Genomic DNA, 125,881 nt, shown 5'->3' on the forward strand with positions numbered 1-125,881 from the left:
ATCCCAAGCAGGCTCCACGTGGGGCCCGATCTCCCAAACCCGTGGGGTCATGACCTGGGCCTCAGTCAAGACTGATGCTAAACCAACTGAGCAATGCAGGCACCCCTGAATTGTTCACTTTAAAATGATCATTGGGGGTGCCCGGATGCGGCCGTCGGTTAAGCGTCCGACTCCCGATCTAGGCTCAGGTCATGATCTCACAGTTCGAGAGTTCAAGCCTGCTTGGGATGCTGCCTCTCCTCTCTGACCCTCTCCTGCTTGTGTGCTCTCTCTCCAAACTTAAAAACCTCTTTAATGGTTGCCTCTTGTTACACGAATTTAATCTCATTGAAACAAAAAAAATCCTAAACTACAATGATTGCAGACTTCCGTCCAGTTGCCTTCCCTTATCCACCTGGCCCAAGCCGTCTCCTTTTAATCGCGTTCAAAGCAGAGGATTAGAGCCGGCAGTTAGTGCGGGGATTGCTGGGCCCTTTAAGATTCTAGAGGGAGCCAGACACCTGCCACCACCTCAGAACTCATTAAAAAAAAATAAAAAGGAAATGTAGCATCTGCCACCTTTTGTCAAACATGCTAATAATAAGCCCAGTCAACGGAGGACACTTAAATGTTTCTTTTGAATAATCCCTTATTTGGGATCCACATGAGAACGTGTTTACAGTTTGTGGATTTTGCCTGTAACCCAAGACTTGAGCAATAAAGCACCAGGGCTGACAAGCCACATCATTAAGCGTAGAAAGTGACCGGTGATCCACGTGCACGGGTGAAACACCTGAGGGACGTCGCACCCCCGGGGGTGTCTAAGTGCAGCTCACACACGGGGTCTGCGGGGGGCCGTGGAGTAATGCCCTGGGGACCTTAGGGTTTTGTTACATGCCCCCTGGCAAAGCACCAGAATCAATATGGCTTAGTTAAGATAAACACGTCGTGGCGTATACAGGTATCAAAACATTAAGTCTTAACCTTGAATATATATCATTTTTTTTTAAGTTTGTTTATTTTGGGAGCACCAGTAGGGGAGGGGCAGAGAGAGAATCCCAAACGGGCCCCACATTGTCAGCACAGAGCCCGACGCGGGGCTCGAACTCCCAAACCGAGAGATCATGATCTGAGCTGAAGTCAAATGCTTACCCAACAGAGCCGCCCAGGTGCCCGTTAAATATATACCTTTAAAAAAATATATTTTTTTTAATGCTTATTTATTTTTGAGAGAGAGAGTGAGCACAAACGGTGGGAGGGGGGCAGAGAGAGAGGGAGACAGGACCCAAGCAGGCTCGAACTCAAGAAACGTGAGATCGTGGCCTGAGCCAAAGTCGGACGCTTAACCGACTGAGCCACGCAGGTGCCCCTAAATATATACCATTTTTATATGTCAAAGATATCTCAAAGTTTTCAAAAACCCAGAACTCGGCCGTAGTATCAGAGAAGCCTGGATTCTGCTGTTTGCTTTTGCTGTTAGGGAAGTTAACTTGATTTCTCTAAGCCCTGGTTTTCTCCCTCTATAAAATAGGGGTGATAACGCCTGCCTCAGAAGGTTGTTACAAGGATCAAAGAATTTAGGCGAAGCATCCACCATAGAACATACATAATAACCACTCCATAAGTGGTGACTATGACAATTGTTAGGAGACAGTGAAGGTTTCAGGGGCTCCAGAATCAGAAGGACTTGGATTTGAGGGGCTCCTGGCTGGCTCAGTTGGTAGAGCATGTGACTCTTGATCTCAGGATCGCGAGTTCAAGCCCCACCTTGGGCATAGAGCTTACTTAAAATAAATAAGCTACGTTAAAAAAAAAAAAAAGGACTTAGATTTGAATCCCAGCCCTGCTGCTTGCTTAGATGTATGACCTCAGGCAACTCCATTCTCCCGAGTCTCAGTTTCCTCATCCATAAAATGGGGATATAATAGTGCTAGCCATATTTCCTAGGGGTGTTGTGAGTGAGGATCACGTAACGTAGAGCCCATAGAACAAGTATAGCACCTGGCATCTAGTAAGCATTCCAGTGTGAATTTTTCATAATTAGGCTCCATTTGGTTGAACGAAGATTTGCCCAAGCAGGGCACAACTTAAGAACGAATCCAATCAGGGGCGCCCGGGGTGGCTCAGTTTGGTTGACTGTCCGACTCTTGATTTCGGCTCAGGTCATGCTCTCACGATTTGGTGAGTTGGAGCCCTGCATCAAGCTCTGTGCTTGACAGTGAGGAGCTGTCTTGGGATTCTCTCTCTCCCTCTCTGTCTGCACCTCCCCTGCTCACGCTGTCTCTGTCTCTCTCAAAAAATAAATAAATAAATAAATAAATAAATAAATAAATATTTAAAGACGTAAATTGGCGCAGCCGTTATGGAAACGCCCTATGGAAGTTTCTCAAAACATTGAAAATGGCAATTCTGTGTGATCCAGTAAAGCCACTGCTGGGTGTTTACCCGAGGAAAATGAAAACACCAATTCAAAAAGGTACGTGCACCCTACGTTTATCGTAGCAGCATTGGCGATAGCCAAGATATGGGAGCAGCCTAAGTGCCCACCGATAGAAGACTGGATAAAGACGATGCGGTGTAGGCGCGGGGTGGAATGTTACTCATCCATAAACCAGAATGAGCTCTTGCCGTTTGCAACAACACGGACGGACCTGAAAGGTATTATGCTAAGTGAAATAAACCAGAGAAAGCCAAATACCGTATGATTTCATTTACATGTCGAATCTAAAAAGCAAAACAAGACAAACGAGCCCACAAACGCACCCACACAAACGGACACGGTCTCAAATACAGAGAACAAACTGGTGGTCACCAGAGGGGAGTGTGGCGGAGGGGATGGGCCAAATAGGCAGGAAGGATTTAGAGACACTAGCTTCCGGGTATACAATAAATAAGTCACAGGGATGAAAGGTACAGCATCAGGAATACAGTCGATAGCATTAATAGATAAACATAAAGAAATGTAAGAAGACTGAATTCAAGCCCGCTTTTCTTCTTCTGCAACAGCCTAGAGATATTATATTAGTAGCATTTATGTAAACTAAACTTCAGCCGAGGTCTTTTTCAGTTACAGGTTTTGATCCTGGAAGCGGATAAGGGGCTCGCCGCGCACGCTGCAAACCACAATACAAGGGAACCCAACCCCCCTGGATGGTTATTACGATGGATGTGGACCCCCTGATCTGGCAGCTATTAGAATAAACCTGGGACCGGGCATTAATGACCAGAAAGCAAGAAGCGGTACATCCTACAATTGGGCGGCTGATATACACGAGGGGGTGTTGTTGTTGTTGTTTCCATTCTTGTTGCTCAATGATTTTTGAAATCTAATTTAAAGACAAAGTGGTTTTAATCTCTCCAAGCTGTGCAGGATAGTGCTATAGAATTCATTATGGCCATTATGCTCACGCGAACATTGATGGTACACAATCTTAGCAACACCCTAATTTATGCCGTTGTTTTGTTGCTATTCAATGCATAACAGGATTCGTAGAGCCCGATTCCAGGTGAGAGAGCCAGAATACAGGTCAGCTCGCTCACAGCAGCGCTTCCCATTCCGGGGGCTCTTCACTCAGTCACTGGAGGCGGCGTGCGGCGTGTGCTCCGGGCCGCTGGAGAAAGAAACCAGGAGTGTCTCCCCGCAGGGGCAGTTTTCGTGGACGGTAAGTCATTTACGCTATTATTTTCATATTGAAAGCGACGCAGATAGGCTAGCGAGTCTATGGCACAATCGCGATGCGTTTTAAAAACGTAAGCTGCAAAGAGAGTTCTTGTGATACAGAGCACCCTTTCTCACGCCGGACCCAGACCCCCGGGAGAACGCATTCAGCCCTCCTCTGCCATTATGGGTACTTTGGTAGAAATGTTTTCAAAGTACTGCCGTACCGGGGTGACAGATTTTCAAGCGTCAGCGTTACCGCGTTCAATTTCACGTCTCCTGTGAAGTTTGCGAGTTACGGTCTCTCTAATTCCTCTCTGCCCTGCCTCTCCCCTCCCCAGTGGCCCTCCTCAAAAGTGACCGTTATGGGCCAGGGTCTGGTGCATCTGTCTCCTCCAGAATCAAGGCAGATTGTCAGAGCAGCTGGTCTGTTTTTATCGGAATCATATTCTGACCGCCTGGATTCAAAATGGCACGATGCTTCCAGACCAGTATCAGACGGTGGGGGAATGCCAGGACTCACAGACGCCATCGGAGGCACGAGCCTTGCGGAAGGGATAGCTCCTGGACTCTGAGCGGGGATTTCTAAGTGTGACCCTTTATGAAAGCCCCAAGCTAGTGCTTTCCTTTCAGGTTTCAGCTTTGGTTGCTGAGCGACCCCGGGGGTGGGGGGTCGTGACAAGCCACTTCCAACCTCAGGGGTTTAGTTTCTGCTGTTGGGTCCCTTTGAGTTTCAGATGTTCTCAGGCTCCGTCATTTTTACATAAAGCAGAATCAGTGAAAAGACTGCGGAGCGGTGATTGAATCCTTCCAGAGGACATTTTTCAATGTCTAACACAGAGTCATTTGCAGACCGTGTGGGCGGGTCGGCATCGGCAAGTGAAATCACAAATGTAAAGATTTACATTAATTTCGGGACCAAGAAACTGAGCACCAAAATTACAGCTCGGAGTCTGGGTCAAAGGTGGCCTGATTTACCTCCAAGTAATTAACAACTGCCTTTTCAACGCCCGATCTCGCGTATAATGCGCACTTCGGTAGGCAGGTGGAGATTTATTTGAACAACAGATATCGGATGCTGCGATTTCTGGACACAAAAAAAATGCCTTGTATGCCACTTAAAATGTTTGGAGGAGCTTTCCCATCATTTCAGCCATTATTTGCTTTATGTGCAGGTGAACAAGTTCAGATGCATGGTGCTCTTCTGAGCCAAAGGCTTAAAAGAGCCTTTGGTATCCTGGCAACAAATATAAACAATGTTCAAGTGACAGATTGAGTGGTTGTTTTCACTGGACCCTCTTCAGAGACAAAACTGAGATAAATTAAAAGAGTCTATTAATTCATGCCTTTTCCACGACTGTCAGAGCAGGGGACAGTGGAAGCGAGGTCTTATTCTGATGGCGAACATGCATCCTGGGATTTCATTTCCTTGGGCAACTTTTGCAATGCAGGCAGGAAATTTAGGACTGTGGAGATTAAGCCAAATTTGATCACGGGATGCGTTTCACGGACTCTGATGTTTTCACTCCTGACCTGCAGATATAACGCGAAGGGCATATATGAACGTGAAGACATAACCAGAGCAAAGTCTGCTTTGCTGTTGACAGATGTACTTTCCCAGGGCCTCGTGTTGGGGAGTGAAAAGGAAAACTCTTTCTGTCAAAATGAGATTCCAGTGCCCTGCTCAGCCAGGAGCAGAGACATCTCCCGGGCAGAGGCAGAGGCACGGTGACGCTAAGAGCCGTCCCTTGCCCGGGACCCCTTCCCACCCCTGGAAGGCACCATAGCAACGTAGTCCTGTGGTCACGTGGTTTTGTAAAATGTTCACAAGGGAGATACGCTTGTGTATTTTAAAAAGAGGGCTCCAAAATCATGTAAGCTGCTGGAACTGGAATAGAGAAAGGAATGTGGGGCTAGGCCTGTACAGCAGGGCAGAGGCCTGACCCAAGTCTGGGACTTTCTTATCACTTGAGCCCCCCCCCTCCCCCACCATTCCCCATTTTCCCACCCAGGGCTCACTGTCAAACACCAAACTTTCTCACTTGACAACTTTCCAACTTAACGGCTCTGCTCCTCAGTTTCCCCATCTGGCATATGTGAATAACAACAGTGCCCACCCTGTAGGAATAGAGGCAAAGAGTTAACGTGTGAAGTGCTTAGAACAACGCTTTAAATTCTTTTCATTTTATTCATGGGATTTATCCCTGCCCTCCAGGTTTTCTAAAATAGTCTCAAGAAAATGCCACAGGTTCTACAGAAAGTGAATCACACACACACACACACACACACACACACACACACACACACACAAGATTATGAAGAAAGAAAAGGGGACGCCTGGGTGGCCCAGTCGGTTGAGCGTCCGACTTCGGCTCAGGTCATGATCTCACGGCCCGTGGGTTCGAGCCCCGCGTCGGGCTCTGTGCTGACAGCTCAGAGCCTGGAGCCCGCTTCGGATTCTGTGTCTCCCTCTCTGTCTGCCCCTAACCCACCGGCATTCTGTCTCTGTCTCTCTCAAAAATAAGTCAACATTTTAAAAAAAGAAAGAAAAGGACACTCTTGGACTGGACTGAATAGCCGAATAGGGACATATGTTTATAGTGAGAATTCTGAGCTCTAGCTCAGAGCACTTAGTTTATTTACAACAACGATCATGAAAGGGAGCAAACGCCAAAAAAATCCGGCCTTGCCTCACACCCAGACCCCAGCGCACTGCTGGCCCGGTGGGCACCGTGTGATTCCCCAAGGCTGCCTTTGCTCTGGTAGTAGCTCAGTGAATCCGTGGGGTCCCAGCCTGACTTCCCAACCCTCTGACTTCCCTCCCTAGGGAAAGAAGCTGCTGGAAACCCACCTGTTTTCACTTTTGCAATTAAGCTCGGGACTCAGGAGTGGATTTATTATAAAAATCGAGCCTTGCAGTGGGTTTACCTTAGAAGTGAAGGTCAGGGGGCAAAGGTGCTTGGGACCCTGGGTGAAAGCATGCCATTTGCCAGTTAGGATAGGAAGCGGGACATCTGGCCAACTGACATCGTCGTTCTCCGTCAGCTCCGTGCTTCTCCGGGTGTCTTGGGTCACATGACACCTCATCATGGGTTAGTGCCTTGGTCTGTCCACCAGGAAAGCTGGAAATCAACTTTTCTCGTTTAAGTTACCATATCATGTCTTCATTCTTCTACTAGGGGCTGTGGCCCTTGGCCACATTCTAGAGCGAGGCAGATCGGATTAAGTGAAGCCTGCTTCTTTGGAGAAAACGACTCCTACCACCAAATAGCAGCGATGTTTTAAAAAGTACAGAATCAAGAGCATAGCGATTTTGACCTCTGCTATGCCAGACGTTGTGCTAAGCACTTCACAGGACATAGACGAACACTCTCCTGATCCTGTCAACAGCCCTGAGAGAGAGGAATTATAATTAATTCCATTTCACAGCTGATGAAACTGAGGCTTGGAGAGATCAGGTGTCTGACCCGATAGGAGTTTCAAGGAGAACTTTAAGATGATCCTGCCCAATTTCTTTATTGTGGGTCGTGAAATGTGTTAAAATAGGAAAGCTGGCTAGCTTCAATACCAAAAGACAAAATCCACTTGACAAATATTAAAGAGAAATTGTAATAACTAAAGCACCGTTTACAGAATCCATTTTTGGAGGGGGAGTTATTTTCTTTTCAGCCGATTTAAGAATTATTGTGGTAAAAAAAAAAAAATCACCGGAACCGGGGCGCCTGGGGGGCTCAGTCAGTTGAGCGTCGGACTCTTGGTTTTGGCTCAGGTCACGATCCCAGGGTCGTGGGATCGAGTCCCGCGGGATCCAGCCCCGCATCGGGCTCCTTGCTGAGCGTGGAGCCTGCTTGGGATTCTCTCTCCCTCTGCCCCTCTCCCCTGCTCTCTTTCTCAAAAAAATTTTTTAAATCACTGGCACCTAAAGCTCTAGAGTGAAATTTGACTTGATTCAAGTTTCGTTAACTTTCCAGGACAGACCTTCCTTCTAAACAGTTTTTTTTTTTAAGTTTTTTTATTTTCAGAGAGTGTGTGCACGCGCGCATGCGTGAGGGAGGGGCAGAGAGAGGGAGTGAAAAATTCCCAAGGAGGCTCAGCGCCCCCTACGCGGGGCTGGATCCCGTGAACCAGGCTGAAAACAAGAGTCCCACGGCTGCTCAACTGACTGAGCCCCCAAGCACCCCAGACCTTCCATCTAAAATGATGGCTCTTAGTAAAGAACGCTGAGCCCCGTAAATCGGCATGCCTCGGGGCTGGGATCATTGGGCCCTTGGGTAAGTTTAGCCCAAGCGACTAACACAACCACCTGGCCAGATGGTGCTGGGCGCCCCCTCGCCTGTCCCCGGGGTTGGGTCTCAGCAAAATGCTACTCTTTCTATGCAGGCTGTGCTGGTCCCCAACCAAGCCACTTGCCCTTCCCTAGTCACGTGGCCCGTCCACTTTCAGGTTGCCGGGCATCTTCGTTGTATTATCCCTTCCTCCACCCCCCCACCCCCCACCCGGCCCGGGCCCCAGCCTCCCTCTTGGCCCGGGACACAGTCCCTTAAGACCCAGCCGAGATCACACCTCCCAGACTCTCTGCCCTCTTCTCTGAACTGCGAAAGTAATCTCTTTACTCCAGCTCCATGAGTGCAGTGATCTTGTCTAACTCATGCTTGTATCCCCTGTGTCTAGAACAGTGTGTGGCACACAGTAGGTAGTCAAGAAATCATTGTTAAGTGATTGGCTTATAATGTTTACTTCGCAGGATGGCGGCTACGTGTTTACTCGTCCGTTTCCGTTAGGGGCTGTGTCGTGTCCCTCTTTGCGTTCCTAACACTGAGCACAGAATCTAACACATAGTGAACGTGTAGGAAATGGGCATTGGAGAGAGAAATGAATGAGAGAATGAATGAATGAATGAATGATATGTGGAGTTCGGTCCTTTGGTTATCAATCGGCATGAATGAATTTTGGCTAGATGCAGCCTCTTGCTCCCTGGGAACAATTCTGCAGTAATAAATTGCACGGGGGCCTTCCTGACTCGCATCTGATGTTTGCCCAGCTCCTGGGCTTACGGGGAGGATTTGGATGCGGCGGGGGTTTGGAAATCCTGCTCTACTGTCCTATTGCCCGTGCTAGACAACTAGAGGGCCAGGGGCTGGGGACACCTCCCTCCCCAAATCTGGGTGAAAACAGGTCCCAGTCCGCATCAAGGGCGCCCGTTTGATCCTAAGTCCCTAACACAGAGCCCTTCATATGCTAAAGACTTGATGGCTTATCTGACTGTGATGGGGACAATGCCGAACACTGATTGTTACACAAGATGACTCAGGCCACTCCAGGGGAGAGGAACAGGCATGTTATTGGGGCACCTGAGGACGCTGCCATCAGAGCTGTACCGGCTGCACACCCACGTGACATATTAGGGCTGATTAGACCAGACATACATCTGTGCCCAGGCCTGATGTTCCCAGCTCCCAAGACAGCGTGGTCATTGAAGGCGGGAGAGTCGATGTGCCCCTCTTTGACCTGCTCTGCAAGTAAGTGAGTTTGCTCTTTCCCTTCCTCCCCCTCTCCCCCTTGCTCTCTTCCTCCATCTGTCTCTCTGTCTCCTCTCCCTCTCTCTCCTTCTGTCTCTCTCTCTCTCGTGGATGGGAAGCCCCTAGGGATGCCAGGGCCTTGGTCTAGTCGTTTCTTGAGCTCTTGGCTACATACAGGCCAGGCGCTCTTCTAATTGTGTGCGGATTCTCTCATTTAATCCTTTTAGCGGCTTTCTGAGGCGGGCGCTAGGAGGACCATTTCTCAGGTGAGAAAAACTGAGGCACCTGGCAAGCCACATAAAGCACCTGCAGCTGAGAGCCCTGAAGGCGGAGGCCCCGGCTTAGAGAGGGCCGGGAGGCAGCGCAGGTCAGTGCGGGGGCTGGAAAATGAGGAAGAGGGGTGGTTCAGTCTGGGCACCATCGGCCTGTCTGGGGACTGCTCACCTCCAGCAGCAGCGGCGTGAGGAGAGGCACTTGAGGGAGTGCTTCATCAAGAGCATGACTCTGCCTCTTTCCGGCTGCGAGACGGGCGGGCAGGGTGGTGAGCGCTCGGTGCCTCAGCTTGCTCAGCTGTGAAATGGGGTCAAGAACAGCACCGCGGTGCGGAGTGAGCGTATTCCGGCGTAGAGCTGGGCACGGGCGTGTGTGCCTAAGTGGGGAAGGACCGCCGGGCTCGCGCAGAGGCAGGCCAGCCCCGTGTCCGTCTAGAGGCCGGCTTTCTCAAGGGAAACTTTGCAGGGGGCGCTCTCCGCGTGTCGGCTGCGATAGCCTTTGCTGCCAACCCGGGAGTGGCGGAGGGAAATGTCCCCTCCCGCCACGGGTGCAGCTGAGCGCAGGTACCTAGCAGAGAGGAGGGCTGGGCGCGCCCTGGGGTGGGGGGGGGTGGGGACAACGGGGTTGTCGTGGGCCTCGTGGCGACTGAAAGCCTCTGGAAGCGCCAGGCTGGGTGAGCCACGCAGGCTGAGAAAGCCCCAGCCGCCGCCGCCGCCACCGCCCACGGCGGGCTCCGAGCGCCTCCTCGCGGCTGGCGGCAGAGGGCGCGCCCCCGCGCCCCTGCGCCCCGCGCCCCCGCGTCCCCGCGCCCCTGCGCCCCGCGCTGTGGCCGGCCGGCTCCGGGTGCGGTGCCCTCCACGCGGGCTGCTCCCCGCCGATCTCCGGCCAGCCCGCCTCCTCCAGGAAGCCCCCTCTGACCGCTGCAGCCGCGCGCTTCCCACCGTGAACCCCCAAAGTGTCCGCGCTTGCATAATTTAGAACTTGGTTACGTGCTGGCTGGTTCGCCGAGTGTGTGGATGGGCCGGGCAAGTCTGGGCCGCAGAGCAATAGCAGAGCTGGTGTGTCGTCCCCCCCCCCCCCCCCCCCCCCGTCACACACAGCCCCTGGCACACTGGCAGCGAGTGCCCAGCAAATACTTGACTTGCCTTTGTGAGGTCTTCTCGTAGAGACTCCCAAAGGAGACCCCCGGGGTCCCTGGTGTCACACAGCCCGGGGGTAGCAGAAGTGGCACCTAGCAAGAGGCATGTATGGCCTCGGTTGTCACTTTGAGCCTTTACCAATCGGGTAGGACTGGGAGGCGATGCGTTGGTGTAGAGGAACCCCGTCTGCAGAAGAGCTCACGGAGGTGGAAACATCTGCTGAGCCCCCGCTTGGGTGCAGAGCCCTGTGCCGGGCACCCAGAGCGCAGGTATAAACAAACTCCTTGGCCTTGTGGGGGGCAGCGTGAAAAAAATAGAAAGGAGAGATTTAGAATCGGAAAATCCCCCCCCCACACACACACACACACTGGCTGTGTGACCCTGGCCACACCGTGTGACTTCTCTTAGCTTCCGTTCCCTCACACACATCTCGGAGGGGGTTCTGGAGTGGGATGGGGTCGTCAGAGAATACAGTAGCCAGATCTATGCCTTCATTTTCACGAGAAGGATATATTTACCTACTAAGTGACTTAAATTACATAGCATTATTATTTGAGATTTTATTCTTTTTTAAAGTCCTCTCTGTACCCAACGTGGGGCTCGAACCTACAACCCCGAGATCAAGGGTCACATGCTCTACCAACCGAGCCAGCCAGGCACCCCTAAATTACATTTTATAGTTGAAAAGCCAAACGGCAGCGGTAGCATTTTGTGACGGTCAGACGGTGAAGTATTTATGAAAGCTCTTGGTTGATCCGAAGAGGGTCCACAAAGGCCCGTCAGTTTTTCCATTGCTAAAATACATAGCAGGCACTTGGTGAACTGCTTCTTGAGGAGAAAGGAAACGTTTACTGGGTGGTGATGTGAACCGTAGTCAAGGGACAGGACCCGTACACGAACGTGGAAGTGAAGGGTGCAAGAACGTCTGACATGTGTCACCTGACATGTCCAGACACTTGACTTGTCCAGATGGCGAATGCTGGATGACTTCAGAGCCAGGGGCAATCACTGTGTGCGGGCGGGTTGGAGCCTCCCTCATGGAGGCAAGACTCCAGACGAGCCTCGAGGATTGGACTGGATTTCGGCAAAGGGGCACAGGGAAGGGCATCTAGACAGAGGGAATGGCATGCCTAAAAGTGCAGAGACCAGAAGGTATGAATAGCTGGGAGCTGCAGGTGCCAGAGGACAGGGACCTCGGCTTTGGCTCACGCTCGTATCCCAGGGACTAGCACATAGTAGGCTCTCAGAAAGCGTTTGTGGGGGCGCCTGGGTGGCTCAGTCGGTTGAGCGGCCGACTTCGGCTCAGGTCATGATCTCGCGGTCCGTGAGTTCGAGCCCCACGTCGGGCTCTGTGCTGACAGCTCAGAGCCTGGAGCCTGTTTCGGATTCTGTGTCTCCCTCTCTCTCTCTCTGACCCTCCCCCGTTCATGCTCTGTCTCTCTCTGTCTCAAAAATAAATAAACGTTAAAAAAGCAAGCAAGCAAGCAAGCAAGCGTTTGTGGAAGGAACAAACGAATGAACGAATGAATTGGGTCAAGTTGAAGTCGGAGCTTCCCAGAAATTGAGAGAGTCAGGACAAGCAGACGAACAGAGATCAGAACGACACAGTGGGCTGAAGCACGAACGTTTTCTCCTCCATCGGATTGGAAGCTCCCAGAAGGGGGGACGGCACGTAGAAGAAGCTCTATAAATATTTGATGAAGAAGTGAGGGGGTGGAGGAATGCGGCAGTTGGCGAAAAGGCATAGGCTGTGGAGTCAGAGAACCCTGAGTTTGAGTCCTGGCTCTGCTCGTATGGCTTGGGTGACCTCTGACAAGTTGCCTAACGTCTCTGTGACTCATCTTCCCGTATTTATTTATCTTTTAAATTTACTTATTTATTTTGAGAGAGAGAGAACGAGCAGGGGAGGGGCGGAGAGGGAGAGGGACCGAAGATCCGAAGCGGGCTCCGTGCTGACAGCAGACAGCCCCACACGGGGCTCGAACTCACGAACCGCGAGATCATGACCTGAGCCCAAGTCGGATGCTTAAAACCGAGGGAGCCACCCAGGCGCCCCATCCCTTCTGACGATAATACCCACCTGGCAGGGTTGTCCTGAAGGTTCAGTGACCTCATGTGTATAAAGTGCCTGCCTCATCCCACAAGGACATTTCGTACACCAGTGGTCACAGCCCTTCAGCTGGAGCGGATTTCCGTGTAAGGCGCGGGCAGCAGGGAAGAAGGAGGGAGAGGGACGAGGGGAAAAAGGAGAATCAAGGGGACTTGTTGAAAGGAGACGGCAGGGACACGCCTGTAAACGCAAAGGGGAGGTAGGCGTGAGCTCAGAAAGATGCAGCGACCTGCCAAGCGGGCTTTGCTGCCGAAGAGCGGGGAGCTGAGCGCTGTCCGGAGCCCCCAGTCAACACGCAGAAGAATCCAGAAGACTCACCAGGGCTTCTGGCGTCCCCGGTCAGTGAAAGTCACAGTGGCCCATTCCCGGACCCTGCAAGATTTTCAGGCCACGGTATTTTTCCAGGAATTTTAGGGACTGCGTGTATTTTCTTCTCCTCTTCTCCCCAAATGTCACAAAAGGACAGTCCACAAGGGGGCAGATGCTATCTGGCCGAGGCCAACGACCTTAGAAATGCGGTGCTAGTAAAAGGCCGGCTTCACCCAGAGATGCTGCAGCTTGGGAACAAGCACGAGCCGGACCGGACGTCGGTGGCAGTCCCTTCCCCTGCCTCGTCGGCACGGGTGTGCGCGTGTGGGCCGTGGCCGCGAGGTGAGCTCTGGGAAGGCGCGGAGCCCTTGCCTGGCTCCAGGGCACACGGGTTATTGCTCAAACTCGCCGCTGCTTCCTGCTTCTCTGCGAGCTCCTGGCCGCCTTGCTGTTTGCACCTCCCTCGCAGGGCCAGGGAGGACCAGAGTCTGGTGGCCAGCAGGCCTGATGGTGTGGGCAGAACTCCTGCAAACAGATCAATCTGGCTACCCGCGCGCCCGCTCCACGCAGGACCCGGGACTGGGTGTCACGAGGAGGAAATCCCGGAAGAGAACGAAGATTCTTTGTTTTACGATTTTATTTTTCCGTGATCTCTACACCCAACACGGGGCTCGAACTCACCACCCTGACATCAAGAGTCGCATGCTCTACTGACTGAGCCAGCCAGGCGCCCCAACAAAGATTCTTTTGAGAAACTGAATGTAACGGAAGAGAAGAGGCAAACCCACACTGAACTGGAGAGCAGCTCCGGGATCAGAGAGACCGGGGTTCAGATCCCGGCTCCACCATTTCTTAGCTACGTGTCCTAGGACAAGCGACGTAACCTCTCCAAACCTCAGTCTCCTCGTCTGGACGATGGGGAGAGTAACAACAGCACGCACCTCCCAGGGTGGTTGTGGGGTTGCAACGGGATAATGTATATACATGAGCTAGTGCCTGGGCAAGCAGTGCTCAGTAAATGGTAGCTGGAATCCTTGTTCCTGTTGGTAGTAACAGTAAAGCAATATGGCGCATGTTGAATATAGAAAAGACTTTGGAAGACACAGTGGCAGGTGGGCAGGAGGTGGGCTTTACCCTGAGTTGCGGAAGGTGAAGAAGCGGGAGTTGTGAGCGTGGAATGAGGAGGGCATCCAGGTGGAGGGAAAGGAGGGGAATGTCTTTGGGTTGGCCAGTGGCTTCACTTGGGTGGCCCGCTGGGTCTGCATTGACAAGGATGGAGCTGATTCAGGGGGGCCGAAGCTCGTCTTAGCATCAGGGAGCTGGGGAGATGACCCGAGGAAGAGAGTGTCTCAGGTGACTGTTAGAGAAGCCTCTCGGTGTCTAGCCTCAGCCTTTTAGAAGAAGACAAATCCGTGAGAGCAAGTGCATTAGAGTTCTCTAGAGAAACAGCACCCATAGGAGCGATAGATAGATAGATAGATAGGTGATAGATGATAGGTGATAGGTGATAGATGATACATAGATAGATGATTGATAGATAGATATTATAGGAATTGGCTCTTGTGATTATGAAAGCCAAGAAGTCCCAAGTACTGCCATCTGCAAGGTGGAGACCCAGGAAAACTGGTGATGTCAACTCAGTCCGAGTCCGAAGTCCTGAGAACCATGTGGCTGATGCCATAAGTCCTGGTCCAAGTCCAAAAGCCCAAGAACCAGAGGCATCAATGTCTGAGGCAGCAGCAGATGTCTCAGCTCAAGCAAAAAAAAAAAAAAAGCAAATGTGCCTTCTTCCTTTTTGGTGAATGCCCACCTGCATTGGTAAGGGTAATCTTTTTTTTTTTTTTAGAGGGTGGGGGAGGGAGCACGAGTGGAGAAGGAACAGAGAGAGGGAGACAGAGGACCAGAAGCAGGCTCTGAGCCGTCAGCACGGAGCCCAGCGAGGGTCTCAAACTCACGAACCGTGAGATCTTGAGCCTAAGTCAGATGCTTAACCGACTGAGCCACCCAGCGCCCCCACCAATTCACACGCGAATCTCTTCCAGAGATACCCTCGCAGCTACACCAGAAATAGTCTTTTACCAGCTGTCTTTGCACCCCTTCCCCGAGGTGACACATGAAACTGACCATCACAGCAAGCCAAGGAAGACTCCCCGTGTTCCCACAGCATGTGCAGACCCAGGGGGAATAAACTGAGAATACAGAATAAAGGAGTCAGGAAGTTTCTTTGTTCTGGACCCCAAACACGTATCCAGAATTTCAACACGGCGACCCAGTGGGACCTAGAAGTCAGCTTCTACCCACAAAACCACAGCTGCCAGCTGCAAGATGCTCGTCCCCAGGCAGTGCTCCCCTCTCCCCTCCGCAGCCCAGGGCAGTAAGTTGGGGGCCTGGACTCAGGGCCAGCAAAGCTGGGCCAATTTCCTGTCTGCGCACATGGTATGCACCCACAGAATCCCTGGTTACACAGGCCCTTGGGGGAAGCCTCAGCCTAAGTAGCCCCAAACAAGAGATCATTGAAGAGCCTCTTCTATTTAGCTTTAGGATATCATGAGTGATGTTTGGGCAGGACATTTCCCTCCCTAAATAGGGTTGGATTAGGCTGAAATTCGAATTAACTTTATGAGAGGCAGTACAGCAGGGTGGTTAGAAGCTATAAACACAGCGGTTATGGGCTCGTAACCACGTGTTCCAGTTTCCGTTCGGCCACCAGCACTTACTAGCCGTTTTGTTTCTCTGAGGCTGGGTTCCTTCGTCTATAAAACAGCCAGAATACTCCCCTTCGCTGCCCGGTTGTGAGGCCAGCTTGACCTACCATGCGCGTAAAGCACTTAGCTTGATGCCTGACTCACAGAAGCATTCCACAAACGGCAGTGATCATAATTATTATCACATGGTTATTACTTCCGCCAGCAGATCCGACGGGCCCCGCAGAGAGGAAGCCTGGAGGTAGCCTGGGGGGACAGGTGTGCCAAGGGAAAACCAGACCAGGATTAAAAACCGTCAACATGCAATCCAGAAAAAAAAAAACAAAAACAAAAAAAAACACTCCACCCTGGAAAACTGACAAACGGACTTGTCCCCTTGGCATGGCAAAAACCACCAGAAGCTACCTTCCCGGTCCTCGTTCTCGGCTCGTGCCAGCTCCTTCGCAGGTTGTGGCCGGATCGAGCAGGAAACATGGTCCTGCCATGGGCTCACGTTGGCCCGCGCCCAGCTGGACATTTCTCTGTGCCAGGGGGGCAGGCCCGGCGGGTGACGGGGGCATGTTTGCAAGGTGAAGAGCCCGTGGTAGGACAAACTCGTTTCTGCCTCCGCATTCTTGCCGGCTTATCAGTTTCCTCATGCGATGTGCTTGGAAAAACGACTAGAAAGCACACGGCTTTTCCCCTAGCTAGGACACGGGAAGACAAACCGGCAAATTCTGCCGATACGTCCTGGTTCTTTTATTGTCAGCAACCCCAACGCTTTTTTTTCTTTTTAAAGTGGGCTCCATGCCCAGCCTGGGGCTCGAACTCACAACCTGAGATCGAGAGTCACGTGCTCTTCCGGCCGAGCTAGCCAGGTGCCCCTCTTTTATTCTCTGCGTAGTGGCGTTTTTACTCCTATTTGTACTCTCTGGGCTCAGCAGAGTGCCAAACGCATCCCCTCCCCCCTCTTTTTTTTTTTTTTTTTTTTTTAATGCATCTCCCTTTAAAGAAAGTCTGGTGATTGAATGTCCGCCCCAAGGTTTCCTGCCCTCAGCCCAGCCCTGGGCGTCCACACCGTCTAGTCGATATTTCCGCAGGCGTGTCGGCGCATTACCTGTTGGGGCTTGCCACTCTGGCCATACTCTCCCGGGACAAAGATTTAAAAAGAGGCCACCAGGGCCTTGCTCACTGTAAACAGCTTGTTATCTACCCTGACGTGCTTTCTCTTCCGGGCTCCAAGCCAAAAAGCTTCGTTCTGACGGCTCTTTGGTGGTGGTTCTTGCCTGAGACCAGGGTTCAAAGGATTTTGATTCCATGTTCATCTTTGGGTTGTCTCCAGGCACACTCAGCTCAGAATTTTGGTTCAGGAAATAAAACGCAGAGGTTTCTTTTTATTTATTTATTTACTTACGTGTTTATTTATTTATTTATTTATGCGAGCGAGCTCAAGTGACCGAGAGAGAGAGAGAGAGAGAGAGAGAGAGAGAGAGAATCCCACAAGGTGCAGAGAGGGGGAGAGAGTGCGGAGCGCGGAGTGGCTCGAGCTCACCCGATGCGGGGCTTGAACCCAGCAACCGTGAGATCATGACCTGAACCGAAGTCGGACGCTTAACGGACTGAGCCCCCCAGGCACCCCGAAAACACAAGAGTTTCTGACTCCTTGAGGTATGGCTCAGCCCCTGCCAGAGCTGACTTTGCCAGAAGCATCCACGCATCCAATGTCCTCATTCTCCTTCTCCCTCTCTCTGTCTCTGATGTGACTAGGGGACAGGCTGGACCCTTGCACCTGGTCCATATAAAAGGGCCTAAGGAAGAAAGGAAAAGGGGGAGTGGACAGGTCACTCCTTGTCCTGTTGTTCTCATGGGGATCGTATACCCAGGACTGAATAGCCAAGAGAACAGAGTCTGGGGTCCACGCTACCTGGGCGGGAGTGACTCTGCCGTTTATTAGCTGTGTGACCTTAAGCAAGTCATTTAACCTCTCTGTGCCTCAGTTTCTTCAACTATAAAATGGGGCTGATAACTGGCCCTCCTTTAAAGGGTTGTTATGAGAATTTAAGGAGTAAACAGATTGCAAGGCATTTAAAATAGGGCCTGGCGTATGGTAAATGCTATAGAAGTGCTTTTGAAATACAAATTAAAGGGGCGCCTGGGTGGCGCAGTCGGTTAAGCGTCCGACTTCAGCCAGGTCACGATCTCGCGGTCTGTGAGTTCAAGCCCCGCGTCAGGCTCTGGGCTGATGGCTCAGAGCCTGGAGCCTGTTTCCGATTCTGTGTCTCCCTCTCTCTCTGCCCCTCCCCCGTTCATGCTCTGTCTCTCTCTGTCCCAAAAATAAGTAAACGTTGAAAAAAAAATTAAAAAAAAAATACAAATTAAAATTTTCATGTTCGTGGTCCCTGTGTTCGATCCATTTCCCCCTCCCTGGCTGTAAGTTTCAAGGCTTCCATGTATGGATCTGGGGTCCCTTGGTGCATTTTTTTCCTACAGGGAAAAGCTGAATGCCATGGTGTATGGTCTATCTCTGACAGAGAGGGAAGCCTGAAGAATAGCCTCTATGTAGACGCAAAGTCCTGTGTAAAGGCAGGATTGTGGGGGCGCCTGGGTGGCTCCGTCGGTTAAGCGTCCGACTTCGGCTCAGTTCATGATCTCGCGGTCTGTGAGTTTGCGCCCCGCGTCGGGCTCTGTGCTGACAATTCGGAGCCTGGAGCCTGCTTCGGATTCTGTGTCTCCCTCTCCCTCTCTCTGCCCCTCCCCCACTCATGCTGTTTCTCTCTTCCTCTCTCTCAAAAATAAACATTAAAAAGATTAAAAAAAATAATAAAGTCAGGATTATGATGGGGCACCTGGGTGGCTCAGTCAGTGAAGCGTCCGACTTCAGCTCAGGTCATGATCTCATAGTTCGTGAGTTCAAGCCCCGCGTCGGGCTCTGCGTGGCCAGTGTGGAGCCTGCTTGAGATTCTCTCTCTCAAGTTCCCTCTCTCTGCCCCTCCCCCACGCGTGCTCTCTCTTGTCTGGAAATAAACAAACTTAAAAAAAAAAGGGCAAGATTGTGCTAGCTAAGGTCCCATGACACCGACTTTTGCCTGGGGCTGCCCCGGGGGCCCCCCTCCATCTCTAGAGGGCTTAGAAGAGCCCTCCCAGGAGTGTCCCCAGCCAGCGCCTTCTGGGAGGGGTAGCTCTGGTTGCTGAGCTGGGCTGAGCTCTCAGCCTCCCCGAAGAGGTGCGTGTTCCCATGGCAACAGGCCTCTGCCCCGAGGGGCTGCAGAGCAAGACACAGCCTGGAATCCAGGACCGGGTTGGTGGGTGTCAGAGTTCATTCTGCCAGGTTGCAGGCCGGGCTCCAGACAACAGAGGTGCCCTGTGCTCTTCAAGAGGCTGGCTTATCGACCCCGGGCTCCTCCCAGGACTTCTCTCGAAGCCTCTCGTTTCTGTCTTATCCCGACACAAGCGGTGTGCCTTCCAAGTGACCTGGCGCCAGAAAGGCTTCCGGAGTCAGCTCGGCCGGGGGCTCCTGGAGAGTTCCGTGGGAAGTGCCAGGGACCGTCATCTAGGAAGGCTTCAGGACCTCAAGGCTGGGTCCCGGACAGCCCTCGGTCACCCTCGGAGACTCAGATGCTGGCATCCCTCAGTAAGGGGAAGTCTAATGACCCTGACCACGTACACCTACATTTCCTGTGTCTTTGTGCTCAGGCAGGGCGGGGCCCAACTGTGTCAGAACAGCAGGGGTTCAAAGGGCGCACCACCTGCTCCCCAAGGGTCACCCAGAGTTTAGTGCAGTTCTCTGGAAGGCGGGAGGAAGCGTATCCTTATCAACCGATATACACCCACGGACTCATTCAGCCAAACTTTGCTGAGTGCCTGTTATGAACACGGCCCTGTGCCAAGTATTGAGGGTAGGGGGAGAGGATACAGAGATGAGTTAAGTGTGGCTCTTGTCCTTAAGGGCTTTGTCCTCTCCCGGAGAAGCTAGCTAGCTAGCTATAACTATCCATATCTGTATCTCTATCTATCTAACTCTCTAACTCTTAACATGAGACCGAACTCATTTACTGATTTGACATCTGCTGAATGCACAATCGGGGCGGGGCACAGCAGAGAACAGGAAGAGGAAAAGGCTGGCCCTTAAGGAGCTTATATCCCAACGAGGGAGGTAGGGAAGTAAGACCATCACAACATAGTGTGACCAGGGCGTTGATAGGGGTCCGCGGACAGAGCGTGGGGAGCAAAGGGCATGAATGCCTAGTCGGCACTTGGGGAATCTGGGAAAGCTTCCAGGAGGAAGCTTCCTCTAAACCAAGACCCACAGCTGCCACTTGGCTCGGTTGCAGTGTGAACGGCGCCCCCTGGAGTTGGGCAGCGTTTGTGGCAGCCCAGGCTGAGGGAGTCAGCCAAGAGCACTCAGCAGACGCGGCGCGGCAAAGCGAGAGAGGCTCAAATTAGCGACAGTGCAACATAAATAATTAATATAATATACAATAACTATACATTAGGTATAAAAACATAGCTACAGGGGTGCCTGGGTGGCTCAGTTCGTTAAGCGTCTGACTTTGGCTGAGGTCAAGATCTCGCGGTTTGTGGGTTCGAGCCCCGCATCGGGCTCTGGGCTGACAGTGCAGAGCCTGGAGCCTGCTTCGGATTCTGGGTCTCCCTCTCTCTCTGCCCTGCCCCCACTCGTGCTCTGTCTCCCTCTGTCTCAAAAATAAATAAACATTAAAAAAAATTTTTTTTAAACATAGCTACAGTGCAAGGGCCAATCAGTGAAGTCCGAATCTTGTCATTTTGCCACTATAAATGCAGTGGGGATCTCAATGAGAAGCAGGATATTTGACGGTGTTAAAGTGTCTGCCCACAGACTGTTTATTATATGCAAGGGAGAAGGAAAAAAGTAGCCGTTAGAACTTGCGCACCCCCTTGAACTAGTAATCAAAATTAGCATCACTAATGAGAGACAGATATACACTGAGTGTCCCCAGATCGGGCACCAGATCACCTACGCGGTGTGCCAGCAGAGACGTGGACCCCCCACTCTAATCATGAGGAAACACCAGCAAACACAGCACGAAGAACATTCTGCTTTAAAATGTTGGCAGGAAGGGCGCCCGGGGGGCTCAGTCGGTTAAGTGTCCGACTCTTGGTTTCGGCTCAGGTCATGATCTCACGGTGTGTGAGTTCAAGCCCCACATCGGGCTCCATGCTGACAGGGTGGAGCCTGCTTAGGATTCTGTCTCTCCCTCTCTCTCTCTCTGCCCCTCCCCTGCTCTCATGTGTGCTCTCTCTCAAAAATAAATAAATAAACTTAAAAAATTTTTTAAAAACCTTTCAAAATTTTTGGCAGGAAAAAAAATAAAGTAAAACAAAATAAAATGAAACGTTGGCAATTGGCTTTTTGCTGCCAAAAATAGCAAGGTCATAAAAGACCCGACGACGCTGTGGAATGTTCCGGATTAATGAGAGCTAAATAGAAAGAACAACTCAGCGCAATACATGACTCTAGAGTAGTACAGAAGGGAAGACATGTTCTAAGGGACATCAGTGTGTCACTTGATAAAACTGCCATATGGACCTCAGACTAAAGTATTGGAACACTGTCCGATGTGAGAAACTGATAGCAGTGCCATGGCCTTGGAGAGGACATCTCTACGCTGAGGAAATTAATTCACTGAAGTGTAGGGTTAAAGGATCATGGTGTATACAACTTACCCTCCCATGGCTCAGAAGAGAGTGTACAAAATGGATATACAGAATGTGTTCATATAAGGCGTGTATGTGTGTGCGTGTGTGTGTGTGTGTAATGTATGTACATAACGTGTGCCTGCGTGCGGGCGGACCTGCGTGTGGAGAGAGAACCCAAATGATAAATAGGATAAAAGGTTACCAAGAGGCGAATCTGGGTAAAGGGTATACACGTGCTTTTGGCCCTCTTTTTTGTTTGTCCAAGGTTTTCTAAATTGGAAGTTCTTTCCAAAGAAAAAGTTACAAAATGATGACCAGGTGTCAGGTGCACAGGAATGGGGGTTGGGGGGAGCAGTGAGAGGTGAAAAGAGCAGCCAGATCTTTGTTTTCTCAGCTTTCCTGAGCTGTCATTCACAGGCAACATTGTATCCTTTGAAGCCCGTGGGAGGAGATGGTTTGATACATTTGTCTGTTGCAAAACATTCCCGCCATAGTGTTAGCTGGTATTTCCGTCCCCGGGCGGGCTCGCCATTTCTTTTTTGTGCTGCGAACATTTAAGACCGAGTCTCCTAGCAACTTTCCAGTACATAATATGGTCTGATTAACTGTAATCACCGCGCTGTACCTCAGATGTCTAGAACTTACTCACATGCGCAAGTTTCTACCCTTTGACCAGCGTCTCCCCAATTAGCAGCAGCCAGATCTTGAAGAGGCTTGCCAAGTACGACAGGACTCTGGACTTACTTTCATCCCGAGCACAACGAGAAATACACAACCCATATACGTAGGGGAAAAAAAGACCTCACGCCACCACGTTGACTCACGGTTCGTTTCGTAATTCGCAGCGTGGGTAGCTTACGGGTCTGGAAGCAATGTCACCTACAGTGAGTCACAGGGCCGCAGGGCTGAGAGACGTCAAAGGTGTGTATGCCCAACGAGTTCCCGGGAGAGGGATTGGCTTCCGAGGAAGAGCGACAATGGAGGGAAGACCGGCCCATTGCGGGCTGAACAGGGAGCGGCATGGGGGTAACTTTCTGAGCCCCTGTTATGTTGGGGGGGCACACTTCACACTGGAGGGACAAAGGTGAATGGGGCCATTGGAGGGCGCGTGCTGGCAGGACTGTGGAGGGGGACTGTGGAGGGACTCTCCGGAGGGCGACAGGATGGGGGTGGGGAAGAGAGACTGGTGTCTTGTGAAGAATTACCACGGAAGGCCAAAAAGCCTCCTTCAGGGTCCGGGGAGGGTCAGAACCCACCCGCCCAGAGCAGAAACGCGGGGCTCTGTCGTCTCTTCGGGTCAGAGGTCTCAGAGGGGAGAACGGGAGCTACTTCTACAGCTCCACTCCTAGTTCCCTCTCCCCAGTTTCCGGTTTCTGCCTCCCTTCTGGAAGGAAGCTCAGACCACATCCTGGGAGATGTGAGCACTCTCCCTCTGGGAAGTCGTCGATGGCTCTACCCCCGAGAGACCCTGAGAAGGAAGCTTCCATCCAGCCGTCAGGCCACTTGAGACCCTCCCTTCCCCAGGCTAATAATGCCTTCCTCTGGACACTCTTTCTTCTGGGCGGTCCCTTCAGGACCCAGCCCCCATCTTTTCTGGAAGCCACTTTCCTCAAATCCTGGGAATCCCCTCTAGGCACATTACCCCACTCGGGGACTTCCCCTGACTTCCTCCTTGGCGTCAAAACTGACTTCTCACCTCACATTCCTTCCTTTTTGCCCAGGAAAATTCGATGCCAGGAGGACAAATCGGAGAAGCTCAAGGGGGAGCTAGCTAATATGCCAGCACACATCCCGAGAACTGACTGAAGTACAGGGACCTTTGGGCACCTACAGCTTGGAGGGAAAGATGCGTTTGGGCAGGTGGGCCTTCTCCCTGCTGCTCTGGGCACATCGTTCGGGGCTGGTTCAAGGACAGGGCTGAGGACAGTGCAGTAGGGCTGCACCTCGAGGAGACGGTGGCCTGACCTAACGTCTTGACAGGGAGCGCAGCTGGCTTGATGATGCAGAAATGTGCAGGATAGAGCAGGTCTGACTCGGTGACCCGGGATAGTGTGGAGGTGTGGGGTGAGGGAGGGCCCAGCTTTCCCGACTGGCCAAGTAGGTGAGGGGCAGTGCTATTTCTTTTTTTTTTTTTTTTAATTTTTTTTTTAATTTTTTTTTCAACGTTTATTTATTTTTGGGACAGAGAGAGAGCATGAACGAGGGAGGGGCAGAGAGAGAGGGAGACACAGAATCGGAAACAGGCTCCAGGCTCCGAGCCATCAGCCCAGAGCCCGACGCGGGGCTCGAACTCACGGACCGTGAGATCGTGACCTGGCTGAAGTCGGACGCTTAACCGACTGCGCCACCCAGGCGCCCCGGGGCAGTGCTATTTCTTGAGGAAGGGATCGTGGGACAGGACGGACTGTGGGCTTGAGGGGGAAGGAGAGGACGATAAGCGTAGGCCATGTGAAATTTCAACCGCCTGTGGGGCATCCAGGTGCCACGTGGACTGGGGGGTCTGGAGCACAGGAGCGAAGTCTGGTCTAGAAACAAAGTTTTAATATTTTTTTTAATGTTTATTTACTTATTTCGAATTTATTTTTTTTAACGTTTATTTATTTTTGAGACGATGCGAGAGACAGAGTGCAAGCGGCGGTGGGGCAGAGGGAGACCCAGAATCCGAAGCGGGCTCCGGGCTCCGAGCTGTCAGCCCGGAGCCCGACGTGGGCCTCCAACTCAGGAACCGTGAGATCATGACCTGAGCCGAAGTCGGACGCTTAACCGACTGAGCCGCTCAGGCACCCCCTATTTATCTTGAGGGAGTGTGTGTGTGTGTGTGTGCACAAGTGCGCAAGGGAGGGGCAGAGAGGTGGGGGGAGAGGGAATCCCAAGCAGGTTCCACCCTGTCAGCGCGGAGCCCGAGGCGGGGCTCAAACTCACCAACTGGGAGATCATGACCTGAGCCCAGAGATCAAGAGTCAGATGCTTAACACACACGCACACACGCACACACACACAACACGGACGCCAGAACTTCCAAGCTGGTACACTCACAGGGGCTGGCATCCCAGGGCACGTTAACAGAAGGTGTGGATGTGCTCCTTGGAGAGGACAGGCATGGACCCTCCCTGAGCAGGGACTTTACGATGCCCCCTTGTCAGCCTGTGAACGGGGTTGTCCGAAGGCGTTTGCTGGAGGACGCGTGTGGATGCCGGTGCGCGTGCTGGCCAGGGCACGGGGGTGGGGTGCTGGGAGTGGAACGGACCGCTTGTAAACCTGTCCAGTTGGATCCCTCCCTGCTGCGAGTGTACTGAGCCGGCGATGTCTGCGTCCTCCCTCTGGTCACTTCCCATCCCGCGTAGGACAGGGAATGGCGGCACCCGGCCTCTCCGATGCACAGGATGTTCTCGGGCAGGTGCCAAGAAGGAGCAATCGCTCCCAGTCAGGACTTCGGCCAGCAGCTTCCTTGGTGGGGGGCGGGGGAGCCGCACACGGGGAGGTGGGGGTGAAGGTGACTTTCCTGTTAGGCTGGAAGGAAAACAGTTGGCATCTGAACTTCCCGGTTACAGAACAGCTAGCCGGTGAGAACCTGTGTGTGCGTGGGGGCGGGGGCGGGGGTGGGGGGCGGGGTTTGCCCTCCCCGCCCCTGCCACCAAGCGTCCGCAACAATCAAGGACGCTCCTTGTACACGCTGGGAAAATGAGTGTTTCCACACAGGCCTCCACACTGTGCTTCTGTTCCACCAGGGAGAAATCGTGAATGTCCGCCAGGCTTGTACTCATTGATTCATTCGGTCCCCGCGGGCTGGTCCTTGTACTGAGCGCCGGGCGGGGTGGGGCTGGGGCCCGGGCCCTTGGGCAGCTGCCAGCCTAGGTGCAAACACAGGGTCCCCATTCGCGCGGTTCATCCCAGCATGGCCCAACTGTACGGAGCCGTCGGACCTGATAAGTTGCCTGGGCGGTGGCCTGGAGAGCAGAGGCACCTGGAAAGAAACAGGGTTGATCCGTGGCCAGCGCACAGAGGATGGCCCAGAACGCAGGGCGGGCTTTCCCCAGAGAGAGTCATATTCCACAACAGCCCCAAAGTCACTGCCACCGTCTCCTGCCGAAAGACGAATGGGCCCCGGATGTAGACTCCAAGAGCAGACAGGAGACCACCCGCAAGCTCTGGCTGACATCCTGGAGGCAGGAGCGAAGGGGTGCCCCCCCCCCCGGGGTGCCCCCCTCCCCCGGCGCCGCCTCGTCTCTAGCGTCACCAGCCTTTCTGGAAAGTCTTCAGCAATAAATTACAGCCTAGGAGTAGAGCCAAATGGACAGAAGGCTGAGCCCAAGCTCCCCTGCCCTCACCGCTTCATCCCTCCTTTTCCTCTTAGTCTTGAGTGCTTGCCAGATGTGCCTTCCGGAGTCACCGTGAGTGTCCCTGGCTGTCTTCCACCTCTGCTTTTTTTTTTTTTTTTTTTTCAGGCAGAAAGAGGCCACCCAGCCATGGAAAAGCCACCGTTGTCACTCTCTCCAGTGCCTTCATTCAAGGTGGCCGCTAGGGTTAGCTCTGGAACCCGGGAGCTCCCCAGCTGTGGCGGTGGGCTGGGAGGTCCTCGAATTAATGGCAGAGGGGAGTGGGAGAAGGGATGAGGGTCATTCAGGACCTGGAAATCTAGCCAAGCCCAGGGAGCTGGCTCCTCCTGGCCCATGGGAGCCAAATGCCACCTTGTCACAAATGTGAGCTGGTTGTTAAGGTTATAAAGAAATATAGGTAATAGGGGCGCCTGGGGGGCTCGGTCGGTTAAGCGTCCGACTTCAGCTCGGGTCACGATCTCGCGGTCTGTGAGTTTGAGCCCCACGTGGGGCTCTGTGCTGATGACTCAGAGCCTGGAGCCTGCTTCCGATGCTGTGTCTCCCTCCCTCTCTGCCCCTCCCCTGCTCATGCTCTGTCTCTCTCTGTCTCAAAAAATAAATAAAAACGTTAAAAAAAATTAAAAACTAGGTAATAAATAGCCACAAACTCATCACTCCCTAACCATTTTTACTTTATTTTACTGTGACCCGTACACGTGAGGTGACAATCTCCCACATCCGGGCGGCTGAAATACCGTATGACAGTGGGCAGTTGCACATCTCTTCCCAATGTCACGGTGAGGCTGGGGACTTGCAATCAGCCATGCGCTGGGTACTCGTAATGCAGAGATCGGTAAATGCTCTTAATCAGGCTTCGATTCATTGTTGTTGTTGTTGATTTTCTAGACCGGAGAAAGTGAGGGGGAAAATGTTAATCATGCAGATCAAACTCAACAGTGAGTCAAGCCTGCAACTGTCACATTGCGAAAGATACCAGATAATGAGGAAATCATCTTCTAGTATCTGAAAGCCAGTATCCTACTCGTGAAAGACGTCGGTCTCCTCGAGGATGAATTAATGAAGTTGTGACATAGGTCTTTGTTGTCTCACAGAGAAACGAAAAGATCAACCAATAGTCACGTCAGAACCGCTGGGGCGCCCGGGGGGCTCAGCCAGTGAAGCGTCCCCCTCTTGATCTCGGCTCAGGTCTTGATCTCAGGGCGGTGAGAGGCCCAGCCTCATGTTGGGCCCAAGTTGGGCCCTTTCTTGGCCCTTCGTTGGGCTCAGGGTCAGGCTCCAAGCCAGGCTCCGTGCTGGGCATGAAGCCTACTTAAAAAAAAAAAAAAAAAAAAAAAAGAACTACGCTTGCTCATCAATAGCAACCACAAGTTTACAGAGGCAAGAGTCTGGCAAAAATCACCAAAAGCGTTCTGTGAGAATCAGTTAGCTACTAATTAAAAGTATATTAATATCCATAAATGTTATTAATCAAATTTGACAATAAATGTATAAAATTATTTTATTTTTTTAAGTTTATTTCTTTTGAGAGGGAGAGAGAGAGTCCCTAAGAAGGCTCTGCTTAAGAAGGCACGGTCAGCACAGAGCTAGACGTGGAACTCGAACTCCTGAACCATGAGATCATGACCTGAGTCAAAATCAAGAGTCAGACGTTTAACTGACTGAGTCCCTCAGGCATCCCTATTTTATTTTATTTTATTTATATGTATTTTATTTTATTTTAGAGAAAGAGAGAGAGTGAGCATGCATGCAGGGGAGATGGGCAGAGGGAGAGAATCTCAAGCACACTCCATGCTCAGTGTGGAACCCCACACGGGGCTCGATCCCCCAACTCTGGGATCATGACCTGAGTCAAAAATCAAGAGTCAGGCACTCAACCGATGGAGCCACCCAGACATCCCTAAAATTAATTTCTTAATAATAACTTAATAATATTGTGTGTTTTCACTATTATATGTAATGTGTGTGCCACATACTTTATGCCAGTAAAATTTATAAATAACTTAGCTACATGTATACATACATACACTTCTCCCCAGAGAGCAGGTCGTTAAACATTTACCAACGCTCCACTGGTTAAGCCCAAGGCTCAGAAGTACTTTGGCATCAGAAACCCAAGTTTCAAAGGTCCGAGAGGTACTCTAATGCTAACTAAAACGCCGTAGAGGACGGACACGTGACTAAGAATCATGTGTCTTTTGAAAAAACCAACTGGATGGGGATCCCACTAGGCTATCAGGTCCATGAAGGTGGGTAGAGACTTTGCCCTTCTCATTCACCTGGTCAGCGCCTGGCTTGTAGAAGGTGCTTAGTCAACTCTTCTTGAAAAAAAAAAAAAAAATGAATGGTTCTCAGGCACCTGGCCGGCTCAGTCGGTAGAGCATGTGACTCTTGATCTCGGGGTTGTGAGTTCGAGCCCTATGTTGGGTGCAGAAGTTACTTAAAATAAAATAAAATCTTATAGAAAAAAACAAAACAAAACAAAACCAACCCCGAATAGTTCTTCGCTAACTTTGATCTAACTTCCTCACAATAGCGCCCAGAGATGGCCCCGACAGGAAACCCAGGCCTGTGGTCCTCAGCCTAGAACGTCCCCTCTCCACAGGTTCCTTGCTTCACCCTCAGTCTGGCCCTGGAAGGACTCTGGCTCTAGCCTGTCATGTTGGCACCTGACAGGAAGGTCCACGGCTTTGCTTCCTGGACACTGGCTCTGTAGAAGGTAGCCTAAGCTAGCTTGGTGCCTCCACCACCCGACAAACCCCTTTGGCCTAGCTGCCAACTGTGCCCATAAGGACAGAACGAAAGGAAATTGGGGCCCAGGGCAGAGAGGAGAGGCAAGGAGGGAAGTCCAGCAAAGGACGTCCCAAATGGGAAGCCATTTGGCTTGGGGGGGGGGGAGCGACACAGACCAGTCTCCCGACTAGAAACCTACGAAAATTGAAAAAAAAACAATTTTTTTTAATGTTTATTTATTTTTGAGAGACCGAGTGTGAGTGGGGGAGGGGCAGAGAGAGAGAGGGAGACACAGAATCCGAAGCAGGCTCCGGAGCAGAGCCCGACACGGGGCTCAACCCCCCCGAACGGTGAGATGGTGACCTGAGCCGATGTCGGGACGGTCAACCAGCTGAGCCACCGGGGCGCCCTGGGAAATTTCTAATTCTCCCTACCACTTGGTGGCTGTGAGACCTTTGACAAGTCACGTTGCCTCTCCGATCCTCAGTTGGCTAATGCAGGAAATGATCTCCAGGGGCTCTTCTAGACCTCCTTCATCAGCTTTGCTGGCTGGGGGCTGCTGGTGGTACAGATGCCTGCAATCTAGGGGGTGATTCTGATGTACCAGAAGATGGCATCACGTGACGCTAGGGAGAGGCGTGTTTTTAAGAAAAGGATTTCTCTACAGGAGGAAGCAAAAGTGTGTGGAAAACGTTCCAGTTGATGGGGCGGACCGAACAGAAACGCAGCAGCATCGGACAAATTCATGGCTACATTCATGACTAAACTCAACGAAGTGGATACATTCCTTGGCTAAAAGGACTGGAGGGTCTTCTTATCCCCTGATGCCCTTGTCTGAGTCTGAGGAACCGGGGCCTCACCCACAGTGAGGCACTTCCATACGCTTGTGTTCTCCCGTCCTTCAAATGCCCGGGCTCGAGTCCTTGCTGCGGCACATTCGTGCCCTCCCCTTCTCCCCACATCCTGAAACCACCACCCAAGGTGACCTGCAGACGGGAAGCTTCTTCTCGGCTCCGCCTCCCCGGCCGCACCCCCCCACTTCCTTTCCCCAACTGCAGTGTGGGCTCAACTCGGGATGAGTGTAAGCCTCTTGCTCTGCCTGTATTTTATGATGCTGTGGAAAACAGAGTGCTGGCATGTAAAAAAAATTTTTTTTAATGTTTTCATTTTTGAGACAGAGCATAAGCGGGGGAGGGGGGGCAGAGAGAGAGGGAGACACAGAATCCGAAGCAGGCTCCAGGCTCTGAGCTGTCAGCACAGAGCCCGACGCGGGGTTCGAGCTCACGGACCGTGAGATCATGACCTGAGCCGAAGTCACACGCTCAACGGACTGAGCCACCCAGGCGCCCCTACAGGATTTTTGTTTTTAATGTTTACTTTTGAGAGAGATCGAGAGCACGAGCAGGGGAGGGGCAGAGAGAGAGGGAGACAAAGGATCAGAACTCACAAAGGGTGGGACTTGAACTCACAAACGGTGAGATCACGACCGGAGCCGAAGTCGGATGCTCAACCAACGGAGCCACCCAGGCGCCCCCAGGCTGGCATTTTTCAACTCCACCTCCACACTGTGCAGATATGAGTGGAGCCTTCCCCCAGTGGTTTTTCCTCCTGCTTCCATTCGGCATGCCTCCAACTGCCTATTTCGAGTCCAGATTCATGGCCTGACCTTCAAAGAGAAGGTATCCGTGATTCAACACTTGCTATGTGCCAGGCACTGAATCCAAGCGGCGTCACATGCCCTGAAGCTAGTGGCTAGCCTAGGTGAAGCTTGGCAGTATTTGTCAAAGGAGTGAAGAGGTCCTCAGAATCATCCTGAAAGGCGTTTTTCTTCCTTGTTCTACCAATTAGGAGACTGACCCATAGGGAAGCGAAGTAACCCGTCCAAGGTCACGATTGATAGAAAGAGGAAGAGTCGGGATCCAAACCCAGGTCTGGCTCCAAATCTTGGACGTGCTACGTTACATATGGTTCTTCAAGTCTCTCCCGCTCTCGACCTCCCCCACCCGGGAAGGTTCTGGCCGGACAGACCCAGCCCTGTGATATTTTTGGTTCCAGTTATTCCCATGGAAACGGCTGCAGCCCTTCGGCCCTTCGGGCAGGGGGCGTATGTGCCAGCTGCCTCGGCTACAGGCACTGCCCAGCACAGAGGACTGCTGGCATCCGGAGGACTGGCCGGAATCGAAGGCGTGGCCCGTGAGAACTTCCCCAGCCTTCCTGGGGTAAGCACGCCATTGGCCAGTCACAACCCCAGGCGTGTCGGGGAGGAGGCACTTCCAGGACGTTCTTTCGAGGCAGCAGCGGTGCAGCCTGGAGGCGGGGCTGCGATGGGGGGATGGCTCCACCTTCCATTCTGTGGGCCTCGGCTCCCACGGAACCTACTGACCCCTTGTGGGCACAGCGTAAATGCACTGGTGGCCGGACAGCCTCAGAGGGCTTGTCCCTCAGCCGGTTGCCCTCCCAGAGGCTGGGCTTTCTCGATTTCCCGTTCTTAGGAAGCCAGTTACCCTTGCCAGATTTGTCTGTGACAGCGCTGTGGCAAGTAGGTCTTTTGACCTTGCTGCGCCTTGGTTTCTTCCCCTGTAAAGTGGGGATTAAAAAAAAAAAAAAAGCCCCTGCCGTATTTTAAGACAGGAGAAAAAGCTTTAAAAAAAAAAAATTAATGTTTATTTATTTTCAAGAGAGAGCGCACAGGGGAGGGGCAGGGAGACAGGGAGACACAGAATGCGCAGCAGGCTCCAAGCTGAGCTGTCAGCGCAGAGCCTGACGTGGGGCTCGAGCTCATGGAACCGTGAGATGGTGACCTGAGCCGAAACGAAGAGTCAGATGCTTAACTGAGCCACCCAGGCGCCCCGGTACCTGACCAGAACTACTAGATAGCATTGAACAGGATTGATCAACCTTTTTCACGTCACGGCACGCACAGAAAATATTTGTCTAGCACACGGGGATAAGAAGGAAGAGGCTTCTTGTGACCAGGGCTGCCCCGGGCTCAGCCCAGCTACCCCCAAAGGCCAAGGGCACCGACAACGCTGCGTCCCTGGAATCCTTTTCGCGGCGCCTGGGGTGGCTCAGGCTGCCGGATGCACAAGTGGTGCAGGAAGCAGCGGTGAGCCTTCTTGGGATTTGCTTTCCCCACTTTGCCTCACAGTCAACCAGCACAGGGCTTGGGTGGGGGGCCCGGCTCTCAGAGACACGGGGAGGGGGGAATGGTCACCGAGGGGGGGGGGAGGGCAGGGGTCTTCTCCAGCCGGCTGTGGCCACAGGCAGCACTCTGAAGGTTTGGGCTCACTTGTGCCTCTTGGGTAATGCAGGAAGGCGAGGAGACCACAGGCACCCCCCCCTGGCCTCTGGGGGGGCAAAAGCAGACTGCATTTCGGGATAAGCGGGTGTGTCAGCCGCCAACGCCAGGGGGTCTAGCGGGAGCAAACCTGTGAATGCTTGGTATCTGCCTTCTGCCTCCTCTCAAGCTTCTTGTTCTCTCTTCTCCTCCGGCTGCCCCCTCGCGCCTCATTGACCCATCCGTCCCCAAAGCCCTTAATAAGGGGCAACTAGCTGCCAGCCAACCCCCCGCCCCCCCCCATGCCAGGTACCGGGACCACAGGATGGAGCTGTTGGCTTCAAGGAACTCAGTCTGGTAGGAAGCGAGACCCGGAAAGAGAGGCAGTGAGGAAGGTGCCACACGGCCAACGGATGTCTGTAAAAAGAGGGGAGATGCGGGGGCCAGAGACAGCCTCGAAGAGCCGGGAAAGTTTGCAAGGACCCTTGCCAAGTAAACGGGGGGCGGGGGAGGGAAGGGTAACGGGGGGGGGGGTAATGAGGCGGCTTTCCAGAGAGGACATGTACAAAGGAGGCATTGAGACATGGGAGAATGAGGCATGTTCACAGCAGTTTAAGCAGCCCAGCTGTGCCAGGATATAGAGCTCTAGGTGGGGGTGGGGGGGTGGGGGGGGTGATGGAGTCAGGCAGGCGGCAGCCAGATCCGAGAGGTGCCAATTAAGAGAGTTTTTGCTTCATTCTGAAGGCAACAGGGGGCCACTGAGGCATTTCGAACAGGGGAGCACCATGGTCCAAATGACCAAGAACCACCGCTCTGGCAGCAGAGGGGGCGGGGTCGGGTGTCAGGGCAGAGAGACTGCTGAGGACGCTGTTGCAGTCTTCTGGGCTATATGGGCCGACAGCTAGAACCGGGGGCGCCTGGGGGGCTCAGTCAGTTGAGCGCCCGACTTCGGCTCAGGTCACGATCTCACGGTTCGTGAGTTCGAGCCCCGCGTCGGGCTCTGTGCTGACAGTGCTCACGCGTGCGTGCTCGCTCTCTCCCCAAATAAACAAATAAACTAAAACAACAACAACAACAACAACAACAACAACAAAGCTTGAACGAGGCCATGGTCAGTGAGGGCACAAAGGAGAGGTTCGAGAACCTTCGAGAAAGTGGGATCCACAGAACATGATCATTGTTGAGAAGCAGGTGACAAGGGAGAGAGGTCATGCCAAGAACAGTGCCAGTTTTCTGGCTTGAGTCACTGGGGACACTGGTGGTGCCACTCAGTGAGGTGGGAACACAGGGAGGACACAGGCTGGGGTGGAGATGAGAGCCGTTGTGGATATGGGGGCTGTGAGGTCCTCGTGGGCCATCGAGGTGGGAATGTCTTTTTTTTTTTTAATTTTTATAACTTACCTATTTACACAGAATTCTAAGTTGAAAACTATCATTTCGCTTAACCCTTTGAACAACTGTGTGAGCGAGGCATGGATGCTAGACTACATCAGCCCCATCTTGTAGGCAAGAGTGGAAACCTTTTTTCTGTATTTAGTATAAAGATGTGGGAACATCTAATAGCCACTTGGATATCAAAGTGCTATCACCCAGCAGCAGAGGTCTGGGCTGGAGATACAATGGACACCTTCAGCAGATGGGGGTAGTGGAAGACGGGGTCATGAGTAAGAAGAGAAGAGGGCTGGGGCGCCTGGGTGGCTCAGTCGGTTGAGCGTCCGACTCTCGATTTCGGCTCAGGTCATGATGTCACGGTTCATGGGTTTGAGCCCCGAGTCAGGCTCTGTGCTGACAGTGCAGACCCTGCTTGGGATTCTCTCTCCGTCTCTCTCTCTGCCCCTCCCTCACTTGCACACTCTTTCTCTCTCTCTCAAAATAAATAACTTATTTTATTTTATTTTTTAACGTTTTATTTATTTTTGAGACAGGGACAGACAGAGATGAACGGGGGAGGGGCAGAGAGAGAGGGAGACACAGAATCCGAAACAGGCTCCGGGCTCTGAGCCGTCAGCACAGAGCCCGACGCAGGGCTCGAACTCACGGACAGTGAGATCGTGACCTGAGCCGAAGTCGGACGCTCAACCGACTGAGCCACCCAGGCGCCCCAACTTTTTTTAAATGATAATGATAAATTTAAAAAAAGAAGAAGAAGGCTAAGGGCAGGGCTCTGGAGATCACAGCATTCCAGGAATGTAAAGAAAGTGGAGGGAGCCAAGCGTCCTAGAAATAAAGAGGGGAGAGAACGGCCATCAGACTGTACTGTGCGGAGAAGCTTAGACTGTGGAGGCCAAGAAAGAACAGAAGCTGGAAGGGGGCTCTGTGCCAAAGGAGGTGTTTGTTGAGATATTTGTTCCAGTTTCCATGCGGAGGGGAAGTGATGGGTGGGGGGCGGCCGAAGCTTCAGGAAAGAGAGAGGATATGAGCGATGGAGCAAGGCTCAAGGGGAGGGAAGGTGGACTGGACGTGAGCACACCGGGGAAGCGGGAAGCGGGTCTCAGCCTTGGGCAGGATGCGGGGCGGTTGGGGCAGGAGAAGAGGGCATGGCAGGTCGGGTTTGCTGAGAAGCCAGCTCTGAAATAAAGATCAGCGTGTTTATTAGGGAGTGCTCCTGGGACCACCAGCCATGGAAGGGAAGGAAGGGGAGCAGGGTGGGGGAAGGAGATGTTGGGCTGCAATGCAGGTTCGAGAAAGGCCTCGGGCAGCCCCATGAGGAGCTCTGAAGCCAGGAGTTGGGACCGGGGGGGTTGGGCCTCTACACCCATCAGCCGTCCAGTTGGGTGCGGCCGCCCTGGGAAGGGGGCACGCCCTTGGGCAGAGCGGCTTTCTTCAGCTGAGCCAATCCCCAAAGGGGTCTGCCAAAGGCCTGGAGTCCTTCAGGCCTGAAGGGGGTCCCGGAAGCACAGACAGTGCCCACTGCAGAGAGGAAGGGGGCGCTATTGCATTTGAGTTGAATCAGCGGACCAGCTGGTGACACTGAGGAGGCGCTGACCAAGGGACACAGCACAGGATTGCCAAGTGGCGTTGGGGGTCTCAGTTAAAGCTAGAAGACGAAGCATTTCGGCAGGCCCAAACAGTGTTCAGATTTCAAGGTCCCTCATCCTTGGCCACATGGATCTGTCCTCTCTCCCTTGGATTAGTTTGTACCCGGGAACGTGTGTATTATTTAGAGAAGGCGCTGTGTTCCTGAATTCCCCAACTTTTTACCTAAAACCACTTCCTAAACAGGACTCAGATCCAGGGGGGTTGGTAGATAAGCCCTGGTTTTGCTGTGACGACACTTGCGTGTGTTCATGGCGGCAATCTAGCTCCCAGGCGAACGCAACTATGCGGATGTTACATGGGATAAAAACCGATCAGAAAAACTGTTTCAGAGCTGACAACGAAGAAAAAAACACTTGCCTACGAGCAGGCGGATGAAAATCACGGGGCTCAGGATTAAACCTCATGAGCAGGCGCGGCTCTAAAAGGGAGCAAGTGACAAAGGAAAACTAATTATAAAGGCACAAAGGAAAAACCATTGAGACAGGAAATATAGTTCAAGTGGCTCACCAGGTACTAGAAAGGTGAAAGACAAGTAAACTGCCCGATTAAACAGGCTTTGAGAATCCACACAGGAAATTACCTGGATGATGGTTCAAAAACAATGCCTTGCTGTTCCGAGAAGAAAGGGTCCCCGCGGGCGGGCGGGGATGGGGGGGGTGGGGGGGGGTGTCAGTTTAGAATCAGTTGCCCTCTTGGCCTAAAGCGCGGGCAAGGTTGCCCACGGTGCCCCACTCAGGAAAACAGCTGGACACCCATGAGTGAGGAGCGACAACTCTTATGACTGGCGGTAGCAGCGTGGCTCCTGGGGAAGAACCCCCGAAACATCCCATCGAAGAAGAAATTTGTTGGCGGGAGGGGGTGGGCCTCACTCTGCTTCTCTGCACGGGTTTGCCGCTGAGCGTACATTTTAACAAAGGCTTTGTTGCTCCAGCTATGAGGGACTCTCATGGCATCGACGTTAGGGGGAGCTATTTAGGAGGGGTCACCTTGTGCCCTAAAATCAGTCTAGATGCAAGGGGAGTCAGTCCTGCTTCCAGCCCTACCTTAGGGGAGAGGCGGGACCACCTACAGCTTCCAGGGGCAGATCCCTGCTAGCAAATCTCATTTTATAGCTCGTGCCACCAGCCTGACCGCCGGGCGTGAATTCTGGGAGCTCCAACTATTGTGCCCTGCCCCGCACCCCCAATCCCAGACACACACACCACAGGTGGCTTTCTGAATCTCCAGCGATAATACCTACCTTACCATGGGGGCACCTGGGGGGCTCAGTCGGTGAAGCGTCTGACTCCTGATCTTAGCTCAGGTCTTGATCTCAGGGTGGTAAGTTCAAACCTCGCACTGGGCTCTCTGCTGGGCATGAAGCCTACTTCAAACAAAGAAACAAACAAACCTGTGGAGCACCTGGGTGGCTCAGTCGGTTAAGCGTCCGACTTCGGCTCAGGTCATGATCTCGCGGTTCGTGGGTTCGAGCCCCGCGTCGAGCTCTGTGCTGACAGCTCGGAGCCTGGAGCCTGCTTCGGATTCTCTGTCTCCCCCTCTCTCTCTCTGCCCCTCCCCCACTCACTCTCTGTCTCTCTCTCAAAAATAAACATTTAAAAAAATACCTACCGGGGCGCCTGGGTGGCTCATTCAGTTGAGCGTCCGACTTCGGCTCAGGTCATAATCTCACGGTCTGTGAGTTCGAGCCCCGTGTCGAGCTCTGGGCTGATGGCTCAGAGCCTGGAGCCTGCTTCCGATTCTGTGTCTCCCTCTCTCTCTGCCCCTTCCCTGCTCATGCTCTGTCTCTCTCTGTCTCAAAAATAAATAAAAAAACATTAAAAAAATTTAAAAAAAACCTACCTTACCATGTTCCAGATAATCTACTAGGGGCTTTGCCTTCTTTTTTCCCCTGAAGAACCCTATAAAGTAGGTATGGCTGTTATCCCCACTTTATAGATGAGGACATTGATGCAATGAGGTAAAGTGGTTTGCTTATTCCGTGAGCATTTGGAGTACCAGACCGGCGGTGATTCCTGACCCTTCTTCTTTTTTTTTTAATGTTTATTTTTGAGAGAGCGCAATCAGGAGAGGGGCAGAGAGAGGGGGACAGAGGACCTGAAGCAAGCTCTGCACTGACAGGCTGACAGCAAAAAGCCCGACGTGGGGCTCGAACTCACGAACCATGAGGTCACGACCCGAGCCGAAGTCAGAAGCTCCACCGACTGAGCCACCCAGGGGGCCCCCAACCATTCTTTCTTCACGGACCCCTCTGGTGAAATCAGTGGTTTCCCCTTCACAGAAAAAATGCGCCTCTCTCGCGGGCGCACGAAACATATTTAATTTCAAGGAGTTCAGGGATGTGGCCGAGGCCTGTGAGATTCGCATTTGAGCTCAGGACAGGTGGGGGCGACCAGGTCTGCAGTTCATTCATGAAGCAACAGGTAGTATTTGGCATTTGTTTTGTTACGGAGCCCTGACCATCCACCCGGCACCTGTTCTAGGCACTTTACAAATATTAGCTCACTTGGGGCGCGCCTGGCTGGCTCAGTCCGTTGAGCGTCCGACTTCGGCTCGGGTTTATGATCTCGCGGTTCGTGAGTTCGAGCCCCGCGTCGGGCTCTGTGCTGACAGCTCGGGGCCTGGAGCCTGCTTCTGATTCTGTGTCTCCCCCTCTCTCTGCCCCTCCCCTGCTCATGCTCTGTCTCTCAAAAAATAAATAAACGTTAAAGAGCTCACTTAACGCTCCTAACGTCACAGGAGATGGGACCACTGTTGTCTCCACCTGACAGATGGGGAACCCGAAGCACAGGGGAGATGAAGCGACTTGCCCGAAGTCGTACAGCCAGGGCACCGCCACGCTCTGCAGGGAGTGGGATCAGGGACTGGGCCCTGAGCGGCAGGGACACGGTCCCTGCCCCCCAGGTGCTGACATTGTAGTGGCCCCCAGCGGGTCAGTGGACCATCGCAACGCGTTACGGAGTATTCCTCCCTCCGGCGGGGAGGCTGTGGCTGTGCTCCAGAGCGGGGCCGAGGGTTCCGGGCTCCAGGGCGGCAGCCAAGAGCTTGCAGGGACTCCCTTCTCAGGCCCAGGACCAAAGGAGCCAGACGGAGGGAGGGGAAACCTTTTCTGGTTGCGGGACCTCCCGTTCCGCTCCCGCTCTGCAGCTTGGAAACCAAACAGCTGGGAGTGAGGCTCCCCTCAGGCACTCCGGGAGCGGAGGAAGCAAGCAAGTGTCCTCACTCCTGTCTGGGGTATCAGAGCAGGGTGGGGTCCCTACAGGCCTGCCTCTTCCTTGCTCTCTCCCTGCAGGGACGGCGAGCTCCCTGAGGGAAAGCCCTAGGCTGGCCTGTGTCTCCATCACCCTGACACTCAGTATGTGTTTCCTTCATTCATTCGTTGAACCGATGTTTATTGAGCATCTACTATGTTACCTGGACCTCTACTAGGCTCGGGAATCAACAGTGACCTCCCCCCCAAATCCCTCTCTAACTGAGCTTACATGACAGTGGGAGGGCCACACAATAAACAAAACGAGCAACAAAAATATAGAGGGTCTTACAGGAGATATGAAGCAAGGAAGGAGGATAGGAAGTATGGGGAAGTGAGGAAATCTTATTTTATTTTTTTAAGTTTATTTTGAGAGAGAGAGAGAGAGAGCAAGCGAGCGGGCATGGGAGGGGCAGAGAGAGAGAGAGAGAGAGAGAGAGGGAGAGAGACCCCAAGCAGGCTCTGTACCGTCAACTCAGAGCCTGACACAGGGCTCAAACTCACGAACCTCGAGATCATGACCTGAGCTGAAACCAAGGGTCAGACGCTCAACCGGCTGGGCTACCCCGGTGCTCCGGAAGTGATTCCTCACTTTTAGATAGAAAAAAGCTATCCCTTTTAGACAGAAGGGACAGCAAGGACTTCTCTGAGAAAAGGACACTGAAGTCAGGACCTGAAGCAGGTGAGGGAGCAGGCCATGCAGATACCTGGGGGAAGAGTGTTCCAGGCAGAGGAACAGCAAATGCGGAGGCCTCAGTCAGGAATGTGCCGGGCATCTGTGAGAACCAGGGAGGGGACCACAGTGGCTGGAGCGCAGTGAGTCGAGGGGGATCGTAGTAGGAGTCGCGGGGTCAGAACGCACAAACAAGTAGTGGAGATCCGTGTGTGGTGGCCCGGAGCAGGGGAACCAAAGTGGAAGCTCTCCAGACCCTGCTGGGACTTTCCCCCACAGGAAAGTCGGGGGGTGGGGGCAGGCCCCACAGGAGAGTCTAATTCTCTCCCTTCCATTCCAAAGGCATGACTGGATGCCCTGCCCCACCCCCAACCCCCAACCCCCCAGCCCCCAGCCGCCCGCCCCCGGGAGGACAGGCAGGGGCTTCCCGGAAGCTCCTCCTCCTTCCCAGGCTGGGATCGGGACTGACCTGGCAGGTGCAAGCAGGGGACTGAGAAGGGACCTTTAGGGGCGCCTGGCCCGGCTCAGTCGGTAGAGCATGCCTAAACAAAACAAAAACAAAACAAGGACTCAATTCCCTTGTCCTTTCGGACGCTAAGAGGGAGGGCAGGATGGGCTGGGGCCCCCTGTTCCCTCTGGTCGTCCTGAGAGAAAAGCACCTTTCGGTCAGCGTCTTTAAACAGCCAATTCTCTTTCAAAGTCCTGCTGTCCCCCTTCCCTCCCTCGCTCTGGTTCTGCCCTCCTTTTGGGGCGTCTGTGTCTGAGGCCTGTGGCCTGCACTGTCCCCCAGAGACTCCAAAGTCAAACCCCCTCTCTTATCTAGAAGAGGACGTGTGGTTCTCTGGACATTCTGCACACGAGCTTTACACGTTTCCGTATTACAAATATCTTTACCCACTCTGCGACTTGGCTATCGTACTCTCTTAATGGTGTTTTTTGATGAACGGAAGCTCTTAGCTTTTTTTTAATATATATATGTATATATTTTTTTAACATTTATTTATTTTGTTTTGAGACAGGGAGAAACAGAGCATGAACAGGGGAGGGTCAGAGAGAGGGAGACACAGAATCTGAAACAGGCTCCAGGCTCTGAGCTGTCAGCACAGAGCCCGACACGGGGCTCAAACTCACGGACCGTGAGATCATGACCTGAGCCGAAGCTGGCCGCTTAACCGACCGAGCCACCCAGGCACCCCCTGGAAGCTCTTAGCTTTAATGTAGTCAAATGTATACGTCTTTTATGGTTAGTGCTTTTTGTGTTTTGATTGAAAGGCCTTTCATTTCCCAAAGATAATGAAAACACTTTGCTATGTTGTTTTCTAGAAAAACTTTTTTATTAAAAAGTTTTTGGAGATTATTTATTTATTTTGAGAGAGAGAGAACGAGTGCAGGGGAGGGGCAGAGAAAGAGGGAGAGAGAGAGAGAGAGAAGAGAGAATCCCAAGCAGGCTTTATGCTGTCAGCACCAAGCCCAACTTGAGGCTGGGTCCCACGAACTGTAAGATCATGAGCCAAAATCAAGGTTTGGGTGCTCAACGAACTGAGCCACCCAGGCGCCCCTGGAAGTTTCTTTTTTAAGTAAACTCTACGCCCAGTGTGGGGCTTGAACAGATGATCCCGAGATCAAGAGTCCCCTGCTCTACTGACTGAGCCAGCCATGCATCCCCTAGTCGAGAAGTTTTCTTTATCTTGCTCATGTAGATCTGTGATTTTTTGTGAATGATGTGGGATAGTGGTCAAGTTTTCTTTTTGCCATATGGGAGATAATTGTCCTAGCAAAGTATACTGAAAAAGACAATCCTTTCCCTACGGAGGAGCAGTGGCACCTATGTTATATATCTGTTATCACCTGTGTGGGTCTGTCTCTGGACTCCCTGTTCTCTTCTGTTGGTCTATTTGCCTACCACTGGGCCAATGTCATATTGTTTTCATTACTTTCACTATATAATAAGACAATATCTACTAGACCTATCTTTCCACCTAGCTCTTGAAGAGTTCCTTGGCTATTCTAGGACGGTTTCCATAGAACTTAAATTGCCTTGCCAAGTCTTCCCCCACACATACGCACACATACAACTGTTGAGATTTTTGAATGGGGTCTCATTGAATCTACAAATCGCTATGCAGAGAAATGACCCCTCAATGTTATCAAGGCTTCCAACCCATGAATACAGTATATCACTCCATCCATTTATTTAGATTTTCATTTTTCTCAATAATCTTTTATAGTCTTTTCTCTTTTAAAAATGTTTATTTATTCTGAGAGAGAGAGAGAGAGAGAGAGAGAGCGCGCGAGCGAGCGTGCAGGGAAGGGGCAGAGAGAGAGGGAGACAATCCTAAGCAGGCTGTGTGCTAGGAGATCTATCTGTAGGTATTAAAAAAAATTTTTTTTTTAAATCTCTATTTATTTTTGGGAGAGAGAGAGAGACAGAGTGCGAGCAGGGGAGGAACAGAGAGAGGGGGAGACACAGAATCCAAAGCAGGGTCTAGGCTCCGAGCTGTCAGCACAGAGCCCGACGCGGGGCTCGAACTCACAGACTGTGAGTTCATGACTTGATCCGAAGTTGGACGCTTAACCGACTGAGCCACCCAGGCACCCCTAAGCCTAGGTTTTTATGCTATTATAATGACTTATTTATTTTTTTAAGTTTTCAAATGCTTGTTGCTTATATAGGGAAATACAACTAGCTTTCCATATTGACCACATGTCCAGCAACCTATCTAAATTCATTCATCAATTCAAACGTTTATCCTTCAATTCTTTTGGATATTCTTTGTACACAATTGTGTTTTCTACAAATGATGACAGTGTTATTTTTTTCCTTTCCAGATCTTTAACCTTTTTGTTTCTTTTTCTTCTTTTACTGCACTAAGATTTCCAATACTCTAGTAATGGAGGGAATCCTTGCCTCATTTCCAATTTCTGGAGGCAAGCTTTTAAGTATGTAACTTGCTTTACAGTTTTTTTTATAGCTGGCTTTTATCATAATTAAGAATTTTTCGTCCATTCCTAGACCCTTATTCCCATATGTATCCTTACAATAAATGCCTATTCTTTAAGCTAACTTGAGTATCTGTTCCTAATATCCAAAGAAGCCTGATTAAAACAATGATCATTTTGTCACTTTCTTTTAAGTATTTGTTTATTGAAAATTTTTTTTCATGTTCATTTATTTTGAAAGAGCAAGAGAGAGAGAGAGAGAGAGAGAGAGAGAGAGAGAGAGAGAGAATATCAGCGGGGGAGGGGCAGAGAGAGAGGGAGAGAGAAAATCCCAAGCAGGCTCTGCACTCTCAGTGCAGAAACCAACATGGGGCTGGATCTCAGAAACCTTGAGATCGTGACCTGAGCCAAAATCAAGAGTCAGACACTTAACCAACTGAACCACCCAGGCACCCCTTTTTAAAGATTTATACCTCTCCATTTTCTTAGTTCATTCCAGAATAATATTGAGTAATAGCAATGATGGCAAGCATCCCAGTCTCATTCCTGACATTAAAGAAAATGCCTCTAGAATTTCATCTAAATCCTATTTTATTATTTTTATTGTTATTTGAGAGAGAGAGAGAGAGAGAGAGAGAGAGAGAGAGAGAGAGAGAGAATGCGCCAGTGGGGGAGAGGGGCAGAGGAAGAGGGAGAGAGAGAATCTTAAGCAGGCTCCACACTTAGCATGAAGCCCAACACAGGGCTCAATCTCACGACCCTGGCATCATGACCTGAGTTGAAATAAAAAAATCAGACGCTCAACCGACTGATTGCGGTGTCCATTTATTAATATATTTTTTTAGAACCTTAGCACATCTATATTCAGGATTTTTATATGTATATTTTTTGGTGAGACTGCTCCGGAATTGGGGGAAATGATCTTTTTCTATTCTCTGAAGGTTTAAGAACTATCTGTTCACTGAAGTTCTGCTAGGTCTCAATGACATATTCTTATCACCCAGAGATCACCACTGGTTAATATCTCACTGCATTTCCTTCCAGATCTTCCCCCGCCCCGTGTACGGGTGTGTGTGCACATGAACAGATATATAATAAACCAAATAAGATCACTCCGTCTACTGTTCTGCCAGCTGCTTTCTTCAGCCAATAATCTCCACCATTTTAACGCATTTTCGTCTCATCTAATATCACATATTTCTATTTTCCCAATTGACCCTGAAATGAGCCTCACAGCTGGTTTGTCCACACCATCACCCAATCTAGAAGAAAGGCATGAAGTGCATCTGGTTTGGGAAAGGAAAATTTTAAGGTTGCTGGACGGGTGGTGGGTGGGAGGGACGGGCTAAATGGGTGACGGGCCTTAAGGAGGACACTTTTTGGGAGGAGCACTGGGTGTTATATGTGAGTGATGAGTCCTAAGTTCTAGTCCTGAAACCACTAAAAAAAAAAAAAAAACCCTGCGAATGAAATATACAACACAACAGGTGGAAGTTCAATAAAACATTAGGAGATCTGAACACGGAAAAAGAAGAAAAGGAAAATTTTTCTAACAATTATATCTGTCTTAAAATGGAAATGGCTGTGTTGGGAAATTGTAAGACTGGAGACTTTTTTTTTTTTTGTCTAATATGTCATGATTATTTTTTAATATAATTTATTGTCAAATTGGCTCACATACAGTGTGCAAAGTGTGTTCTTGGTTTTTGGGGTAGATTCCCATGGTTCATCGCTTCCATACAACACCCAGTGCTCGTCCCAACAACTGCCCTCCTCAATGCCCATCACCCATGTTCCCCTCTCCCCCCGCATCCACCCTGTTTGTTCTCTGTATTTAACAGTCTCTTATGGTTTGCCTCCCTCCCTCTCTGTTTGTAACTATTTTTCCCCCTTCCCCTCCCCCATGGTCTTCTGTGAAGTTTCTCAGGATCCACATGTGAGTGAAAACATGATATCCGTCCTTCTCTGACTGACTTATTTCACTTAGCATAATACCTTCCAGTTCCATCCACGTTGCTGCAAATGGCCAGATTTCATTCTTTCTCATTGCCAAGTACTATTCCATCGGATATATAAACCACAGCTTCTTTATCCATTCATCAGTTGATGGACATTTGGGCTCTTTCCATAATTTGGCTGTTGTTGAAAGTGCTGCTATAAACATTAGGGTTCAAGTGCCCCTCTGCATCAGCACTCCTGTATCCCTTGGATAAATTCCTAGCAGTGCTATTGCTGGGTCGTAGGGTAGTTCCATTTTTAATTTTTCGAGGAACCTCCATACTATTCTCCAGAGTGGCTACATCAGGTTGCATTCCCACCAGCAGTGCAAAAGGGATCCTCTTTCTCTGCATCCTCACCAGCATCTGTTGTTTCCTGAGTTGTTAACTTTAACCACTCTGACCGGTGTGAGGTGGTATCTCAGTGTGGTTTTGATTTGTATTTCCCTGATGATGAATGACGTTGAGCATCATTTCATGTATCTGTTGGCCACCTGGATATCTTCTTTGAAAAAGTGTCTGTTCGTGTCTTCTGCCCATTTCTCCACTGGATTGTTTTTCAGGTGTTGAGTTTGTAAGTTCTTTATAGATCTTGGATACTAACCCTTTATCTGATATGTCATTTGTAAATATCTTGTCCCATTCCGTTGGTTGCCTTTTAGTTTTGTTGATTGTTCCCTTTGCAGTGCAGAAGCTTTGTATCTTCATGAGGTCCCAATAGTTCATTTTTGCTTTTAATTCCCTTGCCTTTGGAGATGTTCCAAGTAAGAAATTGCTGCGGCTGAGGTCAGAGAGGGTTTTTTCCTGCTTTCTCCTCTAGGGTTTTGATGGTTTCCTGTCTCACATTCAGGTCCTTTATCCATTTTGACTTTATTTTTGTGAATGGTGTAAGAAAGTGGTCTAGTTTCATTCTTTTGCATGTTGCTGTCCATTTCTCCCAGGACCATTTGTTAAAGAGACTGTCTTTTTTCCATTGGATATTCTTTCCTGCTTTGTCAAAGATTGGTTGGCCATACATTTGTGGGTCCAATTCTGGGTTCTCTATTCTATTCCATTGGTCTATGTGTCTGTTTGTGTGCCAGTACCATACTGTTTTGATGATTACAGCTTTGTAGTAGAGGCTAAAGTCTGGGATTGTGATGCCTCCCGCTTTGGTTTTCTTTTTCAATATTACTTTGGCTATTCAGGGTCTTTTGTGGTTCCATACAAATTTTAGGATGGTTTGTTCTAGCTTTGAGAAGAATGCTAGTGCAATTTTGATTGGGATTATACTGAATGTGTAGATTGTCTTGGGTAGTATTGACATTTTAACAATATTTATTCTTCCAATCCATGGGCATGTTTTTCCCTTTCTTTGTGTCTTCTTTAATTTCCTTCATAAGTTTTCTATAGTTCTCAGCATACAGATCTTTTACATCTGTAGTTAGGTTTATTCCTAAGTATTTTATGGTTTTTGGTACAATTATAAATGGGATCAATTTCTTGATTTCTCTTTCTGTTGCTTCATTATTTGTGTATAGAAATGCAACTGATTTCTGTTCATTGATTTTGTACCCTGCGACTTTGCTGAATTCATGTATCAGTTCTACAGCCTTTGGGTGGAGCCTTTGGGGTTTTCCATGGAGAGTATCATGTCGTCTGTGAAAAGTGGAAGTTTGACTTCTTTGCCTGTTTTGATGCCTTTTATTTCGTTTTGTTGTCTGATTGCTGATGCCAGGACTTCTAACACTATGTTAAACAACAGTGGTGACAAGTGGACATCCCTGTCATGTTCCTGATCTCAGGGGGAAAACTCTTTTTCCCCACTGGGATGATATTAGCTGTGGGCTTTTCATAAATGGCTTTTATGATGTTTAGGTACGGTCCTTCTATCCTTTCTTGAGGGTTTTTATTAAGAAAGGATGCTAGGTTTCATGAAAGAAAGAGAAAAGAAGAGAAAAGAAAAGAAAAGAAAAGAAAAGAGAAAAGAAAAGAAAAGAAAAGAAAAGAAAAGAAAAGAAAAGAAAAGAAAAGAAAAGAAAAGAAAAGAAAAGAAAGAGAAAGAAAGGATGCTAGGGGCACCCGGGTGGCTCAGTGGGTTAAGCACCCAACTTCGGCTCAGGTCATGATCTCGCGGTTCGTGAGTTCAAGCCCCATGTAGGGCTCCGTGCTGACGGCTCAGAGCCTGTAGCCTGCTTCGGATTCTGTGTCTCCTTCTCTCTCAGCACTTCCCCCACTCATACTCTGTCTCTCTCCCTCTCAAAAAAATAAACATTAAAAATTTTAAAAAAGGATGCTATATTTTGTCAAATGCTCTTTCTGCATCGATTGACAGGATCATATGGTTCTTTTCTTTTATTAACATGATGTATCACATTGATTGATTTGCGAATACTGAACCAGTCCTGCAGCCCAGGAATGAATCCCACTTGATCATGGTGAATAATTCTTTTTATATAGTGTTGAATTCAATTTGCTAGTATCTTGTTGAGAATTTTTGCATCCATGTTCATCAGGGATATTGACTTGTAATTCTCCTTTTTGTGGGGTCTCTGGTTTGGGAATCAAGGTAATGCTGACTTCATAGAATGAGTCGGAAAGTTTTCCTTCCGTTTCTATTTTTTGGAACAGCTTGAGAAGGATAGGTATTAACTCTGCTTTAAATGGCTGGTAGAATTCCCCTGGGAAGCTTATTTGTTGGGAGATTTTTGATAACTGATTCAATTTCTTCACTAGTTAAGGGTCTGTTCAAATTTTCTATTTCTTCCTGTTTGAGTTTGGTAGTGTGTGGGTGTCTAGGAATTTGTCCATTTCTTCCAAGTTGTCCAGTTTGTTGGCATATAATTTTTCACAGTATTCTCTGATGACTGTATTTCTGAGGGATTGGTTGTGATAAGTCCATTTTCATTCATGATTCTATTTGGGTCCGCTCTCTCTTTTTTTTTTTTTTTTTAAGAAGTCTGGCTAGGGGTTTATCAATTTTATTTATTTTTTCCAAAAAAACCAGCTCTTAGTTTCATTGATCTGTTCTACTGTTTGTTTTTTATTCTATATTGTTTATTTCTGTTCTGGTCTTTATTATCCCTCTTCTACTGGCCTTGGGCTTTCTTTGTTGTTCTGCTTTCTGGTTCCTTTAGGTGCGCTGTTGGATTTTGTATTTGGGATTTTTCTTATTTCTTGAGATAGGCCTGGATTGCAATGTATTTTCCTCTTAGGACTGCCTTTGCTGCATCCCAAAGGGTTTGGACTGTCGTGTTCTCATGTTTTGTTTCTATATATTTTTTAAATTCTTCTTTAATTGCCTGGCTGACCTATTCATCCTTTGGCAGGATGTTCTTTAACCTCCTTGCACTTGGAAGCTTTCCAAACTTTTTCTCATAGCATTGTGATCTGAAGATGTGTATGGTATGATCTCAATTCTTTCATATTTATTGAGGGCTGCTTCGTGACCCCATGTGTCATCTATCTTGGAGAATATTCCACGTGCACTCAAGAAGAATGTGTATTCTGCTGTTTTGGGGTGCAAAGTTCTGAATATATCTGTCAAGTCCATCTGGTCCAGTGTGTCATTCAGGGCCAGTATTTTATTGATTTTCTGCCTAGATGATCTGTCCATTGCTATAAGTGGAGTATTAAAGTCCCCTGCAATTACCACATTCTCACCAATAAGATTGTTTATGTTTGTGATTGCTTTATATATTTGGGTGCTTCTGAATCGGGTGCGTAGACATTTATAATTGTTAGCTCTTCCTGATGGATAGGCCCTGTAATTATTATATAATGCCCTTCTTCATCTCTTGCTACAGCCTTTAGTTTAAAGTCTAGTTTGTCTGGGGCGCCTGGGTGGCGCAGTCGGTTAAGCGTCCGGCTTCAGCCAGGTCACGATCTCGCGGTCCGTGAGTTCGAGCCCCGCGTCGGGCTCTGGGCTGATGGCTCGGAGCCTGGAGCCTGTTTCCGATTCTGTGTCTCCCTCTCTCTCTGCCCCTCCCCCGTTCATGCTCTGTCTGTCTCTGTCCCAAAAATAAATAAACGTTTAAAAAAATAAATAAATAAAAAAAAATAAAGTCTAGTTTGTCTGATAGAAGTATGGCTACTCCAGCTTTCTTTTGCCTTCCAGTAGCATGATAGATAGTTCTCCACCCCCTTTCAATCTGAAGGTGTCCTCAGAACTAAAATGAGTCTCTTGTAGACAGCAAATAGATGGGTCTTGTTTTTTTATCCATTCTGATGCCCTATGTCTTTTGATTGGAGCATTTAGTGCATTTACATTCAGCGTTATTATTGAAAGATATGGATTTAGAGTCATTGTGATGTCTGTAGGTTTCATGCTTGTAGTCGTGTCTCTGGTACTTTGTGGTCCTTGAAACATTTCACTCACAGAGTCTCCCTGAGGATCTCTTGTCGGGCTGGTTTAGTGGTGATGAACTCCTTTAGTTTTTGTTTGCCTGGGAAAACTTTTCTCTCTCCTTCTATTCGGAATGACTGGCTTGATGGATAAAGGATTCTTGGCTGTGTATTTTTCCTTATCAGTACATTGAATATTTCCTGCCACTCCCTTCTAGCCTGCCAAGTTTCAGCAGATGGGTCGGCTACTACCCTTACGTGTCTACCCTTGTAGGTTAAGGCCCGTTTGTCCCTACCTGCTTTCAGAACTCTCTCTTTATCTTTGTATTTTGCCAATTTCACTCTGTGTTGTGCAGAAAATCTATTCCTGTTAGGTCTGAAGGGAGTTCTCTGTGCCTGGTGGATTTCAGTGTCTGTTTCCTTCCCCAGATTGGGGAAGTTCTCAGCTATGATTTGTTCAAGTACACCTTCTGCCCCTTTCTCTCTCTTCTTCTTCTTCTTCTGGAACTCCTATGATACAGATATTATTACATTTCATTGAGTCACTTAGTTCTCTAATTCTCCCCCTTGTGGTCCAGAATTTGTCTTTTTCTCAGCTTCATCTTTTTCCATAACTTTATCTTCTATTTCGCTTATTCTCCCCTCTGCCTTTTGAATCCTCACTGTCACTGCCTCTAGTTTATTTTGCACCTCATTTACAACAGTTTCAAATTCATCATGAGTATTTTTTAGTTCCTTGATGTCTGCAGCAATAGATTCTCTGCTGTCTTCTATGCTTTTTTCAAGCCCAACGATTAATCTTATGACTATCATTCCAAATCCTGGTTCGTTACGTTGTTTATATCTGTTTTTTATCAATTCTTTAGCTGTCGTTTCTTGTGAGGAGAATTTTTCCGTTTCGTCATTTGGGCTAGTGTTCTGTCCCTTGTGTGTTTTAAAAGCTTGTTATTTGTCTTACACCTGCGAGCACTGCTATATTAAAGAGGGGTCAGTAAGACTGGAGACTTTCAAGCAAAGGCTGGAACAAATATGTGTCTGGGCGAGTGGCACAGGGAATGTGGGAGGTTAGAGCTCATGATTTTTTAAGGTGTTTTCCACCCTTGAGTGATGAAGATACTAGGACTGATTTTCTACAAATTGTGTTACTGTATCACTTTTGCACTGGGTCCTTATCCCCTCCTGTCTCCTCAGGTACATTGCCCTGGTAATTCTCTCTCTCTCCTGCATTATCTCTTGGCTTTTTCCTCATCAGCATTCAAATATGCTGGTATTTCTCCTGTCTTGAAAATACCTACTGGGGCGCCTGGGTGGCTCAGTCGGTTGAGCGTCTGACTTCAGCTCAGGTCATGGTCTCGTGGTTCGTGGGTTCGAGCCCCACATTGAGCTCTGTGCTGACAAACAGCTCAGAGCCTGGAGGCTGCTTCGGATTCTGTATCTCCCTCCTTCTCTCCCCCTCCCCTGCTCATGCTCTATATCTCTGTTTCTCAAAAATAAATAAATGTTAAAAAAAAATTTTAAACAGAAAATACCTACTGTCACTCTCACTTCCCACTACACACACCACATCTCTTTTCCTTTCACAGCAAAACTCAAAAAAAAAAAAAAACAACAACCCACAATCATCTGTATTTGCTGCCTCTGATTCCTCTCCTCCCGTTCTGTCTTGAACTCACTCCTGTCAGGCTTTTGCTCATACCACTCTATTAAATTGCTCTTGTCAAGGTCACCAATGACGTCTACTAAATGCAATACTCATTCCCAAGTCCTCGTCTTTCTTCCGCGTGCCGGTAATTTGCCTGTTTGCTCTCAGAGCCATTTTCCCTCTTCTGCTCTGTTGTGTGGAACGGACGACTACATTTCCCAGGCGCCCTTCCCCTCTGACTTCCTGATGGGTTTGGCTAATGGGAATCACTGGCTGAAGACTGGAGAGTAGAAGCTGCGTTACCCCCTTCCTTTCCCTCTGTGTTGAGTGTCATCTCTAAAACAGTGACTGTATCTACTCTGTGGCTCCCCCGGGATAGGCCTTCCGTCCATGGACCGAGCTCCTGCTGGGCCAGCCTTCCTGCTTCTGGGTGGTCCCTGATCCTGGACTTGAGTAACACCAAGGCAGGGGGGGGAGGGAGGGAGGGGGAGAGAGAGGAGAGAGGAGAGAGGGGGGAGAGAGAGACACAGAGAGAGAGAGAGAGAGGAGAGAGAGAGAGAGAGAGAGAGAGAGAGAGAGAGAGAGAGAGAGAATCCCAAGCAGGCTCCATGCACAGGTTGGAGCCCTATGTGGGGCTCAATCCCACAGCCGTGAGATCATGACCTGAGCTGAAACCAAGAGTCAGATGCCCAACCGACCGGGCCACCCAGGCGCCCCAGGATTCAATCCTTGCACCAGCTCTCTTTTCTGTGTACACGTATGTCTTGGGGAATCTCATCCTGTCTTGTGGCTTTGAAGAACATCTATACACCAAAACCTCCCACGTTGATAGCTTCTAGCCAGACGTCCCCAGTTGAGCTCCGGACTGCACATTGCCTACTTGACGTGTGCACTTTGCCAGCCGGCAGGCGTTTTGCACTTTACGTGTCTGAGACAGAGTGCTTGGCCTTCCCCCCCAAAGCTGCTCCTCCCATCTCAGTAAATGGCGCTTCGGTTCACCCAGTTATTTTAGCCACAAATGAAGAAGTCATCCTTGATTCCCTTCTTCCCCTCGCTTCCCACATCCAACCCATCGGCTTTTGCCCCGATAACAAATCCTCCCAAACACATCTCCCTTCAGTTTCTCCAACTCTTCCTCTACTACCCCGGGCCGACCGCTCTCCTCTCTCGCCCGGGCTACTACAGGGGTCCCCTGATGGGTCTCCTTGCTTCCATTCTGGCCTCCCGGTGACAAGCCATTCTGTGCGTGACAGCTAGCACCGTTCAGAAGCATAAACCATGTTACTCCTCTGCTTAGAAGTCTCCGGCTTCCCACTGTGCCATCGAGATGGAAACTCCCTATCTGGGCCCGTAAGGCCATACATGGCCTGGCTCCTGCTCACTCCCCTGACCACCTCTTGCTGCTTGTTCTCTCGCTCAATACAATCTAGGCACACCGGCCTTTCTGTTCCTCCGACGCGGTAGGCTTATCCCTCTGCGGGGCCTTTGTATTTTCTGTTAGCCTCCCCCGGATTGCTTCCCCCACCCATCCTTACCTGGCTGGCTCATTCTCGTCCTGCGGGTCCCCTGGGCTCAACGGCCCCGCCCCAGAGTCCATCCCTGACCACCTGTCACTCTCCATCACATCACACTATTGTAACTGACCCATTTCTTGTTCCCTTGTTTGTCTGGCACCCCTGCCCCCAGAACATGAGCTGCTCTGTTCTCCACTCTGTCCCCAGCTCCTACTGCAAAACCTGGCACGGAGCAGCTACTCGGTATACAGTAAGTTCACGGAGTAAGGTAACAGATGAACTTCAGCAGGAAGAGGGCCATCTCTTCCTCTGGGACTGGAAGGAGAAAAGGATGGAAAGAGATGAAACTAATGGGTGCCCCTGTGTCCTCGGTGCTCTGGGGAGGAAAAGGTCTGTTGGGAGAAAGGGGGCCCACAGGTAGAGAGGCTGGGGCAAAGTGGTGGAGGCTGTAAATTGTTCCGGGGGGGAACAGGAGGGTTGCTGACCCCAAACACACAGGATCGGCTAGCTATCGGGGCAGTGCCAAATTCCACGCGTGGGGTGCCTGGGTGGCTGAGTCAAGAGTCTGACTCTTGATTTTGGCTCAGGTCACGATCTCGTGGCATGTGTGGGTTCAAGCCCCACACTGGGCTCTGAGGGCTCCGCACGGACATCGTGGAGCCTGCTGAGGATTCTCCCTCTCCCTCCCTCTCTGCCCCTCCCCTGCTCGTGCGCTCTCTCTCTCTCTCAAAAATAAACAAACATTAAAACAAAAATGTTTTTAAATAAATAAAACTTAGAAGGAAAGGCGAAGGAACCAGAGTAACCAAAACAAATGTTAAAAAGGACACGGCTAGACAAATCATACGACCCAATTTCAAGACTTCCCACACAACTGTAATAAGCAAGTCAAGATGGTGGGGTATTAGTGCAAGCACAGAGACCACAGACAGGAGAGAAAGTCCAAAGCTAGAGTCAACGGACTTTTAGCAAAGGTACAAAGGCAACTGAATGGAGAAAGCAGAGGCTTTTTAGCAGATGGTGTCAGAACTGAACATCTGTATCCAAAAAAAAAAAGAACCTCAACACATGCCTCACACCTTCTACAAAAATTAATTCAGGGGCGCCTGGGTGGCTCAGTCGGTTAAGCGTCTGACTCTTGATTTTCGGCTCAGGTCACCATCTCACGGTTTGTGAGGTCGAGCCCCACGTTGGGCTCTGCGCTGAAGGCACAGAGCCCGCTTGGGATTCTCTCTCTCTCTCAAAATACATAAATAAACAATAAGAAAACACCGTTTAAAAATGGGCAAAAGATCTGAACAGATCTTCCCCAGAGAAGATATACAGGTGGCAAATTAACTAATACAAATATGTTCACAACAACAACAAATCAAATAGTCTAATGAAAAATGGGCAAAGGACTTGACTAGACCTTGCTCCAGAGATAATATGCAAATGGCTCAGAATCATATGAAAAGTTCCTCAACATCGCTGTTCAATGCTAACGGAAACCATGAAGTCCAGCCTCACGCCTGTTAGGATGGTTGCCGTCAAACACAGAAAATAAAAGTAAGCGGTGTTGGTGAGGATGCGGAGGAATGGGGGCCCTGGACGTTACTGGTAGGAGTGTAAACGGGGGCGGCCGCCGTGGAAAGCCATATGGTGGTTCCTCAAAAAACCCAACACAGAATTACCGTCTGATCCAAACACCTCGCTTCCGGGTATTTACCTGAAGCATCGAGAGCAGGGTTGCAAAGACCTCCTCTCATTAGGGAGACACAAATCAAAAGCACAAGATACCCCTGAGCAACTGTCCTAGATCAGAGGAGGCTAAAGAGACACGGGTGGCTCAGTAGGTTAGGCCTCTGACTCATGATCTCAGCTCAGGTCTTGATCTCAGGGTCGTGAGTTCAAGCCCCGCGTTAGGCTCCGCTACTTAAAATTAAAAAGAGAGAGAGAGAGAGAGAGAGAGAGAGAGAGAGAGAGAGAGAGAGAGACTAAAGAGACGCGACAGCTGAACGCAGTGTGCAATTCTGGATTGGGTCCTGGAACAGCAAGAGGACACGGTGGAACGACTGGTGCAATCCAAACGAAGTGTGTAGTTTAACATTATCGTCCCAGCGTTAATCTCTGGGTTTTGACCACCGTGCTATGGTTTTGTATGGACTGGTCTGCTCGGGCTGCTGTAACGAAATTCCACAGACCGAGTGGTTTTAACAACAGGCATTTTTTTTTTCTCACAGTTCTGGAGGCTACAAAGTCCAAGGTCCAGGTGCCACCTGATTCAGTTCCTAGGGAGAACTCTTTTCCTGGCTAGGAGACGGCCGCCTTCTTGCTGTGTCCTCCCGTGGTAGAGAGAGAGAGAGAGACAGGTAGAGAGCTCTCTGGTCTCTTCTTTTAAGGGTACTAATCCCATCATGAAGGTCCCACCTCATGACCTCATCTAAACCTAATTGTTTCCCAAAGGTCTATCCCCCAAATCTCATCACGCTGTGGGGTTAGTGCTTCAACAGAGGAATTCTGGAGGGGACACAGTTCAGCCCAGACCATTATACAGGATGTTAATATTAGGGGAACCGAGCGGAGGGTATACAGGAACTCTGAACGATCTCTGGAACTTTTCTGTACATCTCAAATTATTCAAAGATTTTTTTTTTTAATTTTTAAATTTTACGTATTTATGTATTTGCTTTTGCCATCAATAAGAAATTAACTTGTCTTAAAAAAAGTCCAGGGGCGCCTGGGTGGCGCAGTCGGTTAAGCGTCCGACTTCAGCCAGGTCATGATCTCGCGGTCTGTGGGTTCGAGCCCCGCGTCAGGCTCTGGGCTGATGGCTCAGAGCCTGGAGCCTGTTTCTGATTCTGTGTCTCCCTCTCTCTCTGCCCCTCCCCCGTTCATGCTCTGTCTCTCTCTGTCCCAAAAATAAATAAAAAAGTTGAAAAAAAAAATTAAAAAAAAAAAAAAAAGTCCAAATGCTGGCACTGTCCAGAAAAATGTAACAGGTTTATTTATAATGGTTATAAAGTTGAACTGCTGAAACGTGTTCACCGCAACATTTTCACTTGCATCAATGCTTTGTGTCCCCGCGTTTGTATTAAAAATTCACACACAAATGAAAATGGAAAAACTGCCAATACCTACTTCTGTCCCCCGTTTTTCCATTTGCAATCATATACTTAGGTACCTTTGACCCCATGGGGAAAAAAAAATATCTACCAATAAGAGGAAGAAGAGAATTTTTTTTTAAATTGAAGAATGAAAACGTTTTCCATCAGAGCGGATTCTTAAGCATGTTCTCCACGTATGCCGCGTGCTAGCTGGGCATGATTGTTACACGTTTGGCACGGACAGCTGGCAGGCTGGTGTCTTCCAGGAGGCCCACCAGGTAGGCCTCGCTTGCCTCCCGCAAAGCACCGCCAGCCGCACTCCAGAAGCGCAGATCTGTTTCGAGGTCCTGAGCGATCTCCCGCACCGGACGCTGGAAAGGAAGTTTGCGGATCGGAAGTTCCGCGGACTTCTGATAACCTGTAATTTCGCGGAATGCCACGGTACCGGGCCTGTGACGACGAGGTTTCTCCACCCCTGCAGTAGAGGGCGCATTCTTGCGAGCGGCTTTTGTAGCCGGTTGCTTCCTCGGTGGCTCCGGTCGACTCACGTGCAGCCTGCTTTGTCCAAGCAACGGTGGGGAGACCTCCCTACTTAATCCCCTTCTCCTTTGGAGCTCAGCGAGCTAGAGGCGGCGCTGGCGTTAGCGATTCTGTGTCTCCCATCCTCTCTGAGCCTCCCTCATTCATGGTGTCTCTCTCTCTCTCTCTCTCTCAAAAATAAATAAACATTAAAAAAAAAAAAAAGGTTTTTTTCTAAGGTAAAAAACCTCAAGGCCAGGCACCCTGGCTGGCTCAGTCGGTAGAGCATGGGGCCATTGATCTTCGGGTCATGAGTTCAGGCCCCACGTTGGGCCATAGAGCTTACTTAGGAAACAAAACTAGGGGCACCTGGGTGGCCCAGTTGGTAGACATGCGACCCTTGATCTCAGGGTCGTGAGTTCAAGCCCCACGTTGGGCGTGGAGCCTACTTAAAAAAAAAAAAAACAAAACACACAAACTCAAGGTGAGAAGAGTTGAAGGTGAGGGGCCTTCAGATCCCCAACCACAGGATCAGGCTGGGCCCAAAGGAAGCGAGGTAGTGACAGAATGGCAACGCTGGGCGAAAACGGGAGGATCGGGGTCCTACGAAGTTTAGAAGCCGGTTCAGTTCACCCTAAGTGACGCTTTTCGTTTTCCTGGAGGGATTCTCAAATACTAAAAGCTCAAGTGTGAGGGACTGTGCTTTGTTCGAAGTGAGTGAAAACTCGGAGCAGTCAGACAGGCGAAGGCGCCGCAGAACAAAACATCAAGGAAGACAAAAAGGGAAGTTTTTTCCTTAAGGAAAGGAGGTGGTCCCGGTGATAAGGATCCCCACATGGTCGAGGCAAGCTCGTTTTTAAAAAGCATTTTAACTTCTCTCATGCAGTATCATTACACTTCCAAATGTCACCAATGATTACAGCTATTAAACATTTTACATTTTACTATTTTATGACAGTTGACAATGTGCAAACACACACACGCACAGAGTAAGACTCCAAAATTTCCACATGGCTCTTTATCCTAACACTAAAACCCTGTATTTGCTGCTCACATTCTACAAGAAAATAAAGGTAATAGAGAAACTATGTCAATAAGCATTTCAGAACGAGAGAATAAAACACTAAAGGGCCCGTGTTTATCTAGTGCTAATGACCTAATGATTGGCAGTCTTAAAGATGAAGCAAAATGCACAATTTGAACCAGATGCTCCAACGGTTTAGGGCTAGTATCTAAGGACGAGTATTTCGGAAAATGTGTGGAAAGGTAACGACACATGTCCTACAGGGAGCCCCCCACGTAAGTGTCTTCACAACGCATTTTACTTGGTTTCTCAAAATGAAACTGCTATCTGTTGTCAACAATATATTTCTTACAAGTCCCCCAGGAGAGGCAGTTCAGCCTAGTTCTGCAGTCAGATTTCTGGCTTTATCACTTGATGGCTATGGGATCTCGGGACACTTATGACTCCCAGAGCCTGAGATACTCATTTGTAAAATGAGGAAGTAACCACCCTTCAAATCAAAAACCAAACAGAACAGGGCTAGTGGAAGCGAGAGGAGGTGGAGGCTGTGGTCCCAGAACAGAGCTCTGGATCTCCAGAATCTTGGCTTTCAGAGGTGGCGGGACAGGCCCGCCGGGCTGTGGTCGTGGCGGTTCGTGGCTAGCGTGAAGGTAAAGGTCACCGTTTGGAGGCGCAGTCAAGGAACTGTGCGGAGGTTACAGCCGACTACCCGCATGGTCTCTAAGCACCTCTCAGGGTGAGGACAGGAAATGAGGTGGGGAGGGGCGCCTCAGATGCAAAGAGCCCGCTGGGTGCAGGAGGCTAACTGGGAAGATGGAAACACGGCCCCGCCCGGGGCTGTCCCCGGACCGCCACCCCCTCCCCTTCTCCCACTTCTTGCTAACTCCCGTCCACCCCTACTCCAACCTACTTCTCCTTCCAAATAAGGAAGCTGGGGAAAAAAAGGCAGAGAAAAATGCCCTATTATTTCCCGACAGCACCTCACACACACGTCTGGGGCGACTGAACCCACGGCAGACGACGCAACGAGGTTCAAGTGCCCTTCCTGCCCCGACAGCTCGTCATACCGGGCAACAGATAAAACCACCTACACAACACTACGTACTGACACCACCGAAAGAGCGGGGCATTAAGTGTCTAACTATACAACACTCCTCTACGGATAGCGAATGTGAAATACCCGATGGCCGACAGGCCCCTTTGTCTCAGTATCGTTTCTTCCTCTACGTCTCCCTCCCATACTCTTGTCAGCTGCGTGAAGGGATGGCAGTTATTAGCTGAGGCTGCTTACCGGGACCCCATTTCCATCTGGAGCCGAGCTGCCCTGCCCCCGCCCACTCTCATCTGGCTGTTCCTTCGTAAGTACAAAGTCTGAGAAGGAAGAACTCACCCAGAGCTTTAATATTTGAAGTACAGGAAGCAAGGCTGTGCTGTTTCTGGAGTCTGTGACTGGGCAAGTTTCTCTGAACATCAAGTAAAGGAAGCTCTACGTACATTCTGGCTTTTTATGGACTTTCTTCCGACAGCAGAGAGATTCAAACCAGAGCTGATACCTGCCAGTCTAAGAATAGAAGAGAGTCACTTCAACTTCAAAGAGTCTGACTTGCTATGGCTTTAAATATAATTCATGCCACTTTCTTCTGTGACACATCATAGTATCTTTTTCAAAAATCTTTACGCGTTTTATTAACTTTGAAGAAGGTATAAGAACAGCTACTTTAGAAACTGGAGACTCTCAAGCACTGATGTACTCAGAGAGTTTCTACACAGCTGAAGAAGTTTATATCAAATGGACCAAAAATAGTACCGAGGACCTATATACAGAAAGATTTGGTGAAAAAAAAAACCCCATCTCTAGAAAGCAGGTCAGATGGACTCAAAGACCTCACTGAAGGTAGGAGAAATCAATGGAAAGCAATGGAAAGCCTTCTGCGGGGGCAAAAAGGTAGACAGCAGTCCATGCAGTCAAGAAAAAGTTCTTTTTCCTCGTGATCTCCAGTGTGGGTTGAGAGAAAGGTCCTGATCATTTGAACTGGTTATCAATCAAGGTCCCCTTCATTTTCGCTTTCTTGGCTTCCAGTTCAGCCTGGAGAGGAAGAAAAGCATACGCCCTGATACGTGACGTGAAATTCGTACTTTCCTTCCTCACTCTAACTGCCCAAACTCTATCCTGTCGTGTTCACTCAGTAGAGCAACCAGAAGGGCGGTGTCCAGCAGGTGCTTTCCAACGTTTCTGATGTTACGGTTCACAGAGGAAATGATGACATCTGCGTGGCAAAATGGGGGCAGCGTGCAAGGCTGTGGTCAAAGGTGATCAGTGCAGGGCTCCTGCAGCCCCAGGTTCCTCCAAGGGCCGAGGGAAGCAATTTATCGCGGCATACCGGTATCCTATTCCCGGCAGAACAGGAAGAAATGCTCTTCTAGAACAGTGTTACTTCAAGTCGTGCTGCCCACGAACCGTTTGTTATTGGTTCGTGCAAGATACGTATAAGAATCGAGAGCAAGCATTCTGCAACTTGCGTAGCCATTTGACAGGGATAACAAAATCAAGTAATTTGATAGGAGTAACTGAGGCAAATTCATTTTTATTGCATTTGATAAGTTATAAACTTGCTCTTGACAAGCCGGAAATTTAAAAAAGAAAGCACTGTTAAAAAAAAAAAGCGGGGGGGGCGCCTGGGTGGCTCAGTCGGTTAAGCGTCCGACTTCGGCTCAGCTCATGATATTACGGTGTGTGGGTTCGAGCCCAGCGTCGGGCTCCATGCTGACAGCTCGAGCCTGGAGCCTGCTTCGGCTTCTGTGTCTCCCTCTCTCTCTGCCCCTCCCCCGTTCATGCTCTGTCTCTGTCTCAAAAATAAGTAAACATTAGGAAAAAAAAAAAAAAAAAAAAAGCAAGCACTGGCCCTTCACCTCAGAACATTCGGTAAGCACTGCTTTGGACACTATGGCAAGGTCATGCAGCTCCCGAGACCCCCCCCCCCTCCCCCCACCTCTGTCGCTAAAAAATCCTCTACGGTCATTCGAACAGACTGGTACACCCTCTGAGGAGGCACAGTGGTGTCGGATTTTAAGGCAATAGCATAAGCACGTTACTATCAAGAAGACACAAACGCGGGCACCATCAGATATAAACGTGCGTGCTCCGCGATGAGCCCGTGGATAACACAGAAACCGGAGTGTGCTCTCAGAAGTGCCGAAGCCCCGGTCCCGGTACCGTCGCTGTAGCAACGCCGCCCGCCGTCGCATCCTGGGAGGGCGTCCAGGAGCCCCGATCCGTTAACTCCTGACCTTGGACCACAGGCAGCAGAGTGAAGTATCGTTCTGGTTGGGGCCAGCTCACCAGGACTCTAACCGGGGGGGCTGGACGCTGTGGTCACCAGAGCGGGGTTCACGCTGGCAGCCCACCACGCCGGTAGCCCCTGACAGACTTGCAAAAGGATCTCCCTGAGCGTCCGAGGGTCTTCCAGACCAAGAAACCCTTGCCAGCCTGGGCCACTCACCAGCTCCTGCAGCCGCCTTTTGCTCATGCCTTTGCGCTCCAGCTGCTTTTCAATGACCTTGGCATTCTGCGCGTACGAGTCAGCGACTTCTCTCTGCGGGTGAAGCAGCGGCACCTTTAAACCAGCGGTCTTGCCCACGAGCAACAGAGCCCTTAAGTCGCCCTTGAGCAGCAGACTCCTCCGGTTCCAAAAGTACCGAAACGGCCTCTGTCCCCTTTCAAAGGCTTCGGGTTTTCAGTAAATCCCGAAGAGCTCAGATCGCAGCGAAAGCGACTGAAAACCAGATCACACCTCTCTGCAAACCTCGTTATACTCAAGTACCGTAAAGGTAAGTGCCGCTCCCGCTAAGGAGAGCCACACGAACCACTCGAGCCGGAATGGAAGGGACCTGAAATTGTTGAGTCTAATAGTTTTGAAACCGAAGAGGGATGAGGGGCTTGCCCCCTTGAAAGCGGCTCAAAACACAGTAGGACACCAAGCACTGAGCTAGTCCAGCTCCCTGGCTCTCACCGTGCGGATGTCCTTGAGACCCAGGGAGACAGGGACTAGCCCCGCGTTCTCTAGTCCCTTACCAGCAGAGTAAGGCCTATGACCGAAGTTTCTAATTATGCTGCTACTCGAATGGGCTGGTTCTAGAGTCCCCCTTCCTTCCGGGCCCACCCCCAGTCCGTCCAGATCCCTTGAGAACAGAAGCACTCACAGCCTCGATCTCCTCTTCCTCTTCGTCAATCGTAGACACCGTGACAGAGCTGAACTTGCCCATGTCTTTCGTCCGTTTGGTCATCATCACCTGGAGTCACAGGAGGAGGACTCGGTCTCATTCACTGCAGTTGGCTCTGTGAGCCACGTGCGCGCGCGCGTGTGTCCCTGCGGGCACACATGCCTGACTGCAGGGGGTGGGGGCTGGGGCAGGGGACACTCCCCTCTTTGGGACAGGCTGGCCTATCTACAAATGCTAATGGTTTTTATTTGGATTATGTTTTTCTAACATCTGCCATCAAGGCTTTAAAAAGTATATTTAAAACTCAGCCCGATTCATTCTTTCTTTACTTATTTCATTATTGATGTAAATTCAAGTTAGTTGACATACAGCATAGTATTGGTTTTAGGAATAGAATTTAGTGATTCATCACTAACATGTAACACCCAGTGCTCATCCCAACAAGTGTTCTCCTTAAAGCCCCTCACCCATTGAGCCCACCCCCCCCACCCAACACCCCTCCAGCAACCCCCAGTTTATTCTCTGTATTTAAGAGTCTCTTATGGTTTGCCTCCCTCTCTGTTTTTTATCTTAGTTTTCCATCCCCTCCTCTATGTTCATCTGTTTTCTGAAATTCCACATGAGTGAAATCCTATTATTTCCTTTCTCTGACTTATTCCCCGCAGCATGATACACTGTCCACACTGAAAAAGACATTTCAAAGGAAATAAATGGTCATTAAAACCATACAACTTCTCACTTTACTCAGAGGACGGCTCTAGGAAAGAAAAAAAGAACACAGAATGGATGTGTCACATGTAACATCTGCTTATAAATGAAAATGGCATTCTCTTAATAAGGAATGCGTCCATAAAGGGCGATTTCTCATTATCATCTTATTGAAAAATGTAGGGCGATCTGTAGCTATATTAACCCGTCTGTCAATAGTTACCTTCTTAGGAGGCTCCTGTTTCTGGGTATAGATATTTGTTTTGCCAAAACCCTGGCCAAACTTGACCACTGCTCCATCCACGATGAAGGTCACAGGAGCGTTCTTCGGCTGGGACTGATAGAAGAGTGGCAGTCCACACCTGCAAACAGCAGAATGAATCTCTGGGGAGCTCAGAATACAAATCCCCCAAGACACGGATTCACGAAGTGTGCTCAGATCCTGGGAAGAGTTTTGTCTGTGGCATAAACGAATGATCCACTCCTTCCACTGCTTCCCGAAACTACTTCCTAAGAATCACTGAGGGATCACTTTTACAAGCCAAGAATTTGTTAAAACTGCTGCTCAGATTCCCAGGTCCCTCCCCCAGAAGATCCTGATTCAGCAAATCGGGGAGCTGAGGCCCGGGCATCTGTCATTTCCCTCAGGATCCCAAGTGATTCTTCTCATTCGACAAGTTTGGGACATGCTGGCTCCTGCTACTGACGGCTTTCCAGTTACAGCCGCTGCCGTTCTGGGGCGCCTGGCCGGCTCAGTCAGTAGAGCATGCAACTCTGGATCTCGGGGTTGAGAGTTCGAGCCCCATGTTGGGTGTAGAGATTACTTAAAAAATAAACAAAATTTTGGGGCGCCTGGGTGGCGCAGTCGGTTAAGCGTCCGACTTCAGCCAGGTCACGATCTCGCGGTCCGGGGGTTCGAGCCCCACGTCAGGCTCTGGGCTGATGGCTCGGAGCCTGGAGCCTGTTTCCGATTCTGTGTCTCCCTCTCTCTCTGCCCCTCCCCCGTTCATGCTGTCTCTCTCTGTCCCAAAAATAAATAAAAAAACGTTGAAAAAAAACTAAAAAAAACTAAAAAATAAAAAATAAATAAAGTGTTTAAAGTAATAGAAGTTTCTAAAAACATTCTCTCTATATATATATAGTTGCTGCCATTCTTCCAAGAGTCTGGGTAACTGGTCTAAGGTTTTTTTAATTTTTTTTAACGTTTATTTATTTTTTTGAGACAGAGAGACAGAGCATGAACGGGAGAGGGGCAGAGAGAGAGGGAGACACAGAATCTGAAGCAGGCTCCAGACTCTGAGCCATCATCAGCCCAGAGCCCGACGCGGGGCTCGAACTCACGGACCGCGAGATCGTGACCTGAGCTGACACATATAGACCACATCTTCTTTATCCCTTCATCCATCGATGGACACTTGGGCTCTTTTCATACCTTGGCTATTGTCCATAGAGCTACTATAAACATGGGGGTGCATGTGTCCCTTTGAAACAGCACACCTGTATCTCGTGGATAAATACCTAGTAGTGCAATTGCTGGGTCCTAGAGTAGTTCTATTTTTAATTTTTTGAGGAACCTCCATACTGTTTTCCAGAATGGCTGCACCAGCTTGCATTCCCACCAAGAATGCAAAAGAGATGCTCTTTCTCCACATCCTCACCAACATCTGTTGTTGCCTGAGTCGTTAATGTTAGCCATTGTGACAGGGGTGAGGTGGTATCTCAGTGTGGTTTTGATCTGTATTTCCCTGATGATGAGTGATGTGGATAAGTGATGTGATGTTTTCTCATATGTCGGTTGGCCATCTGGATGTCTTCTTTGGAGAAGGGTCTATTTATGTCTTTTGCCCATTTTTCACTGGATTATTTGTTTTTTGGGTGTTGAGTTGGATAAGTTCTTTATAGATTTTGGATACTAACCCTTTATCCGATATGTCGTTCGCAAATATCTTCTCCCATTCCGTCGGTTGCCTTTTAGTTTTGCTGATTGTTTCCCTCACTGTGCAGAAGCTTTTTATCTTCACGAGGTCCCAATAGTTCACGTTTGCTTTTGTTTCCCTTGCCTCCAGAGACATGTTGAGCAAGAAGTTGCTACAGCCGAGGTCAAAGAGGGTTTTGTCTGCTTTCTCCTCAAGGATTTTGATGATTTCCTGTCTTATATTTAGGTCTTTCATCTATTTTGAATTTATTTTTGTGTGTGGTATAAAAAAGTGGTCCAGGTTGATTCTTTGGCATGTCGCCCTCCAGTTTTCCCAGCACCACTTGCTGAAGAGACTGTCTTTATTCCGTTGGATATTCTTTCCTGCTTTGTCAAAGATTAGCTGCCCATACGTTTGTGGGTGCATTTCTGGGTTCTCTATTCTGTTCCATTGATCTGAGGGTCTGTTCTTGTGCCAGTACCATACTGTCTTGACGATTACAGCTTTGTAATACGGCTCGAAGTCCGGGATTGTGATGCCTCCCACTTTGGTTTTCTTTTTCAAGATTGCTTTGGCTATTCCAGGTCTTTCCTGGTTCCATACAAACTTTAGGATTCTTTGTGCTAGCTATGTGAAGAATGCTGGTGTTATTTTGATAGGGATCGGGGTCGGTCATTTCTATTAGACTTGTTTTCAGGTACATGAAGTCGACCCATGAGACATGTTAAAACGAATTTAACGAATCCAGTGTGGCTGTGAACTAAAATGCCTTCTTGGCCATTTCCCTGCCTTAATTCTCCTAGTCTTCCGAGAGCCAAGATGTAACTGTACTTACATCAGGAAGATTAAACTTACTGTAGTTTAGTAGTCTCACATCTCCATTTAAAAATTGATACTATGTTTTAAAATAGAAAAACATTTTTGTGGCCAGCTGGTCAGGGATGTGACTTTGACTAGTCTGTTTGGGGAGCATATTGGTGGTTGTGCAGTGGAAGTTCAAAGGCAATGGAGATTATAAGGATAAAGATACAACAGAGAATTGTGTCCAATAATTCTTTTCTGAACACATTACTGCCTCTACTTTCTTATGCTTGGAGAAACCCACACTGTTAAATACTTACTTGGCACACTTCTTCCGGTATTGTCGTTCAATGCCTTCAGGCCTGCGCAGAAAATGGAATTAAAAAAAAAAAAAAAAAGATATGAACAAATCTCATAACCTACCCACCTCACTACCTCATTTCTTCAAATGGTAATAGGGCCTTTCAAAAATTTTCATTTCCTAGATTGACTGGTTAGTTAAACCTGTATTCATTTTAATCTTTGTTTTTTTTTGAGAGAGAGAGAGATAACACGTGCGTGCCAGAAAGTGCATAGAGGAGGGGGCAGAGGGAGAGAATCTTAAGCAGGCTCCATGCCCAGCGTGGAGAAAGGGGGGGGGGCCCTCAATCTCACCACCATGAGATCATGACCTGAGCCAAGATGAAGAGGAGGACGCCTAACCGACTGAGCCACCCAGGCGCTCCATATTTTTTAATTTTTAAAAAATGTTTATTTATTTTTATTTTGAGAGAGAGCGAGTGCAAGAGAGAGCATGAGTGGGGGAGGGGCAGAGAGAGAGAGAGAGAGAGAGAGAGAGAGAGAGAATGCCAAGCAGAGCACGGAGCCTGACTCAGGGGGCTCGATCTTGCGAACTGTGAGATCATGACCTGCGCTGAGACCAAGAGTCAGACACTTAACCGACTGAGCCGCTCAGACGTCCCTCAAGTATACATGTATTAAGTCATTTAATCCTTACGGTGGCTCTGTGAGGTAGGTCATATTATTGTTCCCATTTTATAGATGAAGGCTCCTGAGTACAAACCAATCACATGATTTGCCCAAGGTCACAGTTAGGAAGCAGAATAAGTTGAATTCAAAAACAAAAAATTAAAAACAAAAAAAAAAAGAATAGGTTGACTTCAGGCTCAGGCCCGTCCAGCTCAAGAGCCCACAACACTGCCTTAGGTAAGCGGCTTTTCCACCCACCCAGGTGCTTAACAGAAACCTAGGATTCATCCTTGTTTCTTCTCTTTCCTTCACTTCCCACATCTACTCCATCAGTTGATTTTGGATTCCTCCCAAAAAAGTTCTTGAACCGATCTGCTTTGTTCCACCTTCCTGCCACCGTGTTAGCCCAGGCCACCAGCGTCTCTTCCCTGGATGACTTGTCACAGCTTCCAGACTGGTCTCCTCACGCCCCCCCCCCCCCCTTGTTGGTTTCAAATTTTTAATAGGCAGTATGTATGCGTGGTACATATCGGTACAAATATAGGGGTACCCTACAGGGGTCCAAAGAAAAGTAAACATCATCCCCCCCACCCTTCACCCACCCAGTTCTCTTCCCCGGAGGCAAATACTGTTCTAGTTTCTTCTGTTCCTCTCAGAGACAGCTGACGATGCAAGCAAAGAATCCTTATTGGTATATAAAGAAAACAGATTTTTTTCCTTTTTAGACAAAGAGAGCACACTTCTTTGTTCACTTAAAAATGTATCCTGGTTGGAAAATATATATTTGCGACCCTTCCCTATCAGTCGACAAAGAGCTGCGTCATTCTTCCTAAGGGCTGCGTTGTATTCCTGTGTATGGATGTGCCGAAGTCTTTTACCTGTTGGATAAATTCCTAGAAGTGTATCCACTTTAAATTCTGATAAATACTGCCAAATTACTCTCTAGAGAAGCTGAACCAACTTACATCCCCACTACCAATGTGAGAGTTCCTGTTTCTCTACAGTCTCACCAACAAGGTATGTTATTAAAATGCAAGGCTGCTGGGGACCCTGGGTGGCTCAGTCTGTTGAGCGTCCGACTTCGGCTCGGGTCATGATCTCACAGTTCGTGAGTTCAAGCCCCGCGTCGGGCTCTGTGCTGACAGCTCAGAGCCTGGAACCTACTTTGGATTCTGTGTCTCCCTCTCTCTGTGCCCCTCCCCTGCTTGCTCTCTCAAAAATAAAAAAAAAAAAATTAATTTTGTAATAAAATGCACAGCTGCCAATCTGGCTCGTGCAAACCGTGATCTCAACATTTGCATTTCTTTTTTTTAAGGAGTGAAGTCAGGCATCTTTTCACATATTTAACGGGCATTTGTGTTTTCTTTTTTTGTGTGAGTGGTCACTTCACATCTTTTGTTTATTGAGACTTGCCGATGTTAACGGGCCTTGCAAATATTTTTTCCCCAGTTTGACATTTGTCTTTGACTTCCTCCTAACCCGTGTGGAAATTTTAGATTTGTGTGCAGTCAAATCGATAGTATGTGTGCATGTGTGTGTGGGGGGGGGTGGTATTTAGTTAGGCCTTCCCCATCCTAAGTTCATACCTAACATACAAACTCCAACTGCTTATTCTAGAACCTGCTTCCGCTACAAATCATTCTTGAAACAGAAGCAGGAGGGGCTTCCTAACACACCTAGAAGAAAATCGAACTCCCTACCACGGCCTACCGGCCCCAACTGAGCACCCGCTTGGGCCCCTGCCTCATCCCACAGATGCCCTCCCTCCCTCCTATTCTTGGAACAAACCAGCGCTTTCCCACCTCTGACCTTTCACACACACACCCTTCTCTCTCTCCTTGGAATGCTCCTCTCCCTGCTTTCTGATTCTCATCTTTGGGGGTCACAGATCAAATATCACCTAGTCGCAGAGACCCGCCCTGACTACCTTTTCAGAGAAGTTTTCGTGAGATACCCTGTATAAGCCCTTGGTTTCATTCACAGAACTTTCCATAATCATAATTACTTTATTTTTCTGTCAGCCCACTAGACTGGAAGGTCCATGGGATCCGAAAGCAGCGGAGACCATGCCTATCTGACCACTCTATGCCCAGAGCTGAGCAAAGCACTGGAAACAAAGTAGGCATGCAATAAATATTGGTTGAAACTATCCTTTTAAGAATTCGGTTTTAGTGAGAAAAATTATAATCGTGGAGGGAAGTTCTTAAATGGAAAAATGTATGCCTTGTAATGGGAACACAGAGGTGGGCACACCAAGTCTGTCTGAGGCAGTCATGGAAGGCTTCGGGAGGAGGTGATTTCAAACCAACACTCCTGATAGAAAGTAGTATTTCAAGCAGTGGGAATACTATGCTCAAAGCCAAAACCATGTAGCATACTCAGGGAAATAGTCTAATGTTATTAGGACTTAAAAAAACCAAGGGAGTGGGGTGCCTGGGTGGCTCGGTTGGTTGGGCGTTCGACTTCAGCTCAGGTCATGATCTCGTGGTTTGGGAGTTCGAGCCCCCATGTCGGGCTCTGTGCTGACAGCTCAGAATCAGGCCAGAGCCTGATTCAGATTCTGTATCTCCCTTTCTCTCACTGCCCCTCTGTCCCTCCCTCTCTCTCTCAAAAATAAAATTTTTTTTAAAAAATCTTAAAAAAAAAAATCAAGGGAGTACTACTGATCTGACAGGCATAAAAAAACTTGTAAGATTACATTATGAATGACTGTATGGCAACAAATTAGATAACCTAGGTGAAATGGACAAACTCCTAAAACAACAGAGTAATACAAACTATCAAAACTCACTAGAAAAGAAACAAAATCTGAATGGACTATCACACGTAAAGACATTTAATTAGTGGGGCGCCTGGGTGGCGCAGTCGGTTAAGCATCCGACTTCAGCCAGGTCACGATCTCGCGGTCCGTGAGTTCGAGCCCCGCGTCGGGCTCTGGGCTGATGGCTCAGAGCCTGGAGCCTGTTTCCGATTCTGTGTCTCCCTCTCTCTCTGCCCCTCCCCCGTTCATGCTCTGTCTCTCTCTGTCCCAAAAATAAATAAACGTCGAAAAAAAAAAAATTTAAAAAAAAAAAAAAAAAAGACATTTAATTAGTAATCAAAAACCTGCACAGGGGCGCCTGGGTGGCGCAGTCGGTTAAGCATCCGACTTCAGCCAGGTCACGATCTCGCGGTCCGTGAGTTCGAGCCCCGCGTCGGGCTCTGGGCTGATGGCTCAGAGCCTGGAGCCTGTTTCCGATTCTGTGTCTCCCTCTCTCTCTGCCCCTCCCCTGTTCATGCTCTGTCTCTCTCTGTCCCAAAAATAAATAAACGTTGAAAAACCTGCACAAAGAAAAGCCCAGGACCAGTGGCTTCACTGGTAAATTCTACTAAAAGTTCAAAGAAGAATGAATACCAATGCTTCACAAACTTTTCAAAAGAGGAGGAGACACTTCCCAACTCATCCCATGCAGCCAGTATTACTCTGATGCCAAAACCAGGCAAAGGTACAACAACACAACAGAGATCAATCCTGCTTGATACACAGGCAAAAATCCTCAAATGAAAATAAATACTAGCAAACTGAATCCAGCAACATAGAAAAAAGATTATATAACATGACCAAGTGGAATTTATCCCATGAAATCAGGATTGGTGCACCATACAAAAAAAAAAAAAAATTAACCAAAGCAATAATACACCACAGTAATAGAATAAAAGAGAAAACACACATGATCATCTCAATAGGCCCCAAATGGAAGCTTTTCACAAAACTCAAAACCCTTTTAATATACTAGGAATAGAAGGGAACCTCCTCCACCTGATAAAGGTTATTTGTGAAAAACCCACAATCTCTAAGCTACATATACTAATATCATGCTTAACGGTGAAAGACTGAAAGTTTTCTCCCTGAGATCAGGAACAAGCCAAGGAGACTCACTCTCAACACTTCTATTCAACACAACACAAAGTCTAGCCAGGGCAACTAGATGAAGGAAGGAAGGAAGGAAGGAAGGAAGGAAGGAAGGAAGGAAGGAAGCAAAGAGAGAGAGAGAGAGAGAGAGAGAGAGAGAGAGAGAGAGAAACAAAGAGAAAGAAAGAAAGAAAGAAAGAAAGAAAGAAAGAAAGAAAGAAAGAAAGAAAGAAAGAAAGAAAGGAAGAAAGAAATGGCATCCATATTGGAAGGGAAAAAGTAAAACCATCTCTATTTGCAGATGACATGATCTTACCTGTAGAAACCCTTCAGAACACACATACACACAATTAAAGCTAATACATTTAGCAAGGCTGCAGGATACAAAATCAATATATGAAAATTAGTGGTAGTCCTATATACTAAAAATGAACGATAAAAAATAATGTTGAGAAAACAGTTACAACAGCATCAGAAAGAACAAAATACTTGGGAATAATTTAACAAATTAAGTGCAAGACTTGTGCACTGAAAACTATGAAACACTGCTGGAAGAAATTAAAGAACACTTAAGTACCTGGAATGACATCCCGTATTTGTGGACTGAACACTTACTATTGTTAAGATGGCAATACTCCCTAAATGAATTTACACCTTCCGCACAATCCCTATCAAAACCCAAGCTGGCTTTTTCTGCAGAAATTGACAAGCTGATCCCAAAATTCATATGGAATTGCAAGGAACCTAGAATAGCCAAAACAATCTTGAAAAAGAACAAAGCTTGAGGACTCACATTTGCTGATTTTGAAACCACAAAAGCCACAGTAATCAAGACGGGGTGGTACTGGCATAAAAGATAGAAATATAGAGCAATGGAATGGAACTGAGAGTCCACAATAAACCCATACATATTTGGTTAACTGATTTTTCTTAATGTTTATTTATTTATTTATGGGGGGGGTGGGCAGAGAGTGCAAGCAGGTGAGGGCCAGAGAGAGAGGGGGAGAGACAGAATCCCAAGCAGGCTTCTCCCTATCAGCGCAGAGCCCCACAGGGGTCTCGATCTCAGGAACTGTGAGATCGTGACCGGAGCCAAAACCAAGAGTCAGACCCCTAACCAACTGAGCCATCCAGGCACCCCTGGATTTTTGACAAGGGTGTCAAGACCATTCAAAGGAGAAAGAACATTCTTTCTTTCAATAAATGGTACCGGGACAACTGGATATCCACATGTAAAAGGATGAATTAACTGATTGATTATTTTTTATTCAAGTTCGTTAACATATAGTGCTGTCTTAGCTTCAGGAGTAGAACCCAGTGATTCATCCCTTACGTATGACACCCAGCATTCATCCCAGAAAGTGCCCTCCTTAATGCCCATCACCCATTCAACCCCACCTACCCACCTACCCCCTCTCCAGCAACCCTCAGTTTGTTCTCTGTATTTCAGAGTCTCTTATGAATTTATTAGATCCTTACCTCAGGCCATCTAAAAAATTCACGCAAAATGGATGAAAGGTTTATACGTAAGAACTGAAACTATAAAGGTGCGCCTGGATGACTCACTTGGTTAAACATCCAACTCTTGATTTTGGCTCAGGTCATGATCTCACAGTTTGTGAAATCAAGCCCCATATCGGGCTCTGTGCTGACAGCATGAAGCCAGCCTGCTTGGGATTCTCTCTCTCTCTTTCTCTCTCAAAATACATAAATATTTTTTTTTTAAAAAAGGACTAAAACTATAAAACTCTTAGAAGAAAATCTAGACATAAACCTTCAAGACTTTGAATTAGGCAACAGTTTCTTAGACAAGACACCTAAAGCACAAGCAATCAAAGAGAAAATAAACAGGACTTGATTAAAATTAAAATCTTTTATGCTTCAAAGAATATCATCAAGAGAGTATAAAGCTAATCCACAGAATGGGAGAAAATATTTGCACATTATTTATCTGATAGGAGGCCAGTATCCATTATAAAGAATTCTTACAACTCTGGAGTATTACTCGGCAATCAAAAAGAATGAAATCTTGCCATTTGCAACTACGTGGGTGGGACTGGAGGGTATTATGTGAAGTGAAATTAGTCAGAGAAAGACAAAAATCATATGACTTCACTCATATGAGGACTTTAAGAGACAAATCAGATGAACATAAGAGAAGGGAAACAAAAATAATATAAAAACAGGGAGGGGGACAAAACAGAAGAGACTCATAAATATGGAGAACAAACTGAGGGTTACTGGAGGGATCGTGGGAGGGCGGATGGGCTAAATGGGTGAGGGGCATGAAGGAATCTACTCCTGAAATCACTGTTGCACCATATGCTAACTAATTTGGATGTGAATTTTAAAAAATTACAAATAAAATTTAAAAAAACAAGGTTAAGTAACCTGCCTAAGGTCAAAGAATTAATATGTGATAGAATTGGATTAAAACCCTTGAACTAAAAAAAAAAAAAAAAAAGAATTCTTACACCTCAACAATTAAAAAGACAAATACACCAATTAAAAATGGGCAAAAAATCCATAGACATTTCTCCAAAGAAGACATGCAAATGACCAAAAAGTACATGAAAAAGCTGCTCAGCATCATCTGCCAGGAGGGAAATGCAAATCAAAACCACAATGAGCTCCCACTTCACGCACACTAGGATCACCATGATCAGAAAGACAGGGGTGCCGGGGTGGCTCAGTCGGTTAAGCGTCGGACTTCAGCTCAGGTCATGATCTCACGGTTCGTGGGTTCGAGCCCCGCGTCAGGCTCTGTGCTGACCGCTCAGAGCCCGGAGCCTGCTTCGGATTCTGTGTCTCCCTCTCTCTCCCCCACTCATGCTCTGTCTCTCTCTCTCTCTCCTTCAAACATAAATAAAAACATTTAAAAAAAAAGAAAGAAAAATAAATAAAAACACTTAAAAAAAAAAAGAAAGAAAACATGCTAAATGAAAGATGCTAGACGTAAAAAGCTACAATATTTCTGGTGCCTTTTTTAAAAAAATTTTTTTAATGTTTATTTATTTTTGAGAGAAGAGAGAGAAAGAGACAGAGTGCCAGCGGGGGAGGGGCAGAGTGCGAGGGAGACAGAGACTCCGAAGCAGGCTCCATGCTGTCAGCACAGAGCCTGACGCGGAGCTCGAACCCACAAACCGCGAGCTCATGACCCAAGCCGAAGTCGGCCGACTGAGCCACCCGGGCGCCCCGGCATCAGGACTTAAACAAAACAAAACAAAGTCCCCGGGATGGTGCTAACACAGCCAGGGGGGAGAGTCACTACGTGAGGGTGCGTGCTAAGAGCAGAACTGCTGAGGAATAGAGACTGTAGAGACTGATGATTATTATTCTCCCAGTTCAGGGACATGGAAACGGGCCCAAAAAGCTTAGGTGACTTGCCCAAAGTCACAAAGCGGTCCTGCCTGGGGTAGAACTCCGAAGTCTGTGCCATCTTTAACATTCCATTTCTCTTACAAGTATTGCTTGTGTCAAACGCGCCACCATTCGCCAACGTCACGCGACTAGAGCCTTGGCAATATCTTGGGTTCCGTGTACCACTTCCGGTTCCTACTGGGACTCTAAATCCAACCTCAGCCTGAAGCGGAGAGATTCGCCACGCAAGCGACTTCTAGAATCCCGAAGTCGGTCAATCTCATAAGCCTGAGCTTTCAAACCACAGGATTTCAAATAAAGGGGACTGTATACTTCTCAATGAGTTAACCTTCAAATACCAGTGACCGATGGGATTTTGTCAAGTTTATAAAAACTTATCTGTTCCTAACTATGTGCCAAGAAGCAGGCAAGATGTACTAAGGGTTTTGGATGTAGAAGGCAGGATTCTTGCGCTCAAAAAGTTCACCTTGATATGGAGACAAGGTACTTAACTGGTATAAGGAAGTGATTAACATGAGCTAGCTAGCTGGACTAATTGACCTTGATTTTCTGTCCTGCCCTTAATCTCTAGGAATATGTGAGGGAGGGAAGGCCAAAAACAAAACGCAACACAACATTCTCCCTGGTTGTGGCAGTCTCTGAGATGGCCCCCAATAATCCTTGCACCCTGGTATTGACACCCTGCACAGTCCCCTCCCAAAAGGAGGGGGGCTGACCTGTAATACCAAGAGGACACTGCAGAGATGATGGGGACTTCTGAGTCTTGGTCACAAAAGATATTGTGGCTTGCTCTCTCTTGGATTACTCATGCTGTGGGAAGCCAGCTGTCCCATCACAAGGATATTCAAGCAGCCTTATGGCAGACCCTTGTGATGAGGGGCTGGGGCTCCTCCCCAACAGCACTCGGCTGCCAACCCTGTGAGTGAGCCACCTTGGAAGTGGGACCGCCAGCCCCAAGCGAGACTTCAAATGACTGCACCCTTGGTCGGCCTGGTAACCACAGCCTCACGAAGAGACGGGAACCACCCGCCCAAACTGCTGTTGAATCCCTGACCCACAGAAACTAGATGACATGGCAAATGTTGTTATGTTTAAAGAAAAAAAATCAAGGGGAACCTGGCCGGCTCAGTCAGCAGAGCGTGCAACTCTTGATCTTAGGGTCACGAGTTCAAGCCCCACACTGGGCGTAGAGCTTACTTACAAAAAGAAAAAAAAAAAAAAACCGGGGCGCCTGGGTGGCTCAGTCGGTTGAGCATCCGACTTCAGCTCAGGTCATGATCTCACAGTCTGTGAGTTCGAGCCCCGCATCGGGCTCTGTGCTGACAGCTCAGAGCCTGGATGGAGCCTGTTGGATCTGAGAGAGAACGTCAGGCGACGAAGGAGAGGAGGCAGTGAGGTACACAGTTCTGAGTACGGGAGAGAAATGCAGGCAGATGGGAGACTTTGTGAGGCTTCAGCATCTAAGTGTAACTGATGTCATGAAAGGCGGTGAGAATGTCCGAGGAGAGCATAAAGAGGGGAGGTCAGAGCCCTGGGGAATGCCAACATTTAACGGGCAGGCAGAGGAAGAATCCGGAAGACTGAGAGAGCCAAAGGAGGAAGAGAATCTCCAGAACAGCTTCACAGAAACCAAGGAAGGAGAGCAACCAGGGAGGCACGGTCAACAGAGATCCAGACAGAAAAACACCGGATTTGCAACTGTGCGAGCGGCGGAGGAGGGAAAGGGGCGCCTGGGGAACGACAGTGCCAAAAGAGAAGGACTCGAGAATGCGTGACTTGGAGGTGGACAGCGACAGGCTCCAGGGCCTATGGTGGCCAGGCCGCCACGTTTTCAGCAACCCGTGCTCTCCCACACAGCTTGGCTGCAGAAGAGCAGAGCGAAACTCCACCCTGGCCAGCAGAGGGGCACCCGAGAACGGGCCATTGGAAAGACTGTTGATTAGAGAGGGAACAGTGCCAACAGGGGGGGGAAGCAGACGACACCTCGTTGGTAAACTCTAAGAACTACCTGGTCCTAAGGTTAGGCCCGGAGCTGGCTCGCTTCTAGGGCCAGGCTGATTGGACTCCGGGGTTTCTACTTCAGCCTAAGGCCGTTCAGTTTTCTGGCCCAGAGGGGAGGGCATCTGCCTTTTAGTGCCATAGGGGCCTGTGGCCTGGCTGTGTCGTTAGATCAGTTTCTGTATTAACTGAGTAATATACATCCGTTCGATACACGTAATATACAATTATACGTTACTACATGTAATTACAATACATATAACAAATCCATAACAAATATGTTGGTGATCTTAAAGACAGTCAGTTGGCCATTTTCAAAATCAGAAAATTAAATAAAGGTTAACGGAGGCAGAAAAAGCACAAGGCAATGGATTAGCTTGGGACAGGGTGTCTTCCTCGTAAAGCCTCCTGTATACCATAATGGAGTGTTTGGAGTATTTTTCCCCAATGTTTCCTGAAGGGCCTTCCTTTGCAGATCTCATCAATTTTAGAATGTGGTCGTATTATTGGCCTCGAGTTGTATCTCGTATAGAACCAACTGTCGTCGCTTCAGGCACACCATTGTATTGTATTTAACAAGTTTTTTTTAACACTGGGGCACCTGGATGGCTCAGCTGGTTAAACGTCTGACTTCGGCTCAGGTCATGATCTCACAGTCCGTGGGTTCGAGCCCCGTGTCGGGCTCTGTGCTGACAGCTCAGAGCCTGGAGCCTGCTTCGGATTCTTTGTCTCCCTCTCTCTCTGCCCCTTCCCAGCTTGCACTCTGCTCCCTCTCAAAAATAAACAAACAATAAAAAACATTTTTTTTTTTAAATTTTAACACTTATTCATTTTTGAGAGAGAGAGAGAGAGAGAGAGAGAGAGCGAGCAAGCAAGCATGCGGGGCTCGAACCCACGAACCGTGAGATCATGACCTGAGCCGAAGTCAGACGTTTAACCAACTGAGCCACCCAGGCGCCCCCAGCTACACCATTTTAGAAACCCAGTTGTCCCAATGGGGCTTGATGCCTGCTTTGCTACCGAATCGCCTAGCAGTACTTCCGCTTCTGTTTGTTAGTGCGGGCTGACAGCAGTTTGGTTTCTTAAATTAACATAGTAAGATGTCAGCTTGTAGCTTTTCCCAGTTCAACACTAGAACACAAGCTCCATACAGGCAGGGTGCGTTGCTTGTTTACTGGTCGTGATGGGTTGGATGGATCCCTTAAAACGTCACGTCCTTCCAGTAACCTCAGAATGTGGCCTTACTTGGAAAGAGGGTCCTTGCAGATATAATTAGTTACGATGAGGTCATGCAGATGGGTAGGATGTGCCCTTAATCCAATATGACTGGTGTCCCTATAAAAAGAAGAGAAGAAAAACAGAGACAGAGACCCAGGGAGAAGACCACGTGATAATATAGGCACCTACGAGCCAAGAAACGCCATGGACCGGCGCCAAGCATCAGAAGCTGGGAAGGGCCAAGGAAGGATCCTGCCCTCAAACTTGCAGAGAGACCACGGCCCCGCCAACACCTTCATTTCAGACTTCTAGGACTCAGAAGAAATGTGAGGCAGTTTCTGTTGTGCTAAGCCACCTATTTTGTGGTACTTTGTTACAGCAGCCCTCGCAAAAGAATACAGTGGCATATCCCGGGTTTCTAGGACAGTGCCTGGCACCCAGGAGGGGCCCAATAAATAAAATATACGTGAAGGGACGTATGGACTTTTTAATTCCCCACAACCGACCTCTCTGTGGTATCAGGCACCTGTTGACGGCCACTGTCCCCCGATATACACACTCCTTGATGCTCTCTCCTCTCGGTTCCCACGTCACCAGGTCCCAATTATTTTTGTCTGCTTTTTTAAGTGTATTTATTTTGAGAGAGAGCGCACACGCATGCGTGCGTGCAAGTGTGGGAGGGGCAGAGAGAGAGGGAGACAGACTCCCAAGCAGGTTCCGTGCTGACAGCGCAGAGCCCAATGCGGGGCTCAAACTCACGAACCATGAGATCATGACCTGAGCGGAAATCAAGAGTCGGATGCTTAACCGACTGAGCTACCCAGACGCCCCTTGTCTGCTTTTTATTTTTATTTTTTTTAATTCTATTTATTTTTGAGAGAGAGAGTACGAGTGAGCAAGGGGCGGAGGTGAGGGGTGGGGTAGGAGAGAGAATCCCACATGATACAGAGAGGAAGAGAGTGCAGAGCCCAGAGCAGGGCTCAGGCTCACCTGAAGCGGGGCTCAAACTCATCTGATGTGGGGGGATCGAACTCACAAACCATGAGATCATGACCTGAGCTAAAATTGGATTTAACCGACTGAGCCACCCAGGTGCCCCCCTTGTCTGGTTTTTTTTAATTCATTTTTTATTTAATGTAGATTTATTTTTGAGAGAGAGAGACAGACCACAAGCAGGGGCAGAGAGAGAGGAAGACACAGTCCAAAGCAAGCTGTCAGCACCAAGCTCGATGCGGGGCTCGAACCCATGAACTGTGAGATCATGACCTGAGCCAAAGTCGGATGCTTAACCAAGACAGCCACCCAGGCGTCCCTTTAAAAAAAATTGTTTTAATGTTTGTTTATTTTTGAGAGAGAGACAGAGACAGAGCGTGAGAAAGAGAGGGGCAGAAAGAGAGGGAGACACAGAATCCGAAGCAGGCTCCAGGCTCCGAGCTGTCAGCACAGAGCCCGATGCGGGGCTCAAACTCACAAACTGTGAGATCGTGACCTGAGCAGAAGTCAGATGCTTAACCGATTGAGCCACCCAGGTTCATCCCCCCTTGTCTGCTTTTTAAACGTCAGTGTTTCCCAGGATTGTATCTTGAGTCCTCTCTCTTCTTGCTCCGCACTCCACATAACGTTAGCCCTTCCCAGGCTTCAATTCCCCATCTCAAGCAAGGACTCCCAATCTAAAACGGATCTAACCATGTCACTCTCCTGCTTAAAAAAGAGAACAAGCTATTGCCGACAGATAAGTCCAAATTTGTCTATTTCGGCATTTTACTCTGTCCCCACCCCAGGATGCACGAACCCCTTCCTGTAAAGTAACCTGGGCTATAGTCACCAAGGGCCATTCAAATCTCCCAAGCACACCATATGTGATGCTTTCAATGCTTCCATATCCCTTCCACCTGGGATGCTTCTCAACCCCCTCATCTAGTTGGTGAAATCCTAGTTCAAGGCCACACACAAATGCCATCATCTTTCGGTGCCTTTCCTGATCACCCTTCAGGAGAATGACCCACTCCCATCTGTTTTTCCATAGCCTTTTGTCCACCACGCCAGCATTTTATCCTAACAGGTGACCAGTCCACTCGATGAGGGATGGGCTCTTTAATGGTAAGGGCAGTACCTTATCCATCTTAATTTTTTGGTAAGTTTATTTATTTTTGACAGAGAGAGGGAGAGAGAGAGTGAGAGTGAGTGCAGGGGAAGGGCAGAGAAAGAAGGAGACACAGAATCCGAAACAGGCTCCAGGCTCTGTCTGAGCTGTGAGCACAGAGCCTGACGCGGGGCTCGACCTCACGAACCGCGAGATCAGGACCTGGGCCGAAGTCGGATGCTTAAACAACTGAGCCACCCAGGCGCCCCAGTACCTTCTCCACCTTCCCAGAGCCAGTCCCCAGCTCAGTGCTTGGCACGTGGCATGCTCCCAGAGATTACAGGTTAAATGACCGCATTCTACTTGCAAAAATCCCCCCAAATTACAGCTATCAAATGGCAACAGAAGCGCATATCCGCAGCATTCCAACAGAGCACAGCGAAGATACTGCTGTGTCCGCAGAAGTTAGGGCCAACGCAAAGGTCAAAGCGTTAGGCCCACAAGAATGACCCGTTCAGCGCTAGACGGGGTGTTTCTATTCCTCAGAACCCGACTGCGGCACAGAAAGGAAATTCCAGACAGAGAGCATCCACTTCTTACCTCCGAAGATACATAGTCTCCTCGTCTTCTGTGTTACAAAACTTGTGGGCGTGTTTGGCAGCATCGATCACCCGGGACCGATCCCGGGGCCTCATGGGCAGTTTCTCTAACTGACAGTCTGAAGAAATGGGAGAAAGATTCGGTCACAGGAGCCACTGAGAGATACCTGGAGGCAATCACAAGTTTCCAGTGGGGCCCTTAGCGCTGTAGTTTTGCACTATAATTGCTATGCTTATTGATGGCTATTACTGGATTCCCCAAGGAAAAAATGACTTGGTGTCAGAACACCCGCAGCTGTTACGTTACCATCTTGGTGATCTTTGGCAACTTCCTTTGGGTTTTTTTTTCCCCCCTTATTTGAAGGATGAGTAGATCACAGTGTCTCAAAAGTCCTTCCCAGCACTGCAAGTTTTCCATGAGTGTTTCTGTGACCGTGGGACACTTGGCTCTTGTATTATAATGCATGAGAATCAGACAGGAAGGACATCGTCATCAAGCCTCGTTTAGGAAGGCATTGGGAAGGGTGGATCACAAAAGGAGAGAGACAGGGGAGGTGCTATGCTATACAAGTGGTATGCAAATGACCCAAGCCAGGCTAGAGGCGTTTCCGTCTGAAAACAATGAAAACACGCAGGAAATAAATGAGGTGCAGTTACAAAGCAGATGGAAACTGATATAATGCAAATTAAGTACCTAAAGGGTCATAGAGAAGTCAAGTGACCACAGCCATTCGAGATTAATGGAGGAGAGGGAGGGGGAGTCAGAGAACGCCAGGCAGTTTGCATGTTGATTAGTCTTCACAATGACCTGCTGGAGTAGACATTTCATAGCCCAATTCAGAGTTTAAAGGTGAGGGAATTGAGGCTGCCAAAGAGTGTGCATTTACTGAGGACAACAAGTATTCAGACTCAACTCTAGGTGATCAAAAGAGAATTCATTCATTCAATGAATAGGCGAGGGCCCTCAAAGTACCAGGTGCCGTTCAAACGTAGTGCTGGGGATTCAGCAAATAACAGAGCCAAGTCCCTGCCCTGATGCAGTTTACATTCTAGTGGAGGAGGCAGAAAATTTTTAAATAGGAATTACAAAATATGACCTTGGATAATGATAAGTGCCAATAAAAAAACCTGGCCGGATATTAAGAGGATGGACAGTGATCTCAGTGATAAGTGCTACCAAGAAAAATCAGGCAGAGTTAAGAGGGCAAAGAGTAACAAGGGTGCTATTTTAGATAGCCAAGGAAGAGTTTTCTGGGGTTTTTTTAATGTTTATTTATTTCTGAAAGAAAGAGAGAGAGAGAGAGAGAGACACACACACACACACACACACACACACACACACACACACACACACAGCGTGAGTGGGGGAGGGGCAGAGGGTGAGGGAGACACAGACTCCGAAGCAGGCTCCAGGCTCTGAGCTGTCAGCACAGACCCTGATCTGATGCCGGCTCGAGCCCACGAACTGGGATTCGTGGGAGATCATGACCGAGATCACGACCTGAGCCGACCTCTGGCACTTAACTGCCAGAGCCACTCAGGAGCCCCCAGGGAAGAGTTTTCAAATGAAGAGACTGTTTCAGCTGAGCCCTCAATGAAACAAGGAAGCACCTAGGGAAGAGTGTTCGAGGCAGAAAAAATGCCAATCCCAAAGGCTCTGGGAGGCAGAAGGTTTTGACGTGATGAAGAAAAATCAAAAAGGCCACTGTAGCTGTAGCACAGGGATGAGGTCGGAGAGGTAGTTGAGGATCTTATCATGCAGGGTCTAGGCACGGGCTTTGGTTTTACTCTTGGTTTGATAGGAAAACACCAAGTTTGGAACAGGACTCTGGCAGCTGTGTGGGAAAAAGCCCCCTGGAAACAAAGAGTGGAGGGTAAAAGGCTATCGTGGCAGTTCCAGGTGAGGGACGACGGTGGCTTGGGCTAGAGTGGCAGAAATGAAGTGGTAAGAAGCAGTAAGGTTCTGGATAGATTTTTCAAGGAAGGGCCGGCACAGCGTGTTGATGGATTGGATAGATCGAAGGTATGAGAAAGAGACAAGTCAAGAATGATTCTGAGATTCTGGGCGAATAGGGGAGAGTGGGAAGCAGGGGGTCATGAAGTCAATTTGAACATGATCTCTTTGAGAGACCCATTAGACATCCAAGTGGAGACACGGAGCAGGCAGCTGGAGTTTGAGGGGAAGTGTGGGTGAAGGATGAACATTTGGGAGTCATCACCGTAGAGATGGTATTTAAAGCTTGGGACTGGTTGAGATCACTTAGAGAGTGGGTATGGGTTGAGAATAGGTAAGAGGACTGAGCCCTAGGTCCTTGCGATGCCTAAAAACCTGAGTCAGAAAAAGGAACTAGACACTGACAAGGGGCAAAATCAAGGTAGGAGGAAAATCAGGAGATTGTGGAGTCTTGGAAGTAAAAGAAAAAAGTGTTGTTGTTGTTGTTGTGTTTTTTGTTTTATTTTATTTCGAGAAGAAGAGGGAGGGAGGGAGGGAGAGAGAGAGAGAGAGAGAAGAGAATCCCAGGCAGGCTCAGCACTGTCTGTCAATGCAGAGCCCCGTGCAGGGCTGGAACTCACAAACCATGGGATCATGACCCGAACCGAAGTAGGGCTGGAACTCACAAACCATGAGATCATGACCTGAACCGAAGTCCGAGGTCTCACCGACTGAGCCACCCAGGTGCCAAGAAAAAAGTGTTTTAAGAAGGATGGAATCGTCATCTCTGTCAAATGACACTAAGATGTGGACCAAAATGAGCACTGATTACTGACCACTGGGACTAGTAACGCGTTCAGTCACCGACCTTGACAAATACGATTTCGGTGGTGGGGCAGGAAGGAAAGCCTGCCTGAAATTAGCTCAACAGGAATGGGAATGGGAAGTGAGGATACAGAGACAGTCAATATAGGCAGCTTTTTTTTTTTTTAGAAGTTTTGCTATAAAAGAAACAAAGAAACGGGGATACAGCTGGAAGAAAATGGAGGGATCAAGGGAGGATTTTATTCTGGTTTAAGAGAAGAGCCATAGCAGCATCCTAGCACCCGGCCGAAAGGTTACAAAGTTTGTAGAGGCGGACTGGGAGGAGAGGGAGATGGCCAGTTTATTTTTCCTGAAGGAGAAATTTACTTTTGAGGGAAGCCTGGATACACTCACAAAGCTAAACAGAAAACAGAAAAGCTATCCTGGAGCGGGGCAGGGATGGAGAGCGAGGAAAACCACTCTTCAAAGAGACGTGCCTCCTAGATCCCGAAGTTTCCCGTCTTGCAGACACCGCCCAGTTCCCCGACCACTCACCCAGCACCAGGACCATCTGGCCACACAAACAGTAGTAGACGTGGAGGGGCTTCTCGCCGTCGTCATACTCCTCCCGATCCCGGGTGTCGGAGCAGACTACCGACCGGGACACCACTTTAGGCATAGTTCTGAAGAGCAGCAGGAAAACTCTGGCCAAAAAGGAAGGGTCGCGCAGAAATGATGTCACAGGCGTGCCTCGAGCCTCTTCCCAGCCGGAAGGCTGGTCACGTGTCAGTAGCAGTCCCGTGGACTTCCGGGTGGTTCCATTCGACCAGGATGCGGGGGGGGTGGACGCCCTGAAGCGCTCAGAACCTCCTCTGCCTTGGCCTGAGTTAGCTGGGACTTCTTTGCTTGGGACAGTCCTGATACTGCTGAAGTTAATTCATGTATATTGGTATACACGTCTGTATATGCAGATATATGAAACCAGAGAGAACAAAGAACTATATGTGCACATTACCGGCTTCATACAGATTTTAGGTGTGCGTCTAAATATGGTCTTGATTTTAATGGCCGTATTCAGGATGAGAACCTAATGAAGTAGAGATATCTTTTTAAAGTTGAGATATAATTCATGTAGTATAACATTCACCCCTTAAAAAGTGTATAATGCCGTGGTTTTTAGTATATTCACCAAGCTGTGCAACCTGCAGAACTAATTCCAGAATATTTTCATCATCCCCCAAAGAAATCCCATATCGTTAGCAGTCACTCCCCACCTTTTCCCAGCCCCCCCCCCCCCCCGCAACCACTAGTCTAATTTCTGTCCCTGTGGATTTGCCTCTTCTGAACGTTTCCTATGAATGAAATCATACAACATGTGGCTGTATGGCAATGAAGCCATACAACATGTCTGGCTTCTTTTCACTCAGCATCGTGTTTTCGAGGTTCATCCCATGTTGTAGCGTGAATGGGTAAACAGCAGTAATGAATCAGTAAAAAGGAGCTTCATTCTTTTTTACGGCTGAATATCCTGTTGTGTGGCTATCCCGCATGTTGTTGATCTACTCGGCCGTCGATGAACAGTTGGGTTGTTCCCACTTTTTGGATATAACGACTAATGCTGCTATGAACGTCGGCGTACAAGTTGTTGTGAGGACGGACGTTTTTCGTGTTCTTTGGTGCATACCGTTTTGCATCCCCACTACAAATATACAGGGGAGGGGGCCTGATTTCTTCACAGCCTCACCAATAATTACTTTTGTCTGTCTTTTTGATCATGACCATCCTGGTGGGTGTGAAGTGACATCTCCTTGTGGTTTTGACTCGCCTTTCCCTGGTGGTTAATGATGAGCACCTTTTCACACACTTGTTGGTCGTTTATGTATCTCCTTTGGAGGAATGTCTATGCAAATGCTTTGCCCATTTTGAAACGGGTTGTCATCTTATTGCTGAATTGTAAGAGTTTGTTATACCTTCTAGATACTAGACCCTAATCATGCAAATGACTTACAAACAGAGGCCTCTTAATAATCCTGTTCGCCACGGTCATAAGGGGACAGTTTCCACCCTTCCTGCCCCAACCCAGAAACTGCCCCAGAATGTTCTTTGTGGAGGACGAGAGCCTGGAGCAATCCAGAATAAGGACATTGAGGCAGTTCACATTGGATAACTTCAAAAATCCAAGTGACAACACCAAAATAGTGGATTTTTAACACAGAACTTAGTGAAGGCAGCAGGAGCATGTGACTAGAAGTTCAAAACACACAAGGTGTAAACCAAGGGGAATTTAAAGGCATCTGCTAGAACCTCAAACGAATGTGAATTAAATCAAATATAAAAGAAATGTGGTGTGCATATATAATATATATATAACGGAGTGTTACTCAAGCATAAAAAGGGATGAGATCTTGCCATGTGCAACGTGGATGGACCTAAAGGGTATTATGCTAAGTGAGATAAGTCAGACAAACAAAGACAAATACCACATGGTTTCACTCATATGTGGAACCTAAAAAGTAAAACAAACAAAAAGCAGAATCAGACCTATAAATCCCAAGAACAAACAGTTGCCAGAGGGAAGGGGGGTAGGAGAATGGGCAAAATGGGTGAAGGGGAGTTCGAGATGCAGGCTCCCAGCTACGGAATGAAGAAGTCATGGGAATAAAAGGTACCGCGTATGCAATATAATCGATGGCATTGTATTAGCATTGCACGGTGATGGATGGTAGCTACAATCGTGATGAGCATAGCTTAATGTATAGAGTCGTTGAACCACTATGTTGTAAAACTGAAACTAATATAACATCATGTGACAACTATATTCACAATTTTTTAACCTGTATTCAAATTTTTAAAAATCAATTCAAGTCTTGGGGCGCCTGGGTGGCTCAGTCGGTTGAGCGTCCGACTTTCGGCTCAGGTCATGATCTCGTGGTTCGTGGGTTCGAGCCCCGCGTCAGGCTCTGTGCTGACAGCTCAGAGCCTGGAGCCTGCTTCCGATTCTGTGTCTCCGTCTCTCTCTGCCCTTCCCCTGCTCACGCTTTGTCTCACTCTGTTTCTCAAAAATAAATCAATGTAAAAACAAATTTTAAAAAATCAATTCAAGTCTTAGAGAATCACAGTGTTTGCTCCTTAGGTCTTACTCCAATGTCATCCATATGATTTCACATTATTTGGTATTTATTGATCCTCTGCTATGTGTCAGGCAGTGCACTATGTACTAGTTGTATAGTGATCACCTATAAATAATCTCACCCCCTCGTGTGCCATAGTCAAATGCAGGGCCGGGTGAACTTTTGAAATAAATATTTCAGCCTTTGGAGGGCCGAGAGGCAAAACCAAGAAGATTATTCAGGTACTTCTATAGCGAGAGAAAACAAATTTCCACAAATGTGTTATTGATGAAATTCAAAATATAAAAGTAATTAATTTTTTGTGATACAGGTCTGCTAATGAGAAGAATAGCATTCTTTTATAGAGGGGATAATATTTCACTTAATTAGGGCTCAAAGTGAGTGTTCTCTATCATCAAAATCTCTTGCAATCTCAATACACCTGGTTAAGGTGAGAGTTTTCAGAACCTCATTTTGATTTTGTAATGAAAGTTTACAGCTTTTTTCCAAGAGTCAACAAACTGAAAGCACTTGTTAATAAAAGTCTTACTGAAATAAAACGGTCGCCAATATCCCTCTGTTAATACTTATCTGCAGTGAGATTTTATGTATTTCATCTTTGAAAACAAATTTTAACCCAGATACACACTGCCAAATACTGATACCAAATATCTGATTTCAACTGAACATATTCATATTTTAGAAGGAACTTATAGAATTCAATTGGATTCTTCTCTTGATATTTGCCTTTTTAGCGCGGCATTACGTTACGGAACAATCACTTCCAACTGAAATTTAGGTGGAAGCTCCCGAGATGCACAGTTAAACTGATTTTTAAATATAGAAATTTCCGTTGCGCTTTGCATCAAGTTCCGAAAAACACCACTGGAATTGTAAATTTGGACTCAGAAAATGTATTCATCGCAAATTGGTGAGGGAATTCAAATCCCGATTTTTGTTTTCATTTTTGACAGCGCAGGAAGAGATCAAAGTAAAGGCGTTACTTGTGATTCAAACAATGTTCGTTGTCATTGAAATGACTTTACTGAAATACAAGTTGCACATACAAGCAGGGTTTTGCCTTGTAATTTTAGTCTCAATGCATTAAGTAACATTAAGCCTACAGCAAAAGCTAATTAAAAAAAAAAAACAACCATCCAGTGTTTAATAGTGGTTGCGGGTGGTTCTTCTCATTCAGAAAACGTTCGGTCTCAGCCTTGAGCTCGAAAAAAAAAAAAAAAAAAAAAAAAAAAGGCTGGTTTTTTTTGACTGAGAAAAACTTTACCACTGCTGTTGGTTGGGCTTTGTACATTTCTCCAACGAAGCCTTGTTCTGCTCCGCACGTGTTTGCAACACATCTTAGCAGATTCTACTTCAGGTTGTACCGAATTAGTATTTTCTTGACTTCTTTGAAAACAGTCTCCTCTGAGTCATTCCACACAGACTATCCACACAGGCCGATTCTGCCATCACGTTAACTCTTTGAGTGAAGTGCAGCAACTGAACAGTATGGCCACCTCATTGCCCTGTTCTGTTTTTTTTTTTAATTTTTAAATGTTTATTTATTTTTGAGAGACGGAGCATGAGTGGGGGAGGGGCAGAGAGAGAGAGAGACAGAGAGACAGAATCCGAAGCAGGCTCCAGGCTCCGAGCTGTCAGCACAGAGCCCAATGCGGGGCTCGAACTCACGAACCGCGAGATCAGGACCTGAGCCGAAGTCGGCGCTTAACCGACTGAGCCACCCACGCGCCCCGCCCTGTTTTTTAAATGACTGTTGGTGTTGCTTCCAATGTCCTCAACTCTTCAAGCCAGTATTCTTGCTGGAAAGGCTAACAGTCGTTGCAAAGTTTCCCTGGGCCTATTTCCCTGGCTTCTGCCATCAAACGCGATTTAATTAACTCATCATCAGTAAACAGCTTTCCTAGCTTGGCTAACAAATGAGCCACTCCGAAAAATTACTGTGGTTGCAGCCTCCTTTTCGTTTTTGTGAAGAATTCTGCTATGATGAGATATCCCATTTTAACCTCGCGAATTTTTCTAACCGTTGCTTTCCTGGGAGTTGGGAACATTGCCCTGAGCACTTTTTTTGGTAATGTCGTCGCTTAGCGGATTGTTTCAGCAATGCTACGGTGTCATTGTGGAATAAGCACAGCGCTTTGACATCAAATGTGATAACCAAGTAATCTCCATTCCCCTGTGCCTTAAAAAGCATGACATTCCAAACCCACTTTTCTTTTTTGGACATGAGAGGTAGGCACTTGCAATAAAAATAAAAAAAAAATGCCTTAATATGGTGGTACACGTGGCCTTCAAAATGCTGTCGAGTTACAGCTGCATTACCGCAGTTTGTGGTACACCCAGCAACGGTGTGATGACAGCGCCACGTACAGTCTCTGTCACAGCTACTCAGCTCTGCTGTTGGAGCGCAAAAGCAGCCACAGACAATACAGGAATGAAACAGCATGGCTGCGTCCCGACGAAACTTTATTTACGGACATTGATCATTTGAATTTCATATCCTGTGTCGTGAAATATTATTACATATCCTCCTTTTGATTCTTGCAGCCATTTAAAAATATAGAAAGTCACTTTTAGCTTGCAGGCCCTAGGAGAAAGATGGCAGGGTGCATTTGGTTGGGGTTTGCTGGTGGATGTGGCCAGTTTGATTGAATTCCTACACCCGACGTTGCAGCCATGTATGTTAGTTTCCTATTGCTGTCGTAATGAAGTACCGCAAACTTAATGGCTTAAGACAACATAAATGTACTACCTTCTGGCTCTGGAGATCAGAAGCCCAAAATCAACCTCACTGGTCTAAAGTCAAGAGGTCAGCAGGGCTGGTGGCTCCTAGCAGCTCCAGGGGAAAACCCGTTTTTGCCTCTTCCGGCTTCTAGAAGCTACCGCCATCCCTTGGCTCCTTGGCCCGTGGCTGTATCACTCCAATCTCGGCTTCCAGGTCACGTGGCCTTCTCTCTGAATTCAGACTTTCTTCCCTCTTATAAGGACTCATGTGATTACATCAGGCCCACTGGTTTTATCCTGGATCATCTCCCCATCTCAAGATTCTTAATTTAACCACATCTGCGAAGTCCCTAATGCCATAATAAGGTAATATATCTATAAATTCCAGAGATGAGGACGAGACCATCTTGGGGAGGGGGTGCATTCTTCAGCCCGGCAAGCCACGCCTTTATTTTTGATTCTGCAACTTAGCAGGTAGTGAAGTTTTATGTTCATGGCCCTAATTTCCTCACTTCTCTAAACATCACTACTTCTCTCTCCTCTCTCTCCCTCTCTCTTTCTCTCCTTATGTCCTAGAGGCTATCGATGGACAGCGGACTATTACTTTTACTGCCAAGAGCACGCACTGTGACAACTGTTGTTTCCTATAAGCAATTCTCTTGACTTGTCTTCTGAGGTTATTGGAGTCAAGATGGACTTTTTAAAAATATTTTTAAAATATTTTTTGAAGATTTGTTTATTTTTGAGAGAGAGAGAGAGAGAGCACAAGCAGGGAAGGAGCAGAGAGAGAGAGAGAGAGAGAGAGAGAGAGAGAGAGGGACAGAAGATCTGAAGTGGGCTCTATGCTAACAGGAATGAGCCTGATGTGGGCCTCGAACTCATGAACCGTGAGATCATGACCTGAGCCGAAGTCGGACGCTTAACTGACTGAGCCGCCCAGGCGCCCCTGTTTGTACTAAATTTTAGCAATAGAAGTGGGAACTATAAGAAAATAAAATTCCTTGCCTTCACTGGCTAACAGGAGTACAAACTCAGAGCCTCATAAGGCAGGAAATGATAGTTTATTCAGTGTCTCTCTCCAACCCAAAATAGTTCAGGAAAATCACAATCCAGTCTGCATTTTGAAGGCTTCATGAATGCAATTCCACAATTTCCGTAGTTATATATTCCCATATTTCACAGTCCTCCCTTTCAGGAAAATTCTCAGATCCTTGCCTATGGATGGTTTGGAACTTTTTATCTTTCCTGCAGCTGCATTGCTAACATGCTTTTCTTTGCACTGAAAAAGACTTCTATTTCTTGACCCCTGCTTTTGGGGAGGGGAGTGATGCTTGGCTGTGAAGAGGGTTATTTCTTCAAGATGTCAAGGTGAAAAGGGGGTGGAAGGAATGTTTGGCCAACTATGCTATAGCTAGTATGTTCTACCCTGATAATCATCTGTGCTAGAGAGCAATCTTCTGTGTTGCTGATTGCTATGCTCCTGATGAGGAACGCGAGGGCACAGTATTTCTGCAATGCAATTCCACAGTGCAGTCAGGGCGTGCTCTCCCCGTACCCTGCTGCCACGGGGCTCCCAAACTGCTTTGGTTCATGTCCCTGAGTTTTCTTGATTAGGTAGTCAAAGAGCTACTCATCAGCTAGAGCAAAGGAGTTTCAGAAAATAAACAGGCCTCCAACAAAGTCGGATACATCTCTGGCCTTCAGTGAATTTCAGACATTGACATCCAGCGGCAGGAGCTTCCCAGTCTCCTTCCTGCTCTCCAGTACGTGATAGCAGCTTCTCAGCACCTATGAAAGCTATACCTCTAAAACCTGTCAAAGCTGCCTATCAAGCCTAAAGCCCTCATCCTTGCATTTGAGGGCATTTAATCAACTCGGTCACCCCCACTTTTCCAGGCAGACGTCTCGGCATGGCATTCCCCATTAGCCCTGCTAACCTGCCCAATATCCCCAGAACATGATTGAGCCCCATGTCTTTTTTTCTGCTGTTGTTCTCATAGAAAGTGCTTGACTCCTCTCCAAGCCGTGCTGTTGCTTGTTTTGAAAGAAAATTGAAACTGACCCATTCCAGGAAGCTCATTCTAACTCCACCAGACTGAGGACTCCCCCCACCCCCCACCCCACCCCGTGTGGCCCCTCAGCATTGATAGATTCACATGCTTCTGCTGTGTATCTTGTGGCCGCTCTAGCAGGCAGAATTCGAAGATTCCTGGCCACTGATGTACACCTACCTTCTTCCAGTTATTCAATCAAACACTAATCTAGGTTCTGCTGTAAGGGCATTTTGCAGCTGTTGCAGTTAAGGTCCCAAATCAGATGATATTAAGATAAGGAGATTCCCCCATGGTGGGCCTGACCCAATTAGATAAGCCCATAATGTGAACGGGGCTCTTCCTGAAGAAAGAGTCAGAGCTTGAGAGGGATTTAATGGGAGACAAGTTGTCTGTTGCTCGCTTGAAAATGGAGTAGGCCATGTGGCAAGGGATATGGGTGACCTCTAGGAGCTGAGAATGGTAGGCGGCTGGCAGCCCGTGAGCAAATGGGGGCCTCAGTCCTACAACCCCAAGGAACTGAACTTGGCCAACAGCTTGGGATAATTTGTTGGGTAGCAATAGAAAACTAACGCACTCGCTTTTGTAGATTACATATGCGTGTATTAGACTGCAAGCTACTACCCGAGAGGAAATTTTCAAGTTATTTTTGTACCTACTTCCCACCACACTCACTATGCAATGCTTTTAGGGACACTTGCGTTAACTCCTGATGGGTTGGAGTCGGTGGGAGATATAAATCCTTGTCCGTGACTGCAGCAGCTAGAATCACTAGCATTCCCAAGCATCCCCCGCCTCCCACCTTAGTAACAAATTTCTGCACATCTGACATCTTGTGGATATCATGGCTCGATGTCTCACCAGTCCCATGAACTCAAGAAGTCCCCAAACTTTCTCTCCCCAAACTGCCCCTCCCCACTGTGTTCCCCAATTCTGTTCATGGCACCTTCAAACCCCCAGTTATCTTGGGGCTTAAAACTCCAACCATTGTTGACTCCTTCCTGTCTCTTGCCTCCAGGTTCAATCCGTTGCCAAGTCCTCTCCAGTCATCCCCTCCTCTCCATTTTTGTGGTCACTGCCTAGTGCTGTATTTCTCACCTCGACTACTTCCAATGTCTCCTAGCTGCTCTCCTGGGACCAGTCTCTGGCTAGCTCGGTTCTAATTATGTTCAGCCACCTTCCAAAGAACCCATTAGGTTGGCGTTCGAGGCTGTCTACGATTGAACCCAAACTTACCTTTCTTATATTTTCACAAATTCGTAAATGAGTGTTCTGCTGACCTTGTAAGTTACTTTGGGTTGACGTTAACAAATTATTCTTTAAAACTGTTATTGCTTTTGCAGGTTCCACATACTAACCTGTGACTCTTCTCTGCAACCTGCAGCTTTTTCACGTGCGTCTTACCGTTACTTTTACTTCAGACTCTCTGCCCTTCCAATTCTCCGCAGTCGGATATTCTCATACCTTGGACTCTTCTGAATATATAGTAGCCGCTTGGCTTGTTGACGTGCCAAGGGGAAATGTGGTTCCAGAGCCAAATTGTGAGTGCCCAGAGCTAAAACCTCATTCTGCTTGCCTTAAGCTCTCATTCCCTCCCCCAGGACACACGCCACCATTTTATTCTGCTTTGGGGGTGATCACGGGCCTAAACATTGGGACCGGAATGCCTCACATTCGTCTCATAGACAAGGGACCCACAGCTCCCTTTCCTAGTCGGGGCCGGTTTATCCTTTTGCTTTGCAGTGGTTTTAACCAGTCACACAGCCTCCTCCCCCCCCCTCCTTCTCCCGTGTGCACAGGGGGTCTACACCCTAGATTTCCCGCTTTTCAAGAACTAGATTTGCCTCCGTCCACTCTGTCCTCCTCTGTACTTAGGGACTTCCACCCTTCTCGCTACCCGCCCGGCAGCCACAGGGCGTACAGTAGTGTAAGAAGTGATCTCTTAAAAAAAAAAAAGAGAAAGAAAGAAAGAAAGAAAGAAAGAAAGAAAGAAAGAAAGAAAGAAAGAAAGAAAGAAAGAAAGAAAGAAAGAAAGAAAAGGGGGGGGGACAGAAAAAAAGCTTCCCGGGGTTCGTTTCAGCCCGGGCAGGTGGAGACGGACCCCACTGCACCACGAATTCCTAGTGAATTACGGGCTTGCGCGCGGCCCGTAGCCTGCCTCTCACCCCGGCACGAGCCGAGCAGGGCGCTCCCCGCCTCCCGCTGGGGTTTAATGACCTAAGCAACTTTCCTTGCCACCCCCCTCCCCGCCCGGTGTTGGTACGGCCTGTCCGGCGTTCGGCGTTCCACACCCCCCCTCTCCTTCCAGGTTGGTTCAGCCCCCGTCTACTCTGGGGTGGTGCTTAGCCGGCGCCAGACCGACCCTCGACTTCGGAGGGGCAGCGCCGTTCCTCTGGGCGCTTCCTCGGCGGCCGCTTCGGCTCCTTCGGCCTCGTCGGCCTCTTCAGCCTCCTCAGCCTCCGCCGGGACCCGAGACGTCGGTGTATGCCCCACCCCTGACCCCGCTAGAGATATGTCCACCCCGGCTCGGCGGCGCCTCATGCGGGACTTCAAGAGGTAAAGCACAGGGAGCGCCGAGGCCGGGGGCTGCCAGGCGGGGCACAGGGCGGGTCCCGAGGCGGGCTGGCTGCGGTAGGGGGCAGCCCGGAGCGGACGCGGGGGCCGGATTGCGGAGCCCCTGTCTGTTTCCCTGAAGGTTGCAGGAGGATCCTCCGGCTGGAGTCAGCGGGGCTCCGTCCGAGAACAACATAATGGTTTGGAACGCGGTCATTTTCGGGTGAGTCTGCGTTCCGGATGGTGGCGAGAGGCGGGGGACGCGGGCCGGCCCAGCCTGCCCTCGGGGACCGGCCCCCCTCGCGAGGGCGGAAGGGGAGAGGGAAAATGTTCGGGTCCGGCTGGGCCTAGGCGCCTCCCCGGAGCCTGTGCCTCGATTAGCTCCGTTCCCGCTGCCAGGGGAACCGTTTGGGGTTCTGAGGGGGGCGGAGCGGGGAGTGGTGGCGGTCAGGCGCGGCGGCCTGCGCCGGGCGTCGGAGCCCGAAACATGGATCTGGACTGGCTTTTCTGACCCAGGAAGCAGCGGTTTACCAGAGGTTCACTTGGCAGAGCTTGGAATAGCCATCTCTTAAGATGAGCCTCTTAAGGGAGAAGGGAGCCCCTTAAGCGGGAACTGACGGTTTTTCTCTGTGTTGCAGGCCCGAAGGGACCCCGTTTGAGGATGGTAAGAGAGTTTCTTTACCCACCTTTCAGGAGCCTGGTCGTCTCTGGGGGAAAGGGGTCCCGGTCATCCCGAAGTGCCTCCTACTTAGGAACCCGCTTCTCCCTAGCCTCTGCCTGCTAAAGGCTTGACTGGAATCCAATAAGTGGCCGGTGGTTCTGACCATTGTCCGCTTGACTAGAACTGCACCTTTTTCCTTGCTTGTTTCTTTAAAAAAAAAAAAAAAAAAATCTGGGTAAGGCAGCCGCTTTTTGAAAGGAGCTTCATAGCACCGATGTTAAGGATTTTTGATGTCTGGGCTGTGATCCTGTTAAATTCAGCTCCCTCCCAAGATACTGAGTTAGTATCAACCCAGCGACTTGCTGATAGACTCAGAGACCCCAGGGACCGCCTAGTTCAGAATTCTACCACAAGGGCAGGAACTGTGTTCAGCAGGTGCTTAATTCGTGTTGGCCGGATGTTGGAGGGGTGCAAGAATCCCTTGCCCAGAACTGTCGGGTGTCTACCGTGGTCTTTCATGGCCAGTTTGAGTATAACATTGTTTCTCGTTTTAAAATGAGTTTTCAGTGTGCTTTTATCAAGACTTTACGGTGAGTAGTCTCCAAGCAGCTTCACAATTGAGGGTATCCTCAATGTCCAGCCTACTTGAAGGCACCATGTGTACCTATAGGTACTGGAGTTTTTATGGATTCAGGTTTGACTTTTAAAAACACTTGAGTTGCTTTTTAAGGATTTAAAAAAAAAAATTTCTCTTTTGAGATAATTATAGATTCATGTGCAGTTGTAATTAATAATAATACTCCAGAGAGACCTTGTCTACCCTTCACCCATTCCTCCACCCCTCTGGTAACATCTTGAATGACTATCCTACAATATCACAACCGGGAAATTGACACCGATAAGAGTTTTATGTGCATCCAGTTGTGTGCGTGTATGTATGTGTGGTTTTCTTCTGAAAGCTTAAAACATTTAACACATGATTAAAAGTATTTGAACTACCGATCGACATCTTTAATACTTGAGGTATTCAGAAAACAGAAGAATCTTTGTTATTTTTTGCAATGACCATCTCTACTCATTTAGCAGTTGCCACACACACACACACACACGCACATAACCCCGTTTGAAAGTAGTAACAAAAATATTACTGCAAACTACTAAGTATATACTTCTGTTACTGAACTGGATTGCCTTTTGATGCTACCAGCCTACAAGACGTTGTGAGATGGGGCAACATTGGCCAGGTTTATACTTTGCCCGAAATACTCAGGTTTCCTGAGGAGACTGTGGACAGTCGCCTGAATACTTCCTCCACCCCCTGAGTGTAAATATCACTGCTCCTCAGTGTCGCAAGAAAAAGAAATGACAGCAAGAGTGAGTGATTCTGAAGGCACGCTCCTTGGGTGCAGTAGATCATTTGAACACATCCATACATAGCAAGAGCTAGCTAGACTTCATTTTCCTCTACTAGACTGGTGCTAGTTCTTTGTACCTGGGCACTGTGTGCAGATTAACTGTGTCTTTGCTTTAGCTCCAGCAGACTTTGTTTTCATCGGCTTTCTCCCCCCCCCCCCCCCCCCCGATTTTCCTCCAACAGCTTCATGCTGGGCACAGCTTTATTAATAGTACATCACTTTGCCGGAGGACTGGCTACTTAAATATTTCAAGGGTGCTTCACTTGTTTTAAGTGGTATGAAATGAGAAGGTACTTAAGGAATCCATTATCTACCTGAATCTTCCCCGTTGATATCACTTGTTCTATTTTTGATGATGTGCCTATCCATACTGGCATTACGGAAAGGAATTACTCCAGCTAAATAACAATACCCTTCTCTGATTCATTCTGTCGAGCAGTCTGCTATCCGTGGTTGCTTCCTTGGGTGTCTAGAACACTGACTGTGGGGACAAAACATATTTTGACCATATTTTAATACGCTTTGTTTGCAATGAGGGAATTTACTAGAAAAGACTGATGAAGGACGAGTGTCATAATTGGTTGTGAGGTTTCCGATGTAGTATATAAATCAACAGCTCCAAAACTACTTTTGCTGCTTCCTTGTAAACGCTTTGTGGTGGAAATTTCTGAAACAGCCAGGCCCTACTTAAAGAGATGAAGACTTAAGAAAAGGAACCCTTCAAGGTATTTGGATTTAACTTCACACACTTAAAGTAAGAGGAAGATGTTCCCAAGAACTTACCTTGCTACCAAACAAAACACTGGGGGGCAATGCTTCCTCATCAGAATATCGTAGTATGTATGCTGAATTCAAAGACTATGGAAAAAAGTATTCTCCTTTGCATCATCTAAAAATTATTAATAGACACAGTAAGATACTAGTATTTGCTTTTCATATAGGTGTATTCTTAAGAATTTGGGTGTAAGTCTTTTAAAAATGAATCACTTAAAATTCACCGAGGGTGTTCTTAAGGTAAATACATCCTATGATGAAGAGGTATTATGGTAAAAATCAGAATTTCCAGTTCAAAACAAAACGAAACAGAAGCATGTACTTTGTTTTCTCCTCCGGGGTCACAAACTGGTGGCCAAATGGCAGAAAACACCTGCCGAGGTGTTTCCTTTGGCCAACATGGTATTTCCAAAAATTTGAGTTTGTAAATGTCTTTAGCAGAACATACACTCTCTAGTTGAACGATATCACTCCTCATTGCCCTACACCAGCCATTTAATACATATAATTTCCCAGCCCCTATGTATAGACGGATTAACTGATACTTTCCGTACAACGTTTTGTCCTCCTCGGGAAGATGAACACGATCAGTACCGATTGTGTACAGTGGTGAGGCTTAAGTTTTCAGTTAATTTAAAGCCTAATCTAAATATCCAGAGGATAAGAGCACTAGTCTCAATTGCATAACGTTCTAAGATTTTAAATTTCCTTAACGTTTGTTTCGGATCTCCGAAATGGCATTGAGGGTTGTATTAAAGAGATTCTGATTGTTTAATGTGGCTAAAAGTATAAGATTTGGGGGTAAGTCCTAATTTATATTCCAGTACACATAAGCAGGTGGCTTCACTACTCAAGATACTAAATGAGCTGTTTTAAAAGACTTGATTAACTTCTTTGGTGGCTAGCTAGGTAACCACCTTGTTGAACTTCTGGGCGAGCATTAGACAGAAAATTCAAGTCAAGAACCTTTTGAGAAAGTTTGAGAGCCACCAACATACATACTCACCTTGAATTCAGCTGTGAGCGTTTGGTGTAGGTCAGAAAGTAAGTACTGTTTAGGATTTGAATTCATTACTTGTATATTTCTTACTGATGGTGAAGTTTGGATTTTTGGTTCTTGCCTCCTTCAGTTGAGCGTTTGCAATTTTTATAGCTACGGTATGTATGGAGCACTTACTTTGTGTTACTGTGCGTATTTTCCCCTCCTTTAAACCTCACAACAATGTTGTCTGCTTGTTACTGTTCTTGATCCCATTTTACAGATGAGGAAATTGAGCTTTAGTCGAGTTGAGTGGCTTTCCCAACTAGTAAGTAGCAAAGCAAGGAACTGAGCCCCCGTCTTGGTGCAAAGATGCTGTTTTCCCCACTATGCTCTACCGTTTCCACGCACGCCCGCCTTATGCGTTGCTTTACCACTTTTAGGCTATCCTCTTGAATCTAAAGTACCTGGGAGCTCTGTGTGCTATTAAATCCACCCAATTTTAGAGCAATTCCTTGATGGTAAATCTCTTCTTACCTATAATCTAATCAGATTTCAACATCGAGCCAATGTGTTTATACTTGAGATACCTAAGGAAGCTCGAAGTTTTGGACTAACACTCATTCCCACTTTCTCCTGCGTATTTTATTTTTTTTCTAAAATTTTTTTTTCAACGTTTTATTTTATTTTTGGGACAGAGAGAGACAGAGCATGAACGGGGGAGGGGCAGAGAGAGAGGGAGACACAGAATCAGAAACAGGCTCCAGGCCCTGAGCCATCAGCCCAGAGCCTGACGCGGGGCTCGAACTCCCGGACCGCGAGATCGTGACCTGGCTGAAGTCGGACGCTTAACCGACTGCGCCACCCAGGCACCCCGGTCTCCTGCGTGTTTTAATATGAGTAGTACTGACAAGGAAGAACCGCTATTTTTTTCCCTCAAAAATAGGAAGATTTATGACCAGGTGGTAGGTTAATAAAGTAAAGTAGGTTCGGATGGAGTATAGCATGTTTGTCCATTGCAACATATTTTACTTTTTGCTCTTAGTTATAATGCATAGTATCTTCAGGTCTGGCTTTGCACACAGCTTAGGGAGTAACAGTAGTTTGGGGGAATAGGTCTATGTTACATTTTAAATTATTCTGAAACTTCGGGAGACATGTTCATACTAAGGGCAGCTTTGTTACCAAATTGTTTCCTAGCAGTGTGCTGGTAGAGAACAAACTTTGGTATTGTTACATGTAACAGATCTAGCAACAGAAGGTAGTCTTTTCTTTTTTCTTAAGCAGTGGATAAACCTATTCACGGAAGGAGGAAATAAATTGCCAACTCTAAAGGAACCGTTAGCAGAGTATACTCCACGTGTACTCCACGTGAAGGGTGGTCTGTGGTATCAGAATAAATGTATCCAATGGACCAGAGTAATACAGTAGAACATCCATCACCTTAGGCCAGACAGTAACTGATTCCTTAAGATAACCTGAAGAGATTTCAGTCAGGAAAAAACAATCGCCCAATTGTTTCCTTGAATTTATTAAACCCAATTTAAAGACTGTTTGGGAGGAAATAGTCTCCCCCAATCACAACATCCTATGATTCTTGAATGAGATCCAGTTTGTTCATTCCCTATAAATAAGTCTATAGTATACTTTAGGGCCCCCTGCTACCTTCGTTGACGGCGTAGTCAAGGGAAATAAATTCATTTCACTAGTGGCCTAAACAAACAACATTAGAAAGGTAAATTTGCTGGAGACGTGAATGCAATCTAATGTGATTTTTTAATTATTTCTGCCATTAATTCCCTCTATTAGTGTGAATAATTGAGTTGATTTTATAGTGAAGTACCTCGTGAGTCATCCTTAAGGACTTTTGAGAGAGATTGTGAAGTTTTTCCTGGCTTGCGTTCAATTATGTTTTCATTATAGTGTTGCTATTATACGAAAAGGAGCCAGTGAACACTTGTATACTTATTCCCTTCCATGTTAAAAAATAATTTGGTTATCGATTTGTATTTCTAGCATGGATCCTGGAACCTCTGTACTCCGTTCTTTTCTAGTCCATTTCCAAGTCACCGGAGAGTTCAAGATGGAGGCCGGTTAAAACAGGCCTTTGAGGCCTTTCAGCCATCTAAGGGAAGAAGGCCAAATTTTGGCTCTTGTTTCTGGTCATTTTGAGGATGTCTTCAAAATGTACAGTGGCTAAAGTCATCCTGCAGGCCATAATTTTGCGTTTAAGATGGCTGTGTTTAAGTTCGGGGGAGAATGATGGCAAAACAAAACAAAACAAAATCCCCTTTGGGCGGTGGTTCCTACCCTATCTATTTTTAGAGCAGTTTCTGGAGCTCTTGCCTTCCCCCCTACCTGGCCTCTCTTTCCTCTCTGCAATATGCCTTTGCATTATTTCATTTAATACTGGAAAAAATGCCACGTAGCATTAAAAGAAAGTGCTACTGAACAAAGTGATAAATCTGTTTCTTAAACCTTTCTTTTCCAACTACAGGAACATTCAAGCTTACAATAGAATTCACTGAAGAGTATCCAAATAAGCCACCTACGGTTAGATTTGTCTCTAAGATGTTCCATCCAAATGGCAAGTAGCACTCTTAATGCAACATTTTAAACGGGTACACTGTTAATTATGGAGGTGTCTCACGTTTCCTACTTATCGGTCTATAGTACCTGGGCATTTGTTTAGGCATCTTGCTGTTTCCTGAAAACTGAACTCGTCCGTGAGGGTCTGTTGCTGTCTTGATCTCTAGTCACAGAACTGAAGCAGTGAAGGCACTTTGCCTTTGCTTGGAGCCTGCAAGCCGCCTGGTGCTGATGATCTTTGTCATTCACTTATTGCACAAAAATAAGGATGCTCTTGATGTTTCCTTTTAATGTCAGGCTGGGATTGGGGTAGTCTTGTGGCGTGGTTATTTTCACGTTAGAACAGTTTATTTATTTAGAACAACAGTTTTCAAATTTAGATGCAGATCAAAATTACCGTGGAACGTTTTCAAAAATACAGATGCCTTGGCCCCACTCCAGAGCCAGTGAGTATCAGATTCTGTGGCTGAGGGGCTACAGTGTATCGGAAGAGCAGCACAGGTGATCCCTAACTTACCTTCTGCCTTTTTTTTTTTTTCCCTTTCTCTCCTCGTAGTAAGCCTCAGAACAGCTTGCTTTTTATTCAGGTTAGTAAAGTATTTTCTAGGATATCAGATATTCTTATCTTCATGTCAAAAATGAGACTTTGCGAACTCTGCGCTATCTGTCGTTATTTCAGATAAGAGACCGAGTTTACACATTTCGTGGAATAAATTTCCCACAAATCGGGATGCCTAGGGACCCTGCCGGAAAAACGTGTGTGATATCCTGGATAATACGGCAGTCTTTTCAGAAGAAAGCGCGCAAAGTAGCTTCTAGTTTTATACCAATTCTATTTGACATTCTCGGATTATTTCACTAGCAGTGATGAGGACTCTTTTTAGGGAGCTGAGTGAGAAGCGGCTTAGGAGTCTTTTTAAGCCTCACGAGCAAAGTATTCTTGACTGTGCTTGTCTTGACTATGTTACAATATTAACGGGTTTTATTGTGTTTAACGTACCGCTTCTATGCTCTCAGTCTATGCAGATGGTAGTATATGTCTGGACATACTGCAGAACCGTTGGAGTCCAACCTATGACGTGTCTTCCATTTTAACATCCATACAGGTGATTGTTCTTTGATGTGACCACCTATGGCCTTTGCTGTGTGTATATCAGCGCTCGAATTGTTTCTGACAGTCCTACCTTAAGGCAAAGGGCGGGTCATTAAGACCCAAGCGCCCCGAAATCACGTATTTGCCTAGCGAGCAGCGCGTTGATGGTACTCTAGGTTAGGATGCTGAGAGAGCAAATGTAGTCGTTACTTAGGGCAGTTCAGCGGATTGTTTGGAATATATACTTCTCTGCATCGAGGGACTGACCTGTTACAAATTGTTTCTATAGTCTCTATTGGATGAACCCAATCCCAACAGCCCAGCAAACAGCCAGGCTGCTCAGCTGTACCAGGAGAACAAGCGGGAATATGAAAAACGTGTCTCTGCGATAGTAGAACAGAGCTGGCGTGATTGTTGACCCGGGTGCGGCGAAAGAAGAGGCCGGTCAAGAGAAAAATCTATATTGATGTGTTTGTCACCTCCCTATTCTTCAGTGTCATTACATTTACTTTATTAAAAGCAAAATAGCTGTTGTGCTGTTTCCATCTTCCCTTGCCAAGCTTTTCCTACCCCTTCTCCCCTCTCCTTGAACATCAGAAAACACCCTCTAGGAGATCAAATGTACTGTACCTGGGTTACGTGCAAAATTGACTAATGCTCAACTCCTTTTCTGTTGTGTCTCATCTCCAGTTTTAGGGCAGGATTGTGCTACTGTGCTTTACACTGAGCTTTTAAAGTGAACCGTTACACAAGTGGTGCTTGCGCACAGCTCGATGACCAGGATGTTATTTTTAACAAAACGACTGCTGAAGTGTTTCATCCTGGCCGGCCCTTCACTCGTGTTGGATTTAGACGTGAATGTTTGCAATATGGCCTATGGAAAACGGGGGAACAGATCCATGTAAACCCCCATTTTGAAAGAGCAGTGGAGGCCCCAAACGCTAGGATGGTAAGGTCCAACCGGTACGAATTACAAGATGGTCTTTACCGGTAGGAAGGGAACGGTCAGTGAAAGGGCTCCGCCACAGGCGTGCAGCGATCGCCGTAACTGACACGTCCTCTCCTTGCGGGATGCTCGCCGGGCTCAGCCATGCTGAGTTTCAGCAGGCCGAGGTCGTCTTCTGGGTTTTTGCTTTTTGAAGAGGTGTGGGAGCAGAGGAATGGAAACAATCATTAGTTTGAAGCTAGGGAACGTTGGAGATCCTTGAATCTTTTTAAAGGAGAAGTGCTACCCTAGATAGACTTCTAATCCCCCATCATTTTTTAGAGTTTTAATTAGCCCAAGGAAGGGAGCCTGTCTGTGGCAAACTGTTTTTCCACTCGACTCCTGAGTTCATGCTGCATGCTTTTAGTTTCTTCTTCCCTTTCAGTATTATGAGAACCTTAACGTTCTTTCTGTGGATATTTATACTTTAGATAGACAGTACGTTTCAGCAGCAGCGTGGGACAAGGCTTGTACATGTTTCGTCTAATGTTCCATCGTCCCCTTTTGTGCATTTGTCACTCTTCTAAATCAAACTTTGCACAAGTAACCCATGTAAAAAAATGTACATTTTTCAAAACTTGTAAATAAAAATAACCTTAAAATTTTGTAGTCAAGGTATAATTATATTTTAGCTCACTATGAACTTTTAGTATTAACTTATTGGAATCTCACAGCTACTCACTTTCCCCCTTGAAATAAACATGGTGAAAGCAAAATCACAACACTGCGAGAGGAACAAGAGGAGTAGATCTTGTTGGAGAGGACCTTCTTTCTTGTCATAAGTGTTAATGCTCTGTTCTTTTTTTAACGTTTTAACAAGAATGTAAAACTGTTAAATAAAACGAAGTTCCTTCAGCATACAGTATGGTCAATCAAGCGAATGAAGCGGGGTCGGGGGCGTCGACGCACCTGGGTGTTTCCGGCACCCTCCCCTACCGAGACCTAACTTGTCGATCCTGACATTCCACCCCTTTCAAAAGCCCTGGCTTGTAACAAATAGCACAAACTACTCTAGAGCGGTACTTTAACCCCCGCATGAAGTTGGGGCGTACAGGTAGCCTCAGTCTGCCCTTGTTTAAACAAAACCGCTCTCTCCCAAGGAGCAGCCTAGCTCGCGCTAAAGACGCCAGAGCAGTGACTTCCTAGAAACTCTCCTCTCTCGTTCGGGGTAGGGGCGAGATGACATTAAACGGTCTTTACGGTGTGTGTACTCACTCAGCCTTTAAGACGCGGCACTTAGAGGGGCCTCCGTGGCAGAGAGCGTTCAACACGTCAGAGGCGGCAGCATCCTTACATGTGCTCACGATTTTCCCTTAAGTCCATTTCTGCTTTGAAGTAGAGCCACGTTACATTGCTCTTTATTTGGTAGATTAGTTTGACATTAACTTTTTCACCCTACCGTGGCTGGGTACCTTAAATATTGACACTGTTCGTCACACTTGAAAAAATTAAGGTGAGACGCGGAGTGCGCAGATTTAATTTGTTTTCTTTTCACACACCTCCTGAGAAACCCTATGCCCAATTTGTTTCATGGGATAATCCTTTGAAAACCTTACACCCGAGTCAACAAGCTCATCAAGCTGATCTCTGAAAAGCATCATATCTCGAGGTCAAAGACACTACAAAAACCATTCATTCAAACATTTAATGCTAATTTGCCTTTTTTTCTTTACAATTTTTTTTTTTTTTTACAAATGCCACAGGCTGCCTGCATATAATTATAACCAACAAGTTAAAACAGATTTGGAGGTCCCTTTATAAAATGACAGTTTGATTTGAACTTGAGTCTTCAATTCTGCACCTGCTGATACCAGGGTGGGGGTATGAGGAAGAACCAAAGTTGTAATCAAGAGTCCTTTATTTATTTAGGACCCATCTCTAGCTTCAGGGGTTATCACAGCAAAGTGAATGCATTGTATTCTACTAAAAATAGAATCCCAACAGAATGCATGAAATTCCCATTCATTTTGCAATCAAAGGGGAGGAGAAAAACCTAAAAAGTGTATCTGTGAGACTCAAGGCTATATATAACTGACAGAGTTACTTCCTCAGTATAACGGATTTCAGTAATTCAAAGAAAACTTGAAGCAGCTCATGTATGCGTGCTGGTTTTATAGCAAAGGTACAGAGTTAAAAATGACTGCAATTTTGAAGAAAGGGAAAATACAGGAGCCAACAGAATGGGGACAAAATAGAGCAGCAAGGTTGCCCAACAGCTAGCTCATTCTCATGAAACCCATTTCTCAACAGATTTTATTTTCAAACAGAGGTAAGTGACTTCACCCTAATTCCACGTCAATAGGAAAGCTAACCTAAGAAGTTAGGAAATCTGGACCCTCAAATCCAGAACCAAATATATACTTGTCCCCCACCCTCCACAAATTGTGTATGTATGCATATATATGTGTATGTACACACACACACACACACACACACACACACACACACACACACACACACAATTTGGCCCAATTATTTGGGAGCCTTAACTGTGACCACATTAATATTCTGTTCCGTTGAACTTAATCTAAGTAAACCAGATTCATAGATAACATTTCCCTACTTCCCACCCCACCCACCCAGCCCCGCCCCCAAAATCATGCTGGGAAGAGGAAAGCAACGTAAAGAGAGAAAGGAGTTCTCTCACACCCCTTGATCCCCAAAGCCAACTCCTACTCAAGGGAACGAAGGCTGGCTTTTCCAACTCACTAGCTGAACCGCAGCTTCTCAAGTTTGGCATGAGCCTTGTGGGGTGAAAAAAAAAGAAAAAGTCCTGTAAAATCCATAAACGTGCCGGCTTCTGTTCCCTTTGCTATTGTTAAAATGTGAAGGGCCAAAACGGAACGCACACCTCGTTGCTCTTTCTACCAACGTCAGGAAAGGCCACCCACTGTAGGAAGAAAGGGAGTCAGTGAGAAGCAAACATCACACACAGTTAAATCACCGTGGGTGACTAAAAGATGGAGATCCAGGTGTAAAAGTGAATCCCTTTATATGTTTAAAATATCGGTTTAACTACCATGGACAGCTTCTTCATGCAAAATAGAGGGGAAAGGAAATTACTGTTTATGGTGGGCCGACTGCATGTCAGATACGGTGCTAAACGTTTTAAGACACTGTGAGCAACCTAACTGCCCTGTCATTTCGTTGGGAGTGTTTAACTATCGATATGAATAGTCCTCTCTAAATAGTAACACTGTAAATATTCATACCTGCTCTGAGATACAAAACCCAAATCACGTAAAAGTAAACAAACAGCCTGAGATCTGGTTGCAGCCAGCAGGCTGGGCCATAGGAAAACGTGACGGGTGACTGGCTAGCTGTTCGTATCTGCCAAGTCCTTTTATGTTCATCCACATGCGCTCTGGGGTGGAAATATTTTGTGCAAACACCACTTCCCCCCCCCCCCCCAAAGATCCAAAGTGTCGCCACTAGGCTGCTGCCCGGAAATAAGCACGCCACCATTTTGATCAACTTTGGCTCCTTTTTATTCAGGAAGCATATGCTAATTCTTTTTATACATTTTTTTTTTTTTTTTACATTCCAGAAATAAGCGAAAATAGCAGTTTTAAATATGTTACAAAGTTGGCTTTTGGGGCTTGGTAAGCTTTTCGAGAGAGGGACCGGCCAACTGACCTTTTCATCAAAGCACCAATGTATCTGCAGTCTTTTTACCAAGTTCTACCACGGTTGTGGCCGCCTCGGACGTGCGGTACGTCCAAACCGTGTGAAAAAGCTATAACGGAGAGTTGCTGTGAGTCTCTCTGCAAGGCACCAAGAACAAACAGCTCCAGCTTCCTTTCTTCAGACTGAATCAAAGTTTTTGCAACTTTTCAACTGCTCTCTCAAGTAGTGCTCTCTCAGCATGAAAACTAGAATTGGTTAAAACTCCTATATCACAAGATACAGTAAATCACTTTCAATATTCTGGAAACCACATGGTAGAAGTTATAAATAAAGGAACACTAAAATTACTTTAAGAAAGTTTTACATCGTTTAGTCGGTAAGGACATTTACACGTACAGCACAATTTACTGTTAAACATTCTTTAACTGGCTTCACACAAAGATGAAAATAGTAATACAAAACGATCTGACATTTTCAGTAAGTCTGGAATTAAGACGGTAGTTTTATTGTCGTCGTTATCAACTTTACATATTGTTGCAGATTGCTGTGCTATGCCCTTTCAAATGAGAATTTCTCTCTCGGGGTGAAATTCCATTTGGACGTGTGTTCTCGCTTTGTACAAACTAGCAAAATCTGAGGGACACAGCGATATCAGAGACACAAACAATAACCGCACAGTATCCTCTGCTGAATGAAGCTAATACAAGTGGACCGAGTTCTTCGGGTTCCAATACCTAATAAAGCACTATATGAAATGAACAAGGTGAAACATCTTAAGAATGAATATACTCTGCAGTCAGGACATGTAGCATTTCTTTAATTCACAAATCTGCCTCGTCGGGCATTTCCAAAATAAATTAGCAACATCTCAATTTGCTTGAGGCATCACGAGCTCGTAATGCCCCACCTGGCCTTCCTGTTTGAGCTGATCTAGGAGGTCTTCCTTCCGTCTCTTTCTACCTACCACCAGGTACCTATCGTGGCCTACCCCATGCGACTTACTCTTAAGACCGTACTTCTGGGCAATCTGATGTATTTGCTTCCGCTCGTCGTTAGTCAGCTCCGTAGAGAAAGTCAAATCCGTGTGGCTCTCCGAGCGGGCATAGTTTCTGATGATCTGTTCAATATCTCTCTTGGCGATTTTGTTCACCCTCTCTACATCGAGACCCAGCCCTTCTCGCTTATGCTGCTCTTTGACGGAGATGGGCTCCCGAATGCCCTCGCCAGATTTACCTAACCCGCCACCCGTCCAGCCCATCTTTCTCAGCAGCTGATTTCCTATGTTATCTTCCTTGATTTGTTGTTTGTAAGCCTCCTCTGCCGAGCGGCCCTGGATTTCATTTCTTGAAATCACGTCTTCAATAGCTCCTTTCTTCAAGTTGTTAATGACGGTCGGCTGGGTCTTTTTGAGGGTCTTTACAGCTTCTCCAGCAGCTTCGTATTTGACGGTTTTCTTCACCCCAACTGCTTCTGCAATTACTTCGCTCTCCAGAATCACCTTGCACTTCCATCGGAGGCCCGTCATCCTTTCGTACACGTACTCGACCGTCATCCGGTTAAACTGAGCGGTGTCGTTCAGCGTGCACACCGGGTTCGAAGAATTCTCATAAACTACGAGATCCTTTATATCCTTCTTCTTTCCAGATCCCCTGGGTGAAGAACCTGTTTGGCACTGTGAACTTTTGACAGATGGGTAAGTGGGCTGTGTTTTCTGAAGGATTTTCAAAGCCTCGTCGGCAGCTGCGTGCTTACTTGTTTTTTTGGTTCCGTAACCTTCAGCTAAACAGTGATCTTGCAAGAACACTCGACAACGCCACGTGCGATTTGGCATCATCTCGTATTTGTATTCAACTGACATTTTGTTGTATGAGGCAGAATTGTTAAGGATGCCAATGGCATCGTTTGCATTTTCCGTAAGGACAAAATTGGTCCAGTGTTTGGCGGAAGCATTAAAAATCGGCTGCCCAGAAGCATCTTTGGCCAGCACCACCAGCTCTTCTGGTGGTTTCAGAGCTGGAGGAAATTCATAGGAAGGCATGCCAATCTGACACACCACAAGGTCCTCCCCGATCGTGTGCTTGAATTTCCGTCGGACAACTCTAACTTCAATACGTTTCTGCAAGAGTTTTACAGCTAGCTCAGTAGCGCGATCCCTGGACCCATTCTTGCTGCCGGCATAACCCGTGGTTAAGTAGATATTTTGGCATCTAACTTCACAAGCATAACCATCTGTTAGAAGTTTTTTATTTTTGGGGATGTCAGCAGGAGGGATTTCTTTTAAAGGAGCGTATATATACTCAGGATTTGTCTTACATGCCTGAATACACCGAGTTAACATATACGTGTAATTAATTTTATCAGATCCAGAAGTCATCTCTGGATTAGAAAGGTTCTTCCAGATAGTCGCTGTTAATTTTTCAATAAAATACTGCTTCTCAGCTACCACTGACTCAGGAAATGTCTGTGACGGTGAAGGCTCAGGAGCTGACTGAGAGTTTGCCTGCTGTGATGTGCTGCTTGGGGCAGGGTTCCCACTGTCAAAATACATGTTGGCTGTTACAGGCTGGTCTTTTGTGAAAATAAATCCCGATGAATCACAATACTGAGAATTCCCATCTTGTATACTGAAAGAGTCTTGAGTGTAATCTTGGTAGATGTCTCTCGGCATGCTGGCAAAATGTGTTTGTTCATTTACCTCTTTTGTCTGAGGGCCATAAGGATCTTCCTGTCTTTCATCTTTTGAACTACTAGCTACAAAATGTACAGGCTCAAAACGAGGTCTCGCATGGAATTTGGAACCGGCTTGCTTTTTAGGAGGATTTTGACCTATAGAATGAGTGAAATTTACAATTCATTAAAGAGGGAATATTTCAAAAGAAGCAAACAGGAAAAGAGCACCAACTGTATTATTTGCAAGTGGCACTGTCGGTACAAGATACTTCCCATCACAAAAACTTCAGGTCATCTAGGCAAAGGGAGTCAAGTATCAACGTAGGATTCCAGCATAAGGACGGATGTTCCCTGTCCTAAGTGTAAGGGAAGAAACTTGATAGAAAATATGCCGCTGCATCAAGTACGCAGGGCACCACCACACGTGACTGGTGGAAACTTTTGTAGCCAATGAGTTCAAGCACAGGTGAAGTGCACTGAGGAAGAGGTAGTTCCAGTATACTCTCACACCACCTGTGCTGAAAGGCGCCCTTCTGAAAACCTGCAAATGGAACAGATGGCTCTGATGCAAAAGAGATGACGGCCAGTGGCGTTTACACAGCCTCTCTCTTTGGTACCAGGGGTGAGTGACTCCGTGATCGTTCTCTACAGAGCTGTGACTAAAACTCAAAGAATAATCATCATCAAAAGACCCCAAAGGTTTTCAAGTCAAAATCTTAGTGCCGACCTATTCAGCACAAAAGGGCGGTTTGCTATGTTTCATTTCTAGAACAAATAGCAGCTGGGAACTAATGATTTATGGGGGATATCAAATTTAAAGCTACGGAAGAACTCTCTGTCGAGGCTACAGCAGACACTAGAGCTTCCTCCCTGTAACACCGTTCAGTAGAAAGTTGGTCCATCTTGGACCCATCCAGGAGGATTTAGTTACTTAGATGTTCTAATGATCAGAGTAATAAGGCTGTTCTATTTGGAGGGAGGTTCCGTGGCATGGACTTCAAGGATAGCATTATAGTGTGACCTCAGTATTCTTAGTGTTCAGTTCTATTTAGCATCCTCGGGAAAAACAACAACAACAAAATACTGTACATAACTAAAAGTTAAAACTCTTTTACGTAAGTCCGATGTTACCCATGCTATTTAAAATCACATAGCACGCTCATATCATTCTGAAAAAGCCATGTCGTTTCTTCAAATCCCACCTTCCAGAAAACAAGCATACTCACCATCACATGTTGAGAGGTGACGTTTTTGACCTTTGGAAGGTTTGGACAGCATCAGATCATATGAAGGCATCTCCCCAATATCAATACCTTCAGCCATTTGCAGAATTTTTTCCATTAGGCGTGGGCTGTACCTATTTAAATTAATATAATCTATAGTTAAAACAGACAAGAATGTCGTTTTGAAAAAAGCTTCTAAATGAGCCAATCTTGTAATTGCTCCCAGAGGACCTTATCAACAGAGCATCTTGGCTATAAAACTGAAGAATCTACTCTAAAACATTTACCTATCAAATGAGTAATTATGTTATTTCATTACAAGACACAAAACATAAAATCAAGAAGTTTAAGTGGGGGCGCCTGGGTGGCTCAGTGGGTTAAACGTCTGACTCTTGATTTCGGCTCAGGTCACGATCTCACTTCGTCAAATTCAGGCCCACACTACCAGCGCAGAGCCTACTTGGGATTCTCTCTCTCCTCTCTCTGTTCCCCTCCACCCACTTGCACTCTCTCTCACTCTCTAAATAAATAAATAAACTTTAAAATATTTAGGGGAAGATCTTATCTTTGACTTGCAAGTACTCATATAGACTCATGATTCATTTTTTTCTATCATATATGTATACTATATGTAAATAACCACTTTATGTATTTATAGAAGTACTAAGAGTGTTAAGAGTGGCTGGGTTGTTAACATCCAGACTGTGGTCTCTGCCATTTCCCACAAAAAGGAACCGGGGTCCTTAGGGGAATGGCTGATTCCAAGTCTGGAGCAGGAAATGTACAAGATGAACGTGGGAGAGATTACTGTGCTTGGAAACAAGAAAGCTATGAAAGACCTCATGGGTTGTGTCAAATGGACTCAGAAGCCAATCTGAATACACTACTACCGGCAAAGTGAGACAACTTGAGCATCAGTAAGGGAATCAAGTCATTATTCCAAAACAGGTAGTATTAAAGGAAGAAAGCAAGCATTTATCTGGAATTTTCCTGTATAAATCGTACCTCTGAGCAACTAAGAAATACTCAGCAACGGCTGCTAAATCTATTAGGTAAAAAGCTGATGGGGAAGAATCCAGAAACAACTCCCAGAAACATGCTCAACTAATTGTTGACAAAGCTGCAAAAGCAACTCAACAGCGGAAGGACAGCATTTTCAACCAATGGTGCTGGAGTAAGTGGGCATCTCTAGGCGACAAACAGAACCTCAACCTACAGGCTCCCGGCTGGCTCAGTCGGTTAAGCATCCGACTCTGGCTTAGGTCATGACCTCACGGTTCGTGAGTTCGAGCCTCACATCGGGCTGTCAGCCTGTCAGCACAGAGTCCGCTTCAGATCCTCTGTTGCCCTCTCTCCGCCCCTCCCCCCTCGCGCCCGCCCCCCAAATGAGTAAATGTTTAAAACAAACCCTTAACCTAAACCTTACTTCTCACCCAAAAATTCATTTGAAATGTATCATGTACTTAAATGTAAAATGTAAAACTACAAAACTGATTGAAAAATACAGGAGACATCTTCAGCATCTAGGACTAGGCAAACAGTTCTCATACTGGACACCAAAGGTATGACCCATAAAAGGCAAAATTGGTAAGAAGGACTTCATCAAAATTAAAGCCCCTGCGAAGAGGATGAAAAGACAAGCTACAGACTGGGAGAGGTATCTGCAAACCACACACTTGACAAAAAACGAGTATCTAGTACAAACATCTCTCAAAATGCAACCGTAAAAAATACGTATTTACAAATGAACAAAAAGACGTGAACAACATTTAACCAAGAGGACAGGCGCGCTGCAAATAAGCACACAAAAAGATGGTCAACACCATTAATCGTCAGAGAACATGTAATTTAAAACCACAACGGGGTATCACAACACACCCTCAGAATGGCTAAGTAAAAAACAGCGACATCAAACGCTGACAAGGACACAGAATGCGGATCATTCATATGCTGCCGGTAGGAGTGTAAACTGGAAGGGCCATTCTAGAAAACAACTTGGAAGTTTCTTACAAAATTAAACACACAATTACCACAGGACCTAGCAACTGCACTTTTTTTGGGCCGTTTATCTCAGAGAAATCAAATCTTATGTTCACACAAACACGTGTACGTGAACGTTTACGGCAGCTTTATTTGTAACAGCCAAAACGTGCAGTCAGCCCAAAAGTCCTTCAACAGGTGGGTGGTTAAGCTCTGGTACATACACACCTCAGAACGCTACTCAGCAATAAAAAGGAATAAACAGATACACACAATATTGCATACGAGGGGCAAGGAAAGGGATGTGCTTATAAAAGGGTCACGACAGGGATCCTTGTGGTACCTGAACTGTTCAATATCTTGACTATGGTAGTGGCTACACAAACCTACACATGTAATAAACTGTACTCAACTAAGTAAGTTGAGTACACACACGAGTACTAGTAAAACTGGGGGGATCTGAATAAAATCAGTGGATTGTGAACAAAGGCATTATCCTGATTGTGATATTACACAATAATTTTGCAAAATGTTATCATTGGGGGAACTGATTAAAGAATGCAGGGCATCTCTGTATTATTTCTTACAACTGCGTGTGAAGCTACAATGATCTCAATGAAAATTTCAATTCAAAAAAGTGGATGGGAACTTTATAATCTTAGTATCACGAAAAATGAGACAAGCAGACATGTGTCCCCTTACGTGATGACAGGAATTTCAAAGCACTATCTATAAAGTATTCTGGCCCTCTAAATAATCGAACTCAAACCTAATCAAGCCCCTAATTCCCAGGAATATGTTAAACATCACCACAAGAACATAGCCAGCCAAATCCAGAACGAAGGAAACACTATGTGACAATCCAATTTCTTCATCAAATAGCGTGAAAATAAAAAGGACAGGGGAATGGGTTTACAGGTTAAAGCAGACAGATCAACCAAATACAACGTATGGACCTGGTCTGGACCATGAATCAAACCAACCAACTGTAAAACACATTTTGAGGGACACCTGGCTGGCTCAGTCGGTACAGCATGCAACTCTTGATCACCGGGTTGTGAGTTCGAGCCTCACGTTGGGTGTAGAGATTACTTAAAATCCTAAAAGAAATACATTTTGAGACAAATGGAGAAGACTGAACATGGACATTGGATGATTCTAAGAAATTATTGCTCATTTTGTTGAGTGTAAATAATGGCGTTATAACTCTATTTTTAAAAATTCTTGGGGTGCCTGGGTGGCTCAGTTGGTTAAGTATCTCACTCAATTTCGGTTCAGATCATGATCTCACAGTTCATGCATTCAAGCCCTGCATCGGGCTCTGTGCTGACAGTGTGGAGCCTGCTTGGGATTCTCTCTCTCCCTCTCTCTCTGCCCCTTCCCTGCTCTCTCTCCGTCACTCACTCAAACATATAAACTTAAAAAACATAAATTAAAAAAATTATCTGGTACAGATACATACTGAAGTATTTGGAAACTTTATTCATTTAGAGAAAAAGAAGAGAGAGTGCAAGGTGGTGGCAGAGAGGGAGAATTGAGAGTCTGATGCTCAACTGACTGAGCCATCCAGGTACCCCAAGATTTTAATATACTCCAGACTATCTCCCACAAGGAACAGGGGGCATAATAGATGAAACGAGAAGGACAGCATGACAGACTGTTGGTATGTCCGAAGTCAGGTGATGGGCACGTGGAGGTCCATTAAGGTCTTTTACTTTTGTGTGTTTTTTTAATGTGTATTTTTGAGAGAGAGAGAGAGAGAGAGAGAGAGAGAGAGAGAGAGAGAGAGAGACAGCACGAGGAGTCAGGGAGGGGCAGAGAGAGAGAGAGGGAGACACAGAATCTGAAGCAGGATCCAGGCTCTGAGCTGTCAGCACAGAGCCCGATGCGGGGCTTGAACTCAGGAACCGTGAGATCCTGACCTGAGCTGAAGACGGACGCTTAACCGACTGAGCCACCCAGGCACCCCAAAACGATTTTTAAAAGGGCTCTTTATAAAGCAGATTGGCTGCTTGACAGACTATCATATAACTGCAGAGAAACAAACATATGGGCTCAAGTGAAGTTTTTGTTATCATGGGGACCTACTCACCCTTCCTACCTTGAGAGCCTTTCCTGGCCAATGACCAAAAGAGAGACTCTGGGTGCCATTTGGGAAGAAAGTTCTGAATGCGAGTAACTATCACCCCTTTACATGAATAGGTTCTGAACTTGAAGGAGGGTAACGTTTCCCACTTTTGGCACAACCGGTTCCACACCCATCGGACAAGCTTTCCTCGCAAAGCGGAGCATCGAGACGCGGCGGCCTTCACAGATTACCACAAGCTAGCTCAGTCGTAACCTGCACTCTCCACCGATAATTGCTACTGCTGCTGCTATCGGTATGGAAATGCCAAGAGCAACCTTGTGTTCACTTATTCTTACCTAAACAGCAGAAAGTAGAGCCTCAAACGCTGTACTTTCTATATATCACTTCCATCCATATTTGGGAGTTCAATTTCCAAGGTATAGGATGAACACAAATGACTGTGAAAATGGAAGTCTATAAATCTTAGGGGCGCCTGGGTGGCGCAGTCAGTTAAGCGTCCGACTTCAGCCAGGTCACGATCTCGCGGTCCGTGAGTTCGAGCCCCGCGTCAGGCTCTGGGCTGATGGCTCAGAGCCTGGAGCCTGCTTCCGATTCTGTGTCTCCCTCTCTCTCTGCCCCTCCCCCGTTCATGCTCGCTCTCTCTCTCTCTCTCTCTCTCTCTGTCCCAAAAATAAATAAAAGTTGAAAAAAAAAGAAAGTCTATAAATCTTAAACCTGTAATGCCACTTTTGCTACCTGAATTGGTACTATACTCAAGCCACTCACCTTGAGTTCCAGGCATACCCTCCAGACCTTCAATTCCGGCCTGATTCCAAATATGCTGTACAGCTGTAAATGGCATGCATCCGGTGCTCATTCCATTCACTTCTGTCTCGGGTTTCTTCCAACAGTAGTAATAATACCTACTTGCTGTTCCCTGTTCATTACATCTGCCACAAAATTCAACATCACCCATGGGCTATAAAAATAAACCTTTGCACAGGTTGTGAACACAGACAGCTTAGTATTAGTCATAACACTGAGGAAACCCAACCAGCTCAAATAATAATGGGAAAGACTGTATAGTCCCTAACTCTCAACATTTCAGAGAACAATGCAAATATTAACCTAGAGTCTTTAACAAGACCCTTAGGATTGCATTCCCATAAAATACTTCTTATTTTTTTTAAGTTTATCTTATTTGAGAGAGAGAACAAGAACGAGTAGGGGAGGGGTAGAGGGAAAGGGAGAGAGAGAATTCCAAGCAGGCTCTGCCCTGTCAGTGCACAGCCTGACGGAGGGCTCAATCCCACAAACTGTGAGATCAAGACCTGAGCTGAAATCAAAAGTCTGATGCTTAACCAACTGAGCCACCCAGGAGAGCCTATTATTTTTATTTGAGAGAGAGAGAGAGAGAGAGAGCAAGCACGAGTGCATGAGCAGGGGTGAACCTTTTTTTTTAATGTTAATTTATTTTTGAGGGAGAGACCTAGCAAGCATGAGTGGGGGAGAGACAGAGAAGGAGAGAGAATCCCAAGCAGGCTGTCAGCGCAGAGCCTGACGTGGGGCTCAAACTCACAAACCGTGAGATCATGACCTGAACTGAGCCACCCAGGCACCCCAAGAATCTCTAAAAAAATTTTTTTTGATGTTTATTTATTTTTGAGAGAAAGAGAGAGCATGCGTGCAAGCAGGGGAGGGGCAGAGAGCCCAATGTGGGGCTCAAATTCAGGAACCATGAGATCATGACCTGAGCTGAAGTTGGATGCTTAACCGACTGAGCCACCCAGGCACAGAGAGAGACAGGAAAGGAGAAAGAGGATATCTTTGTTTTTTTTTTTTTTTTTTTGAGAGAGGGAGAGGGAGACACAGAATCCAAAAGCAGGCTCCTGGCTGCAAGCTGTCAGCAGAGCCTGACACACGGCTCGAAACCATGAATCATGAGATCATGATCTGAGCTGAAGTCAGATGCTTAACTGATTGAGCCACCCAGGTGCTCCAGAGAGAGTGAGTATCTTAAGCAGGCTCCATGCTCAGCATGGAGACAGATGCAAGGCTTGATCCCATGACCCCGGGATCATGACCTAAGCCGATATCAAGAGTTGGACTCTCAATCAACTGAACCACCTAGGCACCCCTGGTTCCACAAACTGAAATTTTTTTTTAATGTTTATTTAATTTTTGAAGGGGAGAGACAGTGTGTGAGTGGGGTAGGGGCAGAACAAGACGGAGACACAGAATCCGGAGCAGGCTCCAGGCTCTGAGCTGTCAGCACAGAGCCTGACGTGGGGCTCGAACTCACGGACCGAGAGATCATGACCTGAGCCGAAGTCAGACGCTCAACCGACGAAGCCATTCAGGTGCCCCTGGTTCCACAAATTGTAAATAAGCCAAGCCAGTAAAGCTTTCATTACTGTTTTCCATTATATTTTTTCTGTAGGTTTATATATATATATATATATATATATATATATATATATATACACACACATATATATATATATGTATTTTATACTTTACTTATTTTTAAGAGAGAGAGAGAGAGAAAGCAGAAGAGGGGTGGGGGGTGGACAGAGGATCTGAAGCAGGCTCTGCGCTGATAGCAGAAAGCCCAATGCAGGCGCTCAAACTCACCAACTGTGAGATTATGACCTGAGCTGAAGTTGGATGTTTAACCGACTGAGCCACCCAGGCACCTCTGTAGATTTAAGTAACACCTTTACTCCAGAAATTTTAGAGAACCTACCAAGCAAAGCACCTGCAAATTCAACCACTGATAACTTCATTAACATTTTGGAGTTTACTTTTTATTCCTTTTTTATGCTTTCCATACCACCCCCCAAAAAATTCCTATCAGATCATCTATATGCAATCTGGTAGGGTGACGGCGTCGTTCTTACAATAAGTTTTTTTCTACGTCATTACCACATGAGTTTTTTTTTAATTTTTTTTTTTAACATTTATTTATTTTTGAGACAGAGAGAGACAGAGCATGAATGGGGGAGGGTCAGAGAGAGAGGGGGACACAGAATCTGAAACAGGCTCCAGGCTCCGAGCCATCAGCACAGAGCCCGACGCGGGGCTCGAACCCATGGACCGCAAGATCATGACCTGAGCTGAAGTCGGACGCTTAACCGACTCTGAGCCACCCAGGCGCCCCTTACCACACGAGTTTTAATGGCTATACAATATTCTCTTACGGAGAGACCATGATGTAAATAAAGGTCATTAAGGCAAATCTAATCAAGTGATTTTAAGATGCATGCGTATTATATATTTATGTCTATTAATTTACCCACTTGATCATAAATGCTTAAAAAACAAAACCAAACAACCTCAGCAGGTTTTTAGAGTCTTCAAAGACAGCTTATTATGTACGAAGCTTTTGGAAATCAGGACATTATTCAAGTCCCCTCATGCCTGGCATACATAAAGAGGATTTATAACAGACAAAAACATTTCACCTTATGAATCTTACATTCTTTTTATTTATTTATGTTGAGAGAGAGAGAGAGAGAGAGAGAGAGCGCGCGAGCGAGCATACAAGCAAGCAGGGGCGGGGCAGAGAGAGAGGGAGACAGAGAATCCCAATCCCAAGCAGGCTCCATGCTGTCAGCACAAAGCCTGATACGGGGCTTGAACTCACAAACCATGAGATCATGACCTGAGCCAAAATCAACAGTTGGACACTTACCCAACTGAGCCACCTAGGCAGGTGCCCCATGAATTTTACATTTGTGAAAAAAAGATAGGTGCATACTTAAGATCTACAGTGGCACTTGAAATTTAACATTCAGCAATGCTTCCAAAATTTTATTTATTTATATTTTAAGGTTTATTTTTGAGAGTGAGTGGGGGAGGGGCAGAGAGGGAGGGAGACAGAGAATCCCAAGCAGGCTCCACACTGTCAGCACAGCACCCAACACAGGGCTTGAACTCACGAACCATGAGATCATGACCTGAGCCGAAATCAAGAGTCTGGCACTTAACTGACTGGGCCATCCAGGTGCCTCAATGCTTCCAAAATTGAAAAAAATTTATTAAATTGCTCTACTAGGTTCAAAAAAAAAAAAAAAAAGCTGAGGTTTCAAAACTAAGCAAAGATCAGAATTCCCATGTATAAAATTATTCATTCAAAACTATTAATAAGACTCCTAACATCGTAAGTGAATAACACACAACCAGATTATTGATCAACCTTTTGAAAGCTCCCACTCCCACTTCTTTAGCTGGTGGCTGATGCATGCTACCGACGTGCAAAGTTATTTTCACAACGTGAACGCAACTGGCCACCTACCTTCCAGAAACCAGTCTCTTATCAACAAGGAAGAGACAAATAATCAAGGTGGCACACCTGGTTTCATCTTAAGATATATTTTTTCCTATTAACATCTCATCAAAGATCAATAGGCCAGGATTCTTCTTCTGATCCTATTGATGAAGAACGATTGGAAAAGAGAATGCTCCACTTAACCAAACATTCTGCTTTATTAAATATGGTTGTTGCATTATCTACAGTTTTTAAGTAAAACACTGCACGGTTCCCTAGGCATTCATACAAACAATTATATAAGTGCTGTACGTGCAGCTGATTAGAAGACTGTGCTAACTTTTCTTGAGCCACAGGACATATCTTAGAAATTGCTTGCAGAAACAAATCTTGAGAGGTTGTTTACTTTTATGAAACAGACAAATAAGAGTGAAGAGAAATAATTTCAGCTATTTGAGCTTCCTGGCTGCCCGGAAAATGATGAAAAAGCTGACTGGAAAACATTGCTTATCCTATAAAGCAGTGGTTCTCATAGTGTGGACTGGTATCACCTATAAAGCTGTTGTTAGAAATGCTAATTTGGGGGTCCTGCCCCATACCTCCTGAATCAGAAACTCTGGGGGTGGGGCCCAGCAATCTGTGTTTTAACAAGCCTGACAGGTGATTCTGAGGCTTAAGTTTGAGAACCACTGTTACGAGATACTCAAGCTTGTTGTGGGGAAAATCACTACTATCACCAAAAGGAATGAAACATGGTTTGCCTCCCTGATCATGTGGGAGCTCCTCCTGGCTGGGTCTTATGATCAAGAAGTTTTCAAAGCTATCCTTGACCTAGGAGGAGTTATTTCAGCCCCAACTAAAACAGAACACAGAAAGTCCTCCAGTGGGGGAATAAAAGTGCTATTATTTGCAACCTGTTCTAAAAGTCAAAGGATGAACTTTGAACAACAAATTAACAATTTAAATTTAGAACGGGCTGTTTCACCATGTATTCTGCAGTTCCTTCGACAAAACAGTCTTCTCTCATGGAAGAGACCAGAAAATGAGCTCTGCCAACATCAACCTTAACAAGTACTGGAATATAGATTTTACCCACCTGAAGATGACAGCTAACATAAAGCCTGACTCAAGTGGAAAGCGGCACTTGGTCCCTAGCTTCCAAGATTCTTTCTTGCCTTTGCCCTTTCTGCTGTATCTATGTGATCAGATATAATGCAAACATTATTCTTCAGTTAAGCTATTTGATAATGTTATGGCAATTCTTGTATGGATGGAACTGACTTAACTGTGACATGATGAAGAATGGTGTCACACACACAAAATGTCCTGAATGCTTGAGCTTTTAACACCAACTACCACTGGCCTGTTTCGTGTTGTTTAATGCCCTAGTTACATAAAGGGCTGTTGTTCTTGGAACGAAATCCTGAGATATAATAATGATGTGACTTGTGTCAGTTACTTGCTCTCACTCCTGGTCCATCCTTCCCAAATATGGCAGCTGTGTCTCAGTGGAAAGGGCATCAGAAGACCTGGGTACTGGCCCCAACTGCGGGACCTTGGAAAAGCCTCTTAACTTCTTGGCCTCCATTGATTTAGCTGTAAAAATGAGACACCACCTAATTCCCAAGGCTGTCGTAGTAAATGAGAGACATAAATAACGAATACATTTTGTACAGTATAAAGCTATATTCATCTGTTCACTCCACACATATACTGAGTGGCTATTACGCAGAAGACACTCTTCTGGGCACTGAGGATAAAGGTGTGAACAAGAAAGTAAAGACCTCTTCCCCAAAGGAGCTCACATTCTAGAGAGAAGGTAAGATTTATTATTAACACAAAGGATAGCTGTTCTCCCCCCATGTACATTTTTTCTTCAGGATTCAGATTTCCTGGGACTTTCTATGATATCAAGGAGATCTATAATTACAGGATAAAAGTACATTTTCAACTGCAAACAATAATATTGTTAAGTGAAGGTCAATTAGATTTATCTAAATTAATAACTGAGGCTTCCCCAGTTGTAACCAGTTCCTCCAGTGAAATCATTGTCTCTGGAGGCAGAAATTATACTAACCTAGAGAAGATAGGAAAAAAAATAGTGATCGAAAAAAATAGTGAGCAAAACAAAGTATATACTGGATACTACGTTCAACAATTAAGGGTAGATGTGGACAATCCTATTTTTCTGTATCTGTTATGGTCATTCCTAGAACTGAATTGGCTGAATTTGATCTGATCATTTCCCAGAATTTCTCATCCTAATAAAAAATTCACCGTAAGCCCTAAGTGTCAAAAAAAAAAAAAAAAAAAAGCCTCTCAAGTCTACCAAAGGAATGATTAGTTTGGGGGGTTCCGAAGGACATAGGTCCAAGTAGTCTTGTTTTGTTTTGTTTTAATGCGTTGGAACCATACTGCAGTCTCCATTGAATGCAAAGAGCTTTCAAAGAGGCCTGTTCAGAACATGCACCAGGTTCTAGGAAAGGGACACGGACACAGACACACACGCACACACACCCACCCACACCCCTAAAACCTCACCCACAGGCCAAATGTTAATCCTTCTGATCACATGCAAGGTGAAAGGAGAGCAATCCATTTTTAGAATAGATATATCCATCTCTTTGTTTGCGTCCAGGCACATTATGCGCAAATCTACAAGCAAGGCGGACCCTGCAGCTAAGAGACCTCATACAAACCGCCTCCCCAGCAGAACACAGTAAAACCCCGCCGGGGGGCTGGTGTTGTTTTATTTAATGGGGCTGGAAAGAGGGAGTGGTCAGGAGGAGACTAGCAGGGATCCCTCCCCTCCCCCTCGCCCAGCAGACCCTCGAAGCCCCGACTGTCGAATATCTCTGCGGCTACCGCATCCTTGGAAGGTCCTACGCAGGTCCGAGATTCTGCTATTCCTCATTTCCCACGCCCTCCCAAACCACCACCACAATGACCACCTCTCATCAGTCGTCTTCCAGGTGCTGCTTTATTTCCATCCCTGGTCCTGGAGGAGCTGCTCCCGCGATTCCCGCACCCTCTACCACCTCGCGCGGCCAACCCCCCAGACCAATACCGAACCCTCTGGAGTCCTCCAGCACCTCCCAATCTCCATCCAGCCTCTAAGTCCTCATCCGTATCCTGCCCCCGTCTCTATCCCGATCCCCATCACCGAGCCCCCTGCCCCGGTCCGTAACCCGACCCTCACACCTTCCTCACCTGCAGCCCAAGAAAACGTGGTTGGTCCAGGCGGCGGAGAGCGCGAGGAGCTGGTCCAGGGCAGCCCCGGGATAGCTGTGCAGGTGCCGGCAGATGAAGCTGCGCCGCAGAGCCCACTGCCAGTCACTTTCGTGGCTATAGCGCCACTGCTCCAGCACTGGCTCGGGCGGGGGCGGCGGGAGGGGCGGCAGCGGCGGCGGCGGGAGGGGGGGCAGCGGCGGCGGCGACAGGAAGTCGCCCCCCAACAGCAGACGTCCGCCAGCCATCTTCTCCGCCCCCAAGCAGGGACCCCGGGGATGAAGCCGGCTACCCACCAGGAGCGAGCGGGAACGGGGTGGGGGTGGGGGGGGTCGGTGGGAGGGGCCGGGTGAGGAGGGGGTGCGCCGAGGCGCGAAGACCAACTCTCAGGGGACTGGAGTGTGTGCGTGGGGGGCGACCGTTAAAAAGGAAACGGCGAGCACGCGCTCACGTTCCGACGCCGGGGCGCACGCCCGCGGCACTCCTCCAACTCTCGGAGGCGCAGGACGGCGCCCGCCGCAGTCACACGCGCACCGGGGAGACCAGGCCAGGCCCGGTGCTCCGCACCTCCAGCGACCCGCAGACCCACACACTGCGCGGCGACCGGGGGAGACACCAGCACGCTCTGCCTCCCCTCCTCTGGGTTCTAGCCTACCTACCCGCGTGCCGCCCCGAGGTTGTGAGGCCAGTACGCGTGCGCCGCGGCTGTTCCCTAACTTCGAAATCCCGTCTCCGAATCTCGCGCGACGTACATTTTTTTTTTTCCTCCTATGACGACTACGGGCCTTTGACGCACTACGGAGACGAGCGGGGGGCGGGGACTTCGGGAAGGGAATTTTGGAAGGTTCTCCGACGTTCGGGAACTTGAGTCCGTGAAATCCCTGGAAGGCGCCCGCTGACGATTGCTGGCACGACGGCTCGGCCGACGCTTTGGCCTGGGTTTCCGAGCGGGTGCGACAGTGGGACCGTGCCCTTTGGGGAGGGACTTCGGTTTGGATTTCACACTTAAAAAAAAAAAAAAAAGTCAGCTTGCCCAGGCGCCTTTTCTTCAGAGGCTAGCTTGAAAACCTCTGCCCCGTGCGTCATTAGCTTTGTATTTTATTGTGAAAACGTAGGGGAAAGGTCACGCTTGCAAAGAAAATCACCCACAGCGCCGCGTCTCAAGCCAGCCACTTGTATCGTCCGTACGCCATTCCAATTGCGGACAAATGGAGACACCATGTTGACACGGGGCTGACCGCAGTTGCAAGCAACTCCGTATACCATGTACCAATTTAAAACGCGCAACATAGTGCATTCCAAAAGGGGCCGAAAGAAGAGGGGGGAAAAAAGCTGCACAGTAGCAAATGGCTAAATCACTCTGGAGTGAAATGTGTCACTCTACCTGTGGAGCTTCTTCCCTCAGTGTCTGCCGCCAACCCGCGCTATTCAAGTAATCAAGAAGTGTCTCTCAGCGGGAATTTACACAGCACCTAATGTATGCTCAATATAATGGAAATACAAAGGAAAAAGGAACAGGGGTGTTTCTGTTATCCTAGAACTGATTACAGTCTTGGTGGGGGGGAAATAGTCCTGCGTAAAACTCAACGTCCCGCTGGCAGGACCGTTGGATGAGGTGACTTTGACCCATTGCCCTCTTTAAGTCTTTAAATGACATACTTAAAAAATATGTTTATCTAGGGGCGTCTGGTTGGCTCAGTGGGGTAAGCATCTGACTTGGATTCAAGTCATGATCTTGTGGTTTGTGAGTTCGAGCCCCGGGTGGGGCTCTGTGCTGACAGTTCAGAGCCTGAAGCCTGCTTCGGATTCTGTGTCTCTTTCTCTCTCTCTCTGCCCCTTCCCCACTCGTGCTCTCTCGCGCGCTCAAAATATTATTTATCTTTGAGCGAGACAGAGAGCGAGAGAGCATGAGAAGGCAGGTCAGAGAGAAGAGAGAAAGAGGATGCCAAGCAAAGAGAGATCGGGAGAGAGAATGCCAAATAGTGTAGATCCTGACGCGGGGCTGGAACCCAGCAACCGTGAAATCATGACCTGAGCCGAATCAAGAGTGGGCACTTAACCGACTGAGCCACCCAGGCGCCCCTAAATTGTATATATTTTTAAATGACATATTTCTCATTGCGTGACACATCTAATGTGTAGGGGTGTATGGACTAAGAAGATATAGCACTTTTTACAGTTTCATAATGATTTATTTCCACGTCTGTCCCATTACACAGAGTGCGCTTGGTTTCTCACTCAATGGTAAGCGTTCAGATTTATCGACGTCACGGTGGTCTTCAAATCAAGTCAGAGAACACGATACTAGGAAGGAAGCTCAGAGCTCATACATTCAAGTCACCCTTGTATGAGTCACAAAAATAAGGCCCGAGAGGTAAAGTGACTTGCTGAAGGGTGTAGACCATTCCCGGCAAAGCTGAGATCAGAATCTCGGTCACCTGACTCCTTAGCCGGTGCTCCCCCAGTCATTTGCACTGCCCTGAGTTTGTTTTGCTTTGTTTTTTTCTTCTTCCTCACAGAATGTATCACTTTTTGAAATTCATTTTGTACAGCTTGGCTATTCCCGCCCTCCCCCAACCATGGCAGCTCCATGAAAACAAGAAACTCATCCATTTCGGTTTTAGCACCACCAACACCTGGCTCCTGTAGACTTGTTGAATTAAATGAATTGCTGAATGAATGAAGGCTCTTCCCATTGTCCCAATCTCGTGAAATTCATTTTCTTGGAGCTTACATTTTAAGCCGATTTATTACTTCACAGCTGGGTTAATTTCAGCCTAAACTGCCAACTTTTATCAAAATCAGCATTGTATTCAATACACATCTCTCCTAGAAAGAGATTTGAAAAAAATAAAAACTCCTGCCTCTCAGCTTGGATTAAAGCTTTCCCACCATATAGCAACAAATAATTGCAGTCTGAGTTTTGAACTTGGGTTATAAAATGAAAGGCTGGGGCACCTGGGTGGCCCAGTTGGCTAAGTGTTGGACTTCAGCTCAGGTCACAATCTTGCCTTTCGTGAGTTTGAGCCCTGCATCAGGCTCTGCACTGCAGAGCCTGCTTGGGATTCTCTCTCCCTCTCTCCCTGTCCTTCCCCCGCTCTCTCTCTCTCAAAATAAATAAAATTACAAAAAAATGAAAGGCAATGAAACTGATGTTAGGGGCCATTTCCCCTGGGACCACCATAACTGGATTCCATTTGTAATTCCCACTATGGAAAAAAACACTTCCATCCTCTAGAAAATGAAACAAAAACTTGCATGATATTCCATGACCTTCTTTCCCTGGTAATCCTTCTGATCAAAAAATCCTTCGGCCAACCTATCTTCAGCCCAGTGAGTAAGAGCTGAAACCTCTAAGCAGAATTATCTGAACAATGGTTGAAGGGAGGTGTGGGAGGGAGCAATGATAAAGTCAGCCATCCCAATCTTTTAAAACAATTTTTTTAATGTTTTATTTATTTTTGAGAGAGAGACACAGAGACAGAGTATGAGCAGGGGATGGGCAGAGAGAGAGGGAGACACAGAATCCGAAGCAGGCTCCAGGCTCTGAGCTGTCAGCACAGAGCCTGACGCGGGGCTCAAACCCATGAACCACTGGATCATGACCTGAGCCGAAGTCAGATGCTTAACCAACCGACTGAGCCGCCTAGGTGCCCCAAGGCAGCCATCACAATCCTAAAATGATCCAGAAACTTGGTGTAATCATCCATCGTCCTCTCCTCCATCATCTTTCTCTGCTCTAACACAGGCCCTTGCCACTGTCTTTACACTACACACACACACACACACACACACACACACTGACAGCTCTGAGCTGTCCTTTCCCTGCCCTTTCCTGTGGGGGAGTCAGTGAGTGATGAAAAGAGGGAAACCTGGAGCCTGGCCCTACCCCACCCCCATAAACGACCCCAGAAATTAGATCACCAAAAATTCTTGACCACAGTAGTCTACACTACAATATCCTCTTGCGGAATGTTTCCTAGTGGATCAAAAGCAATAGCTGAGTGCTCCCACTGATCAACTCTTGGTAATTTGAGCATCAAAATTATTAAGGACAGCAATGAACTATTGAAAAAATAGGAAGCCCTAAGTCCACAGCGATACGAAATAGATAAAGAAGTAACGTGGGAGAAGGGAATGCCCTCACTTACTATGTGCTGACCAGTAAAGATGAAGGGAGTGCTCGAGTTGGAAAATCGTCATTTTGCAGATTGGTTCAGGCAAGAATTATCAATAGATGCTAAATCTAGGGGGGAATTTTTGAGGAGCAGTAGGATATGTGCATGAACTTATGGTTTCCCCCCACAGATTATTAGTAGCAAAGAAGGGGGAAAAAGCCCCAGTAATTATATAGTGGAGAAAGTGGGCAACACCTTGACCTAAAATGAAAATAATCGATTTTTTTAAGATTTTGTCTCATTTAAAGTTTATTTATTTTGAGAAAGAGAGAGAGAGAGAGCAAGCAGGAAAGGGGCAGAGAAAGGGAGAGACAGAATCCCAAGCAGGCTCTGTGCTAACAGCCTGATTGCGGGGCTTGAATTCACAAACCATCAGATCACGACATGAGCCGAAACCAAGAGTCAGACACTTAACTGACTGAGCCACCCAGGTGCCTCAAGTGTGTGGATATACTTTATAGTATTCTCATAACTTAATTCCAAAATTAAATGTTTGAAAAGTGCAATAATTCCCTACATTGTTGGAAAATCTCAATCTAGCTACCTCTTAATTACTTTTTTTTTTTATTTTTTTTTCAACGTTTATTTATTTTTGGGACAGAGAGACAGAGCATGAACGGGGGAGGGACAGAGAGAGAGGGAGACACAGAATCGGAAACAGGCTCCAGGCTCTGAGCCATCAGCCCAGAGCCCGACGCGGGGCTCGAACTCACGGACCGCGAGATCGTGACCTGGCTGAAGTAGGACGCTTAACCGACTGCGCCACCCAGGCGCCCCTTAATTACTTTTTATTGTGTGTCCAACTTTACTGGGCTCTCTGAAGCGCTATAAATGATGTTCCTACCCTTAGGAAGCTTACCATCTCTTGGGGAGGGATGTCTCTGAAACAGGAGGCAGCAAAGATAAAAGTTCAACTAGGAAGTTTGAAAATGGAGAAGAGATCAGGATACGTGGATGGGGTCAAGAAGGACGTCAAGGAGAAGGTAGGGCCTGAGCCTCAAAAGCAGGATTTAAATCAGTAGAGGATATTTTAGACAAAGTCACCAAATAGTTTCTGTAACTCCAGGAGAGGCCTGTGCAGACTGAGGGACTAGAATGAAGACTGGGTATCAGGAAGGATTGAAGCATCTGGTTGAGTAGATGAGATGCGGCTAGCCTGTAAGTTCCTCAAAAGCAGAATCTAACTGGATCTCATGCAAAAGTATCCCCCATAGCATAGGGCACTGGGCCGAACCCACAGAAGGTGTTCAGTATATCCTTATTGTTAGATTGAGCACAAGTAATTTAAGCCCAAACCCAAAATAAGGAGTTTGGCCCCAAGTCTATACATAACAGATAGACATATACTTTTTTACAGGTGTTGAGCCCAGGGCAGGGACTTTCTAAAGCCCAAGCCAAACAAGCTAGGAGGTGGTGCAGGATCTGGAGAGACACCAGTGTAAGGTAGGACCAGGCAGCAAAACCACCGTGAGGTACCACTGTTCTGATACAGAACTCTTTCAAGGGGTACCCACATTTGAAAAGAGTGGCTTTGCAAGAAAGCTGTGCTTGTGGCAAAGAGAGGAGTCTCCCTAAGTGGGGGCATTTCAGATAGCAGAGGGTACTGCTTAATCTCAGGGCTTACAACTGGAGCCCTGGTTGCTAGGTCTTTGTTGAGGGTTCTAGGGGCCCAGCTCTCTCCCTAGAAGCAGTTGGCATTGTCACCTGCTCAGCAGTGCCCCAGGAGCGCGCCCTCATGGCCACAGCAGGCCCCTGGCCCCACCGTTGCTCCAGCAAAACTGTATGCACATTTTAGTTAAACCCATCCCCCATGCCCACCCCACCCCACCCCACCCCCCACTACCTTGCATTAAGTGTTCAGCCGTTTGTCTTTATTTCTGATTTCTTTCGACGGGCCAGTTACTTCTAATACCTTTGGTGTGGTTGATGCATCACTAAGAACTAAAATGCATTAGAGGTGGGGTCGGCAAACTACAGCTCACAGGCCCAAACTGGTCCCACCGCCTGCATTTGAAAGGCCCTCATGCTAAGAATGGTTTTTACATTTTTGGATGTTTGGACAAAATCAACAGCAATAATTCAGGACATGGGAAAATGAAATTCACGCGTGAATTTTATTTTTATTTTTTTTTAATGTTTCTTTATTTTTGAGAGAGGGACAGAGTACGAGCTGGGAAGGGGCAGGGAGAGAGAGGGAGACACAGAATCTGAAGCAGGCTCCAGGCTCAGCACAGAGCCTGACGCAGGGCTCGAACTCACAGACCGCAAAATCATGACCTGAGCCAAAGTCAGACGCTCAACCAACTGAGCCACCCAGGCGCCCCTCACGCGTGAATTTTAAATTTCAGTATCTATAAGTAAAGTCTTATTGGCACCCAGCCTATGCTCAGTCCTTTTACATAGTTATCTATGGCTGCTTTTGTGTTTGTGCTATAGTAACAGTTGAACAGGTTGCAGAGGCCACATTGCCTGCAAAGCCTAAAATAACTTACCAGCTGGTCCTTTATAGAAAAAGTTTGCTGACCCCTGGCTTACAACAATGGTTCTCAACATGGGACGATTTGGCCCCCCAGGAGGCATTTGGCAACATCAGGAGACATTTTTGGTTATCACAACTTGGGGGGAGAGGTGGGTGCTACTGACTTCTAGTAGGTAGGGACGCTGCTAAACAGGCTACAATGCACAGGGCAGCCCCTACGACACAGAAGTCTCTGGCCTCGAAAGTCAATAGTGCTGAGGTTGAGAAACCCTAGATTAGAGGAACCTAAAGTACTCCAAGTAAAGGGAAAACTCCATCCTTAATAAGGGCTGTGGCTTATGGAACAACCAGGTCTTTAAGTTACATTAGCTCACGTAGCTTTCACAATCACCCTGCAAGGGAATTACTTATATTCTCCTTTTACAGAGAAGTTTTTAACCCAACTTGCCCCGGAGCACACACGGATAGCAAGGGTGCTTGGCTCCAGAGCCTGTATTTTTCCACACCTAAGTGCCCGCCCCTGCTCAGTGACGTCATAAGCGAGTGTTTCTCTCTCTCTCTCTCTCTCTCTCGACTGCCCCCTAGTGTGCGAGCTGCGCAGACGCAGGCCAGTGTCGTTTCCTCCGGTACAGAGAGAGGATAGGGACCACGCTAGGGTCTCCCGCATCTGACCAATAGGAAAATGAAGCCGAGGAAAAGAAAACCCTACCTCGACTGCAACCGGAATTGTCGAAAACTGACCGTCCTCCCCTCTTGTCTACCTTAATGCTGGGGACAACAGAAGGCTTCCCTCCCTGGTAGACCCAGGACATAAAGTCCTACTTGCTATCTATAGAATGCTTTTCCAGTCATAAAGAACAGTCATGTTCATGAATTTTCGGGATGCTCACATCACAGGGTTACATGAAAGAAAACATGCGGCGCAGAGTTCTGAATTTGCTTCAGGAATCCAAACTCATCCCAGAATCTTGGGAGGATCTGGCACTTC

General features: G+C 47.4%; 3 protein-coding genes, 1 long non-coding RNA gene and 1 pseudogene across 15 annotated transcripts; 2 read left to right on the forward strand and 3 right to left on the reverse strand.

Moving 5' to 3' along the window:
• Window positions 1-21,634: 21,634 nt before the first annotated feature.
• On the forward strand, window positions 21,635-29,645 carry LOC109496586. 4 transcript variants are annotated; one of them, XR_006592939.1, is made up of 4 exons: window positions 21,641-22,268; window positions 23,069-23,207; window positions 25,793-25,858; window positions 29,082-29,645. It is a non-coding gene; the product is annotated as an uncharacterized LOC109496586 (long non-coding RNA). The 4 variants fall into 4 exon arrangements; XR_006592936.1 differs by lacking the exon at window positions 29,082-29,645 and having other exon boundaries at window positions 21,651-22,268; window positions 25,793-26,141; XR_002152724.3 differs by lacking the exon at window positions 25,793-25,858 and having other exon boundaries at window positions 21,654-22,268; window positions 29,082-29,643.
• Window positions 25,033-80,993, reverse strand: STEEP1 (STING1 ER exit protein 1). 9 transcript variants are annotated; one of them, XR_006592935.1, is made up of 10 exons: window positions 80,774-80,993; window positions 77,483-77,600; window positions 74,827-74,916; window positions 63,662-63,703; window positions 60,848-60,986; window positions 59,896-59,985; window positions 59,196-59,288; window positions 57,086-57,256; window positions 26,419-26,565; window positions 25,033-25,311 (listed from the first exon to the last, which is right to left on the reverse strand). XR_006592935.1 is itself a non-coding variant. In XM_006943958.4 (8 exons), exons 1-8 carry the CDS (start codon window positions 80,895-80,897, stop codon window positions 57,182-57,184), a joined length of 771 nt encoding a protein of 256 aa, XP_006944020.1. In that variant the 5' UTR covers window positions 80,898-80,993; the 3' UTR covers window positions 55,522-57,181. The 9 variants fall into 9 exon arrangements, 6 of the variants coding, with proteins under 6 accessions (XP_006944020.1, XP_006944021.1, XP_044906578.1 ...); XR_002152717.3 differs by lacking the exon at window positions 25,033-25,311 and having other exon boundaries at window positions 26,335-26,565; XR_002739757.2 differs by lacking the exons at window positions 25,033-25,311; window positions 26,419-26,565 and adding an exon at window positions 39,094-39,192.
• On the reverse strand, window positions 54,030-56,410 carry LOC109496346 (annotated as a pseudogene).
• Window positions 80,994-90,428: 9,435 nt separating the features above from the next.
• UBE2A (ubiquitin conjugating enzyme E2 A) lies at window positions 90,429-100,028 on the forward strand. The gene is made up of 6 exons (XM_004000827.6): window positions 90,429-90,677; window positions 90,817-90,897; window positions 91,313-91,338; window positions 97,001-97,090; window positions 98,110-98,198; window positions 98,475-100,028. The coding sequence occupies exons 1-6, from the start codon at window positions 90,634-90,636 to the stop codon at window positions 98,601-98,603; spliced, it is 459 nt and encodes a 152-aa protein (XP_004000876.1). The 5' UTR covers window positions 90,429-90,633; the 3' UTR covers window positions 98,604-100,028.
• Window positions 100,029-102,634: 2,606 nt separating this feature from the next.
• NKRF (NFKB repressing factor) lies at window positions 102,635-118,939 on the reverse strand. Its single transcript, XM_004000828.6, has 3 exons — window positions 118,219-118,939; window positions 106,694-106,824; window positions 102,635-105,623 (listed from the first exon to the last, which is right to left on the reverse strand). Exons 1-3 carry the CDS (start codon window positions 118,482-118,484, stop codon window positions 103,666-103,668), a joined length of 2,355 nt encoding a protein of 784 aa, XP_004000877.2. The 5' UTR covers window positions 118,485-118,939; the 3' UTR covers window positions 102,635-103,665.
• Between the last annotated feature and the right edge of the window lie 6,942 nt (window positions 118,940-125,881).

The sequence above is a fragment of the Felis catus genome, chromosome X (assembly GCF_018350175.1).
Source record: "Felis catus isolate Fca126 chromosome X, F.catus_Fca126_mat1.0, whole genome shotgun sequence".
In the NCBI taxonomy this organism is placed as follows: domain Eukaryota; kingdom Metazoa; phylum Chordata; class Mammalia; order Carnivora; family Felidae; genus Felis; species Felis catus.

Coding starts and splice junctions, on each gene's coding strand:
- STEEP1 (XM_006943958.4), bottom strand. CDS start 80,897: ATGCCTAAAGTGGTGTCCCGGTCGGTAGTCTGCTCCGACACCCGGGAT. Junction 77,601..80,773: donor CCAGATGGTCCTGGTGCTGG/GTGAGTGGTCGG, acceptor CCATTTCTTCAG/ACTGTCAGTTAGAGAAACTG. Junction 63,704..74,826: donor TGCAAGGACCCTCTTTCCAA/GTAAGGCCACAT, acceptor TTTTCTGCGCAG/GCCTGAAGGCATTGAACGAC.
- UBE2A (XM_004000827.6), top strand. CDS start 90,634: ATGTCCACCCCGGCTCGGCGGCGCCTCATGCGGGACTTCAAGAG. Junction 90,898..91,312: donor TGGAACGCGGTCATTTTCGG/GTGAGTCTGCGT, acceptor TCTGTGTTGCAG/GCCCGAAGGGACCCCGTTTG. Junction 97,091..98,109: donor TAAGATGTTCCATCCAAATG/GCAAGTAGCACT, acceptor CTATGCTCTCAG/TCTATGCAGATGGTAGTATA.
- NKRF (XM_004000828.6), bottom strand. CDS start 118,484: ATGGCTGGCGGACGTCTGCTGTTGGGGGGCGACTTCCTGTCGCCGCCG. Junction 106,825..118,218: donor CACGTTTTCTTGGGCTGCAG/GTGAGGAAGGTG, acceptor TAATTTAAATAG/GTACAGCCCACGCCTAATGG. Junction 105,624..106,693: donor TCACCTCTCAACATGTGATG/GTGAGTATGCTT, acceptor CTCATTCTATAG/GTCAAAATCCTCCTAAAAAG.